Raw genomic sequence first — 144,179 nt, 5'->3', positions numbered from 1 at the left:
TCTCAGTTACATAACGCTTTACACTTTCCATGGCAGCTTCCTGATAGAAATGCCATGTTTCTGGTGCATTGTCACCGTTATCTCTTGCACCCCAATCAAATTATGTGTTTGCTGTTTGAGTAGAAAGTAAAATAGGATGTCAGACATCGTTTGGAAATTAGTAACATGCAGACAGAATGGGGTAGGGAGGAAACAACATTGGGCTCCCAGTGCTGAATTATGTTTGGAAATTCAGTCTATCATATTAAATATTCAAGAGTTACTTTGAGGAAGATGAAAGAACACTCATTCATTTAAGGGTTGATATCAATATTGCAATATTATTCCTTTTAAAGCACTTCACTGCATGAAATATGTTTTGTTTAATGTTACCTCAAACATGTGGCAGGAAAAATCTGGATGATCCTACTTCAAAACTTCTTTTAAAAAAACATCATACATAGAACTTCTTTTAAGGCCCATCTATCATCCCAATCCTGTAATACCAGACTAATTTGAACACTCTTATATCTATTCACATCTTAAATTTTAATGTTTAAAGGATTCCTGGCCTGCTGTCTTGTTTTCAGCAGTTATGGGATTATTTCTGTCATTCTTTGTATGCCATCAAAACATCAAAGTTGTATGTGTAGCATTTTTGCATGATACCGATATATGGACAAGTTCTGGTGTGTGACTGCATGGGCAAGATCCAGATTTGGTCTAGATATACTGTGTGTTCCATGATGGAGGGAGAGAGAAACATAGGGCCTTTTTATGCATCACCACTATAGTACTGTGATTCCATTTCAACTATCAGGAGAACAAAAGTTATCTCCCCACTTCCTTCAGTAGGAGAATTCTACCCCAGACTATCTGGATCCAAATCCAAAACAATATAAGGGCTAAGAAACTTTTGAAGATGACACCAACCCAATGGAATGCTTGCATGAAAAAAATGTATAACATATTGCATTTATCAGTGCAAGTAAAGTAGAGCCATTCCAGTGAATCCGCTAGAAAAGTGCTTGTTGACAGCAGTTGAGAGTCTGATCTGTAACAGCCCGGAAGTATTACGTGTCTACTATCAACAACTATGGACAAGAGGAATTCAGTCTCTGAGAACAAAAATAAGTCCCCAGGCTAATATTCTCTATGTTTACCAAAAGGAACTCTTGTCAGATTCAGTGATACTTTTTCTGGATTATATGCACAGGGGGGCTGTATAAGTACACACAAACACACACACACATGTATGACAAGAGGTGGTTTCTGTGTCAACGAGGTAGGGAATTTATTCTGAGTTTTATTCTGAACTTTAGTGGAGCTATTCATGGTATTGAGAAGGACTTCCAAACCAAGTTTATCACTTTTGATGTTTGGACGAAAACTCTGACTCCACTGGTATAGGAGACACTGGTTGCCAATGTTCCCGCATATACAGTACCTCAAGATGTTTTCATTTTGAATAATCTCAGGATTTAATATGTTGAAATGCTTTCATGTCCACTGATGGAGTCATACATTCTCCAGCTGAGTCTAAGGCCTCCACTGCCAAAAGGTGAAGTGTAGGAAACACATTAGCCTAGGACATCCAACCAATGCACCCAGGCTAATGCATTTTAACCCAGGGTAAGCCTTTTACTCTGGCTTGACCCCAGGTTGAAAAAACACCAGCAAAAATCTGGATCTTCCAGGAAGATCCAAATTTTTGTAGGTGCCATGGCAGTAGATTTTCTGCACAGAAAATGCTGTTTAGGTACATTAAAAGAATTGAATTTTGTGTATACAGAAGTTCCAAACTGCATATAATAATAATAATAATAATAATAATAATAATAATAATAATCTTTATTTATACCCTGCTAGCATCTCCTGAAGGACTCGATGCGACTTACAAAAGCCAAAGCCTCAATAAAACAACAATACAACAATACACATACACCATAAAGCAAATCAAAACATTAAGCGATAACAGTAAACAGTAAAAACAATACACCGTAGCACAATAAAACTAAGGCCGGGCCAAGTGTAGATGGGGGTACAGATTAAAAAGTGCTGAGTATGACAGTTGAAGTAATGATTTTTGGGTAAATGCAATGTGCGAACAATCTTAAGTCTCTAGTAAAGTGCTTTTGGGACATGTTGCTGGGGTTTCCTATTCTGGAAAGGCACACCGGAATAGCCAAGTCTTCAAGCTCTTCCTAAAGACTGAATTGTAATATTCGTTATGAGGAAGAAAATGTTAAAATTAATAGTTGCTTTCTTCTAGAATAAAATTAACAAGAATTGCATCCTCACTATTTTGATAAATAGTGAGGATGCAATTCTTGTTAATTTTATTCTAGAATGCCCTATGCTGCAGAAATCCTCATAGGGCAGTGAAGATGATGAGATTGAAATAAAACTCTCTCCTGATGACCTTAAGATTCAGGTCAATTTCTACAGGGACAGACAGTATTTCAAATATGAAAACTTGTTGATTCAGCCCCTGAGAGTTATGAAATAAAATTATGAGTTTTCACCAGAGCTAAGTGTAATTTCAGAATCCCTTTACAGCATCACAATTCAGCTATAGAGCATATGGGTAGTAAAAAAAGAGAATGGTTCTGAGTGTATGTACAGCATTTTTCTTCTCACTGTATAACCTTTATATATGAGTTCAGAAGCCTGAGCATCTAAATTAAAAAATTCAATTTGAACTTGACCCTGCTGCTTGACATCTTTCTTGTTTTGTTTTGTTTCTTGCTGTCTCCCTCTCGCTTTTGGAAAAAATTAAGCTCTGACCTTGCTTACATTGAAGTTGTATATGGATAAATATTTTAGATTACATGCAAGGTCATAAGGTATTTGTAAACCAATCAAGGCAAGTGTGTGCCACTCTCTGCCCACTCTCTGCATTATGAATGTGCTCCAAATCCTATTTCAGCTTCTAATTTTAGTAACAATCGGATATTACTCAACCTAAATTCACTTTTGTTTTTTAAACTAAGAAATATGAGGTCTTATTTTAAGTCTCATGCCCTGCTTTGTTGGCCACCAATAATAAATCAATTAATTCACTCCTTAATGCTCAAATTTCTGCTCATAATATGTGGTTGTTCTCTCCTTCCTCCAAATTTAAGATAGGTCACCCATTTGAACTGACCATCTGCTCATCCCACAACTACTCCATTACTTGCCATCATAATTTATAACCATTAAAATTCAACACAGTAGCTCATCCAATGAGCATGCATGTGCATGTAGGTAACCCGCAGGTGTCTGTAGCTGGGTCAAAAGGTGAAAGGGGTAGCATTGAACAGGGTCACCTACAGATAGGAAGAATCTTATAAAAAGCCAGGAAGATCTTGCTTTAAAACCAAACACCATCACCTATGTCTCTGATAATGATACTAAGCAAAGAAATAAGACAGCCTAAGCAAATTGAGGATGTCATAAAATGGCAAAAAATTGTTGGGTGTTTACTTTGTTATTATTTCACTATCTGTTATGATGCAGATTCACAAGATAGCTTACCAAAAGAACCTACTAAAAGAAAAGCATTCAAACAAGACCATGTAGGAGTAGAATAGCAGCAGGTGGCAGAATAAAAGCAAACACAAAAAAGCAGCAAAAATTGCAAAGAAGTTTAAATAAATTAAGAGCCAGTCCAGTTAGTGAAGTGCGTGCATAATCCATTACAACAGCCAACCACGGTTAAGAGAAGGCCTCTATCCAGATATTTTGAGCTGATGTTTCTTTGTAGAGTTCTCAGATCTCTAGGGCTGGTCATGAGACTCCAGATAGCTCTTCTCCAGGCAGGAGACAAGGGTTCAAATTTTCCAATCTGGCAGCTATCCAAGAGGAAAAGCCTATGTGCAGATCCCCAAGCCAGTTAGTAGAACAGGAAATTTTGCAACTTGCAAAAACTGTGCTTTCTTCATTAGCATCCCTCTTCCCCTTGGATCCTCTGCTTAACTCTACTTGCACATTTTGGCTCAAAGCAGGTTGTTGTTGTTGTTTATTCGTTCAGTCACTTCTGACTGACCTCATGGACCAGCCACGCCAGAGCTCCCTGTCGGCCGTCACCACCCCCAACTCCTTCAGAGTCAAGCCAGTCACTTCAAGTATACCATCCCTCCAGCCCTTGGTCAGCCCCTCTTCCTTTTTCCTTCCATTTTCCCCAGCACAATTGCCTTCTCTAAGCTTTCCTGTCTTCTCATTATGTGGTCAAAGCAGTAGGTTAAATTAAATGTTCCTTGTTGCATCTTTTCAAGTAAGTAAGGGCAGTTCCAGACAGGCCTTTATCCCAGAACCATCCATGTTTTAAAAGCATGGATGTTCCTGGGGGCCTGTCTACACACATCCCAGAAAGCACGTGCTTTCTGGGGTGGGTGTCCAGATGCTCTCATGGGACTGGCCCACAAGAACATCTGGAGGACATAACACCCTTCCCCAAAGCCTCCAAACCCCTTTGAAAAGTAAGGAAAACTTTCCCGGCTTCCAGTAGCCGGAGCTCTCCCAGTGCATAGAAATGACACACCAGGAGAGTGTGGGGGGGAGCAACCCCCCCCCCCCCCCCCCACTGTCCTGGCACATTATTTTTATGTACAGGGAGAGCTCCGATTACAGTCTACTAGAGGCTGGGTAATTTTCCTTACTTTTTGAAGGGGGTTGGGGGCTGTGGGGGAGGGGCTGGGTATTCCCACAGTTTAGTCCAGAAAACTGTGAGAATGGTGTCTGGACTACAGTCCACACACCGGAAGTAGTGGGTTTAACCCGTGCCTTCCAAGAAGGTGCGAAATGAATCTACTATCCAATTAATTAACCGCAAACCAGGGTTTTCCTGGTTTGTGGGGAATTAATTTGGGATTGTCCAGGACATCATGTGGACAGCCCCTTCTTTATTGTGAGAGTTACTGCAATAAAGGGGCTGTCTGGATGCACCCTTAGGAGGAACATTCTTGTTGCACCTTGCTCTAGGAACAGCCCCTTTAGCTAAGATTTCTATCTTCATTTCCAAACCAAAAATATGTTATGTGTGTATGCTTGAATGACACATTGGGAACAACTGTGATTGGTAGGTACTCAATGCAGAATGCTTAATGTTATTGCAGATGCTGTCCTTAGGTCTTTGACCTGGAGACCTCTGGGCCTGGGACTATTCTGAACTGGCAACCTTACACCTGAATATATTGATGGTGACCAGCCAAGAAGGCAATCTAACAATGGAACATGTGGATTGGTTCAACCTCTATGGCCCCTTTCCAAGCTTCAAGCCTGGTTAGTGAGTCTAGAACTATATTTTCTATTCATTGCCACTCTAACCCATATTCCTTAAGGACTATATATTTCCATAGTCTATGCTAAGGATTACCAGAGTATAGTGAACTGAAACAAGGGTAATTCATCCGCATAGCACAGCATTGTAGTGACAAATCAACATTTCATAGTGAAGCTCACAGGCTAACCTTGGTCCAACGTACTTCACAGTGTTATTATGAAGATAAAATGAAAAGAGGACTATGTACATCACTCAAGGCTCACTGGATGTGGGGTGAAATGCCAATGTAATAAACAGAGACATTTTGAAAACCAGGCTCAATTAGACTTAGGGCCCTTCCACACTGTCCTTTATTCCAGGGTCTGATCCCAGATTATCTGCTTTAAACTGGAATATATGAGTCCCCATTGCCAGATAAGCTGGGATAAACAGATAATCTGGGATCAGATCCTGGGATAAAAGGGCAGTGTAGAAGGGCCCATAGAGGAGAGCGTAACATGGAATAATCCCTCTCTCCATTTATCTCTCCACTAACTCCAAGATATACAAATAAATGTTCCCCACAGTTTAGAGGACAAGTGGTTTTATAAGATGCACACTGAAATGTAGTTGTGGTCTGTCTTCATGGCTTTCAATGCCATGCACATATCCTTATCTACTGCTTGGCCTTTTCACTTTTCCTACTATTTTCCCTCCACTGATAAAAGATTACAAAGTTAAGTTGATTGAGGATGAAAGCAAGGATAACATTGCATTTATCTGATCTCTGAACATGCTGTCTTGTTATGGGTTTTTATCTTATAACATTGCCATTGAATAAAGAAGGGTGGAAAGACCTTTAAAGCCTGGAAGTCTTGAGTCATCTTTCCTGGGATAACTGTCAAGCAACAGACAATTCAAAGATGACAGATGAGTAATAATTAGGAGGATGGGAAAGAGTAGCAGGTGGCAGTGCTAATTTGACAATTATTATTTTTAAGCCCGGAGAATTGTGTGATCTAATCAGTAACACATCCGTGACGTGCTGTATTTTTTAGAAAATAAAATAAATGAACTTATTTGGAAATATTAAAATCATTAACTATCCAGCAGCCTCTGCAAACACAGTCAGGAGTATTCTAACATTCATGTTTCTTTTACACAGGCAGAAAGACAGAGAGGAAAAAGAGAGAGGAAAAGGGAAGGAGGACATCTATAACACTGGGATATGAAATGTAATGTGTTGTGGCCCTCAAATCATAAGGAGATGTCTCTTGCTGACTCTTACCGTTTTAATAGAAATTATAGAAACACAGTTGGAAGGGCCATTTAGTTGCAACCTCTGCCATGCAAGAACGCACAATAAAAGTACTCCCAATAGATAGATAGGCATCCAACCTCTTTATTAAAAAAGCCATAAAAGGAAACTTCAGCATACTCTGAGGCCGCATAACAGCTTTTGCCATCTGGAAGTTCTTCTTAAATGTTTAGGTGGAATCTTTTTTCCTATAGTTTAAAATCCATTTCTCCATGCCCTAATCCAGTGGTTCTCAACCTGTGGGTCCCCAGATATTTTGGCCTTCAACTCCCAGAAATCACAACAGCTAGTAAACTAACTGGGATTTCTGGGAGTTGTAGGCCAAAACACCTGGGGACCCACAGTTTGATAACCACTGCTCTAGTCTCTGGAGCAACAGAAAACAAGCTTGCGCCATGTTCAATATGGCATTCTTTCTAATTTTAAAACATAGCTATCATGTTGACTGCTAATTCTCCAGGCTAAACATACCCACTTCCCTAAGATGTATCTCATAAGGAACTATTTCCAACCCCTTTACCATTTTGATCACCCTTCTCTGGTTATTCCAGGTTGTCAAAGTCCTTCTTGAATTGTGATGCCCAGAGCTTGACACAGTATTCCAAGTGAGGCCTGATCAAAGCAGGATAGAGTGGCACTATGACTTCCCTTGATCTAGAGCCCATGTTCCTATTGATGCAGTCTAGAATGTCATTGACATTTTTAGCTGTGATATTACGCTGTGGACTCAGGTTCAGCTTGTAGTCTACTAAACCTTCTAGTACAGTGCTTCTCAACCTTGGGTCCCAGATGTTTTTGGCCTACAACTCCCAGAAATCCCTGCCAGTTTACCAGCTGTTAGGATTTCTGGGAATTGTAGACCAAAAACATCTGGGGACCCCAGTTTGAGAACCACTGTTCTAGAATCACATGTATTGATCTTATCCTGTTCCAGCCTACTGAGTTGATGTGAAGTGAAGAATGCATTTTGAAGTTAAAAATGGATTTGAGGAGCTGTGGATGAATCCAAATGCCAAAGAGCTTCACTTTTTAGGCCTGAGTCTTCCGTGTATATGTGTACCTTAAAAGCACCCAATGACTTATAGTGATCTCAAGAATTTCAAAGAATTTTCTTAGACAAGGAATTGGTGTTTTGCCAATTCCTTCTTTTGAAAAATAGCCTGGTATTTGTTGGCAGGCTCACATCTAAGTACTAACTAAGGCTTATCCTGCTTTGCTTCCAAGACCAAATGAAATGGCTATAATTGGAAGTAGAATGTAGGAAAGCTACTTTTTGGGAATTTGCAAAAATTTCACTACAGAATTTTGCTGCCAACATGGCCAATACAATTCAACTTTGGCCCTCTCTTCGGCTTCCAGAAGTCTCAGGCAACATGACCAAGGCTACTAGACTTTTTGAAATATAGACTATAACATCTGCAGGGCCAAATTTTCTATAGCTCACTAAGCTGTTTCCACTAGTCAGTTTTAGAATCAACATGGGTTAAAGCTTGGAGATTTCCCCTATATGAGACAGCAGAGTTTTCACTGTCTTGAATTCATTCCAACTTTTTTATTATTGCCTCCCCCACACCCATACGCCATGTAGTGAATAAATTTCAATCTGTTCTGCATAGCCACAAGGGGAAAAAGTTGAATGAAAGAACCATGTGGGGGAGATAAACTATAAGAGTTTTAGCTTTATCTCCCACTGTTTCCAAATTAAGATTTTATCCTACAAATGCCTTGATCCATTCACAGAAGTGAACAAGAAATCCAAACATCACTTTCTTCCATTTGTAGTGCTCCTGTGTTTCCCCATTGTTTTTCTGTCTCTTTTTATATTGTAATAAATCCACGAAGGAAATACAGAATATCTGAACGTTAGGAAGAACTTCCTGACTGTGAGAGCCGTTCAGCAGTGGAACCCCAGAGTGTGGTGGAGACTCCTTCTTTGGAGGCTTTTAAACAGAGGCTGGATGGCCATCTGTCAAGGCTGCTTTGAATGCAATATACAGAATGGGGGACGCCTAGCTCAAGAGCAGTACATGTGAAAAAGATCTTGGAGTCCTCGTGGACAGCAAGTTAAACATGAGCCAACAAAGTCATGTGGCGGCAAAAAATGTCAATGGGATTTTGGCCTGCATCAATAGGAGAATAGTGTCTAGATCTAGGGAAGTAATGCTACCTCTCTATTTTGCCTTGGTTAGACCACACCTGGAATATTGTGTTCAATTCTCGGCACCACAATTCAAGAGAGATATTGACAAGCTGGAATGTGTCCAGAGGAGGGCAACTAAAATGATAAAGGGTCCGGAGAACAAGCCCTATGAAGAGTGGCTTAAAGAGCTGGGCAAGTTTAGCCTGAAGAAGAGAAGGCTGAGAGGAGATATGATAGCTATGTATGAATATGTGAGAGGAAGTCACAGGAAGGAGGGAGAAAGCTTGTTTTATGCTGCCCTGGAGACTAGGACATGGTACAATGGCTTCAAACTACAAGAAAGGAGATTCAATCTGAACATTAGGAAGAACTTCCTGACTGTGAGAGCCATTCAGCAGTGGAACTCTCTGCCCCAGAGTGTGGTGGAGACTCCTTCTTTGGAGGCTTTTAAACAGAGGCTGGATGGCCATCTGTCAGGGCTGCTTTGAATGCAATATTCCTGCTTCTTGGCAGGGGGTTGGACTGGATGGCCCATGAGGTCTCTTCCAACTCTATGATTCGATGATTTACCTACAATATCTTTAGAAGGCCAATACTGTGAATCGTCTGTCTGAAACAGGAATGAATAAATCTGTCACTTTCGCTTCTGCCCACATCTGAACTTTGCAAATGTTAGTAAATTCTTTTTTTTCCTCCGCTTATCTTTCAGTCAAACATACATTTAATTAGCTCCATATCCTGTATCACTCAACATACTCTCCTTGGTTATAGCGGTTTCTGTAGACCATAACAGCAGATGTTTCAGTTGGTTTAATATTATGATCAATAAAGCAAAATTAGAATCAATTATGTTTCCATTGCACCATTTTAAAATGTATAAATACAACACAAAGCATTAGGGTGAAATGATGGAGGCCTCCAGATTTCCTTCTCTACAAATATTAATCCAGATTCAAAAGTTCCCACTTATTTATCCCTGGTATTAAGCAGGCAGTACGAACCAATCAAGAGCCTGTTTGGTATATTTAGTTAATAAGTTATTGTGCCCCTTTTCTCTCAAAGTAGAACCCAAAATGACTCAAAGATAAAATATAGTGTAGCAGTTTAAGCTTTGGACAATGACCCCGGAAACCACAGATAGATTTCCCACTGAGCCATTGAAATGCACTGGGTGACTTGACGGCACACAACAACATCAAGCAGTGCCTATATGTTTGAGTTCTGTCAAGTTGTTTAGCTTGTTTTTCTGAAAGTCATAAGGAATACTATTTGTTTTAAGCAAAATCTGTCTCACGAGATAACTATGTGAGTGGTACTAATGGCTCATTTCAAATTAAATTATATTTACGCACAACCCTTTTCAACAAGAATAACTTGCTTCAGTTGTTTGGCAGCCAAAGGCCAGGATTCCAGTCTTTGAGGCATCCAGCCTTTGAGGCATAGAATTCAGTTCTAGATTAAAGGCAATTGATGTGCAAACTCTGTCTTGCTTTAAATTATGTTGCTATTAACACACAAGATGCATTGTAATATTGCAGCAAGTGCTATGGCATTGGAGCTTGAGTTCTGCAACAGGTGAGGAAGTGCAAACAGAGCTGTTTTAACCACTAATGGGATTTTTGAAAGGCTGTGATAGCATTCGCTGAAGCAGCGCACAGGTTGTTTTTGTATCAGATGTAGCTCTTAATGAGACATGCTGCATTATCACAGTATGTCTACACCCTACATGACTGGAGAAATTATACTGTTTAGCTGGTATTACACCACCTGACATCCACCGGGAAGTAGCAGCCTGTAATGAAAGGACCTTGACATTGATATCTCCGGCCCATCCTCTGTTCAGCTATCAGCCAGAAAACCAACACCTTAAATCAAGAAATAGCTTTCTAAGGTCTACATAGATACTTGCAGGAACACCTTAGTAAGCAAGAGTCCAAAAGTGGCAGGCTAAAACTCTGAACCTCAATCAACGGCTGAGACCGGATGAGAAACTCCCCCCTGGGCACACAGAAGATGGGTAACTTGGAAGGCACTGAAAAGACTGTACTATGGTACCACAAGGTGCAGAACTAACCTTTAGAAATGGGGCTACAAAGTGGAGTCCATGACATGCAAGTGTGGAAAAGAGCAAATCATAGACCACTTACTACAATACATCCTGAGCCGTGCCACATGTACAGTGGATGACCTTTTTGCAGCCACACCAGAGGCACTCCAAGTGGCCAGTTTCTGGTAAAGGAAATTTAGTACAATGCCAAGCTTTTAACTTTGTGGTTTTTGTATGCATTATAACTGTATTCTCAATTTGCTTCTGATATGATAAATAAAGAGGGAGGCATATAAACCACCCAGTTGAGATTTCTCTCAGCTCCGCTCCACTTAACAGTAAAAATATTTCATTCTTTAATTGCCCAGTTTGATGATCAGAAGAAGAATCTTAGTGTCCTTCTGAGCTTTTTCCTGCATTATAAATCCAAAGCTATGCTGCAGTCTGGTGCGCAGATCTTTTAAATAATGTATATACAAAGCACCCTTAACTACAAGGTGACTGGAGATTAAACTACATTCAGGTTGAAAAAAACGATCAGGTTGCCTCTTTTGAATGTAAAGAAAATGATCTTCCTGGCAATAGGACAGCTTGCAGTTCAGTAAGTTTCTTTTAACTCTTGTCTCCAAATGAAGCAAACTGTACTTTCAAAATGGCTTCCTCTATGGGCTGTGCCAGACTTCAGAGAATAATTTACCAGCCACATCCCTATGTCACATATGCCTACATGTATACATGAATATTAGGCATGGTTAGGTTCAGTCGGAATCTTCGTAATTCAGAATAAATTCGGAAAGATTTGCTTTTTGAAGTGTTTTCGAAGTTTTTAAGGAAACCGGAAGTCCTTTTGCCCTTCTGAAGCTTTTTCCGCCATTTTTGTTACAAAGCAGTAAGAGAGTCGGAAACGATTCAGCTTTTCCCCGCTTCTGGTCTCAAGCCTGGGAAGCATTTTAAACCAGATTGGATGGATTCCCTGGCCTTTCCTCTCCCCTTACTTCTGATCTCAAGCTTGGGAAGTGGTTTAAACCAGACTGGATGAATTCCCTGCCTTTCTTCTCCCCTCGCTTCTGGTCTGGAGCCTGGGAAGCGTTATAAACCACACTGGATGAATTTCTTTCCTTTGCTCCTCCCCCCCTTCTGGAGTAAAACAACTACTTTCAAAGTAAAGACCACCCAATGAAACAGGAAATAACACTCTCAAACCATTAATGAAGGATTCAGAAGTCTCAGAAGTTTCAAAAAGTTTTGAATTTTTTTTCTGTGAAAATCGGAATTGACTTCCAAATCGAACCACCCTACATCTGAAACAAGTTTTGAACCTTTTTTTAATCAAACAAGCCAAATGAATATATGATGCTCCATATATGATGCTCCTAACCCTAACCCTAAAACCGCTTTGAGTTGCCGATAGGCTGAGAAAGGTGGTATACAAGTATAGTAAATAAAATAAATAAATAAATATTATTGATTTTCCATTTCTTCCTCCATTCCTCCATGTGAGCAAACAAGCACACATCTAATTCATTGACCATCCCTTCTCTTCCCCACCCCCTCCCCAAATTGTTTCTCTTCCCCTTTCACTCACCTCACATATCTCCTCCTTAGTGTCTGTTTGTATTCATGAAAATTCCCAGTGATCTCTATGGGAACAATCCCGCCTCAAGTCAAATTGCCAGATACATGTGTAATGTTTAGTGATTGCAGCGTGACAGGATGGGTAAGCCCTTACTTTCCTAGTTGTGAAAAACCCAATCCCAATGCTCTCTGCCGTTGTAAGTATAATTGCTGGATATGGGGAGATTATGAGAGAAAGCAGTTGTCCAGATCCAAAGATATTGTGAACTATTTCTGGCTCATGGTATGCAAGCTCTTGATCCCTGGTAGATAGATAGATATAGGGTCCATATGTTTGCCTCTAGTAAATTTACCTGAGCTTATAATATACTAAAGAACATTACTCTGTTTTGATTCATTGATTATACATTTTCCTGCTGACAACATGGAGTTTGGGAGTTGTGAAACATCTAGGGTGCAATACACAAAAGCAGGAAATCATTCCATACTCTTGTCTGTTTGAGGCAAGTGTGAATGTTGCAATTCACTAGCTTGCTAAGCACTGAATAGCCTTGCAGCTTCAAAGCCTCCCTACTTCCTGTCTGGGGGAATCTTTTCTTGGGAGGTGTTAGCGCCCTGATTGTTTCCTGTTTGGAATTCCCCTGTTTTCTGAGTATTGTTCTTTATTTACTGTCCTGATTTTGGAATTTTTGAATACTGGTAGCCAGATTTTGTTCATTTTCATGGTTTCCCACTTTCTGTTTAAATCGTCCACATGGTTGTGGATTTCAATGGCTTCTCTATGACATGGTGGTTGTTAGAGTGGTCCAGCATTTCTGTGTTCTTAAATACATTTAGTCTGCTACATAGCCAGATTTCTTATAAAACTGCCCACCTGAGAGATCTCTTTCTACCTCATCACATGGGTTGATTTGCCCGCCGTACGTTGCTTCCCTTACATTTTCAGCATGAGGGCCATCACATGATGCACAGGGACTTCTGGTTGGGCTCAATGCCCAAAATGGAGAGGTAAGCAGAATACACTCTCACTGTGGCAACACAGGAACCTTCCCATGTTGCCTTGCCAGCAATGGGGGGAAGCTAGGTGGCGATGCTTCCCCCATGGGATGAGGGGCAAGGTAATGCAGGAATGGAGCTGCGGCTTCTCTGCGCCCCCTGCCAAGAGCCCATGGATTTGCCTCGATGTGGGGAGAATCCATGGGCCTTTTTGGTGATATTCTTTATCTCACAAAATGGGGTCCTTTGTCATGGCAATGAACTTATCTAAATTCTTTTACACTCAACACTCTACTCCCCGTGCTTTCATCTTGTAATTTAATCTCATTTTACTAAACTTATTGGGGGCCCTGGTGACGCAGTAGGTTAAATCACTGAGCTGCTAGACTTGCTGACCAAAAGGTTGGCGGTTCAAATCTGGGGAGTGGGGTGAGCTCCCACTGTTAGCCCAGCTCCTGCCAACCTAGCAGTTCAACAATGGAGTAGATCAATAGGTCCCGCTTCAGCCATATGACCTTGGAGGTGTCTACAGACAATGCCAGCTCTTTGGTTTAGACATAGAGATAAGCACCACTCCCCAGAGTCAGACATGACTAGACTTGATGTCAGGGGAAAATCTTTATGTTTACTTATTGTTTAATCAAGTTTTATTGTGCTTTAATTTATTTTTATTAGCTATTACATTAGCTATGAGGTTTTAGGATAGTGCTTAGTGTCTATTTGTCTGTGTATTTTGGTTTTTTATTGTTGATATGGTCAGTGGACTAATCAATAAACAGATCAATTGATCTATTTATAGAGGCTCCTTTCAATGGAAGATTTTTGTATAGCTGGGACTTCGTACAATCCTCTCCTCTAGCAGGATTGAATATCATTCCTTCTTTACCACCCTCACATAAACAATCTTTCTGCAAACAGATAGTTTAAACTCTGTGTTACTACATAGGTACACATGCATCCATCAATTTATATCCTGGGACTCAGGGCAATTTATGAAATTGGGAGTATTAACATAAAGATACATATGGGTAAAAAAATAACCATAAGAGGAGATTGCAATAGTATTAGACTAAGAACAATATTAAATTATTTATTTATTTATTTAAAATATTTGTACCCCATCCTTCTCAATTCCCGAGGGGAGACTCAGGACAGCTTACATCCGGCACAATTGCTATTACATATAAATAACACATACCGTAATACATATAAAAACACAGTAAATTGATTTCAAAATTGGTTTTAAAATAAAAAGTACAGTAATGAAAAGTGCAATAATACTGGCTGTCTAGCCTTATGTAGAAACAAATTCAGTGAGCACAACACAATCGAAAGCCTGTCCATAGTCCATTTTCCATAACATTATCATTATTACCATTGTCAATTTTCTGCCAGCTACCTAAAGGCCTGGTCCCATAACCACGTTTTCCATTTCCTCCTGAAGGCGAGGAGGGATGTTGCTGACCTAATTTTGCTGGGGAGTGAGTTCCACAGGTGGGGGGCCACCACCAAGAAGGCCCTTGAAATATTTTCAAACAAAGAATAAAAGCAATATGTGTGCGTATTATGTGAGTTTATATAATTTCTGAGTGATGGCAACCCTAAGGATAACCTATCACAGGAATTTTAGGGCTGAAAGTGTGTGTCTTGCCCAGGGTCACCCATTTTCCAAGCTGAGCAGAGATTTGAACTCTGGTCTTTAGAGTCCCAGTCCAACACTCAAACCATATGCCACTTCTTAAAACACCAATCAATTTTGGAAAGATTTCTGGAATAAAAAGTCAGAAAAAAGGATGCAGACCAACCTTTCTTATAAGGAAGTTCCACTGGGAGCAGCTATCAAAAGCACTCTCTCCCACATTCTTACCAAACATGACTGTGAAGATACTGGGATCCCACCTTATCACACTGAGAAATTTCCCAGTTGTAGGACACTTCAGCCTCTTTTCAAGCATGGAGAGGCACTGAGCTCATCACATGAGTTAAACTACTTCTGGCTGTCATGCATATCCCTCTGTGGTTGAAAAGAGGCAGAAGTGTCCTGAAAGGGAACTCTGAACACAGGCTAGCTCCAATCTCTTACCGCACTTTACTCCTATGTTTACAACTGAAAAGCAGGTAGGATGGGAACCATCAAAAGTTTCCCATCCTGTTTCATTGCCCAACCATCAACAGTCTCTTGTATCCTATAGAGTTTGGGGCAGAAGAATAGGATCTCATGGAAATAAGTGGTTTTAAACTGTGTCCATCTCTTTTAATGTAAGGGACTTTTGGCAGGGCAAGAGATCTCTTGGTTTTTTTATATTATGCTTCTCCTGATTTAAAAAAAAAGGAATGTTGACCTTATTTATTTATTTATTTCAAATATGTATACCCGGCCCTTCTCAACCCCTAGAGGGGGACTCAGAGCGGCTTACAGCCGGCAATGATTTGATGCCCCCACATACAACAAAATAAAATATAATAATTATAACAGTGAAATAACAAACACATGGCAACTCCAGAGAGGAAACAATCAGGGACAGCTAATCACCTCTCAACAAAAGATTCCCCCAGACACTAACAAGCCACACCAAAAAACTGCCAGGCCATCAAATGCTAATCAAGGTGGCCAACTGAAACATTCACACCTAGCTCCAACAGACAAGAGCTCTTTCTCCCACCCTGGACATTCCACAGATATATAAACCCAAATTTCCTAGTTTCCAACATACCTCACAACCTCTGAGGATGCCTGCAAAATGTCAGGAGAGAATGCTTCTAGAATCTGGCCATACAGCCCAAAAAACCTACAAACTTGATTCTGCATTGTTTGTTTGTTTGTTTACCATATTTATATAGGTAGATCCAGAGGGGACTCAAGGCAGCCTTCCAACAGGCAGGAATATACACTGTTCAGTATAAGAAGAAAAATCTGTCCTGGCTGCCTCTGTCATTAATCAGACTGGGAAACTACCTTGGAAATCCACAAGGAGAGGACAGCTGTGTGCCTTGGAGTCTTCCCTGCCACTCCTAGCTATCCAGCTTCTTTCAGTCTGGCTGGATCTGCACTACCTTATATCCCAGAATCTGATCCCAGATTGCGTGCTTTGACTGGATTATATGAGTCTACACTGCCAGATAGTCTACACTTTCAGATAATCTAGGAAAAACAGAGCCCCCGGTGGCGTAGTGGGTTAAACCCTTGTGCCGGCAGGACTGAAGACCGACAGGTCGCAGGTTCGAATCCGGGGAGAGGCGAATGAGCTCCCTCTATCGGCTCCAGCTCTTCATGCGGGGATATAATAGAAGCCTCCCACAAGGATGGTAAAACATCAAATCATCCGGGCGTCCCCTGGGCAATGTCCTTGCAGGCGGCCAATTCTCTCACACCAGAAGCAACTTGCAGTTTCTCAGGTCGCTCCTGACACGACAAAAAAAAACAGATAATCTGTGATCAGATCCTGGGATATAGGGCAGTGTAGATTGAGCCTAAGATTGGTTTCTCTAGGTGGAATGTATGGGGATAACACTTTTTTGTTCTTCACTTCATACAGGAAAATGTCTTGACTCCAAACTGCCTCCTTTTTCTCCTTATTCCCTGCTGGCATTGCTATGTGAAAATTAGAAAGAAATAGTGCACTATTAAAACAAAGAGAGAAGGAGATAATATTACAACACTTGGGACTGTGATCTCCTTCCTTCATCTAGTGGAGGCTCCTGAGTCTGATTCTTATGAACTTTATTATTAATGACCATCTTCTCCTGATCTTCTGCCATGTTTCTGCGCTAGAGCTATAAATACAACCTAATCAATCATACACATATCAATGAACAGTCCACCATCACTGCAGGAAGGAAACTGTTTTCCAAATGATGAAAAACCTGGCAGGATGAAAAGGATAGGCAGGTGATGTCTTGACAGAAATTGAACCTTACATATAAATTTAATTGGCATGGTGGTAAGGGACAGCCTGAAGCACTCTGTTGCTGATATAGATGGTGTCTCCCTTGGCTGATTCCATTTATAAATGTGACTGCGGAGGCTGAATTTTGTTTCAAAACTGGGGACAAGTTAATGCCCTCCACTGCACCAAAGAGAAGGGGGTAAAGAGGTTCCAAGCAGATAATGTAGAATTTTCAACTTCCATTCTTCATTTCCTTTGTATATGGGACCTAAGGCAGCAGCTTAAATGTGCCCTGCAATAGGGTCAGTCCTGATTGAAGAGAGCACTAAGGATAAAAGAAGAACAAGTACAATATGCTGGAAGACCAGTTTAAACCTGATATCATTTAGCTGATCAGTTCAGCTACTTCGCTCAGTCAATTCACATAAATGAGAAAGAACTTAGTCAATTTTTCATATTGGATATAACACAATATGCAGTGGTTGAGCCCTAGTGAAAGAAGGCTTCATCGTGTTTGCTTATGTTAGAACATATCTACGGTTTTCATTTGGAATCACATTTAATGGAACTGTGAGTCATAGTGGACTTTGGTTTATGCATATGTTCATAAGTAGTAGGTTTCAACTAATGGAATAACAACAACAACATTAACAGCAACAACATATTCTTCGTTTATTATTTATGTATCATATCAGGAGCGAACCAAACAGTTGTATTGTATTTTTAAAAACACACAAAGTTTGAAAACTTGGCATTCTATGTCCTTTGACCAGTAACTGGCTACTTGGAGTGCCTCTGGTGTTGCTATAAGAAGGTCGAGTATTGTGCATGTGGCGGGGCTCAGGTTGCATTGTAATAGGTAGTCTGTGGTTTGCTCTTCTCCACACTCGCATGTCGTGGACTTTCTAGACCCATTTCTTAAGGGTGGCTCTGCATCTCGTGGTGTTCAGCTCTTTCCAAGTCACCCAGTTTTCTGTGTGCCCAGGAGAGAGTCTCTCGTTTGGTATCAGCCATTGATTGAGGTTCTGGGTTTTAGCCTGCCACTTTTGGACTCTCGCTTGCTGAGGTGTTCCAGCGAGTGTCTCTCTAGATCTTAGAAAACTATTTCTTGATTTAAGTCATTGGCATGCTGGCTGACATCCGCACAGGGTATGGGCTGAAGATGTCATTGCCTTGGTCCTTTCACTATTGGTTGCTACTTCCCGGTGGATATCAGGTGGTGCAATACCTGCTAAACAGTGTAATTTCTCCAATGGTGTAGGGCACATACACCCCGTGATAATGCAGCATGTCTCATTAAGAGCCACATCCACTGTTTTAGCGTGGTGAGATGTGTTACACACCTGGCATGCATATTCAGCAGCAGAGTGGCAAAGCGCATGAGAGGTAGGTGTTCTGTTTTAATGCCTGATCACCAAGAGAAAAATAATGCAATTGGGTTATGATTAATTCACCAACAACATGGTGAAGGTGAAAGGCACCCAACACTGCTTCTCCACATGCATACCCATACTTGTCTTGTAATTTTTCATTTAGATTTTGGTACAGATATAGGTCCAAGTGTGGTCGAGGCTGCTTCTTTGGAAGCTTTTAAACAGAGGCTAGATGGCCATCTGTCAGGGGTGATTTAAATGCAATATTCCTGCTTCTTGGCAGGGGGTTGGACTGGATGGCCCATGAGGTCTCTTCCAACTCTTTGATTCTATGATTCTATGATCTGTGTTTAAATCTCTGTACTATCAAGACATGTATGATATAGATAAAATGAGACCGTGTGATATGGTAGTAATTTACATGCTGCACTAGGACTAGGAGAGACCAGGATTCAGTTCCCAAGTCAACTGTGGAAACCCACTGGGTAAATCTTAGAAAGGTCAGACTGCTTCAGCCTTCAGGTCACCTTAAGGTCAACATTAGACCATGAGTCAAAATTGATTTGAAGGAACAAAGCCACAATAATGGGCAATCAAGCCATCAATAATGTTATGGATCAGAAAGCATGTAATGCACATTAGGACCTTGGAAATGCACATTCAGCAACACAAAACTCATTGGTTGATCTCTTTCAAATTTTCCATTTTATGTAGTTGTTAAGGGTATAAACAGAAGCCAAGCATGTGCACTACTTTGACTGAAGAAAATGTAACTAGTAAATGAATTAATTATTTTGGGTGCTGGGCATAAAGGTAGGAATTTTTCAAATGAATTAATGTATATATGTGGAACATATACAGATGGACCCTTTTCACTGTGTTACCATGTCCAATGTATGTTTGCTCAAAGCAAATCTGGTGACTTAGTTGGGATGTGTCAAGAGAAGAGTTACCAAAATTGTAAAAGGTCTGGATGAAATTCCTATGAGAAGCTGCTTAGGAGGCTGGCATGTTCAGCCTGAAATAAAGAAAGTTAACAGGTGACAAGTAGCCATGTTAAAATATTTGAAAAGATACAATGTTGGCGACGTATCAGGTCTGTTTTCTGCTGCTCCAGATAATAGGGTATGGATTCAAACGATGCGAAGAGAGATTCCACCTACACTTTAGGAAAAACATCCTGGCCATAAGTGCTGTTTGGCAGTGAAATATGCTGCCTCAGAGTGTGATGGAGTTTTAAACAGGGGGTCATTGGTCATTTGTCTGGAGCCATTGTGCATTCCCTGAAATGGCAGGGGGATGGATTGGATGGCCCTTGTGATATCTTCCAACTCTATTATTCTACTATTCTATGTAATACTGAAGTATAAGTATTTGGGGTTTTTTTGTTTCGATATTTAAAATAATTACAACATTTTCCTTTTAAAAAGTTCGATATTTACGAAATTTCGTAAATGGTAAAAAATTAACGAATCGATTTCCGAAACAATAACGAATCGATTCGTTAATGGCGGACGCGACCGCGAAATACGCTAAAAAACCTCCAAAACCTTCTGAAGCTTCCCTCTCCCTCTGTTGTTGACTGTTGGTGTGATATTATAATTTTTTTTCACTAATTAAACCATAAAACTGGCCCAGACATGCGGAAATAATAACGAAACGACCTCAAAACAATAACGAAAGAATACAATAACGAAATACGAAGCATTTACAAAACGTTTTTGAAAATTCGTTTTTTTTAATAATCGCTCCAGAATGGTTCGTTATCGTTTTGTAATTGAAAAAATTAACAAATTATTAACGAATTACGAATTAACGAAACGAAACCGCCCAGCCCTAATATAAATATATGGGAACACATTATTATGTTTTCCATAGACCAGAGGTTTCCAAACATTTCCAAACATGGGGAAGCGTGGGACAGCAGAGGGATCAGTTAGGCTCTGTTCCTTCTCATTGGGGTCCATATTCTGTCTTCCCACATTGTTTCCCCCCTCAGATCCGTATTTTCCTGCTACCTCTTCAGTTTTTTCAATAAAGAGTCAGGTATTTCTCTGGACCCCATTTCCTCTCCACTGCCAAAATGGAACCCCACATAATTCCCCTGGAAATCGCCCTGGGTCGTGTGATGGGTTCCGTGGCACTCCATTCTGGCAGCAGAGAGAAGACGCTCCTCTCTCTGCATCTGATGAGGTCCTTAGATATGCATCATTTCATGACTAGCAAATTGGAGGTTAAATTAACCCCTTATAAGAGATATGTACATATACATAGATCGCAATTACACAATATATGGGGACTCAACATAATTCAAGAAAACTTTTTGATTATATTTTTAAAAATATATGATTTGTTGTTTATTTCATACAGACTCAGAAATTTCTTGTTATGTTAGTGCAATATGCCTATGCACTAATATGTTGCAACACAGTTTGGAAAGCTCTGCCATAAACTCTGGGCTAAATCCAAAACACTTTGCCCATACTCCTTAAAGGAGACCCATGGAAATTAAAGGAACTTTGTGGTAACATCTCACTAATTTTGGAATTATTCCGAAGAAGAAAGGGGTGCTTCAGAAAGTCAGAAACGTGGATTGCTGGGATTATTATTATTATTATTATTATTATTATTATTATCAACACAAGTAGAATGATACAAATCTCAATAACAATCCCTCAAGGTTGCACCGGGATTGTGGCGCAGCTGGCTGAGTGTCAGCTGCATTAAGATCATTCTGACCAAAAGGTCATGAGTTCGAAGCCAGCCCGGGTTGGAGTGGGTTTCCAACCAATTGTGTAGCCTGTTGTCGACCTTTGCAACCCGAAAGACAGTTGCATCTGTCAAGTAGGAAAATAAGATACCACCTTAAAGTGTGGGGAGGCTAAAATTAACTAATTTATGAGGTCATAAAGAAGCACTCCAGCGGGGAAGCATGCGAGGAATGCGGAGGTACTTCATCAGCGTCGCAAATGAACGATGAAAGCGACAGCTCCCCTGGTGGCCAGAAAAAGTTAAATAGCCTCTGTGTATGTCTGTATATGTTTGTATGTCAAAAATTGGCATTGAATGTTTGCCATATATGTGTACACTGTAATCCGCCCTGAGTCCCCTGCGGGGTGAGAAGGGAGGAATAGAAAAGTTGCAAATAAATAAATAAATAAATAGAACAAACAGATTATGATATTCCACTTACATTTTCTCTCAATGTGATATGTTCTACATATTTTCTTAACCTTTGCAATTCCATGCTTATCTCCTACTTGTGTCCAACAGTTTTTCTCCCCTCCCTCTCCCTCTCACCTCCACCCTCCAGGAACAGTTGTCGATTCAAGTGTTATCTTAATTGATCAATCGTGAAGAGAGCTTGATTCAATTCTTTACATTTTCTTTTTTCTATTACTCCAGCTAGCAAAATTCCCCATTTCAAATTCCAATTCTTCTTGAAATAGCCTGCTGTGTATTTAATTCTTATTCTTATTCTTCTTTGTAAGCTATTTTCCCAATGGAGGCATTAGCATTGTGACTGCCATATCCACAGGGCTTTGTTTTGGGCATCCTCAGGTCTCAGGTTGGCAGTACTTTATGTCTTTGTTGATGATGTCCATCCATCTTTTCTTTGACCATCCTTGTGGTCAGTATTTATCACTGTATTTTGCAATGTTTATTGTATTCTTATGTTTTATTAATTTTATTATGATGTTTTTTCTGTGTTTTTGTTTTATTCTGTTGTAATACACTATTGGGCTAGGCCTCATGTAAGCCGCCCCGAGTCCCCTTTGAGGAGATGGTGGCGGAGTATAAATAAAGATTATTGTTATTATTGTTGTTGTTGTTGTTGTTGGTATCCGTAGGGATACCAAGGTGCTTGTTTATAAAGCTATTGTCCTCCCAACCCTGCTATATGCCTGTGAGACGTGGACTGTCTACAGACGTCACATGCAGCTCCTGGAACGTTTCCATCAGCGCTGCCTCCGGAAAATCCTGCAAATCTCCTGGGAAGACAAGCGGACAAACGTCAGTGTGCTGGAAGAAGCAAAGACCACCAGCATTGAAGCGATGGTCCTCCAACATCAACTCCGCTGGGCCGGCCACATTGTCCGGATGCCTGACCACCGTCTCCCAAAGCAGTTGCTCTACTCCGAACTTAAGAACGGAAAACAGAACGTTGGTGGACAGGAAAAGAGATTTAAAGATGCGCTCAAAGCCAACCTTAAAAACTCTAGCATAGACACTGAGAACTGGGAAGCCCTGGCCCTTGAGCGCTCCAGCTGGAGGTCAGCTGTGACCAGCAGTGCTGCAGAATTCGAGGAGGCACGAGTGGAGGGTGAAAGAGAGAAACGTGCCAGGAGGAAGGCGCGTCAAGCCAACCCCGACCGGGACCACCTTCCACCTGGAAACCAATGCCCCCACTGCGGAAGAAGATGCAGAGCAAGAATAGGGCTCCACAGCCACATACGGACCCACAAGGAAATCCATAATGGAAGACCATCTTACTCGTCCAACGAGGGATCGCCTAAGTAAGTAAGTAAGTGTTGTTGTTGTCCTGCAATCTGCAAATTAATCACCTTCTTGCTAATTCACAGTGGGAAAAGTGTTGATGTTAACCTTGTCATCATGATAAAGGAAATAAGAAGAAAGCAGAAGAAAACATAAAGAAATAGTGGAAACTATTGTCCACTGTAGCTGACAAGAACTGACATAAAAAGGGAGCAATGATTCAGGACCTGTTACCTGTAAAGAACCCTTCCACAATTATAGTAGTTTCAGGGTCTTGTTGAGATCTTGTGCCAGACCTGTAAAATCACCTGGGGGGAAGACTGAAAGGTCAGTGGTTCAAATCCGTGGAGCGGGCTGTGCTCCCACTGTTACCCCCAGCTTCTGCCAACCTAGCAGTTCAACAACATGCAAATGTGAGTAGATCAATAGGTACCGCTCCGGCGGGAAGGTAACAGTGCTCCATGCAGTCATGCCAGCCACATGACCTTGGAGGTGTCTATAGAGGTGTCTATGGACAATGCTGGTTCTTCGACTTAGAAATGGAGATGAGCATCACCCCCCAGAGTTGGACAGGACTAGACTTAATGTCAGGAGAAAAACTTTACCTATGTGTGTGTGTGTGTAAAGGTAAAGTTTTAGGGTAATGTGAGCACCTGCTGTTAGTCCCAGCTTCTGCCAACCTAGCAGTTCGAAAAAATACAAATGTGAGTAGATCAATAGGTACCACTCCGGCGGGAAGCTAGCGGCGCTCCTTGCAGTCATGTTGGCCACATGACCTTGGAGGTGTCTACGGACAACAGCGGCTCTTTGGCTTAGAAATGATATATATAAATGTAATGTTCGTTTGTGGGATTAACATAACTCAAATTTGGTGGCAATTCATCTAGTGGTTTTTGAGTTTGAGTTATGTTAATCCCACAAACGAACATTACATTTTTATGTATATAGATATAGATATATAGATATATATCTTTGTGGTATGTCAGTTTTCTTGTTGTATGCTCATAAAGACTGTGTGTGTGTGTGTGTGCCACTCTGAACCCAGCACTGGTTGGGAAAGAGGGAGAGTTGGATTGGGAAAAACTGGGGATTTGTGGATAGAGGGCTATGGGTCCTTTGCTAGGAGTCTGGGGACAAGTCCTGCTGATGCTGGAGCCTGATGCACGTTGGGGGGGGGGGGGGGGTTGTGCAGGGCTTTCCTTCCTCCCCTCCGAGGGCAGCCCTTGCTCCTCCCCTTCGCCTCCATGTGTTCCTCCCAGGTTTTCTACTTGGGCACATTCCCCATTCCCAGCCCCAAGGCAGCCAGGAAGCCAAGGACGCCCCCGAAGCAGCAGCAGCAGCAACAGCAACAGCAACAGCAGCATCCCCCTCCCTGCGCCTCCACTATCCTCATTCATTTTCGCGTACAGGCAAAAGCATCATCAATTCAACAGCCTTTGGAGGAGGAGGAGGAGGAGGAGGAGGGAGGCAGGGAGGCGGTCGCTTTTTTAAAAAGGAAACCCCAAGGAAGAAGTCCAAGCTGAGTTGCTCGGCTCCTTCGGAATGGAGGCTGCCCAACACGTGAAATCCTAAGCCGGGTGAGCTCTCCCTCGCCCCTCCACCATGATTCCTCCCAGCAACGCCAGTGAAGACAGCCTGGACGGGGGGGAGAAGGACAACGACGCCGAGAGCCCCGACCAGCCCCCTTCTCCTGCCTCCACCACCAGCCAGGAATCCAAGGTACCTTTGCTCCCTCCCATCTGTTGCATGGAGATGGAGAGGACCCTTCTCCTGATCCTTCTCCTCTCCATCTCCACCCGCATCCTTTCCTTGTGCCTGGGGATGATGGTGCTTGGATCCCCCTTCGCTGGATCAGAGGTGAAACTTTGTGGGGTCCACCTCCCTCTTAAAAGAGGTCTTGAAAGGCATTCCTATATTTGGCCATTCTGGGTTTACATCTTGGTCACTCTTAAACAGAGCGTGTGGCAGATTTATGATAGGAAAGTATTTCTTTTTGTAGCCTTTCCAGGAATTTGGCCATTAAACTGATAGATAGGTCAGTAGCCGGGTAGCCGGAGCCTTGGCGGTGGGGCATGCTTGGTGGAGGAGAGCAGTCATCCTTTGACAAAACAGTATCCCTCTTCCTTTCTTGTTATTCTTGGCCTGGCATGCCTTCCCTGACTTGCCAGAATGGCTCTGTTCAACATCCCATACTCCACTATGAAGTGGTCTAACAGGTGAAAAGTTTCTCCCTGGATTATGTCTCAGGAGGAGCATGGCAGCTGTGCCACTACAAAGCAGATCCACAGAATCGTGATGCATCTCTGCATGACGTCAAGGGCAGGAGATACCCACAAGCCACAACAACTTGTTATCTGTTGACAAAGGCTTTCATGACATTACTGTGAGTTTCTCGGGCGGTATGGCCATGTTCCAGTAGCATTCATAGAATGAGGCAGATGAGCTCCCTCTGTCAGCTCCAGCTCCTCATGCGGGGACATGAGAGAAGCCTCCAACAAGGATGATAAAAACATCAAATCATCCAGGCATCCCCTGGGCAACGTCCTTGAAGACGGCCAATTCTCTCACACCAGAAGCGACTTGCAGTTTCTCAAGTCACTCCTGACACAACAAAAAAAAAATCATAGAATCATATAGTTGGAAGAGACCTCATGGGCCATCCAGTCCAACCCCCTGCCTAGAAGCAGGAATATTACATTCAAAGCACCCCTGACAGATGGCCATCCAGCCTCTGTTTAAAAGCTTCCAAAGAAGGAGTCTCCACCATACTCTGGGGCTGAGAGTTCCACTGCTGAACGGCTCTCACAGTCAGGAAGTTCTTCCTAATGTTCATATTGAATCTCCTTTCTTGTAGTTTGAAGCCATTGTTCCGTGTCCTAGTCTCCAGGGCAGCAGAAAACAAGCTTGCTCCCTCCTCCCTGTGACTTCCTCTCACATATTTATACATGGCTATCATATCTCAGCCTTCTCTTCTTCAGGCTAAAGATGCCCAGCTCTTTAAGCCGCTCTTCATAGGGCTTGTTCTCCAGACCCTTGATCATTTTAGTAGCTCTCCTCTGGACACATTCCAGTTTGTCAATATCTCTCTTCAATTGTGGTGCCCAGGATTGGACACAATATTCCTGGTGTGGTCTAACCAAAGCAGAATAGAGGGGTAGCATGAGTTCCCTGGATCTAGACACTGTGCTCCTATTGATGCAGGCCAAAATCCCATTGGCTTTTTTTGCCGCCACATGACATTGTTGTCAATATCTCTCTTCAATTGTGGTGCCCAGAATTGGACACAGTATTCCAGGTGTGGTCTAACCAAGGCGGAATAGAGGGGTAGCATGACTTTCCTAGATCTAGACACTATGCTCCTATTGATGCAGGCCAAAATCCCATTGGCTTTTTTTGCCGCCACATGACATTGTTGGCTCATGTTTAACTTGCTGTTCACAAGGACTCCAAGATCTTTTTCACACATACTGCTGCCGAGCCAGGCATCCCCCATTCTGTATCTTTGCATTTCATTTTTTTCTGCCTGAGTGGAGTATCTTGCATTTGTCACTGTTGAACTTCATTTTGTTAGTTTTGGCCCATCTCTCTAATCTGTCAAGATGGTTTTGAATCCTGCTCCTGTCCTCTGGAGTATTGGTTATCCCTCCCAATTTGGTGTCATCTGCAAACTTGATGATCATGCCTTCTAACCCTTCATCTAAGTCATTAATAAAGATGTTGAACATTCTCTCCTGATGTTCCGCCTGCGTCTATGGCAGGCATCCTCAGAGGTTGTGAAGTTTGTTGGAAACTAGGCAGTTGGGGTTTATATGTCTATGGAATGTCTAGGGTGGGAGAAAAGAATACTTGTCTCTTTGAGGCAAGTGTGAATGCTGCAATTAGCATTGAATGGCTTTGCAGTTTCAAGACTTGGCTGCTTCCTGCCTGGAGAAACTTCACAACCTCTGATGATGCCTGCCATAGATACAGGTGAAACGTCAGGAGAAAATGCTACTGCCACATAGCCATACAGCCTGAAAAACTCACAGCAACTCAACTTGTTATCTGTTAGCATAGCTGAGAATCTGGTCTCTAGTCCCTTAATCCACATGTACAAAGGCCAGCCTGTTGTAGTAGAAATCTTCACTGGTATGAGACTCTGTTCTAATTCTATGGCCCTCCTTGGGAAGAGATTACAGCAGTGGTTCTCAACCTTCCTAATGCTGTGACCCCTTAATACAGTTCCTCATATTGTGGTGACCCCCAACCATAAAATTATTTTTGTTGCTACCAGGCCCGTAGCCAGGATTTCGTTTCGGGGGGGGCTAAAAAATTTTCAGGGGGGGTTTCGGGGGGGGGGCTGAGTTTAGGGGGGGGGCTGAGTCTGAGTGAAAGAGGGTCTAGCCTAGCAAACCTTTTGTATCATTACCCCAATACCCCCATACATATGGGATATATTGAGTATGGTGATCAAATCATGATATTAATAAACATAACAGTTTAAATAATGCACCAGTAAGGTCTTTTCGCGAACCACCATGAGAATTTCGGGGGGGGCTGAAGCCCCCCGAGCCCCCCCCCCCTGGCTACATGCCTGGTTGCTACTTCACAACCGCAATTTTGCTACTGTTATGAATTGTAATGTAAATATCTGATATGCAGAATGTATTTTCATTCACTGGACCAAATTTGGCACAAATACCCGATACATCCAAATTTGAATACTGGTGGGGTTGGGGGGGGGGATTAATTTTGTCATTTGGGAGTTGTCGTTGCTGGGATTTTTAGTTAACCCACAATCAAAGGGCATTCTGAACCCCACCAATGATGGATTTAAACCAAACTTGGCACACCGAACTCCAATGACCAACAGAAAATATTGGAAGGGTTTGGTAGGCATTGATCTTGAGTTTTGGAGTTGTAGTTCACCTACATCCAGAAAGAGACGTAGACTCAAACAATGATGGATCTGGACCAAACCTGGCACGAATACTCAATATGCCCAAAGGTGAACACTGGTGGAGTTTGGGGAAAATTGACATTTGGGAGTTGTAGTTACTGGGATTTATAGTTCACCTACAATCAAAGAGCATTCTGAACCCTACCAACAATAGAATTGGGCCAAACATCCCACACAGAACCCCCATGACCAACAGAAAATACTGTGTTTTCTGGGGGTCTATTGTAATCCTTCTGACACCCCCTCATGACCCCTTCCTGACCCCCAGGTTGAGAAACACGGGATTACAGCATTTTCTGAAATGAGGGCCATTACTATATTTGTATCATTCTCCAACAAGTCATGGAAAAGATTTGGATGGTGCTTCCAGGATATAATTAGCATTACTAATATAGGAAATATCAATGCAGCCATTTAGCAAGGCCCCAGGCAGCCTCTTTCCAGTGAAACAGAGGAATCTAACAGGCACTTAGAGGGTAGACCCCAACGTAGTAAAAGATCATGCTTTGGATGCGGTTGTGCAAAAAAGAAAAATCACTTTGGCACTACGCTGTCCAAGGACAGTCTTGATTGTTGTGCAGTGAAGCACTAAAGCTACGCACTGTTACTTTCCATAAGTAAGGTCCCCTGGAGTTTAGAGGAGAATAATAGGGAATATTAGGACTCCAGACCAAACTTGTTTTGACTTGTTTTCCTTTGAATTGGTATTAATTGATTTTACTTGGTGTGAGCAAAATGTAAATTTGTGTGCCTTCAAGTCATTTCTGATTTATAGAGGACTTAAGGCCTAAGACTACCATATAGTGGGATGTTGTTGTTGTTGTTTTTTTGGCAGAATGTGTTCAGAGGGGGTTTGTCCTTGCTCACTTCTGAGGCTGAGAGAGTGTATTTTGCCCAGGATCACTGAGTGGGTTTCCATGGCTGAATGAGGATCCAAACCCTGGTCATCCTGTGCCCTTGTGCAGCAGTCTATCCACTATACCACACCGGTATATAGTAGTTACTTTGGCCTAAATCTAATTGCCAATTCCAGCTAGAGTAGAACTAATGAATCAGAGGAATTTACCTATTGCTTGCTATTTAGCAGCTGATAGAGTGGATCTCGTGTGATTGACACTAGCAATTGGGCTTAAATCTCTGTATACAGCTGCACAAGGCTCTATTTTTCTCTCTCTCAAAGGTTGACAATTTTGCTTTCAGTTTTTCTTTAAACACAAACAGCAAATGCAGTCCATGCTGTAAAACATCAATCATGCCTGCTTGCAAATTTTTCATGGTCCATTTGTTGTTTCAGCTCAGCGAAGAATGCAGGAGTGCTAATAGGTTTCTAGTGATATCCTAACTACACCAGTATTCCAACTAAGTGTTCTGATATTCTAACTATAGTTGAAAAGTTATAAGTAGTAATGAGATCTCCCTTAGTGTTTCAGTTATGTTTTTACTGAGACCAATTTTTAATTAAAACACAATAGTATTTTGGGTTCTTTCATAATTAACAGTTTGATAATTACCAATTTCATTATAGGACGAATTACCCATTTCAGACTTGCATCTGAAACAGAACAACTAAAAGCCATTACTATTTCCTTTCCTTACACAAATAAAATTGGCCTGACTTGCCATAGCTATATAAATAAAAATGTAATATTCGTTTCTGGGATTAACGGAACTCAAACACCACTGGACGTATTGACACCAAATTTGGACACAAGACACCTAACAACCCAATGTATGTCCTTCACTCAAAAAAACTGATTTTGTCATTTGGGAGTTGTAATTGCTGGGATTTATAGTTCACCTACAATCAAAGAGCATTCTGAACCCCACCAACAATGGAATTGAACCAACTTGGCACACAGTTCTCCCATGACCAACAGAAAATACTGGAAGGGTTTAGAGGGGAGTGTCCTTTGGTTTTGGAGTTGTAGCTCACCTACCTCCAGAGAGTACTGTGGACTCAAACAATAATGGATCTGGATGAAACTCTACACTAATACTCAATATGCCCAAATGTGAACACTGGTGGAGTTGGGGGAAAATAGAATCTTGACAATTGGGAGTTGTAGTTACTTGGATTTATAGTTCACCTACAATCACAGAGCATTCTGAACCCCACCAATGATAGAATTGGGCCAAACTTCCCCCATGTGGGCCACAGAACCCCCATATGGGCCATAGCAATGCATGGCAGGGGACAGCTAGTAAACCAATAAAACACCATTGTTTTGTCAAGTGGGAAACCATGACTCTGCTGAACATTGAGCAACTAAGAAAAACAAACATAGGAGTGGCATTTGGACACACCCACAATTATTGATAAAACTGTTCGCATTCCCCACGGAAGTGCCTGGCTTTGGATTTTAAGTAGGATTTAAATGAACTATCCAGTGTGCTGAACTTATTTGAAGGCTATGTTTCAGCACCTTGGATAGCTCCTTTACCTTTTAATTCAAACTCAGCCTAACTTTTCTATCCTACTGATATAGAAGGCACAATTGTATTAAAATACTAAACCATGACAGCTGGCTCCTATCCTAAATCCTTTAGTGCTATTTAAGTCGAGGTGGAAAGGTCAGGAGGAATGGAGGACAGTAGGTGTTTTTCCTCTGAAATGTGACCCTTGTTCAGAAAGCCCCAACTGTGTAACAAGACTCCTGTTCCAGGCTTGCCAGAGGCCTCAAATGGGACACTCCTCTTAACAGGTTGGAGAGGGCACAGCAATATTTTGATGCCAGCCCTACTTGTTACAGTCTCATGAGAAATTGGTATATTATCCAGTTTTGTAGATAAATAGAGGTAGGCATGGAAGATGTATGTAATCATCAGCTTCTCATCCATCTTGCTCTTACTTGCTAATGGAGCAGATAACTTTTATAAGTGAAGTGTTTTTGTGGGGGTAACGTGAATATGGCAGCTTTTGTGGGAGTTCCTTACATTTCGAAAAGGCAATGAAGGCAATCTTAATGACCCTACATCTTTTCAACGCAGCACTAAAGCAGCCGTTTTTGCAATACTCTACCTGAATTCCGGGCATTAATTTGAGTTCTGTGCTACAAACACACACTTACTTCTAAGTGTTCTGATACATGTCTCTTCTTCCTCTTCTTAAAGCAAGTGAAAAAGCCCATCGGTGTCATTACCATGGTGCTAAATTTGCTTCTTTAGAGTCCTCTAACCACCTTTTCATCTTAGATGGCAGGGAGTTGACGCTTCCCTTTTTCAGATGAGTTTCTTGAAACCAGTAATGTTCATTTACAGGCAGATGTAGACTAAGTACGGATTAAAGTGATCTGTGGCATTATTGCTTTTTTTTTAATTCCTGCACTTAATGGAATTAATTTCACATTGTTTCTTAATGGATTGTTGCAATGGGACAGTTGCAATGGGACTTCTTTCTCTCATGCCTCATTCAGCTTGTATAACTTATAGCTAAGTTTGCCAGATGAATGTCATGGATCAGTCTCGGGAAAAGTCTCTGAACTTTCATTACTATGGAGAAAGCAAAATTAGGCCAAATGTGGATTCGCCAGGTCAAGCCAGCATTACTGAGACATTTATGAAATCACTTAGACAAGTCATGACGCAACTCTTTTGACTCTGGCTGGAATCCTAAACATGGTAGTTTGGAAAGAAATTCACTGGAATTAAAGTACATACGTTCTTTTTTGTATAGAGATTAAGTTCCACAATCCACTGAAATAATAATTATACTTAAGTCTTAGTACTTTATTGAACAAAGCAAGCAATCCAGCATTCTAGCTGAACTGTCACCAAAGGTCTCTATCTATGCCAATCTGCTTTCCCCCTGTGATTCCTCTTTCAGTAAATATTAATGACAAAATCTGTCAATAGCTCCCAGTCCTACAACATCGCTGTCACCTACCTTGGTGCACTGAGTCCCTCCCATTTGTTTGCCAACATGCCTACAATAAAACAATATCGGGTTGGGGTCCTCCTACTCTGGAACGTGCAACATATAATTGACTTTCTTTAGAGGTCCCTTTCAAATCTATGATATTATATCTGTGTGCGTGTGAATCATATCTATCTATATCTATGGCTGGATGGCTCTTTGTCAGGAGAGCTTTGATTATATTTTCTTGCCCTGATGAAGGGAATTGGACTGGATGGACTTAAGGCAGCATTTCTCAACCTGGGGATTGGGACCCCTGGAGGGGGGGTTGTGAGGGGGTGTCAGAAGGGTCACCAAAGAAAAACACAGTATTTTCTGTTGGTCCCTGGGGTTCTGTGTGGGAAGTTTGCCCCAATTCCGTCATGTGTGGGGTTCAGGATGCTCTTTTATTGTAGGTGAACTGTGAATCCCAGTGACTACAACTCCCAAATGTCAAGGTCTATTTCCCCCAAACTCCATCTGTGTTCATATTTGGGCGTATTGAGTGCTTGTTCGAAGTTTGGGCCAGATCCATCATTGTTTGAGTCCACAGTGCTCTCTGGATGTAGGTGAACTACAACTCCAAAACCAAAGGACACTGCCCACCAAACCCTTCCAGTGTTTTCTGTTGGTCATGGGAGAACCGTGTGCCAAGTTTGGTTCAGAATGCTTTTTGATTGTAGGTGAACTATAAATCTTAGCAACTACAACTCCCAAGTGACAAAATCATATTTTTTGAGTGAAGGTCACTCCTTGTGTTGTGAGGCATTTTGTTGCCAAATTTGGTGTGATTTCATTCATTGGTTCTTTTGTTTTTAAGGTACTCATTATACACAGAGCATTTATATATATATATATATATATATATATATATATATATATATATGCTTTTTTGTCTTTTTTAAAAATGCTGTCATTGTGCTGAAAGTAAATTAAAAATTAAAAATAATGAATAACAATAGTGTAGGAAGGCAGAATTAAAAGGATGTGCAGAAATATGATCACATGACCACAAATAGGCAAATCAGTACAATTGTGCAGATGAAGAGAGGTTCTCAACACAGTATGTATCTGCTATGTAGCAGGTCCATGCAGTTATCCCAGAAGTATTTATTTGGCATACTAAGTTCAACAGAATATTCTTTGAAGCAGACTATGTTTATATAATTATTTCACAACAGCTCCCAAAATGTTGTTGCCAATATGGCTGAAAGGTTAAGAGAATTGTAGTGGGCATTGGCATTCTGCAATACTTGCTAAATTGAACACTATTTGTGTCTTAATATTTGCACTAAAACATGTGATGCAAGGCCAGAAAGTTATTTTCGTTCTTTGCAATATTTTCTGTCTATGTGATCTTTATGAAACAAATCGCAAGGTATCTTTTTTGCATTGTATTCCCAAGTATAGACATACCCTGAAGGTACCAGATCTCATATGATCTTATAGCACCGGATCAGACCTGATTAGTACTTGGATGAGAGACCACCAGTGAATCTCAGGTGCTATAGGTTATATTTCAGAGGAAGGAATTGTCAGAACTACCCATGAGTATTTTTTTGTCTAAGAAGACTCAACAAAATTCATGGGGTTTCCATAAATTGACAGTTGAAGAAACACAAACACACTTCTACGTATGTATTAATAAATGTACAGTATATAATACCTTGTTTTGAATATTTTTAATACATATTCCATGTTTGCTCCAAAAATTCAATACAGCATCCATATTTTCATCTTCTCCATTTGATCCACACAGTAATCCTATGAAGTATGTTAAACTGAAAGAGAAAGAGTAGTCTAATACATTAAATGGCATGATGTGAACCTTGGTCCTAATCTGTACTGGCCAGTGAAGCTAGGGACAGCCTGGAACAGAAATGCTTGGGACTGGCCCCAGAAGTAGCCTACACATCACTCTGAACCTGCAATGGCAGAGACCACATGGTCCAGCCAGATAGTCTGTGACACTGTGTCCATAGACAGATCTATAATATTCTGTGAGGCTTCTGGCCACCATGGAGAGAACAGCAGGAGGAAGAATCACCCTATTCTTTGACCTGATGATGTGGGCACTTCTGCTGATGTCAGCACCAGGCTCCATTGGTGAGGAGCTCTCATGGGTTCTGTGGCCATTTGACAGCCATGACAAATGCACAGTCCACCCCATTTCTTCTGTACTGATGAATGCAAGAAAAAGAGGGAAGTGGTGATGGCCCATGTGGACAGTGGACTGGTATGAATCTGCTTTCCACATTTTGCAGCTGCTACTAGTTTGCTCCAGAGTTTCAGGCAAACTTGAGAGTATCCCCTGGCTTGTCTTGATGAGGAGCTAAACCAAGCTAGCCCAGGTTATCCTGAGATAACTACTAGAAGAGGCAGAATTTCACGGGGCCATCCAGAATTGAATGTATACAGTAGAGATTGGACCTGAATCTCTCTGGTCCTTGTTTTGTTTTCTTGCACACCAAGGCTGGCCAATTCACATTATTCCCATAGCTGTTTGTCCCATCCTTATCCCAGTAGTTGTCAATATTTGGTTCTCTACTCCTTTTTGGAATTCATTTTCTAGACTTCCTGAGTAGTGATCCTGACAGCTGAGGGTTCTGGGAGTTAAATTTTGAAATATAGAGATGACCAAAGATTGAGAACCTCTGCTCTTCTCTTTCAGTCTACTCAGGGTCCATTTTCGTAGTCAAACAAAGGTCCCACAGTGAATTGCGTTTCCTGAAGTTTCCAGTAATTCACTTTTAAAATATGTAATACCTATATTTTTAAACGGCCTCTTTTCAAAGCCAGAAAAAGATCTCCAGGTCATTCTTGTGGGCAGAAGATTGGCTCCCAGACTTGCTATAGTTCCTGACTCTTGCAATACCCCATCAGAAAGAACTTCTCAAGAAATTCATGTAGTAAAACTTTTCATGACCAAACAACATCTGGCTACAAGCAAAAAAATACATGAGAAGTGAATAGACATTAGAGCATTCAAACTCCAATCCCACAGATATCTGGTGTATCAGGTGGAAATCTAGGTGAACATCTTTAACACTTACCTGCCAGTTTTCAGTGTGCAGGAAGTTTTTTGATGCGAACTCATTCATCAAGGCAAATCTTACCACTAGACAGCAGAATGTGGGTGTCATGAAAGGGAAGCTGCCTATGCTGTCAAGAGATTTCTGTGAACTGTGCTCCAAAAAAGTAATATTACTGAGCTCTACTGCTGCTCACCTTACTATTGCAGATATTTGTATTAATCTCAAATCAAGATCATGAAACCTAGAAACCTGTGCTGACAGTTACCTCAATCCATCAACAGGAGAACTTGTGGAGAGCTGGCCCTAGTAGCCATCTGATGTCACCTTATATACTCATATGTAAATCAACCTCATGTATAAGTTGAGGACAGGTTTTGGGACCAAAATAAAGAGTTTTGATACAACTCTTGACTACATTGAGGGGACAATTACTACCATTTCCCCAAACAGGCATTAAAAAAGCCTGGAAGTGGTACCATGGCAGCTTCTTTTAGGTTGTCCTGGGATGGACTAAGCTCTTTCCTTTTGCCGCTATATTCAGAGAAGGGGATGACTTCTTTTTTGATCAAAGACAAAATACAATGCTCACATGGACCATGGATAAATCAACCAAGTTTTTTTGGGTTAATTTTTTGACTAACATTTTAGACTTATACATGAGTATACAGGATGTAGTTACAGTTATGTGGAGAGACCCAAAAACTTGATCTTAACCTTAGATACTGGAAGGTAACTCTTTTGTTCCATAGCTAGTGCGATGCTGGATAATATTATCGGGATTATAGACCTATAGTATCAATATATTGTGTTAGCCAACCTTTTACAGCTTAGGCTTCCTTTCTCATTTTTCCTCACCATTTTCTCTACTGAAATGAAAAGATGGGATATGCAGTCTAATAATTTCTGGAGTGCTACAGAGTATGGTTGTAAATTTAATACCTGAAGTATGACACAAATTCTTAATATGTACTTGGTTAATGCTTGCTGTGTTGCCTGTAAAAATATATAATTGATCTTGGATGATATTTAATGATAATTGATCACCATACCTCTTTCTAATTTTATAGTGATTGATTATTAGTACATTTCTGGTAATATGCTTATGATGGTGGTGCTTTCCTCCCATTATTCTTTGTTTAATATGAAGTTTTAATGTTATAATGTTGTGATTCCATATTATCCTATGTGCCTGGAAAACATGAGGACAATGTATAAATTAGCCAATAAATATTTATATCATTAATGATTATGTTGGTTGCTTTTGGTAGAATTATTTTTTAATTGCGTTGCTATAGAAAGTCATACAGTGTTAACTAGACCAATGGTCCAATAAAAGGAGGGGATGATTATATATGCCTAAATTCAGTTGTTTAGAGTTGTTTCCAATGAACAACTATGTGGTTTTGTTAAAATTAATAACTTCTTACAGTAAGAAGAGACGATGACATTTCTTACATGAACTCTTAACCTTTAACCAGGATTTCTGAATCTAATGGAACATTTGTTTGTTTAATATCCATCCTTTCTCCCAGCATGGGGCCTCATACATGTTAAAGTTAAAATGAAATACACTTAAAACAATGGATAAAACAAATAAAATAAAATAAAATAAATTACATGTTCAAATGAAAAGCTAATTTCAAAACAGTTTGAAAGACATTTAAAGCAGCTTAATATTAATGAAAATACATCACACTTGTCTTAAAAGAACTTATTCAAAGGCCACTTAACAGTTAATCACTTGGTAAGCAAAAGGGAGTTTTTTTTGCCTGCCAATGTGTAGAGAAGGGAGTTTAGAGTCTTGTAAGAGTCTTGTAGGTGCAACCACCAAGAAGGTAAGGTTTTCGTGCATTACCTTCATTGTAAGTTCCTCTTTCCAATTTTTGTGCAAAGTTGTGCAAATGATAAGAGGAGCAATTTTAAATCAAGACATGTTCTGATACTAAATATTAGAAAGTCATAATTTGTATTCTTACTTAATTAGTACTTAATTCCAAATGTTTGTTTCCCTGCACTATCCATTGAAATATATTTGGCAGTTATTTCTGCTTTACCTTTTAGCATGTTTTTGCTGATAAGGAAAATACAGAAGCTGGCAGAAAGCATTGGAGGCAACAACTTTGGTTGATAGCAGTATTTGGATTCTCCGTTAAATTATGTGAATGAAGGAGGTCAACTACGTAATAAGGGCCTTGTCAGGAAATGTCCTTGGTTGTTTTGACTTGATGAACTAAGTTTAGGTGTCAAGTGCTTCTGTCTCAAATCCTAATAAGAGAAGTGTTACAAAAGCCAGAATTCAGGATGTCATTCCCTCCTGCTCCCCCATTTCTCAACTGTGAGCTCTGAGAGACCAGGAGATCAGTGAGCTATATCATTGCATCGCAGTCTATATCATTTGTATTACTTTTCCCATTTGTGAGGGAAAGCAACACCACCGCTAGGACAGAAATTTGGATTTGTGAAATTCCTGTCTTTGTGCTGGGGAGTTGTGATTGAGTACTTTAACATTATACCCTTTGCTCTATAAGGGGCATAGTTTGTTTTTGAAATGCCATCCTTTCCCACTGAAGACTGTGAGAGAAAAATGTGTTGCACCAAAGATTAGCCTGCTTTGTTCTTTCAGTCCTTCATACCCTCAGGTTCCGTATCCATGGATTCAAGTACCATGGCTTGAAAATATTTTTAAAAATTCAAAAAACAAACTTTGATATTGCCATTTTATATAAGGGATACCATTTTACTACAATATTGTATATAATGGCATTTGAGCATCCACAGAATTTGGTGTCTATGGCAGGATGGATGGGTGGGTCCTGAAACCAACCTCCAGTAGATACCATGGGCATGGCTCTGCTGACAGAAAGCTCTGCCAGTATATTTGAAGTATTCTGCCTATATTTCTCTTGGGACCTGGTTTTCACTGGAGAAAGAAAAGGAGCACAGAGTAACTCGTGGTGACCCGTGCACCCTCCCTTCTCCCCATATCATACATGGAGGGAAGGAAAAGATGTGTTGGCACCTTTTCCATCCCATCATATGGAAGAAAAGGTGGCAATGCATTTTGCCCCGCTACCCTTTCTGCCATCACAGGGGGTTTGGGGGCCAAAAGTGCAAGTAGCGCACCTGATGCTTTCCTCCCCGTAGTAGAGGGTGAAGTGCCTTTTGGCACTTCACCTCCACTTTGGGAGAAAAGTGGGTGGGGCCTGCACAGCAGACCCTATCAAAGATGTGCATGAAGGTGGCAAAATGGGGCATTTTTGCCTTGTGTGAAGAGATCCTTATATTAGAGGCAAAAGCGGTGTTCTGCCAACATAGTAGCATTTCCATCAAGCCCTATAGTTCCTCCTAGGACTTCATTACATACAATAAAATCAGCGTTTATACACATTTTGGAAAAAAAAACAACCAACTGTGCCCTTCACATCATGCAAGCTTCAACTGTGGGAGTGAGTTATTTTGCCGTTTCTATAGTGTTGGTTTTCCCAACGATTTCTAAGCTGGTTGACTATTTATTTATTTTTAAATTCCCTGCATGGAGACAGGCCAAATGGCCAATTTCCTAGTGTGATGTTAATTCCTGTTGCCCACTGTTGTTGCCCACTTTTAAATAAAATGATAACACTGTGTGTGGGATGAGCTGAAATGCCAATTTCCTCAGATTCCCAAGCAGAGTTTTGGGGAAAGGGTTAATTTAAAACCACTTCCTATGATCCAGGGTGCTTTTTTTTTAAAGATAAATAATTGAAATCCTGGAGGGACAATGGGAGGAAAGCTCAGTGCAATCGACCCCACAGAAAGTGCAGCTTTAAGAAAGGTGGTTCTGTTTCAGTGGAAGGGTCTTGAAGGCAGTGTTGTCTTGAAGAATGACTGTTTTTAAAAGTGTGCTAGTATCCTTGAAATGGGAGGGATCGTTGCCTGCCCATGTGATGAGAATTAAGTGGATGGTTGAGTTAGAAGCTGGAAGAGGTGATCTAAGTGTGATGGGAGTGAGTAAATTCTTTTTCTTCTTTAAAGACAGAACCCCATGAAACACCACCCTTTCCCCTGCTTTCCCTCATTTTCTCCAGTGCCATGTGATGAAGTCCCTAGTGAGCAGATCTTCAGTACATGAGTATGCCTTCGCACATTTTAGGATAGCTTCCTGTAAAGGTGGGGATGGGGGAGAGAGATATCCAAATTTTTGAAAATCCCAAACTCATTTCCCAAAGTTTGGAATACTAGTGCATGTTGTGATGCAGCTGAAAGATGCTTTGAGCTGCTTTAATACTCCTTGTGGAGAGACAAAGCTGGGTATAAATAAACATAATAATAATAATAATAATAATAATAATAATAGGGAAGTGTCCAACATGTGATCCAGTACAACAGCCAGCAGAGTGATCTTGTCTGCTGTGGACTCATCTTGTTGTGTTTCAAATAATAATAATAATAATAATAATAATAATAATAATAATAATAAGTGCTCTCCTTAAAAACTTCTGCTCCTTAGTTGATCAAGAACACTGAGGAAAACAGTGATGATAATAATAATAATAATAATAATAATAATAATAATAATACATTGATTTCTTGCCCACTTCTCTTCACGGCTTGAGGCAGGTTACATATAAAGCACACATTTACCTAAAAACATACTTTAAAATACACGTATTAAAACATATTTCCACATAATACATATTAAAATACACAAAATGGAAATTAAACGTAAGTTGCAAGTTTAAAATTCATCAAATAAGCAACTTTTGGAAATAAATAATGTCAGAAGACTGCTGTATGTGCTTTGATTGTTGGGTATATTAAGAACATCTTTTTATAAATGGGCAAGGAATAAATTCTAATTTCAAAACAGAGCAGGCATGTAGCCGGGGGGGGGGGGAGCTGAGGGGCTTCAGCTCCCCCCCCCCCCGAAATTCTCATGGTGGTTCACAAAAAGGCCTTACTGGTGCATTATGTAAACTGTTATGTTTATTCATATCATGATCTGATCACCATACTCAATATTTCCCATATGCATGGGGATATTGGGGCAACAATACAAAAGGTTTGCTAGGATAGACCCTCTTTCATGCAGACTCAGCCCCCCCCCCCCCCCCCCCGAAACAAACTCAGCCCCCCCCTCCCAAATCGAAATCCTGGCTATGGGCCTGGAACAGAGTATCACTGAATTTTAACAATTACTGTAATGGAGGACCTGAACATTTCTCACATAAGGTGCGTCAGTTGCAACTTTATCCATTCAGTTTTCTTAAACTTTGCTGAGCAGTTAGGTTAAAATACACCTTTCCTAGGGAATTCATTGGCTTCTAAATTGAGCTATTCCTGGGCTCAGTGACAAAGCAGACATAACTCATTGGCTCAATCAACATCTACTGAAAGTTTGAGAAGAAGCCCTTTATAGCACATTGTAAGCTTTCCCTTCAAAGATGTCCTGAAATAGCAATGCATCTTATACATGACCTACCACCCCCACCTTCTTAACAGTTAGTAAATACATCCTAATTAAATTATGTTTCTAATATAAACATCAGGACCCAGTTTTGAGCTAGATTATCCAACTTGCAATCCTATTGAAGCTAATTGGTTTCAAGTCATGCCATGTTTGGCAAGGAGTTGCAAGGAGATTTCCCCTTCATAATGGAATTAATACCGTCTGAGTCTCTATTGGTGGTGGATAGGTTACTGGCTATTGAATATTTTAAAAGGAGACGGAAATGGCATAGGGACAGCATTCACCTCTTCAGTCTGTTGAATAAACATTCAGCAGTCAAAGTGCAGTTTCAAGGAAACGTGACAAGAACTCTTTAATATCCCCCAAGAGGATTTGAAAATACTTTCCTATACTGCAGCTGTTTTCCATATTTCTGCCTAAAATGGTAAGTACACATTGTGAATAAATATGATTTTCTATACTGGGAGAAGTGGGAAGATTAGCTACATACTATGCCCATGCCATGAAATGTACAAATTTGTATCTGTTCATGGAGTGAGAAAGAGGTCCTCAGTGTTCAGGAATAGCTTGATTTTAAGTTTCAGTGTTTGTTGTTCAAATTCTTAGTGGAAAGTTATCTCATACACTTGACCTCTCCTTCTTCACTTGTACGTTTTGGTTAGAATATTGTCTTGGTAACTAATGTTATTGGAGGAGCAACTCAGTAAACTGTATCCTAGGAGCTAACTTGGTTTACTTTGATCTGTGCTGGTGACCAAAATAAAATGTAGTTAGAGCTACTTTTCAAGGAAATTGCTATGTTGACGGTTGCGATGTGCCCAGTTGGTGTAGTAGGAGAGAGTATGAGACCTGGATTTGAGAAATCCAAGTCCAAATTCCTGCTAGGCTGTGAAGTGGGTGACACTGAGATAATAACTATCTAGTGTTATTGAAATGATAATTATCATAAGTATTGCACTGGGTTACTGTAAAGAGAATTCATGCTAACCCCATGTCTTGAGCTCCTTGGAGGAAGGAATGAGATGCCTGCATAATTAAATAGAGGAAATAAAGTAATCTTGATAATCTTCCTGGATTCACTAGCAATCAAACTGCAGTAAATTCCACGTAAATAAGTACTTGTATGATTGAATGCTACAGTTGCTCCTGTAGGACATAAGAGTACACAGTTGTGTAATTGCATATTTAAAAGAACACTTGTAGAATATGGATTTCCCTATTAAAATTTAACAGGATGGTGAGTATTACCTTGAATTTCAGAGCAATTTTAATGACACCCCCCTCCCCAAGAACAGGACCCCAAAAGCTTAGGTTCAATCAAAAATCATTATCCAATGTACATCTCATTGCAAGTTCAAATTCCTGTATTGAATCAAATCTTCTTCTCATTCCAACGTCATTCTACCTGATAGGGAGTTCAGAAGGGCAGATTATAAAGTGTATTATTATTATTATTATTATTATTATTATTATTATTATTATTATTATTATACTGACACAAAATCACAGTATGTCACAGCAAACGAGATCTATATGCTGGATTTCATATCACAAAATCACAAGTCAAACACTCCCAAGCGTCGAGGACTGTGTGATGTATTATTATTATTATTATTATTATTCTGACACAAAACCACAGTATGTCACAGCAAACAAGATCTATATACTGGATTTCGTATCACAAAATCACAAGTCAAACACTTCCCAAGTGTCGAGGACTGTGTGATTTATTATTATTATTATTATTATTATTATTATTATTATTTTACAGCATTCAATGACTACAACTACAACACAGGAATATGTTGTTTAGATCAGCTGCAGAGCAATGATGGTTGCAATGAGGTGGAAATGTTTTGAGATGGGAGAAGAGGAAAACAGCTCTGCCCTTCCTCCCACCGTGCCAGCTGAAGGCTAGAAGGATTTTATGGATGCCAGACTAGACTGATTTAACCACCAACTACCCTGACTGATAAATGCACAGAGCATTGATCTGTCAATGATTCCCAGCCAGGAAGGCTAAAAAAAGTTTCTGTGTATGACTGAGAAATCCTAGTTAAAAACAAACCAAGTCTGACAGCTTCATGGACTGTTTATGAGCCTCCCAGAGCTATTCGACTAGTTGCTGTTTGAAACAAAATGAATTTAACTATATGTATTCCTGGATTAACATAGCAGACAATTTTTATGTATTTGTTTTTGGTATGTCATGCATATGTTAGAAACCCTGGTGAAAGACAGTCACCTATTTTAATACAATTTGAGAATAATAATAACAATAACAACAACAATAATAATAATAATAATAATAATATTTTTTCTTACTTGTTTCTCGTGGCTTGAGGCGGGTTACAACTTTGCTAAAAAACACAGTCATCAAATAACATTCTATAAAATCCACATATTAAAACATAGTTCCACAAAATACGTATTAAAATACACAGAACAAAGATTAAACATACGGTGCAAGTTTAAAATTCATAATTAAAACTGGCTGGGTAGGTCTGCCAAAAGAGTTAGGTGTTCAAATATGTTTCAAAATCTGACAGCTCATTTAGCTATTGGATCTCTTCCAGCAGGTTGTTTCACAGTCTTGGGGCAGCCGATGAAAAGGTCCTCTGGGTGACAGTCACCAATTGAGTTCTGGTGGGCTGGAGTGGCCTAGCCACCCCCCAGAGGACCTAAATATATGGGACTGATTGTAATGGAGAAGATGATTCTTTATGTAACATAGACCCAAAACATGTATATATTTAAAGATAAAACCAAAGCATTGTACTTTGCCTAGAAACTAATTGGCAGCTACTGGAGTGAATATATTCACTCCTGGATACCCCTGTAACCAGGGCCGTAGCCAGAAAAAAAATTCGGGGAGGGTTGACAATTTTGGGGGGGGGTGAAAATTTCAGAGAGGTTTGAAAATTTTGGGGGTGGGTGGGGTTGAAACCTGCCCCCTAGCTCACGCTGAAGCAAAGAGCACACCTGCAGGGGGCAGTGCAACCTTCAGTAGCCTGCAGCTCCACCCCTGTCAACCACCTCCACCAAGTCTGGCCCCCAACTTGGTTGCTTCACTACATCGGCTATTGCTGCAAGTCATGACAGTGTGAATAAATTGTCAATATTTGCTTGAGATAGTGCTTACAGTTCTGGAGGGACTCTTAATTTTTTGCATCTAATAGACTTAGCAGCATGGGGATTGGGTTAACCAGTTAAAATTCATGAGTAAACCAGGTTTTTTTAAAAAATCTGAAACATTTCGGGGGGGTTGAACCCCTAAAACCACCCCCTCGCTACAGGCCTGCCTGTAACCAATCTGACTGCTGTATTTTGAACCAACTGGAGTTTCCAAACTTGGTACCAATGTAAAGCACATTGCAGAAGTCCAACCTTGAGGTTACCAGTGTGTGCACTGCCATCTTAGGGTCCTCCAAATCTAGAAAGGAGCACAGCTGGTGTATCTGCCGAAACTAATCTAAGATCTGCTATGTTAGTAATTTACAATGTGTAGTACTAGTTCTCAACAGGTGCACTATTGTTATAAATTGATTGATTAATTGACTCATTGATAAGCTACCTTTCAAATGGGACTCAAAGGGACTTAACAGTATCAACTAAAAGTCACTAAAACAATATACTTATGTGGAATGGGATGGGAATGTGTCTGTTTACGAAATGGAATTGAATTTGTAGTTTCCAAGCACTCAAGAAATTTGTATGGGAAGAAAGACAGCACATTGAAAGTCCCCACAACTTTGTGGGAATTCATTTTTGCTTCTAGTATAATATAAATAGTGCATTGTTTAAATCATGTGCAAGTTTTGAAAACTCTGCAAGGGTTTGCAAAATAATGCAACTTTGCAGAAAAAAAACTATTCTGTCATTTATTTATACAACTCCTCTGTTGCGCCAGCTCCACTGGCTGCCAGTTTGCTACCGAGCACAATTCAAAGTGCTGGCTTTAGCCTATAAAGCACTAAATGGTTCTGGCCCAGCCTACCTGTCCAAACATATCTCTCCTTATGAACCAGTTCCCCCTTCTGGGGAGGCCCTGCTGTCGATCCCACCTTCATCGCAAGCTCACCTAGTGGGACAAGAGACAGGGCCTTCTCAGTGGTGGCCCCTCAGCTATGGAACTCCCTCCCTAGGGATATTAGATTGGCCCCCTCCCTCCTGACATTCCAAAAAAAAGTAAAAACCTGGCTCTTTGAATAAGCCTATGGAAACACAGCGTCATAGATAAATATGGAACTAGGAAAGAGTGGACATGGAATGGCTTAGACAATGCTTTTGGAAAATGAGCTAACAGGAAGTTATTGATGATTATATGTTTTTAATGATTTTACAAGGTTTTTATAATTTGTGTTAAATGTTTTTAATTGTGTGTTATGAAGAGTGTGGCATCAAATTGCTGCCAATTTGTGAGCCGCCTTGAGTCACCTTCAGGCTGAGAAAGGCAGCATAGAAATACCATAAATAAATAAATACAGACAGACAGTAAACTGTACAGCTTTGGGAAGGGGGAGCTCACCTGCGCATCTTCTTTTTCTCAGTGTATTTGGGGAAAGTGTGCAAAATGCAAACTAAATTTCACACAATATCCCCACACAAACAACATGGTGAAGGGTTTGACATTGTGACTGCAGTCCTTGTCTGTTTGAATGAATGCTTTGCAGCTCAAATGTTGCATGGCAAGAAAAGATGCTCAAGCTGATGAAAGTGTAGTCGTTGCCAGTTTGCACTTTCACAATTTTCTTTCTGTGCTAAAAGTTATGCAATTTTCAGAAATTTCCCAGGGGAAGCTGCGTGATTTTTGAAAAATTATGTGGTTTTGTATGCAAGCTACGCAGCTTTCATAGAAAAGCTGTGCACTTTCTCATCACTACGGTTGTGGAAAATGTTCATGTGTCCTGAAGGTATAGGAAGAAAAACTGCTTCTTTGTTCATAACGTGTCAAGATTCAGAAAAATCAAGGTTTACCATTCCCACAATATGTAGTATACGTTATTTAGTAAACACAGGATGAAAATTGGACACTGCACCATATCATTGAGTTTAACTTATATCTATTATCTATAACATTAGCCAAGAAAATTCGCCATTCTTTTATTCTTTCCTTAAAATGACAAACAGATTTATATTCATGACAAAAAATAATGAGACAAGATTTCATGATCAATACCTCTCTTCATCAGATGTATTAAATTATTGATCCAGAATTTTATATGTATTATATATATATAGTATACATGATCAGGGTGATGTTATGTAGACAGATCAGAAACAAATTGAAAAACGAAAATATAGGCCACGACAATTCTGTTATTACTAAATTCTTTGTCAAATTTGCCCAACAAACTAACACACTAACCATGTGGAAACAGATCAAGTGTCTTACTGCCATTTCTCTATTCTTTCTGGGTGTCGTGTTTATAGAGGGTATAGCAGGGCAATTGTAAGTGTTGAATTTTAGCTTAGACATTTTGCCAAATTTGAGTTAGCTAGAAAGTTTTGTTATTGCTATTGTATGCCAGAACAAAGGACAACATTCATCCTGTTCCTTCTTTTTTTTTGCAATAGATCAGTTGTTTGGAGAACCTATGATTATGAATCTATATCTTTGGGTTGTTGTAGGTTTTTTCGGGCTATATGGCCATGTTCTAGGGGCATTCTCTCCTGACGTTTCGCCTGCATCTATGGCACGCATCCTCAGAGGTTGTGAGGTCTGTTGGAACTAGGAAAAATCTATATCTTTGCTGGATGTACTGGGAGCCCTGTCCTGGCTTCCATAAGGCATGCACATAAAAGTGTCCCAGTGTTTTCTATCTCTGGAAAAAGTTTCTTTTCTTAATGGCCACATTCCAATACAGTGTTTCAAAACCATTGGTTACATGTATTGTTGCATTAGATCAGGGGTACTCAAACTTTTTAAACAGAGGGCCAGGTCACAGTCCCTCAAACTGTTGGAGGGCCGGATTATAATTTGAAAAAAACATGAATGAATTCCTATGCACACTGCACATGTCTTATTTGTAGTGCAAAAAACAATTAAAAACAATACAATAATTCAGTTCTTGTGGGTTTTTTCGGGCTATATGGCCATGTTCTAGAGGCATTTCTCCTGACGTTTCGCCTGCATCTATGGCAAGCATCCTCAGAGGTGAAGTCTGCTGGAAACTGGGGAAAGGGGGGTTTATATATCTGTGGAATGACCAGGGTGAGACAAAGGGCTTTTGCATTCCACAGATATATAAACCCCTTTTTTCCCCCAGTTTCCAGCAGACCTCACAGTCAGGAGAAATGCCTCTAGAACATGACCATATAGCCCGAAAAAACCCACAAGAACTGAGTGATTCCAGCCATGAAAGCCTTCGACAATACATTAATACAATAATTAAAATGAAGAACAATTTTAACAAATATAAATTTATTAGTATTTCAATGGGAAATGTGGACCTGCTTTTGGCTGATGAGATAGGATTGTTGTTGTGTGCTTTTGAGTCGCTACAGACTTAGGTTGACGCTGAGCGTCGGCCGGGTAAATGATCTTGGAGGGCCGCATCTGGCCCCCGGGCCATAGTTTGAGGACCCCTGCATTAGATGGTAGCCAATAATTTTGGGAGGAAACTTTTAAGATCAGTTAAATCGTAAATAATGGCACTGGAATGAAATAGATGTAACTTCTGGAATCACATGAATTGACCATGGGGTCAGTTTGGGGGCTTATGGGCATTAATACCCAAAAAGGCAACATTTCCCAACCCTAATTTTTTTTTGTCTCAGGAAAGCTTAATGTAATAACAACACTTTGCATATGTTCAGATCATCCAGTAGGTGGTGCTGGATGGAACCAATAGCAAATGCATGATAATTTGAATATGATTTGATGTATTTGGGGCACTTTCTTTCCCTGTAGTCTGGATTTCCCTAGGCATCTAAATATACCCATGACAGGGTTGTTTGATTCCAGATAATGACTTCAAATTAGCAATCTTTCAAGCAACCTTGTTATTCCCAGTCATGTAAACAAGCTCCGAGTCGCTATTTTATTAACTATAGCATCAGGTTGTTCTACCACCCTCAGGAGCTTTTAAGACACAGTTTGAATCCCTGGGTTGATCTTTAAAAAAAAAGTATCAGTGACAACTCTAGAGACATCTTCCGCTGGATGCAGATAAGTGTTAAATGGCATTGGGAAATGGAGCATTATTCAATCCCAGCACGCACGCTGCTTTATTAATGAGCCCCATTTCGGTAAAGTCAACTGTTCTGAATGGGAAGCAAAATACTGCTGACCTAGTGTACATGCCAATTAGGCACAGACTTCACAGCAATAAAATGCTCAACACTGGCTGATGCTGACGTATTGCTTTGGCTAATTAAGAAAATCAAATAAAAACAATCCTTCTGTTTTCCTGTCACGTTCAGACATGACCTAGAGTCATGACGAAAAAGGACAGGTACGCTGCTGAGAATGGTTACTCATCCCAAATCTAGAATTCGTTTAAATGCATATGTATGCATAACCCTTGTGCCCTCATTATATCACAAGGCCAGGCAGTGTCACAGTGGTGTTTCCACACTAGACATAGACCTGTGGAAGAATTTCCTTGTTATAAATATCTATGTGTACATGGGTTTTTTAACTAGTAATAAAGCAAGGGCTGGAGCATGGAACTGAGTTCTTGAATCTACAATTTTCTTAATATCATCCCCCCCCCCCCCCCACACACACACACACACACACACACACCTTCCCAATCCACTGGAACAAATAGATGGTTTTGGGGAAGATTTATTTCCTGGGCAGTCTTTCTTGTCCTTTTGTCATGCGAAGAACGTTGGCACTATATATTGTTTTCACTTAATATGCTCAAACGGTGAGCTGTATTACAATATAATTCATTTCTACTGAGACACATTTTCTTTTATTTATCATGTTGGCAACATCACAGTCCTGTCACAGATACAACATGCAACCATAAACAATCGTAACTTTGAATGCAAATTTCCTGTGTCTTGGCAGGGAGTTGGACTGGATGGCCCACAAGGTCTCTTCCAACTCTATGATTCTATGATAAGGGGCTTTGAGCCACTTAGCTTGGCTTGCATTTCAAGATTATTGTATTTTTATATTGCTTATTGTATTCATAAGTTCTACGTATTTCACTGTGTTGTCGTTTGTGTCTTTGGTTTTTATTTTATTGTAATTGGTTGTTTGGGCTTGACCTCATGTAAGCTGCCCGGAGTCCCTGTTGGGGGAGACGGTGGCAGCATATAAATAAAGATTATTATTATTATTATTATTATTAATTATTATTGTCAGGAGCCCCCGGTGGCGCAGTGGGTTAAAGCCCTGTGCTGGCAGGACTGAAGGTCACAGGTTCGAATCCTGGGAGAGGTGGATGAGCTCCCTCTATCAGCTCCAGCTCCTCATGCGGGGACAAGAGAGAAGCCTCCCACAAGGATGACAAAACATCAGAAATCATCCGGGCGTCCCCTGGGCAATGTCCTTGCAGACACCCAGTTCTCTCACAACAGGAGCGGTTGCTCCTGACACGACAAAAAAAAAATTATTAATTTGGTACACAGCCATACCTCTATGTGACTGTTGGGTTCCCAGATTAGTTTAGTGTTTGCACCTTATTTTATTTTTTTGGTTATTTAATATTTAATGTTTTTTTAAGTGATATTTGTCTTTACTGTTCTAATGTAGCATAAATCCTATGTAAAATCATACTACGTATTTTTGACATTAATATGGTAATCGGAAATACAGTATATACAGAAAGTCTTTACCCTGCTTTGTTCCAAATTAATTTGGTTTCTGTTTTAAGGGTGAGCCCTATGTCTGGATCCTGACCACAGGTCAAAACCCTTTTGACATAATGAGTGAGGAGCTAATCAGTATATTTGCAATGGCTGAACTCAGGGCCATGGCACCCACTGTATCATTGGTTGTACAGCTGTGATACTCAGCAGAATTATGCTATGCTAATAGAATATAGGAATTTGACCTAAGACACTTGTCACCAAAACTAATTACAAGCATTCAGGCTTCATCTCTCTTTTGGCTTTCTTTTTTTCCACGTTCCATTCAGCAGCTTGGATACAAGGGGTAAATTCTTTGCAGAGGCAAAAAAGAAATCCATGTTTGCGTGTAGTCAAGTGTCAATGCCTATAAAGAAGATGGATGGGCATTTTGAAAGTAGAGAGATGTTTCATAAATGCTCCTAGGACCGTAGAAAGCTGTTGGACACAGCCAGCTCCCACGGCTTGGCATTTCTAAATGAGTCTCATATCTGAGAAAAATGGGCCGATGCTCCCATCTTGCTATAGGCAAGGAAAAGTCAAGCTCGAATACAGGGTTGTATTTCAGCTGTCCAATACATTGTAAAACTAGAGGAGGTTTTTTTCCTTTCAACTGTTCCTTGCATTCATAACAACAAAGCATATTCCAAAGCAAGCATTGTTGAAGTTTCAAAAGGTCATTAATAATGACTGAGGGTGGATCTATACTGTAGAGTTAATGCAATTTGACACCACTTTAACTTGCATGGCTCTTTTTTTTTCCGTGTCAGGAGTGATTTGAGAAACTGCAAGTCACTTCTGGTGTGAGAGATTTGGCCATCTGTAAGGATGTTGCCCAGGGGGTGCCAAGATGTTTTAACATCCAGTGGGAGGCTTCTCTCATGTCTCCACATGAGAAACTGGAGCTGAAAATGGAATTACAACTCCCATGTCAGTTAAAATACATTGATTCTACAATGTAGATGCACCCTAGGTCTCTTCAGCCAGAATTCTCTATCATGTACTTAGTTTAATATATTTAACAAAGTCAAGTTGGGTATACGTAACTAAACCCAATGACCACATCCCTAAACGTGACCAGTAGTCAACAGAATCAGCTTCCTTATCCCTATGAAGCCAACACACAGTAAAGTAAAAGTTGTGTCAATAGTGTCACAGTTGTAGAAATTGAGAATATGATACCATTTACCCAGCCGTAACTGTTCTATATTCATAATTGGTGCTTATTTACAATTGTGACAATATTGTCTCAATCACTCCTCCTCCCCTACCTATTTTACAGGACACAGGGAGACAAAAGAGTCCTTCTTGACAATGACCAAATCATGGATTGATGGCATTTCCATCACATTTTTTGGAGTGAAGGGGTCAGGCAAGGGTAGGTTCCATAGTTAAGTATACTGTAAAGTAACTGATAGAGAATTCTTGCTACAGATTTCAGATTTCTTGCTAAATTTGGACTGACACTAAAACTTGGAGTGATAAGTTTTGAATACACAAAATCCAATATTTTTTCCGATCTGTATGACCAAAGGGACAGAGGAATAAAGCCCCAAAGAAGTCTGTACAGGCATATCTTTAGGATGACAGCAAATATTTATTTATTTATTTAGAACTTTTATATACCTCCGCAGAGGGACTCAGGCTGGTTCACAACAACAGTATCACAGACAATCGTTTAAAACAGCATGTCCCAAAATACACTAAAACATTAAAATACTAAAATACAATCATATAATTACATAGGCCAAGTCATCAAAATGAAATCGTCCGTGTAGTCACGAGTTATTAACTCACTCGTCAAATGCCAGTTTCCAGAGCCAGGTTTTTACCTGTTTTCTAAAAGTCAGGAGAGAAGGGGCAGTTCTAATCTCCAGTGGGAGAGAGTTCCAGAACCGAGGGGCCACCACCGAGAAGGCCCTGTCCCTCGTCCCCACCAGGCGCGATTGCGAGGCTGGTGGGACCAAGAGCAGGGCCCCTCCAGAAGATCTTAACAATCTTGATGGTTCATAGGGGAGAATCCGTTCAGACAGGTAAACTGTGCCGGAGTCGTTTAGGGATTTATAGGTTAACACCAGCACTTTGAATTGTGCTCGGAATCTAATTGGCAGCCAGTGGAGCTGGCGCAACAGAGGAGTAGTATGCTTCCTGTACCCCACTCCTGTTAGTAATCTGGCTGCCGCTCGTTGGACTAATTGGAGCTTCCAGGCAGTCTTCAGAGGCAACCACATGTAGAGAGCGTTGCAGTAGTCTAAACGGGATGTAACCAGAGCGTACTGATGGTACTGATAAAGGCTATTCTGGAACCCACCTGTAAAATCCATTACTAAAAATTTTCCAGACTGGTTCAGATAACAGAATAAAATAGCTAAAACAATTCTTCTGTCTCTTAGCAGTTATTTTGAATTTCTGAAAACATTTTGTATAAATAAACCAACATGCATACAGTGAGATGATGAATTTGCTCAGTTTGAATCCGAACATTAAAGGAACTAATCAGATTACTGAATTATATCTCCATGTTGAATTTCTTTAACATTCCCTTTAGGAAACATATTGATATCATTCCCATTGTAATGTAGGAAATATTGAAGAAATTGTTCCGCTTCTTAAATATTTCCTTTAAGTTTGGATGTCATTAACATTATGACAATGTTTCAAAAGCTGAAGATTAAAGTAGCTAAACCCATGTTCAGCACCTTGGATAACTCCTTTAATATTTAGATTAAAATTCAACATCTCACAAACAACTTCATTTTCAGAAACTCAAACTAAACTGCAAAGAGATCTAAGTTAGCTCTTTAATCCTGTTTCCAAAGCCTGTTTGGATTTTTTTTTCAGAAATGCAATTCAAATCAAGTTTATTGTATATGTAAATAAAATAAATACAAATAAGATTTTGAAATTCTGGAAGCAAAAAAAAGTGATGTAAATGCTTTGGAAAGATGATGGAAACATTAAACAGAAGAACAATATAAAAAGCTGAAAAGGTGACAGATCCATTTAAGGAAGAATGATTTGAGGATGAATATATAATTTGAAAAAGTGGAAGAAAAGCTGCATTTAGAGCCCTTGAGAGACATCAATCACCAGGAACAGGTGGCATATTAATAGGGCTGTTTCAATCTACAGAGACAAAATCTAATGTTGTAATAACTAAAATTTCAACAAACCTGGAAAACAAGGCATTGCACTTCCAAGATCCTGTAAGCTTAGGTTCTGTTCTCAGATTTAAACCATGGCTGAGAATTTTAGCCACTGAACAGTTGTCCCTCCACATTTGTTATTTTTACTTTTGCGGATTTGATTATTCACAGATTTGATTTATAAAATCTCTCTAGGAATATCTAGTTTCTCCATTGTGACTCTATAGTTCTCCAGTCATGCTTCTCCAAAGTGATTCTATGAAAGTATGATAGGCATTGACAATACAATCATGCTGGAAAACCTAGAAATTCCTAGAGACGACCTCTCAGATAAAAAATATTAACAATTTCTTTATTCACATTCCCAGTGGTTCTGTGACCCTAACTTCAGTGAATGTGGAAGGCTGGCTATACTATACACCAGCTCTTTAATGTTTTAGATATGAATTGTAAGAAAAGTTAATGGGAACAGAAACGTCTAAGATTAGCAAACAACGAAGATAAACACAAAAATAATGTGTGAACGTCAGATCTAACGTTAGCATTCAGATTAATGACATTAAACTTTAGGAGTGATTTTATGTTTGTGTGTTTTACAATGCCATAAACATTAAAAATAGACAACGCATAGGCCATCTCAGTTTGTTTTCATGAGTTTATTGTGGTGAATCTCTCTAGCGTTATACATAGATTAGATTGTGCATGCAATATTAATGGCAGCATAACAGCCTGATTCATTGCAATTTGATTGTTTCTGTGCTTTCCATCTAAATGTCTGAGTTTCTTTATGCTCATCTTGGAAAGCTGAGAAAAAAGATTTTAAAATGGCAAGCCTTCCTCTTACATCAATCAGCAAGCTCTCATTGGGCAGATGCTATCAATAGTTAAAGAAACATGACCAAAAGGAGGTCATTGTACTGGATCAGGACCAAACTAGATGATGATGATGATGATGATGACCTCACAACCTCTGAGGATGCTTGCCATAGATGCAGGCGAAACGTCAGGAGAAATGCCTCTAGAACATGGCTCTATAGCCCGAAAAAACCCACAAGAACCTAGTGATTCCAGCCATGAAAGCCTTCGACAATACGATGATGATATACTTTATTTATATTCTGTCTTTCTTCCCTAAGGGATTCAGAGCATATTACAGCATTTATATACATAGGCAAACTTTTAATACCTTTACAATAATATACAATGAGACGTATAAACACAAACAAAGGCAGTGGCTTCTCCTCTCATTTCTAGCTTCTGGAGGTAGTGCTCATCAATGGCTCTGAGGAGATGCTTTCTCCATTTTCAAGCCGAAGAGCCTGTGTTGTCACCTCCTGGTTATGTGGCCGGCAAGATTGCTTGGAGCATCTCTTTGCCTTTTCCTTCTGAAGCAGTACCTATTTATCTACTCACATTTGCATGTTTTTGAACTGCTATGTTGACAGGAATTAGGGCTGACAGACACAAGTTCACCCCTTTTTGTGGAGTCGAACTGCCAACCTTCAGGTCAGCAGTTCACCAACACAAGGGTTTAACCCAGGGGTCCTCAAACAGAGGGCCAGGTCACCGTCCCTCAAACTGTTGGAGGGCCGGATTATAATTTGAAAAAGATGAATGAATTCCTATGCACACTGCACATATCTTACTTATAGTGCAAAAACACTTAAAACAATACAATAATTAAAATGAAGAACAATTTTAACAAATATAAACTTATTAGTATTTCAATGGGAAGTGTGGGCCTGCTTTTGGCTGATGAGATAGGATTATTGTTGTTGCTGTTGTTGTGTGCTTTCAAATAATTTCAGACTTAGGTAGACCCTGAGCAAAGGCCGGGTAAATGACCTTGGAGGGCCATATCCGGCCCCCGGGCCTTAATTTGAGGACTCCTGGTTTAACCCATTGTGCCACCCCACACCACACACATTTGAACCAAAAAGGCTGTCTCACAAAACAGATTTTGACAAAGCAATTGCCTACACATTTATTCAATACTAGCCATCCCCTACCACACGTTGCTGTGGCCCAGTCTGTGTATATATATTTTGTGTGTGTTTGCATTTATATATGTGGTTTTGCCCATATGTTGCAATGTAATTTTGTGGGGTTTTTTGGCTTTTTAAGTCTCTTCTGTTGTGTTTTTCAGTGTTTTCATGAGTAATGGTCACTTGTTAGCCTGAGAGGTGCATTGTGTCCAAATTTGGTGTCAATTCGTCCAGTGGTTTTTGAGTTATGTTAATCCCACAAACGAACATTACATTTTTACTTATATAGATATTGCACTGAATTCAAAAGGACACAATCCTAAATTGGTGTTATAGGCTACAGTCCTATGGCCACATATTTGGTAATAAGCCTTTAAAATTAGCTAGTCCCATTTTTAATTGAATATGCTATCACATTGGCTATGTTTGTAATAACCGAAATGCAGTATTATATTTAAAAATAACATTGCATTTTACTGAGTCTAGTATTGTAAGTGATTAGTTATTAGCTACTTTAGGGGTACAAAGTTCATAGAAATTCTCTTGGTTTTTGGCAAATGAGATAAAACACATGCCTTTTTCTCTGCTATGTACATCGATAAAACTTAAAAGTTTGTCAGTTCACGTGCATCATGTTTCAAATGATAAATAAGTATACATTTTAGGAAAGAACAAAGGATTTCCTAATAGGAACAACAACAAACCACAAGACTTATTATTCTCTCTTCCCTAATGCATCTGGTTCATTTTCTCTCTGTGAAAAAAATACAAGAGAGTGCAATCTGACCCAGAACAACAATAAACCTGACTCGTAAAGAGGTTTTAGTAGTAAGCATCTTTTAGGCAAGCAACAATAAAGGAAATGCTGCAAGTATCATCTTCTTCATTAAAGCAGACATTCGGCATCTTTAATACTCTGCCTGCCTAATCTCAAAGTAGCAGCTCTCATCTTTTGTATTGCATAAAACAGGAAAAATAGATGAAGCACTCATGAGGCCTGTAGTAAATAAGTCTTTCAGCTTCTGTTCTATCTTGGTTCGATTTCACGTGCTCTGTAAAATGCTCTAACTTTTGGAGGAAGTCGCAAAGGATGACAGACTGACTGTCACCAAGTAGGAATGCTATTTACTCTGAAATTTGAAATCTAGATTTCAGAATTTGAACTGCATGTCAGAGATTTTTTAAAAATCAAGGAGATCCCAAAGTCTTTCAAGAAGATGTTTTGAAATATACTAAGTGACAACAGCATGAATCTCACAAGAGTAGTCTTTCTTTTCCACACATACACACACATTACACAAGACTGGATATTTTAGGTCTGGTATATTTTATATTTTAGGACTTTATCACATGACGCCACTATGCTGTGTCATTTGTTCCATCAGGAATAGCGGTAATTTACCAGGATGGCAATTTACCATGCTATCACAATGTTTAGCCTGAAGAAGAGAAGGCTGAGAGGAGATATGATAGCCATGTATAAATATGTGAGAGGAAGCCACAGGGAGGAGGGAGCAAGCTTGTTTTCTGCTTCCTGGAGACTAGGACACGAAACAATGGCTTCAAACTACAAGAAAGGAGATTCCATCTGAACATGACGAAGAACTTCCTGACTGTGAGAGCTGTTCAGCAGTGGAACTCTCTGCCCCGAAGTGTGGTGGAGGCTCCTTCTTTGGAAGCTTTTAGACAGAGGTTGGATGGCCATCAGTCAGGGGTGATTTGAATGCAATATTCCTGCTTCTTGGCATGGGGTTGGACTCGATGGCCCATGAGGTCTCTTCCAACTCTTTAATTCTATGATTCCATTAATTGCGTGATTGCAACACTTTGCTAAACCATGATCCTATGGCCATATTTCAAGTTAGTAGTGTAACTCCACTCTTCTGCATTTCTGCTGCTCTGGATTTCTTGAAATAGATTTGTAAAAGCCACTCTGCAATTTCAGTGAAGTTTGGGTTATTGTTTTTGACTTTAAGTGATGAATTAATATACGTAATACTATTCCCTGACATCACACAAAACTGGGAGTGGGATCATCACATGAAGTAAATGACTGGTCCATGGTGTTATCAGAAGACAAGGGGAGGTAATGACCAGCAATGAATTGCACATGGTGTCGTGTGATAAGAACCATCACTGAATGTCATGGTCCTGCTTCAGGGTTGTTTGTCATCTTTGTGTGATAAAATCCTTAGTGAGATATGAAAACTTTTATACATAGTTATGTGAGGGTGTCTCATTTACAACATACATCTACAACGAACATCCCAAAAATGGAATGAAGCCAAGAAGAAGTGGAAGAATCTTCACTTCACTTCACTTCACTTCACTTCACTTCACTTTATTTCTTAATTAGTCGCTCTCCACCAAGGTGCTCCGAGCGACTTACAGTCTAAAATAGCATTTACACAATATAAAAACATTCTACAGTGACTATTTGGCAAATTAGATCTGATTACTTAAATGCACAACCAAACAGCCAAGTCTTGAGTGCCTTTACAAAGGGTCGCAACTCCGATATTGCTCTAATGTATGGAGGCAAAGAGTTCCACAGAATTGGAGCATAGGTCGAAAAAGCTCTACGCCTTGTAGCTTCCAGGTGTACCTCCCTTGAGATTTTCCTGGGTGGATCGAGGTGACCACTGATGGAGAAAAGGAATGAGGCGGTCCCTAAGATATAAAGATCCTTGGCCATTTTGAGCTCTAAATGTCAGGATCAGATCTTGGATGTGAGACCAGTAACTTTTCTGCACACTAGATGTTCATATTTCACTTTTGTTTGAATTTTTGTTGTTTCTTATAGTGCTGTCTCCAGTCACTAAATTTAGTAAGTAAAATTTTCACTTTCCTATAATGCTCCCAATATAGCATTGTGCCAAGTCATTTTTGGAGATTTAAATAGAATCTCCTGAACCCAGCCACCTAATAGTCCATTTGAGAGTACTTTGCTGCTCCTTCCTTCAGCATTACTCAACAATAAGCTGAAAGTAATCTTCAAGATTTCTGCAATGGAAACAAAAGTCAGTCCCAGAAGGTAGCAATAAAAGAAAAAGGAGCAGAAGAGAAAGGGGTCAAAGGAGATGGTGTATTATTGTATGCTGCCAGGAGTATATTTCTGAATCCATCTGATTTTCCAGTCTATAAATCACAAAGAGCCACCAGACCAGCCATTGTCACTACAATTGCTGTGTGCTGTCTTACCCCATTGAGTCAGTGTATATACTGTGTCATCAAAGTAAACACTTTTGTTGATTGTGTGTTTCAACAATGAAAAATGTTCCAATGCAGGTAAGCAGCTGCTGCATTGTAACATGGATGGGTATCACAATCCATGATGTAGCTTGAGTAAGAAGAAAGGGAAGTTGGAGGTTCAGGACTAAGAGTGACCTAAATCCAACTGTTAGTTCCAACTATAAGTAGACCCATTGAATTAATGGACTACAGTAAATGTGAATTAAGTAACCCTTTGATTCAGGAGGATTGAGAGAATACAAAGACGAATTTTATCCAGAGAGGAGATAGGAATGGGCCACTTTGGCATGCTGGGAACAGGGAACTCCACTTTTTCTTGATATTTCCATATTTTGTAAACAAAAAATATCTTTGGATAGCTCTTCCTCCGTCCACAATGGAAGCTGGATACGTCTAAGAGTATCATAAATCTCCCTTCTGTCTTGAATACTCCTACCCCTAATACTACCTTGCAGATTTTGGAAGCTCCCAAAAACAGTAAAACAAATCAAGCAAATAAAAATATTTCATGCTCTAGGTTTTCCTTCTTTCTTATGGTTTTATTTTCTTTTTGACACTTCTTAAACACAACCCCCCCATTGCATATATTAGCTGATTGGTTGCAGAAGATAGCAGCACACTGGTCCGATTGCTCTCATTGGGGATGGGGGTGACATTTTTATTATAAGTTACCTATCTTGAGTTTACCACATCTGGAAGCCACTCATATAAACAGGGGTAAAATAGATGTAAACACTAGTACCCTCGTTTAGTGATTTGGTGCCCTACCACTTTTCCAATGGACCTATCATTCCTTTGTATTTGTAAGAAATGGTTTGCTCGTGAGCTTAATTCACATTAATATACATTTACCTTGTAACACAACAGGTGAGTGTTACCTCCTTCTATCATACATTCAGTTTGTACTGTATTCCATACTTCCACCTTTTGTCCCCATAAAAAAAACTCTCCTGTACACATGTTAAACACCACTTGGATCGGAATGTCTTCCTTATTGTGCTCAAAGCAGCTCCGAGGAAACAAAAATAAGATTGCTATTTGTGTTTTTAAAAATCTGATTGCTAGAGAGAAAAGTCCCAGCAGAGTTTCCTCCTGAGAGGTTTTTAAATATCTGTCTATCACTATCATCTGTCTGTCTTTTTGTTTGTCTCTTCCTCAATTGTTTTGGAAACTCTGGATGGTACATTGAATCCTGTGAATGTCTGCCTCATGCTGAAGGGTCTTGACACAGAGTTTTATCACTTCAGAGAAAGGCAACATAGTTGTTGGGTTGTTGTAGGTTTTTTCAGGCTGTTTGGCCATGGTCTAGAGGCAGTCTCTCCTGACGTTTCGCCTGCATCTATGGCAAGCATCCTCAGATGTATTGAGGACCTCACTACCTCTGAGGATGCTTGCCGTAGATGCAGGCGAAACGTCAGGAGAGAATGCCTCTAGACCATGGCCATACAGCCCAAAAAAACCTACAACAACCCAGTGATTCCAGCCATGAAAGCCTTCGACAATACATTGAACATAGTTGTTGTTTTTGTGTGCCTTCAAGTAATTCCAGGTTATGGCGACCACTCAAAGAGTTTTCTATGAAAGATTTCTTCAGAAGGAGTATACCTCTGAGTAGCCTTCCTCTGAGGTTAAGAGGGTTTCCTTGCCCAAAGTCATCCAGTGGGTTTCTATGGCTGAGTGGGGATTCAAACCCTGGTCTCTAGAGTTGTAGTCTAATTGTAGTCCAATACTCAAACTACTACACCATGCTGAATTTCTCATTAGAGAAATGTAAGACTACAGTAACTCTAAAATAAAATGCTTTCAGACTGTGGGGAATCCTTTGGATGTGCACTAAGTGAGTTTTGGTTGACCCAGTTTGAGAACTTTGCTTGTTCTTTTGTATCTCTGAATGGTACAAAACTAAAATATTTCATGTTAGCATAATACAGATCTTTTCAGTAGATTAAATCTGTTTCACTAGATCTTGATTGATGCATGCTGGGAATTGATTGCAACTTGCAACCACCTTGATTCATCTAAAGTCAGGGGTGCTTAAGTCCCATTGAAATCAGCGAACCAATTTAGTCATAACTAATTGAAGTCCCCCTGAATTAAATCAAACAATGCAATCCTAGGCATGCCTCATCATAAGTAAGCCCCACTTGTTAAGATTAATCTACACTTAGATGAATATGTGTATGATTACAGCTTTAAGCACAGCTTGATTTAATCAAACAATTATATATATTATTTTTAAAATCTTGATCAGTCATTGTTTTTATTAATATTTGGAGAGGTATTTTGTGAGTAGCTGGCTATAATGGAGTAGGAATGGGGACTAATCCTACTTTTCTGTGTTCTTGTGTCTCACTTTGCAGAGGACATTCCTGTATTTCATAATGTCCTCTTTTTGGAAAGAGTACAGGGAAATCCAGTTTAAAGATAAAGATAGGTGAAAGAAGGTCTTTAAAAATATATATTCAGGGGTACCTGGACAGTCAATAAAATACAACACAATCCACAAGGAGGGATGTTTTATTGTGCCATCTCCAAAACATTAAATGCAACATGCGAGCTCTTAAAACTTGCTTCTTCACCATCAGGGAAAGATGATAAAAATCATAGAAAAGAAAAATAGTGATATTGTTGCATTATCAGCCTACATTCTATCTGAGATATTAGGTGGATCTATATTATAGAATTAATGCAGTTTGACACCATTTTAACTAGCATGGCTAAATGCTAAAGGATCCTGGGATGTTTGGTTTGATGAGGCATTAGAACTCTTTGGCAGAGAAGACTAAAGATCTAGTAAAATAACAGTTCTCATGATTTCATAGCATTGAGCCATGTCAGTTAAAAGAAGTCAAACTGCATCAATTCTACAATGTACATGCACCCAGAATTAGTTAGGGTAGTATTGAACCCATGTTTCCACCAGCATACCTGTGAGGGTGGTGGAACAGTGTATAATATGGGAATTATTTTGAGATTTTAAAATGCCTGTGTGGGTTTTTGTTTTGCAGAAATCTCCCCATTTTCTTCACAGCCTGTTTCTTCAATGCATTAATACTTCATGGCCACTGTGCTGATACTCTTCAGTGTGATGCCATCACTGACGATGTCCCTGTAGTTATGTCAGCAGTTGCAGCCATTGAGTGCAATTAGACAGTGGTAAATTATCTGTTGGTTTTATTCCAGACTTTAAAGTTGCCATCCAAGGTTCCCAGCCTATTTTGGGAAGTTTCAGTACCTTGAATAGCTTCTTTAAAATCTCGGGGGAAACAGAGAAGGTTCCCTGTATCCTTGACATGAAACATAATTATTATTACTGTATATAGTGGTGCAATAAATCAAAAGGATTCCAACTAGAATATGGAACCTCCATACCTTTGGAATGTGTACTTTGACATAGGTGTGCATCAAAGTCAGATAAAACATATAGTACACTTGGAGTGGCACTTGGAGTGCGTCTGTGAGCCGCCCCGCTTCCCTTTGGAGAGATGGTGGTGAAATACAAATAAAGATTATTATTATTATTATTATTATTATTATTATTATTTTACTGACACAAAAGCACAATATGTCACAGCAAATGAGATCTATATGCTGGATTTAATAATTATTTTAAAATAAGGATTTAAAATTATTATTATTGTAGATTGGTGTAATGACTGGTATAATTATGTTAACTCTACATCATATTGGAAATAGAGCCTTTCCCATTCATGTTTTCATAGAAGGCAGTTTGCTTCCTGAGATATTGCTGAAGCAGCAGTAGGAAGAGCTTCAGCCATATTGTTATAAATTTGTTTCCAATAATTCTGCTTCATCATGACACATGCTGATGCGTTCTTAGGGCTGACATTCCAGGGTTTGTGAATGAGTCATTATAGTCCCATCATTTCTTTCAATAATAGTAAAAAAAAGAAACATCCTCTGCCCTGAAAACAGAACATCAAAGTATGTCTAATGTGTGCTAGGGAGAAAATAAGCAAGAAGGAAAAAACAATATGGAAATATTCTGATCTTCTGAACATCATAGCTTTCTAAGATCAAAATTCAGTTTTTAAAAGCAACTTCTGTAGCCCAAGATGTATTCATTTTAGTATATTATTCAAATACTTATATTCAATCATCATCTTTATTTTTACCCACCCTTTTCCCGAAACCAGGTAGCTTACAAATAAAATGAGTATGCTATAGTTAAGAAATGCAATCAACATTAAAATAGAAACCAAACTTTTCATCTATTAAAAGCAATTTAAAACATACTGGGACGGCTTTTCACTACTTCAGTCCTTTTACATGTGTCTTTTTATGTGTGACGATGTGAGGGAAAAATATTTTCTTTTAAATCTTTTTACTGCCTTGTATTGATGTATTTCCCCTTTTTTAAATTGGCTGGGGCTGTCTTGTGAGCTTTTACGTTGAGGCTTTTATGTTGAGGCTTTTATATTACAGGCTTGAGACACTCTTGTAGTAAACAAAGGAACAAAGTTTATTTATAGCTTCTGGTTTCAACGCTTATGGTTACATTTGTTTGTTCTGTTACAGTCTTGAGTCTTACATTCAATATCATTCACTTAGTTAACTTTCCTATCAAACGTCAACTGTTACTTTTTCATACACTCTTGGCAGAACTATATTCTGCCTTAAACCACACTGGCACTTCTTTATTTTCCTTAAAACTTAAGCTCCATTTTCCTAACTGCTTTTCTCTCACAGAAGTTCCTAACTGTCCTTCACAAACAGGAATCCCTAACTGACTTCTTCTGACTCTCTAACTGCCTATTTTTAAACAACTCCACCCCTTTGGAATGTTCAGCTCTCTTCCCCCCAACTGCCATTCTGGCTCAGTGGCCCTTTCAAATCCTGGCCTTCATTCATCTGCATACAACCAATCGGCTGCACGTATGCAAATTTATCTTGCCTCTACTGTTGCTACCCTATTTCTGCCAATTCTGCCACATTGCAACATAGAGCTATACAACAAAAATTTAACATAAATCAACACATTCGCTACACATAACATTAAAAATCTTAGAAGTCCCATTTCAGAAACAAAGTAAAACATGGTGCACTAGTTGCTTCCTCTCAGCTTCAGTGGAAGTCAACTCATTTGTACAAGTCTTTCCAAGAAAATCCTGTGATAGGTTTGACTTGAGATTAGAAACAATTTGGAGGCACAACAATAACAACAACAACAACAACCTCACCTATCTCAACTGACGGTTCCCAAATTTCCAGAGATCATGCAGCCAAAGCCCTAAGAGAAATTGATGGCTTTCCATAGCAAAATATATATATAATAGAATGCTGAACTGGATGACCACAAACAGTGGTGGGATATAAAGCAAACACATCAAATGTAAATTTATAATTGGTCAAGGAAGGTATTTGAGAAGAAGCAACTTGAAGGCTTGCAGATCCCAGGCTGGAAAGGACATTAAAATTAGAACCGGTATCTTGAGTATAAGCCAACAACTTGCTAACACTGCAATTGCAGAATGGACTGCTTCTCATTCTATCTGCAGGAGGTGGACAGCAGTATTTTGCACCAGATGAAACTTCCTAGATAACCTCAAAAGTATTTATTTATTTCACGCACTTCTACTCCGCCCTTCTCAACCCCCGAGGGGGGACTCAGTGTGGCTTACAAAAGGCACAATTCAATGCCAAGAAACAGTAGTAGGAAGCCATACACCAAACTGCAACTATTGGTCCAAAAGACATCATAGACACAGATGTGAGCAGCAAGAGCCTTTTGCCTCATGATGGCTCATAACAGAGCTGAGTGACAGAATACGTCCCTGGCCACAGCTAGAATTATTTTGTCATCATGGCCTTTTGAACACTAGCAGGATGACAAAGAAGAAAATTGCTGTGTGTAAGCTATGGAGGATGGGTTTAACCAGGTCTCCCTACAGGATAGGTTTGTGAAATCAACAATAGTTTCCCTGGAATGACAGAATGTTTTTCACTACGATATTGTGTGTGTGTGTGTGTGTGTGTGTGTGTCCAACTGCATTTTCCCTCTTACATGTTTCAAATCCTATCATAAACCCGAATGCTTTAAATTTTCATGCTGTGCCTGGCTGTAGTTGCTGCCATTGGCAACAGCCAAGCACCACCAAGAGAATCATTTCTTGTACCTAATCCCCAAGAACATTCCCTATCGGAAATTGGGTTAAGGCTGGCTTGAAAAAAATGACATTTCATCGAAGCGTGCCTTGTGGGAAGGATTTTAAAATCAGATAAAAGCCTCCTGTATTCCAGTAAACTAATATAGCCGATCTGATTTGGATTCCCTTGGCATCATTTTAAAAAGCACGCTAACTAAACTGCCAGGAAAGCAAGTTTCAGCTGGTGTAATGCAATTCTGGGAAGTCTTCAGCATGCAAGGAAAGAACCAGTTCCATGACATCATTGCATGCACTTTCTGAATTTGTACTTGAGTATTATTTCCTTAATATAGCATAAGACAAAGCTTAGGCTCCAGAAAGGTGACTGGCAAGAGCCTGGGAGAAAGGAGAACAACATTGCTTTAATAATAATAATAATAATAATAATAATAATAATAATAATATTTATTATACTCACATGAACTATATTAGGAAAGCACAATAGTTATGTTAACACTATTTGTTTAATATTATCTACATAATAACTGGCCACAGCTCTCAAAATAGAGAACGCTCTGTGACAGAACACACAAAAAGACCCAAGTTCAATCCCTGGCATTTCCAATTGATACAAGCTTCTTCTATACAGTAATGTGTTTGACAATGACAGTTTTCCGGCTGCCGGAGAACTAGAAAAACTTATATTAATGCTGGGATCAATATACCAGTAGTATGCGTGTCCTCAAACTTGGGAGACATGAGACTCAATTGTCTCTGCACAATAGGCATTCTTCAATATTTCCCCTCTTACATTTGAATATGAAAATGCAAAAACTAATATTTTCTGATTCTATGGCTTGGCATCATGGGTTAATTAAAGCTTGAAAATAATGTATAAAATGGCCAGTAAATGGCAAAAAGGAGTCTATTGGCCATGGGGTGCTTTTCCAGAAGCTGTTTGTGAAATTTCAGCTAAAAGAGTAAAACAATTTTGGACCTACAAAAATAAAATTAATTATAATTAGATTTTTGGAAAATTTTCTGGTGTATTCTACAAGCATAATTAAATGTTTACTTTTGGATAGATCGGAAATTGGTAACATGTGCACAATTGTTATTGAACTGCAGGTCCCGTCATTCTTCACCGCTGAGTTACAATCCCAAAACATTCATCTATGGGGAATTTGTAGTAATAATGTGCTATACATAAACATATATTCCACCTATGGGGAATATGTGCTAAGTAAGGTCTATTTAAAATTTGGAGTCTAATTCTCAGGAATAGCTTTCTCATAGAAAATCTGAGAAACTGTCCAAAAACATGCTTGAAGAATGGTTCTCTTCACACCAAACAGTTCACTCAGCAATATTGTAGACTGGAGAAGCAAGTTATGTCTTGACCTGTTTGTTCACCCATCTTCCCTGAAACAGAGCTTTCATATTAACCCACCAAGGTAAAGTGGCCATTTATATGTCACCAAAAGTGTATCACCAAAAAAATGACTAACATAGATTTAATTTAAAAGTATGTACTGCTAATGTACTGTATTCCTATAGTTGCACGCATTGCAATCAGCAGTGCAATTTGTACAGGGATATAATACATATCACTCTAGCAGGGAACACTTTTAGCAGGTGACATGCATACCTAACCATTATGTTGTCTAAGTGCAAACTGTTGATGGTCTGCTGTATGCCTCCTTTCCCCAGATTCCTTCTTAGTTTTAAACCAGACTTTGGAACTATTCTGTGATTACTATTCTATTTCATTTAGAAATGAGGAAATCAGGCTACCTACTAGGCCTGTGCGATCAATGAAAAAATGTTTCAATACTCATTATTAAATTAGGGGTGACGGCGGATTGTTTCTAAAGTGTTTCTAAAATATCGTACGGGGGTCTGTATTGTAACTATAACACAGTAACAAATTTTGGTTATTTTTTAGTTGAGTAATTGTGCCAATGGGGAAACTTTATGCAACTTTCTGATGCAAGCAGAATTCTGGGAAATGTAGTTCAGGGCAGGACCTTTTGAATTCTCTGCCACAGGGGTCATCACCTTCCCAAACTTCATTTCCCCAAATTATGTTCACATCAAATGAAAGGGGCTGGAGTCTCTCAGGTTCCCTCCCAGCTTGCTTGCCCTCTTACAATGGCAACAGGCAACCTGGCTCTCCTTAATTTAAGGAGGAATGGCTTCTTTGACTTCAGTCCACTGGTACAGTTTGCTTGTGCTGAAAATGAAACTGACTTTGGGAGATGTACTAGGCTTACTGAACTTTAACAAGGAGTCATAGGTGAGTGTTTCGATTGTTTTTTGCGTGTGTGCCCCTTGTGTTTTTTAATATTACCTCGTATGTACAGATCTTCTGAAATAGATCCAACATATGAGGCACAAACAACTTTTTGCACACCCCTACTACCTACACACAAAAAATAAAGCAATTACCCCTATCCTGGCAACCTTTGGAACTCTAGGATGAAGAAGATGCCTAACTTTGATTTCAGAGAAGATGGAAATGGAGCAACAGGAAGCATATAGCATTTGTGCTTCTGATTCTGTCTAAAATATCACTAGATCTGAATCTATGACTCACGTAACTGCTTGTAATGGGAAGGGCCTCTATTCCCCCAGTGAAAGTTAGTGTCCATTTTAATGTATATTGAGTTTGTCCTGGGCTTACTTTCATGCCCAGACACAGCCTATTCCTTCTATATAATTGGGCAAATTACTCCTCTGAAAGTCATTAACAAACCATGTTATGTCTAAAACTGAATTTCTAATATTAAATTAGCTTCCTGGGGCCTATTGCTGAGCCAGCAAGAGGGCTGTTATTTAGAGAAACACAAAACTTAGTTGTATTTCTTGGTCTCATTCCAAAGACTAAGAAGAATAATGTTTACCATTTAATTAACCTCATGTGGCATGGCAAGAATGGATGGCAAATCAATAGCAAATGTCATTACAGTCACCTTGTGCAACTGTGGTTCTGTTTTTTGTGCAGAAGAGAAGAGATAATGAGTCTTGATTTCTACAAGAACCATTTCAGTGGTAGGCAGGTGATTAGTTACCGAGCTCAGAGCTTCCACTGGGGGTATATAAAGGGACCAGGCTACAAATCTCTTTGAGCAAGAAAGTCAGGGACTGGAAGCACACAGGATGAAGGCCTATAGTTATTGCCTCCTTGAGCATTTATCTTCAGCTAAAAATCCCAAAATTAAATTTCATCAGTAATCAAACAGGAAATCATCAGTTATTCCTTGCTTGTTATTTTAAACAGATGACATTAGGAATGTTTTTGGGTTGATGAAAAAGGGGGCTAATGTGCTGAGGAGCATATCTCTGGTTACTCCCCTGTTGAAACACCTTCACTGGGTGGTAGTCCATTTCTTGGCAGAATTCAAACTACCCTTGAGTGCCCTACATGACCTAGGTCCAGATTATCTAAAATTATCTCCCTATATAAGCCAACCTGAGTTCTAAGAGCATTGTGAGAGAGCTTTTTCTTCGTCCAGCCACCATCACAGATATGTATGATGAGGACATGGAAGAGAAGCTTCTCAATGGCTGCTACCAGCCTATATTACTATTTTCCATGGACATCCAGTTAACCTCCTCCTTGCTTTCTTTCCAGTAACAGGTTAAGACCTTCCTATTTAGGCAAGTCTTTCATTGATGTTTTAAAATCATTTTGTAGAGTAACCCAAAGTCCTTCATATCAGTAGGGTTCATTATCAACGATGGTTTCATGTACTCACATGAAGTCTGGAAACATATCCCCCACAAGAAGGGTGGTTTGGTGAGTGGGGCACACTGTCTTGCTGTTTTAATTTTTTTTGCATTTAACATTTTAGTCAACTGCCTTTTCAGTTGTGCAGGGGCGCCTCAACCCATTACGCAAAGTAAGCATTCGCAGTATAGTTTATTTTGCCCAGGGGCGCTCTTGAGGCGCTCTTGGGGGAAAATAGACCTTGACATATGTGAGTTGTAGTTACTGGGGTGTATAGTTCACCTACAATCAAAGAGCATTCTGAACTCCACCAATGATGGAATTGAACCAAATATGGCACACAGAACTCCCACGACGAACAGAAAATATATATCAGTGATTGGTTGGGGGGGGGGGGGGCAAATACTGTTTGTTTACCATTGAAAATTACCTAGGGCCGCCTCTGTACTTGTGTATGCTGTCTGGGATTCCTTGGTGAGAGAAAGTTGGGGTATCAATAGATGCAGTGAAAATGTTTGTTTTTTTTTTTTTGCTTGTGGAAAAAGTTCATAAAAATGTACTTGTAGAAATATGGTTTCAAAGCGGTCTATTCTTTTTAATACCAATTTGCTATACAGAATCATAGATGCAGCTACTATTTCTCACTTTATATGGGCTCTCCTTCACTAGAAGTTGCTCAATTATGTGTTACAGGGAATTTGAAGGACTTGTAAAGAATTCCACTGAAATGAGTGGGAACTACATGAGATCATAAGACCCTACCCCTTTAATTGGGTTTGGCACAGAGCTTGCCCCATTAGTTTATGCCCTTTGGGTCCTCAGATACATACCAGATACTATGAGAAAGGCTGGTTCTCATATACTGTGTTTGCTGCTCCAGTACAACCATTCCCTTCATACAAGAGCAGTATTTGCAAAGTCCAAATAGGTTGAGCTCTCAAACATTTAAGTAAATACATGGGATATATGCAGTGACGTGGAAATGTAAATGTCATGCTGACGATTGCAAAAATAACTTGGGCATAAAGGAAAATATTTAAGATCTCATGGAAGGATTTCTAGTCATTGTTTGTGGAGTTGTGTCAGTTGTGACTTGAAGCCTATGAAAAGCCTCAGACACTTTTATTAAACTCAAAGTGTGTGACTGTTCTTGCTGTTGTAATCAACAAGTCAAGGAAGGACTGAAAAAGCTCAACTATTATGAATTCTTTGAAATGTTTTTGAAAAGAAAGATTAGCATTCCTTCAAGGATTGCTAGAGATAACCCATTTTATATCCTTTCACTACGGCCCATCTACGCAGGAAATAAAATATTGTCGATTGCAAAGGTTTCTCTCATCTCTGAAAATATTCTTATGCTGGCTGGGCAATGCTGGAGGCTGCAGTGTAAAAATAACCTTTCCAAGGACTTTTCGAACAAAGACAAAACCATTTAAAAGGCAAAATGATGTAAAAGGTATGATTGATTAAAACAATCCAAGAAGAAAGCATAATGCTAGTTTGCTGGTTGTGGTTTGTTTCAGTAAACTTATATTATTTATTTCATATCAAAAAGCACTGCATACATTAGTATAAACTGATAAAAATAGAAGGATCACAAGCATCTAAATATCTTTTGACCAAAAATGGGCAACAGCATTGTCTGTAGCCTCCAACAATTATTCCTCTGTACTTGAGACAGGGCATAGTGGACAAGCGTACAGATGCAGAGTTGTCTGTTCTGCTCCACACTCACATAAGGTGGGGGATTATTTTAGGTAGTGCCATTTTGCCAGGTTGTCTTTTGATCTGCCTACTCCACTTTTGAGTCTGTTCAGGGACTTCCAAGTTGCCCATTCTTGCTTTGCCCCTGGAGGAAGACCCTCGTGGGGAGCCACCCAACTGAGATTTCCTGGGTTGCTGCCCAGAGGAATACTCTAGCTGTTGCTGGGGGGACATTAAGAAGAATGGTGGTTCTTATGAAGCTTTCCTTTGATTTGAGTCTACTGGGAAGAGGCTGATAGCCATCCAGTGGATGGCTTTCACAGTACTCAATCTTATTTCTCTCACAGTTAGCAGCAACTTCCTGTCGTACATTAGAGTCATATACCAGCTAGCTTATAGAGTTTATCAACAGGTGTAGGTTTAAGACATCCTGTGATTATTCTGCATGTTTCGTTCAATGATATGTTCACCTACTTCACGTGGGAAGACTTGTGCCAAACAGGGCAGGCATACTCAGCGGTTCAATAAGACAAGGCTAGGGCTGATGTTCTTATTAATTTTGGTCTGCACTCCATGTACTGCCAGTAAGTTTCCGCAGGATGTTATTGCATGCAGCTACTTTGTGCTTGGTGTTCATGCAGTGGTTCCTATATGTTAGTGTTCGATCTAAGGTGACATTGAGATATTAAGGATAGAAACAATGTAAACTGAATAAACACCAATTTGCAACAACACCACTCAATATAGATTGAAAAGGAGCCCCAGGTAGTGTCACTGATCTGTCATTCCAGGATTTACAGTGTGGCATGATCTGAGCCTCCTTGTGGCCTCCAGATATCTGTTCTTACATTGATGCAGAACACAAATACAACATTCTTCTGTTCATGACCCCAGACACACAATTCCAGGCTCATTTGGCCACAGAGGCTGAATGAGGAAGAATACTCTATGCATGTGCTCTCTCCTGAGTCCTGAACCCTGTCTTTGTCTCCACTGATAGATTCTGGATCTGTTGTCTATTTGGCAAGCTGCTCCACATACCTCTAAAGCAACACATTCCTGCTGTAGAAATTGGGAAATTGTATCAGTAATGGTCCCAGACAACAGAAACCCTGGAGGGAACAGAGAAATAAAGGAGAGGGCTGCAACTGATGGTTTCATGCTATTCTCAGCCCTTATACTGCCATTTCTATTATTGTGAGCATGCAGGCAACCTCTCCATCCACAAAGCGAGTCAGGACTGCCACCGAAAGCACCATCCATGATGCTGAGTGGCTCCCACATAAGTGTAGCTATACTGACTTGAGAACTTTAAAGAAGTTATCCAAAAGTCTGAATTTATGGGGGCAGATTCAGGTCACCAATGGACTACAGTCTGGAGCAGATTTACTAGCTCTGTGATGTAGAAGCCACCAGTGACTACTGCCCCAAATCATGGAGCTTGACTTGCCTACACAAATGTTTTACTCCGAATATTGAACAGACCATTAGGGTTTCCTGTACGGTAGCCACTGTGCCCGCTATAATAATATAAGCAGTCTGTGAGCCTAGATCATAAGCAGAAATGGAAGTCTAAAAGAAAAAAAATCTTAAACTTCTCCATTAAGCTCTAGTGAAAGTCTCTAGCAAGCTAGAAAAAGCCTGTTGGCTATGTAGGGAATGTACTAAGAGTCCAATGAGCTGAAATAAACCCCAGCATTTTGAATTATATTCATTGTCTGCATTTAATGTTTGCAAGAATTATATTATGCTAAACATATGATCCTTCACACAGTCAACATTTCCAGCAATGTTTTGTTGTGTTGCAGCTCCAGAAACTGAAGCGATCACTTTCTTTCAAGACCAAAAGTTTGCGGAGTAAAAGTGCAGACAACTTTTTCCAACGGACAAACAGTGATGTGAAGTTGCAAGTAGATTTGCTATCAGAAATCAGCTGCAAAACAGGCCAGCCCCCCGATTCTGAAAGCCAGTCCTCCACTCCAACCAAAGTCCAACCCCAACAGGAAAACAACAAAACTCACATTTTCCAGGAACACATCTTCAAGAAACCCACCTTCTGTGACATCTGCAACCACATGATTGTTGGTAAGAGTGCTTTTTGTTTCATTATGAGCAAACTGTTCTGATGATGTGATAAAGTTGTAGCCCAAAGTAAAAACATTGGTATCTTTTGGAATATGCACATAAAACCTGTAGATAAAAATTTTGTCTAAGCAATCAGTGTCTTTAAATATATTCAATACATATTCAAAATAAATTGATGGCAGGAGTTTTGATGTTTGCTTTATAGTGTTAGGTCCAACTAAGAGAAAATATTTATGGAACAAATTCCCAAAGTCCTGGCTTCTGTAACTGAGTCTATCTAACTCAGTGGTTCCCAACCTGTGGTCTGTGGACCACCAGTGGTCCACAAAAACTAAACTATGGTCTGCAGCTTTACCTTTACTATGTTGCAACAAGAGCAACTGGTCTTGTGAAACCCTCTCATAGTGCCAAGGCTTATTAAATATGGTTTTCAGTGGGTGAGCAGATGATGACCACTGGATGGCATATTTTTGTATCAGAAACTAGAGCTGATGTGGTCTATCCAATGCAATTTTCTGAATCAGCCCCCCCCCCCCCCCCAAATAACCAAACTGAATCTAAAGTTGACCAAAAACGGATTCATAACCCTTTTGGTTCTAATGTTGGAGTGGCCCCTGATCAAAGTCAAAAAAAGTTTGGAAACCACTGATCTAGCTGGAATGCAATCTTCCCTTCTCCCTATTGCCTTCCATTTTGCTGAGCATTATCATCTTTTTCTAATAAAAATGTACAGCTTTATCCTCAAAGCCCATAAGCATATTCATATTATCCTTCTTTATAAAAGTTAAAAAATGGTTCCTTATACTTACATAATTCCTGTTAGAAAAACAAAAAACTATTAGCTTCAGTTGGACCCCCAGTGACACAGTGGGTTAAACTGCTGAGCTGCTGAGCTTGTTGACCGAAAGGTCAAAGGTTCGAATCCAGGGAGCTGTGTGAGTTTCCGCTGTCAGCCCCAGCTCCTGCCAACCTAGCAGTTCGAAAACATGCAAATGTAATTAGATCAATAGGCACTGCTCTGGTGGGAAGGTAACGGTGCTCCATTCAGTCATGCCGGCTACATGACCTTGGAGGTGTCTATGGACAACGTCGGCTCTTAGGCTTAGAAATGGAGATGAGCACCGTACCCCATAGTCAGACATGACTGGACTTAATGTCAGGGGAAAACCTTTACCTTTACCTATTAGCTTCAGTAGTAAAAGTAGAAGAAGAAGAAGATAAGGCTAGATCTAGACATTCAACTACATAGATGCATTGCTCAGCTCAACAGCATTGTCTGTAACTTCCAAGCAGAGTGAATAACAATTCCCAAACTTGAAGAACAAGGATTGGAAGAACCACAAGGATTTGTTTTTTTAAGGGGGAGCTTAAGCTATGATGCACATGTTATTTGCTGTTATGTGCCAATAATAATTTATAAACAAAAATCTAGCCCAGACATGCTTGCCATTCATAATACACAAGAGTTTCAACTTTTTTGCTCTGCACAGCCATGTGTTTGTTTGGAAGGAGAACTTCCAGAGCTTGGCATTGCTAAATTATCTTTCCAAAGTGGCTTCTTATAACACTATGTAACACTGTTCCTGGGTAATAAATGTAATTTCCTGCATGGTTATATCATAAAAATGTATTAAACTGCAATAACGTTGTTTTTGCGGGATATCCTGCAGCACATTTTGCTATAGTTTTTCAATGAATATCTCAGAGTGTCAATCAATTCAACATAGTTTGTGGCAGCCACATGTTTTCCCTCTACAGTAGACTTTCAGATTATCGTTGTGATCATTTGAACAGATTTGGGACATCCACAAGTTTTACGAATTATATCAACATAAAATAGTTCCCAAAACAGAGAAACACCCCAATTTTACTGCTTCATGGATTGGAATCTCATAATTCAGGCTATTCCCAGAGACAGTTCCTCAGTTTCTGAAACAGCTGAGCTAAAAATAAGCAAGTGGAAGCTGCCCCTTCCCCCCATCATGATACAGTATTTGAAATGCAAGATAGGTTGCAAAGTCCTAAATCTGAGGACTACTGGAGTCTTCTTTTTTTAAAAAAAAAGTTAATTCTCTTGTGATTTATTTATAGCATGGAAAATATGCAAAAGAGGGAAAAAATTAAGACTGGTCTCATTTACCCATACAGAGCCTGCATGCCCTATCGATTATGCCTTTAGTCATATTTACTAGGCTTGGGCGGTTTCATTCGTTAATTTCGTAATTCGTTATTAATTCGTATTTAAATTAGCTTACGATCCAATATTGAGCCATGCAGGACCACTGTGAGGAGTAATTAAAAATCGAAACAATTTTTCCAATTTATTTCGTATTGTTTTGTAATTGTTTCGTAATTGGTTCAAAATTGTTTCGAAATTGTTTCGTAATTGTTTCGTAATTATTTCCGTATGTCTGGTGCAAGTTTTATAGTTGTTGTTTGTTTTATCAGTGATAAAAAATAAATTATCACACCAACAGTCAACAACAGGGAGAGGGAAGCTTCAGAAGTTCCCCCTGTCCCATTTGGAGGGTTTTTTAGCATATTGCGCAATCGCGTCCGCCATTAACGAATCGATTCGTAATTTTACGAAATTTCGTATATTTCGAACTTTTTCAAAGGAAAATTTCGGAATTCTTTAAAAAAACGAAATGCAAGGGCCCCCCTAAAAATGAAACGAGTTTAGAACCAAATTTTTCCGTGGTTACCCAAGCCTAATATTTACCCCCATTCTTCTCTAGTCCGAAATACCTTTGCTCTTATGTTACTGCAGAAAATAACATGCCAGTGTGTTTTTTTTTAAAAAAAAATGTATTTCCTGTTGTGAGTCAACTGGGGGGAAACATCTTTGTTTTCCACATGCTCTTTCCATGCTCTATTGCTTTGTCTGGATCAAATGTAAGAATCCCTAAAAATATTAAAACATCATCATTTTTCAGTTAAGCATAAATGCAAATCTTTCACAAATTGATAAGAGAATGTGGTGAGTTGGGAATTAAAAGACATATATTCCTCTTAATAGTGATGTCCATTCCTGGGTGGGTGCTGTAGGTGCCATGAGATATATTTGACTTTCCTCTGAGAAGGCAGAGAGAGATGTGCACACTTAAAGGAGACAGCCAATGTCCCTTTAATATTTGCACCTAGGAAATATCATTGTTAATATTTATTACTAGCTTGGGGTACCCAGCATTGAAAAAGTTGGGGGTTTTTTTAATTGTACAAAATGCATAAGGTTGTGGATTAAGTACAACTGACATCATGCCAGATTAACCCTGAGAAACTCCATCAGTACTTAAAGTTTGCTATGTTGGGCAAGTGTGCTCTAGATGCATCATTGGTGGGGTTCAGTGTGCTCTCAAGCTGTAGAGATAGGGTAAAGTAAAACTCCCACTATGGTGAGTCAGTCTCCTTAACCCACCCCCCCCCAAAGGTTACAATTTTTCTGGTTGTGGGTGAACTATAACTCCCAGAAAGAAAAGTCAGCCCCCCCCCTACAAAAAAAACCTCCCCAGTAATCAAATTTTGACATATCCAGTATGTGTGCCAAGTGTGGCCCAGATCCATCGGTGTTTGGTTTCACAGTGCTCTCTGGATGTAGCTGAAGTACAACTCCCCCAAATCAAGATGAATTTCTCCCAAAGACCTCCAGTATTTTTTTCTGGTCATGCCAAGTTTGGTCCAATTCCATATTTGGTGGAATTCAGAGTGCTCATTGATTTTTGTCATATCAGGAGCAACTTGAGAAACTGCAAGTCGCTTCTGGTCTGAGAGAATTAGCCGTCTGCAAGGACGTTGCCCAGGGGACGCCTGGATGATTTGATGTTTTAGCATCCTTGTGGGAGGCTTCTCTCATGTCCCTGCATGAAGAGCTGGAGCTGATAGAGGGAGCTCATCCACCTCTCCGCGGATTCGAACCTGTGACCGGTCAGTCTTCAGTCCTGCCAGCACAGGGGTTTAACCCACTGCACCACCGGGGGCTCCTTGATTGCTCATTGATTGCAGGTGAACTATCAATCCCAGTATCTACATCTCCTGTAAATCATGGTGTATTCTTCTGAAACCTCTGTAGTATGTTCAGTTGCTGATCAATTATTATGTTTGCTGTGTGCCATAGAAAAGAATAGGAAAGAGTTATGGGAGAGGCAGTGGGTAGGGTCATGCAAATTCCATACCAATGGAGAGAATCAGACACACTGGAATGTCTGTGATAAAGGAAACACATAAAATCTAGGATGAAATTGTTCCCGTATGAAAGCCTTCACTTGGATGGTGTGCAGTATAGTGTTTCTATACTGCATGTATTTATGGCATTCATTATAACCTGCAATGTCAATGGAGGGAGGGCCATTGGTGTCCCCTGAGTAGTGGGAGCTATAGCTGTTTGTGGAGGCAGGAGCTTGTTTGTGTAATTGGCACCCCAGTCACACACGCATACATATTTTCATTTTTATTATGTATATAGATTATTATCGTTTTTGTTCTTGTTGTTTCATACTGGCAAAGGAAATGTACCCAAACCTTCAGATATCTCAGGGCAGGGGACATGCAGAAATTGGCTAAGGAGTCATAGGCTTTCCCCTCAAAAGGATCCTGGTCTGTGCCATTCTGAGCCTGACTTATTGATTTGTTGGATTTGTATCCTGCCTTTGTCCCAAAATGAGATTCAAATCAGTTTTCAATAATGTAAAAAGATGCAGCTAAACGTTATTATAGAAGATAAACAAAATTAAACATCACAGTTTTTAAAACATTTATTTATTTTATTTATTTAAAACTTTTATATCCTGATCTTCTCACCTCTGTAGAGGGACTCAGACCAGCTTACAGCAAGGATTCAATGCTACTAATACAAGTTAAAACACCATACAACAATACAAGAATAAAATACATATAGATAAAACACATATATACCAAATCGCCAAGGTAAAATCATGTTCAACTCAGTCCGCATATGTGGTCACTCACTTTGGTCTGTAACCAGTCTCAGCCATTATTCTGGGAATGCTTTGTTCCATAACCAGGATTTCACTAGCCTCCTGAAGGACAAGAGGGAGGGGACAGATCTAATCTCGCTCAGGAGAGAGTTCCATAGCCAAGGGACCACCACAGAGAAGGCCCTGTCTCTCGTTCCCAACAAACATGCTTGCAAAGGTGGTGGGACTGAGAGCAGGGCCTCTCTGGAAGATCTTAAAGTCCTTGATGGTTCATAGAACATGCTTTAGAACTATTAAAATCACTAAATATGATTACAACATAATTTCAAACAGCAAACCACTTACACACACATACACAATGCAATATCATAAATAAAATTCACACTTCAAAAACCTACCTAAATAAGAGAGAGCCAATTGGGATTCTACAGTATGGGAGCCCCTATCAGCTTCTCCCGAGTCCTCATCAACTTGTGATTTCCAATTCATTTCAATCGGAAAATTACTGTTTCTTTGTCACTTCTCCTTCCAGAAGGACACTGAGATAAACTTAAGTCTCCAAAATCAGGATACACTGAAGTCTCAAAAATCTCAAAGATTAGGTGTTGGATTGGCTTGCCTATGGATGTTCCTTTGATACCACAGGAAAAGGGTTCATTTGTTTAATGCTTTGCAGTGTGTTCAATAAAGGAAAATTGTCATGAGAGCGAAAAGACATGCACATTCTTTCATCCTTAGCTGTAACAATCACCAAAATATGTAACTTTTTTTATATAAAACATTTTCTAGTGGGAGAAAATTGGTGAAATTTTCACAAAGTCCGGAAATGGTTTTTAAAAAACTCTGAAAAATGTTCTAAAATTTTTGCAACTACACCCAGTGTGGAGAAAACTTTTTTTAAGAATCAGTCTTGCGTGACATATTAAAATAAAGGGAGGATTCTACATTCTGCTTAGAATCATAGAATTGGAAGAGACCTTGTGGGTCTTCCAGTCCAGCCCCCTGCCAAGAAGCAAGAAAATCACATTCAAATCACCCCCAACAGATGGCCATCCAGCCTCTGTTTAAAAGCCTCCAAAGAAGGAGCCTCCATCACACTCCAGGGAAGAGAGTTCCACTGTTGAACAGCTCTCATAGTTAGGAAGTTCTTCCTAATGTTCAGGTGGAATCGCCTTTCCTTTAATTTGAAGCCATTGTTCCGCATCCAATCTCCAAGGCAGCAGAAAACAAACTTGTTCCCTCCTCCCTATGACTTTTCCTCACATATTTATACATGGCCATTATATCTCCTCTCAGTCTTCTCTTCTACAGGCTAAACATGTCCAGCTTTTTAAGCCACTCCTCATAGGGCTTATTCTTCAGAGCCTTGATCATTTTAGTCGCCCTCCTCTGGAGACATTCTAGATAAGCTATAAGAAGTTATTCATCATACGCACACACACATCTCACTATCAATTGATCTGCATCCTTGAAGGAGGAACTACAACACAATTTGTTTAGTTACGAATTGCAAGGAAACCTCTGTTGTTATTCATAATACTCTCCTTGGAGCAGAGAGTGTTGGACCTTGCTGCTGGATAGCAAAATGCCCAGGTGCTGTCAACTGCTGTCATCTTTTCGCAGGGGAAAAATTGCACTTTTGAGCCCAACATTAATGGAGTTTGTTGTAGCCTTGCTGCCAAATCATCACTTTTTTCAGGACACACCTGTGACTCCAGTTGGCATATGGTAGTGCCAACAACTCCCTCAATGACAACATTTGGCTTTCTCTGAGAAATACAGATTATGCCGTGCTGTATTGAACATTAAGTATGCACAGCTAGTAAGCAAGGAAGAGGCAAGTTTTATCTCAGGACTGACTCCCTAATATGATTTCCTTTTAAAAAAACATAGGGTGGAATTGTATGTATTAAATGTTTGCATGATTAGGACTCCTGATGGATATGGCATTATTTATTTATTTATTCATTTATTTATTTACAACATTTATATGCCACCCTTCTCACCCCGAAGTGGTCTCAGAGCGGCTTACAAGTAAAATGTAAATACAATACATTATATTATTACCATAGCACAATATCAGTATATTGTACTATAACATTATACTGTAATATTATTAGTAATATTACATTTAATATAAAAATATTATCATATTATTATTATATTGTATTACATTATAATATTATCAATATTATATGTATATACAATATATTATATATATATTATATTATGTGGTGAAGAGAAGGGAATGGACCCAGCCCCAGTCTCCTAGCATGCAAAGGTGAGGTATAGCTGAAGGATTATAAGACATGCTATTTTTTTCAAACATATTGTTTGAATTTTAAAATTTTGAAAAACATTGTTTGGCATTCCAGAGTGAAATTAGTAGTCATTAAGCTCAGGTATAGGCAAAGTTCAGCCCATGGGCCACAAGGTTTTTCCCAAATACATTCATTTTTTTTTTCATTTACCAGCCTCCCTATTTCTTGTGATTTCCATTTTGGTGATCAAAAGTATAAATCTATGCATTTTAACACATTGAGTGTAGTTTGTGAAACAGGTTAATCTGTTTTCTCTTTTTCTTCTGTTTCCTGTTCACTTTTTTGTTCATTCGTTCAGTCATCTCCGACTCCTCGTGACCTCATGGACCAGCCCACGGCAGAGCTTCCTGTCGGCCGTCACCACCCCCAGCTCCTCCAAGGTCAGTCCAGTCACTTCAAGGATGCCATCCATCCATCTTGCCTTTGGTTGGCCCCTCTTCCTTTTGCCTTCCACTTTCCCCAGCATAATTGTCTTCTCTAGGCTTTGCTGTCTCCTCATGATGTGGCCAAAGTACTTCAACTTTGTCTCTAGTATCCTTCCCTCCAATGAGCAGTCGGGCTTTATTTCCTGGAGGATGGACTGGTTGGATCTTCTCGCAGTCCAAGGCACTCTCAGAACTTTCCTCCAGCACCACAGCTCAAAAGCATCGATCTTTCTTCGCTCAGCCTTCCCTAAGGTCCAGCTCTCACATCCGTAGGTGACTACAGGGAATACCATGGCTTTGACTAGGCGGATCTTTGTTGCCAGTGTGATGTCTCTACTCTTTACTATTTTATCGAGACTGGACATTGCTCTCCTCCCAAGAAGTAAGCGTCTTCTGATTTCCTGGCCACAGTCTGCATCTGCAGTAATCTTTGCACCTAGAAATACAAAGTCTGTCACGGCCTCCACATTTTCTCCCTCTATTTTCCAGTTGTCAATCATTCTTGTTGCCATAATCTTGGTTTTTTTTTATGTTTAGCTGCAACCCGGCTTTTGCGCTTTCTTCTTTCACCTTGATTAGAAGGCTCCTCAGCTCCTCCTCGCTTTCAGCCATCAGAGTGGTGTCATCTGCATATCTGAGGTTGTTAATGTTTCTTCCAGCAATTTGGGATTCTGGAGAAAGCTTTGTTTTAACTTCCCTATTGAACATTAAATATATAAATGGCTCCACTGCTTGCACAAGTGTTTGCAAATAGTTGTACTTTTCCTCATTGTGCAAATACCCCTGAGAAGTATTGTTAACTATTGTAAGCAGGCACACAATAGGATATTGTAAGCAGGCACACAAACAGTAGAATCCCATTCCTTTCTAGCTCAAGCTCATGTCTGTTTGATGAAGATGTGCTCCTGCAACCCAAATCAAAAAGTCTGTGTTTCCAGCTCTCTTATGACATCCTCCATTCCAGTTAGATATAAGACAAGGATAAAAGGTAAAGGTTTTCCCCTGACATTAAGTCCAGTCATGTCTGACTCTGGGGGGTGGTGCTCATCTCCATTTCTAAACTGAAGAGCCGGCGTTGTCCATAAACACTTCCAAGGTCATGTGACTGGCATGACTGCATGGCACACCGTTACCATTCCACCAGAGCAGTACCTGTTGATCTACTCACATTTGTATGTTTTCGAACTGCTAGGTTGGCAGAAGCTGGGGATAACGGCGGGAGCTCACCCTGCTCCCCGGATTTGAACCAGTGACCTTTCAGTCAGCAAGATCAGCAGCTCAGCAGTTTAACCCTCTGCACCACTGGGGACTCCCAAGGAGGAGCATCAAAATACTTTGTAAAAAGGGGCTTTTCTATCAGATACTTTGTTAACAGTGTTTTATCATAATTCTGCCTAAGTAAAGTATGAGTCAACAATCTGAGAATTATCCAACTGAATAATTCATCTTACTTGGCGTATTTTCTTCTGTAATGGTACTCACTTATGTTTTGTTATTCATGGATGAGACCCATGAGCTAAAATAGCAACTGAAGTTCTAGATAAATTGTCAGGTTCTAAGAATGTATCCAGCAATGGCCACACATGTTTTTGGGTACATATTCTTGGGTGGAAGGAGTAAATACTTGGTTTTGAAAAAAGGATTAGAAAATTTAGATTCTCAGGGAGCTAAAATCTGCAATCATTGTCCTTTTCTCAGCGCATGGCATGCTCGCATGTACACACATAGAGCACCTGCCTTCAACAGCATATAAAGAGAATAAATTGTGCACATGCAATTCATAAGCATAAGTGAAAAGGATGCCTCTGTATATTCTCAGCTTTCTTGAAAATAGATTAATTGTGATAAATTGTTTTTATAGTCGTTTTTAAAGAAACTGTCCTTAGAGAAAAATACTCACTACTAATGTTTCATTTGTTACTTCATTAGCAAAGAATGCTATATCCCCGGGAAATAAATTCTAATTTTAACCTTGTTTCTAACATGCCTACAAATAAGAATATATATTCAGCTGTTTCCACTGGGAAGTTCTTTTTTAATCCCACCAGGACCTAGAAGAAACATACTGGATGGCAATTAAGGATAATGGAATAAGGGGGAAAGGTCTTGCTCAAAAATGTTGCAGCATTTCTTCCTGCTAGTGTCCCACTAAATATGGTTTTTATACTGGTATCTGATGCTCTGATGTGCTGAAAGTTTTTGGAGAGGTTCAGTGCCTTGGATGGCTGTTCAAAGTTAAGACTAAGGACTTGTCTACACTGGCCCTATATCACAGTGTCAACAAAAAGTTATTCTAGACTTCAGGTACAAAACACCATGTAAAACTGGGTTTACCCCACATTATGAGAAGTCAGGGAACACTCCAAGATTTTAGCGAAACTCCAGAGCAGCCTTGCTGTCAGGTTAGTATGGACAACTGGATGGGCTCTAATTCGACCTGGTACACTGTCCGCATGGCCCAGTGTAATAATCCTTTTTTCTCTGTGATCCGCCCTTCTCCTTCTTCATCAACAAAAACAAGTGTTGTCCCCAGGCATAAAGTGTCCATGGAATCTGTCTTTTCCAGAGCAGAAATGTTCTATATAGGCCAGATCTGATGAGCCCTAAAACCCAAAGTGGAAGCCCCACCATCCTGAAATTGAAGCTAGAAAGGAGGTATACCATTGATCTTTTTGGCACGCGACATCCTAATTTGAGAAAAATGCAATGATCTAAATATTTAAAAATGACAGTGTTAAACTGTATGGCCCATGGTAGATATCACTATCCCCAGTGGGTCTCAACAAACCACATCATTGGCAGTGGGGCCCAGCTGCTCCTTGAGAATGATAGGCATTGATGCTGGATGTGTTATTCCACTTTATGTCTTACGGCCTCATCATATGGGTCGTCAGAAACACAAATTCATTGGTTCCCGGCAGGGGGTAGGGAGAACCTGTCGCCCCACACCTGCACCAGCCAGCTTCCCCCCACCTCATCCCACGGAGAGAAGCATCCACTACCTGGCTTCCCACCGTTGATTCCAATTAAACATGGGAGACCTCCCGTGTTTCCACCATGGTGGCATATGCTGGTTCCTCTATAGTTTTGTGATGAAGCCTATGTCATGGGATGGGAGCAAGTGGGCTCCATCGCAAAACTATAGAGGAGCTAGTGTATGCCGCTGAAAGTTACCCAGTCTGATGAGGTCAACAGCTCTTTCCACTTACAAACTTAGGATATCTTTAATGGTTACAATTATTTTGATTCTTGTTGTGTGCCCTCAACCATTTCTGACTTATGATGACTCTTTCACAGGTTTTCCTTTGCAGAAATTGTTCCAGTTGGGTTTGCCTTGCCTTACTCAGAGTGCAGCAGTGTTTTTTCATGCCAAATGGTCTTCTAATGTCCTTGTCCAACACTGAAACCACTACAATGTCTCTCTAATTCTTGAGGGAACCTCAGTGTGAACATCACTCTGAAACTCCACCAACATCCTTACCTACCCTTCCCCTTGCTCTCTCCCTTGATGCACTTTTTTTACATGTGCCATAGTAAAGTTTTTCTTAAATTTGTTAGGCAAATACTTCCCTTCTTTATATAGCTTAAGTATCTGTTTATGTGGTGCACAAGTAATGGGTCGGCCTGATAAAATATCTTGAGACATCTTATCACCGTTGCTTAAAGTTAACAATACTTCTCAGGGGTATTTGCACAATGAGGAAAAGTACAACTATTTGCAAACATTTGTGCAAGCAGTGGAGCCATTTATACAAGCACATTCATTTTATGACTTATGCACTATGACTAAGAACGTCAACTGCTAATTCAATCGGATGCTAATCATAAGCATGATTATAGCCTTACCTTTTTACTGTGCCCATTACATCTTTGCTACCATGGTCTAATATTCATTTTTATCCCTTGTCTAAACTTCCTCTTACTTCTAGCAGCCTTACAAACTTTCTTACTATCAATGTATGGCTAACACCTCATCAAAAAAGCACTGTTGCGCTTTTTAAAAAACTCATATTTTTTGTGGAAAGAGCATTTACTTCATTGATTTCTGCCACACCACTTGCTTGGGCTTTTGCTCTTGAAAACTCCTTGCAAAGCACAATAGACATCCCATCCTTTGTGTGTGTTTTTTCAGTTTGCTTGAAAATCTCTGCTAACAGCTACATTGATGCTTCAGAATGCTATCTTTCTTCCACACTTGATTAACTAAAGCACAGAACTTGTGCTTTGTGCTGCACCACAGGCTTAGAGTAACTTATCTAAAATCCATTACCTGATTTCTTTTATTCTTCTCTGTTCTCTCAGAACTAAAAAAAAGTTCACTCTCAACTTTTTCCATGGAGTTCTACTTGGATTTTTGAAAGTTTAGCTTCAAGTAGTACCTATGCTGCTTCCCTGCCCTCAACTGAAGTTGACATTACCAGATGCAGTTGAAGGACAATAGGTGGTTGAAATATCCCATATGGAGAATCATAAAGGCTTTTTAAAAAAGCAACAGTCATAATTTGACCTCAAGAAACCTGAACAAAAAGAAAATTGCTACATTTTCAGTGCGTACCAGATAGTTAATTTACTGAATATACTCTCAAAAGATGAATCAATGCCTACAAAACGAGATTAGATAAAATAATGGTACATTTGTACCGAGTTGAGTCGCCGATGGGCTGAGAAAGACGGTATACAAATACAGCAAATAAATAAATAAATAAACAATTTGTGGGTCCTGCTCATAGGCTTTCCAGACACATCTGGGGCCCTTTCACATTATTCACTTATAGCATTATGATTGTAGTTTAACTAACAAAGAAGCTTTCTTTGAGTCCTAATGTTTATAGTTTCAGAGGCATTAGAGAGCTCTACTAGAAAATTTGAAATACATCTCTTTAGGCCTCAACATTACCCGGAAGAAAGCTAGGGTCACCCAAGCTTTATCAGAAGGTGATCAACAGGGGATAGCCAGGCAACAAGAAGACAAAGATTATTAATGAGGAAGATAATACAATACTGGAAAAAGTAGAGAAGCCCTGAAATTTATATACTGAGTAAGTACTTGATTTTGAAGAGTAAGTCTTGCCCCTTCTTTTCCTCCTGTTGACTTAGAAGAGTGCAAACTAAATCTGCACTTTGAACTCAGTTTGCAATAATGGAAGTATGCCCAAAAAAGGAGGTGATAGAAATGGGGACTCTATAAAAGCAGTAGAGAGTGATGGACAAGAAGACATTTGGGTGGGTATGCTCCTCAGCCAACTGCAAATTAGTGCAATACAGCTGAACCCTGTGCCATTTTCAGTGACCAGATTTTGGTGCCCCCCCAATCCATTTTTTCTTTAGCCTCATGGGTTTTTTTGAATTCCATTTTTTGATCTGACAGCCAAAATATCTGTTTTTGCTCCGGGAAGAACCCCTCCCATTGGCAGCAATGGGAGAACTTCCCAGGCTCCCCTTCCCATCATTTTTGGGCATCTGACTTAAGAAATCACCCTTTCTGAGATCCTTTCTCCTTATATCCTTCAGTAACACCTGGGTTTAAGCCATCAGACATAAGAAACCACCTTTTCTGACATTGTTTCTCCTCAACATCCTTTCAATGAAGCTGAGTTAAGGCACCCGTTTAAAACACTTATTTCAGTGGGAGCCACATTGCCTGAAGGAGCATTACCCATTCTTTTAAAAAGATATAAATTAACTTCTCATTTATGGCAGCTTTAGAAATGACAAGGTACCAATAATAATAATAATAATAATAATAATAATAATAATAATAATCTTTATTTATACCCCGCCACCATCTCCCCAATGGGGACTCGGAGCGGCTTACATGAGGTCAGGCCCTCTACCCCACATCTGAAGCTTGCATCGCATGAAGGGCACCATCGGTAGCAGTTTCTTAAATATATAGAAATCAAATATTTATTGCTATTTGAGTAAAAAAAAAACAAGGCAAGCAATGCAGAGCTGTGATCAGCACTGAAAATTTATATCACCAGCAGACAACAAGAAGTGAGAGGAAATCTACTCCTAGGAAAGGAAATTCACTCCTGTAGGAATTATCATGGGGAAAAGGTGTCTCCGCTGAAGCTTTATCGTCACTCCTTGTTTCCAGGACAAACCAAAATTATCAAAATATCAACTGTCACAAGGACAAAAAGTGAGGTGAAATCATCTGAACAGGGGCACAGACCGCAAAATAAACATTACAGAGGTGTTAACCTTTCCCTATGTGTGGTGAATCTAACCTTTTGCCAGGAAGGCCGAAGCCTGGAAAGTCAGTGGCTGACATGTTCAGAGATAGGCAGGAGAGCCAAGAGGCAGGAGGGAGGAGTCAGCTGACTCCTGATTGGCTAGAGCAGTCAGGGGTGGAGCTAGCTTTTAGAGAGAAAAAGGCTGTGTCTTTTGACAAGCTGGGGAGAAGAGCTTTAAACATCGAAGAGTGAAGAAGTATATTTAGGAAGAGGGAGCTGAGAGGAATTTAGACAGGGAGGGAAAACCTTTGAAGTGAGCCTTGTAGTTAGAGCATAGGAAAGACAAAGGTTCCTGGTTCACTGTACAGAGTAGGGTCAGTGAAGGACAGCCTGTTTTGCTCTGTGAGGCAGTCAGTGGGCTGTTCTCAGGGACACACTGTGTCAGTGTAGTGAACAGTGTGAAGCAAGGAACTCACAGGGAACAAGAGTTAAAGTCTTGAGAGAAGACTGCCTGTCTAATCAGCTAAGCCTCATGTAACCACATTACGCTTTTGTACCACTCTTATTAAGAGTTGATTTGTTCACCAAGTTTTAAATAAACCTGTTTCTAATTTTCATCTTTAAACTGGTGTCTGCCTCGGTCTATCACACTCCTTAGATCTCAGCAAGCCTGAAAACAACTTAATTTCAGTCCAGTCAGCGAGAGAAGCAGTCGTTATAGAAGAATCAAAGGCTTGAACTCACTTTGCCTATTTCACATTCACACTTATGTTTTCCTCAGACACATTTTGAGACACACATTTCCCCCTTTGTCAAAGTCATTTATTGTTGTTAAAGTGGTGTCCAGCTGAACGTTAACCTTCACACTGGTGGGCAGTGGCTGGGATTGCTTTCCCCTCTGCCTAGGTGAACGTTGATCTTCTTTAAACTGGTGGGCAGTGGATGGATTAGTTGTCTCCCTGCCCAGTGTGTCGTTGATCTTATTACACTATGCTATTCAAAACTTTAAAAAAAATGGCTGGAGTTACACTTTAAAAATGTACCTGTTCCAACTTACATACAAAGCCACTTTGAGTTCTCACTTTGGGAGCTCTCACTTTGGGAGCTCTCACTTTGGGAGAGATATAGTGGGGTATTAATAATAGTTAGTAGTAGTAGTAGTAGTAGTAGTAGTAGTAGTAGTAGTATTCAACTTAAGAACAAACCTGTATTGTAATTTCCTTGCAATTGTGCAAGGAAGCAACTGCTTTTTATTTACTTGACTGTATTTTAGCATGAGATGTCAAAACAGACTTTCTATGAGCACACAGTGCCATTTTGTTAAGCCTACATAAGAAATAGCTGCTTCATTTGGGGAATTTGAATCAGTCCAAATATCTCTTTCGAACCAGACAGCTTACAGCATAGCATTAATGGTATTTTATTGTGTATTATACTGTTGTTTGTTATCAGATTAAATGCTCATTGTGAAAACTGGAAGCAACACCAAAGGCAACAGCAGAAAACTAAAGAATCCCAAAATTCAAAGCTGCCAAATTTGAAGTGTTAAATGTACATATGTTTCAAGGATATTATATCAGTACTCTTTAAAACAGTGTTTTAAGAGAGTACAGTTTTAATCTCAGTCTCATATTACAGATGAGTTGCTTATGGCCTCATGTAAGCCTCTCCGAGTCCCCATCGGGGAGATGGTGGTGGGGTATAAATAATAATAATAATAATAATTATTATTATTATTATTATTATTATTATTATTATTGCTGACTGCATAGAGACTTGCTTTAGATTACTTCCTGCAGGACTGAAAACAACTCAAACTCCTAAGTTCTGGGGCATTGGGTACAACTTCAGCAACTCTATATTTCTGCTTGAATTTATTTATTTACTTACTTCACTTGTATACTGCTTTTCTCACCCGGGGGGGGGGGGGGATCAAAGCAGTTTATGGCAAAATTTAATGCCTTAGATACATATGAAACCGAACATAAAACAACAACATATTACTATCAATTAGAGCATAAAATGTAATAATATTTGGATATTAAGACATGGAGCAAAAACATATTAATATAAACATTAAAATCACACAATCCATAAACCTTATTGAAGGTAGCAATAAGTAACTTCAGCAGTTTTTTTCCCCCATGCAAGTCTTCAAAAATCAGTTTTTAAATGTCATTCACAGTTTGGGAGTTATTCGGCAGAAAATTCATATGTAGTTGTTGTGCACAGAAAATGTTCTCTGCGCAGAATGCATCATTTTCTGCATAGAAAAAACATTTCAATAGGAATTGAATATTAATACAGCATTAATGCCTGTAGAGAGAGTTTTGTTTTCTATACAGGTCAGTGATGTATAAATTTTATACAGAACAAATCCCCAATTATTGCTTTTTTTTCTGTGCATGATTACTTCTGCATTGAAATATTATTTTTTACACAGAAGATGCTGTTTCCTGTGCATAAAATGCTGTTTACTGTGTAAACCAACCACATGCAAATTTTGCACAGAGTTAGTCCTGAGGTGTGGAAATTCTCATCCATCCAGGATTCTGCTTATCAGGGCTTCCCAACATTCAAAAACATGTTTTTCCAACAATTTTCCAAATATTTTTTATATATCCTTTCTATTCATAGCTCAGAATTGCCGTGAAACACCTGGAAAACTGTTCTACATTACACCATACCAGCACATTCAGGCCTACTCAGAGGCACTTAGGAAATGACATATTTGACTTTAATCAGAACACTGGTGTGGAATGAAACTATATATAGTAGTTTTCTCCAGTGCTCTGCTTTCTCTCAGTGAAACTACACTAAAAGGTGGCAGTCTTTTGAACACAGTCAGTGTGAACCTATTATTAATAGGGATAAAATGACAATTCCCTTTTTATATGTCTGCATTAATATATCATTAAAATCAATACCAAATTATTATGATTGCCCTATAATAAAGCAGATAAAATTTTCCCTTGACATTAAGTCTAGGTGTGTCCGACTCTGTGGGATGGTGCTCATCTCCATTTCTAAGCCAAAGAGCCGGCATTATACATAGATACCTCAAAGGTCAAATGGTCAGCATGACTGCATAGAGCGCCATTACCTTCCTGCAGAGGCGATACCTATTGATCTACTCACATTTGCCTATTTTTGAACTGCTAGGTTGGCAGAAACAGGGCCTAACAACGAGAGCTCACTCCTACTCCCCAGATTTGAACTGAGTCCCTAAGTCCCTTTGATCTTCCATCCTGAGTCCCTCTGTGGTGGTTGAGTTAGGACGGGATATAAAAGCCCTAAATCAGTGGTTCTCAACCTGGGGTCCCCAGATGTTTTTGGCCTACAATTCCCAGAAATCCCAGCCAGTTTACCAGCTGTTAGGACAGTGGTTCTCAACCAGGGTCCCCAGATGTTTTTGGCCTACAACTCCCAGAAATCCCAGCCAGTTTACCAGCTGTTAGGATTTCTGGGAGTTGAAGGCCAAAAACATCTGGGGACCCCAGGTTGAGAACCACTGTGTTAGGATATCTTGGAGTTGAAGGCCAAAAACATCTGGGGACCCCAGGTTGAGAACTACTGCCCTAAATAAATAATAATAAATAAACTGCCTTTCGGTCAGCAAGTTCAGCAGCTCAGCAGTTTAACCCACTGCACCACCAAGGGGCCTCGATTGTCGTATATCATACCTAAAATGCACTTTTTTCCACTACCTCTCCAGGGGAAGCAACCAAGCCATCCGAGGATCCCTCCATACTGGATCATAAAACTAGGGCTGAAAGCTCCAGTTCTTGCAGAGTGTTGAATTCATATAATTTTTGGTCTTGTCTGGTAGTGACTTTCTTCGAATGATTGCACTGGCCTTTTCAGTTTCACTTAGGCTCTAAATTTTAGAAAGACACCTGCTGAAAGACTCAGCAGGCTACAAACTGCCTTTCCGTTCATTGTGAATTGAGAGCTGAAGTCAGCTGAAAGCAGCCAAATTTCATGTCTTCTTGTTAAACACTATACAGTATGACCCCCATACCTGTAGGTCCAGTACCTGTAATTTTCTGGGTCCAGAAAAATATATTCTGCTTAAACGCTTTCTAGGTTCTGCAATGTTCTTTTGTAGTCTTCCATCAGAAGTTGGCCACAGAGTCACACTGGATAACCTAGAAATACTAGAGAGGTGTTCACGCTAGGCTTTTCAGCATGCTTCTACCAGAAGTTGTCAATATCCACCCTGAGTTGTCCCCCCAGGGAGATAGGGAATAAAAATAAATTATTATTATTATTATTATTATTATTATTATTTCAATAAGTTCACTGTAATCTGACATTTCACATTTACATATTAAGTCCAAGAACATATCCCCCATGGATATGGGGGTCATGCTGCAATACATGCTACTTGGGAAGACACTAGTGTGCTGCTGCTGTTTCTTCCTCTCTTTCTCGAAGCAAAAAAATCTCTTTTCAAAAGAGTTTTAGGATATTTTACAGGGTTCAAAGAGCACTGCATTACTTCGATCAAGTTTGAGTGATACTACCTATACTTTACCTTAGCATTTCTTGGATGAAAACAAGGACACCTGTGGTCAATCAACATCAGATCTGAGCTAAGTGTCATTTTCATACTTAGGGTATCCCTCACCAAAACACCTAACAACTTCCCTCAGCAGTTTCATGTAAACATTGTATGAGCTATCCAAACCCCATACCATCAAAACCACAACTGATCAAAACTCAAGATGAGAATTGTCCAGCTTCCATTGTCATTGAATAACAACTCTCATGACATTTCAACATTGTCTGTAGCCTTGGGGAATATACGTATTCAAGTGTATCCAGAGGACCACATAATTGCTACTTAGATCTAAATGCTGTGCCTAGGATGTAGTACTTACTTTCCTCAAACTGTGCCATCCAGATTTGTAATTACAATTCCATTTGACCCCAGATAGCACAAGTCGTCTCAGGACCCAGGCAAATGGATGCTCTGAGTAAAGGCTTTAAGGCACACTAAAAGTGCCTGGCCTGCTTTCTTCTGACATCAGACACAAAATACTCTTGCCAAGAGCAGAACATCAGCATAAAGAAAATGATCTCTAAGAACAAACAAGTTGTCATGCTTATTAATGAGTCACTGATTTGCTATGGCTTTTCAAACAAGGTTAGAAACATCTCCAAAATATCCAGCCTCCAGATGGATTTTACAACCTTCTGTAGATAGTTGATAGTTCAAATTTCCAACTCATGATGACCCTATGCCAAATATACCATTGTGTTTTCTGGGTAAGAATGTGTGTGTGTGACTTGGTCAAGATCAGCCAATGAATTTCCATAGCTGAGCATGTATTTGATCCATGGTCTTCCAAATTGTATTCCCACACTCAAACTGCTACACCATACCAGCCTTTCCCTTTCACTTTACATTAAAAGTATTCAAAATATTCTAAAAATCCTTACAGTTTAAATTAAGATTTTTAGAATATTTGTACTTAAAATGTGCATTTATTGAGGGTCAATACAAAGTAAGGTATCCCACTTTGGCCATGAATTTAGGAAAGATTTAATTGTAACAAATTTTGTACCTCTTTAATGGTACGACATCACTCCAGCAAATATTCATGGAATGGATAATATTAAACAAAACAACTGAGGGAGTGAACTCATGCCTGTATTCCATTTCCATTACCTGGTGGCTTCTCTGTGTGTGTTCCTCTGTCTCTCCCCACGAACTCCATCACCTCTCCATACCTCTTCACCAGAACCTCCACAGCCCTTCCCCCATAACACATATGAGTCCGTGTGTCTGAGTATAAGGCAGAAGTGCAAGAACAATATGGAAGCTGAGAGGATCCCAAGATATCAGCTGAAATGTGGGAATTCCTGAAAAATACGAGAGAGTTGGTCACTATACTATGTTGTTGTTGTTCATTTGTTCAGTTGTCTCCGACTCTTCGTGACCTCATGGACCAGCCCGTGCCAGAGCTCCCTGTCGGCCGTCACCACCCCCAGCTCCTTCAAGCTCAGTCTAGTCACTTCAAGGATGCCATCCATCCATCTTGCCCTTGGTCGGCCCCTCTTCCTTTTGCCTTCCACTTTCCCCAGCATAATTGTCTTCTCTAGGCTTTGCTGTCTCCTCATGATATGTCCAAAGTACTTCAACTTTGTCTCTAGTATCCTTCCCTCCAATGAGCAGTCAGGATTTATTTCCTGGAGGATGGACTGGTTGGATCTTCTCACAGTCCAAGGCACTCTCAGAACTTTCCTCCAACATCACAGTTCAAAAGCATCTATCTTCCTTCGCTCAGCCTTCCCTAAGGTCCAGCTCTCACATCCGTAGGTTACTACAGGGAATACCATGGCTTTGACTAGGCGGATCTTTGTTGCCAGTGTGATGTCTCTACTCTTTACTATTTTATTGAGACTGGACATTGCTCTCCTCCCAAGAAGTAAGCATCTTCTGATTTCCTGGCCACAGTCTGCATCTGCCGTAATCTTTGCACAGTCTGTCATGGCCTCCACATTTTCTCCCTCTATTTTCCAGTTGTCAATCATTCTTGTTGCCATAATCTTGGTTTTTTTTTTATGTTTAGCTGCAACCCAGCTTTTGCGCTATACTATAGAGAGTCAATAATGTGGAAAGGTAGTAAATATTTGTGCATGATTATAGGGCAAATTCCCTATGGTTTCATGAGAGCTGGGCAAGTGGCCTATGATATCACACCGCTTCCTTCATTCTTCCCCAATCCCAAGAACTATTTTAAAAAGCTGGAGAGACTATGAGTGGAGGCCCCAATTCACAATTAACAAAGAGCTTTATTGAGAGAACTCCCATCTCTGGGCAGAGGTCTGGAAGAATCCAATATCTTCTAAAATATAACTTCCAAAATTAACTTCAACTTCTTGTTCATTACGCCAATAAGTTTCCACTGACTACATTATCTCAGAAATATGACTTTGCTGTGCCTCATTACCTTACCTCAAAAGGTAACTCACGGATCATTATATTACTTCAGGTCATAGAAATATATTTCTTCAAGTCACTTTAGAAACTCTAGAGTATAAAGTCTTGCACACTTTTCCCTCCCTGCCCACTAAGATTTACATATTGCTATAAGAAAGGAAGAAAAACCATTCCACCTTCTGGTTGTTTCTGAGATTGCTAGATGTGGGAGAAGCTTTTTCAGAAATCTGGGCCAAAAAGGAGGAAGATGCATTAGCAGATAAAACAGCAAACCTGTCTCAGTGTGATATAACGGCAGATTACAAGTTAGGAGATTAGTGGTTGAATCCTTCCACATTAAGAAAAAAAAGCAACAAATACATGAGTGGGTGAGACTAAAGAGTAGGTTTTCTTCTTTCACTGTAGAATACTACCTTTTTTAATTCAGGGATTTTTTTTTTCTGTCTGCATTCAATGGCCGGTTTTTCCCACCGACAACTGAGATTTCTGAGTACTAGGCTTTGCACTATAGACAGGGGTGTAGTTATGGGAGGAAGGGTCAAAATGAGGGTGTTGCCACCAGTAAGAATTCTATCCCACCCCATTAATTTTTTCACCAGTGGCCAAATTTCTACCATTACAGTAACTTCAGGTTTTGGTGGAGCATTTTAAGAATATAGGCTCTATCCTGCATTATCATGGATAGCTATGACAACAAAGCTATGCTCTAAAAGCCATACATCTTAAGCCATACTCCAACCAAAGGGTTTCCAAAGTGCAGCAGGTCAAGCCACCAAGCACTGGGCAATTAATGACAGCAAATGTGTCTTCCGGGATTTTCCAGATTGTAAATGTGGTTTAACAGCTGGGCGTATTTAGCCTGCAGAAAAGAATGCTGAGAGAAGACATGATCTCCATGTTTAAATATTTGAAAGAATGTCATCAGAAAGGGGGAGCAAGCTTGTATCCTTGGAGACTAGGAATTGAAGTGATGTATTCAAATTATAGGAAAGGAGATTCTACCTGAACATTAGGAAGAACTTCCTGACCATAAGAACTTTCAACAGTGGAATTCTCTGCCTTGGAATGTGGTGGAGGCTCCTTCTTTGGAGGCTTTTAAACAGAGATTGGATGGCCATCTGTTGAGGCTGCTTTGATTGTGCTTTACCTGCATGGCAGGGGGTTGGACTGGATGGCCTGTGTGGTCTCTTCCAGCTAATATTAATAATAATAATAATAATAATAATAATAATAATAATCTTTATTTATATTCTGCTTTATCTCCCCGAAGGGACTCAGAGTGGATTATAGTTTGATATAGATATTTATAAGGCAAACATTCAATTCCTTTTTACACAGTAAACAATGACATACAATACACAGACAGAGGTAAAGGTCTTCCCCTTCCATTTCCAGCATCTGGAGGTGATACTCAACTCCGACCATGGGGAGGTGCTCTTGTTCCATTTTTCCATGCCGAGGAGCCTGTTGTCCATAGGCTTCTCAGATCGCGTTGCTGGCTTGTCTGGATGGGGTGCCCCTTTCCCTCCCCATATATTGATCTACTCGTATGACATGCTTTCAAACTGCTAGGTAGACAGGAGCAAGGGCTGACAGTTGGGAGTTCACCCCAACTCATGGCTTCAAATTGCTAATCCAGTCAGCAGATTTCCTGCAGCTAGCAATTTAACCTGCTGCACTACCGCAGCCTAAAGGTTTACTGTTGGGTGGATTCTTATTTGGGAGCATCCTATTTTTCCCACCCATGACTTCATCACTGAATACAGGTGTCAAAGTTCAAACATCACAGAAATTTTAAGAGTCTACTTACATAGATTTGGTAAAGTGGTGGAAATAGTTTTGAAGAGTACACTATGTGTAGAAGGGGACGTATAAATTCCTGCTCCAGATGGAATTGGGGTAAAATCCACCCAGTTCTAGTGGTGCATCTAGGAGCTTTGGGGTAAGTTTCCACTGGTGCCCGTGGAAATTCCTTTGTTAAGTCTCCTAGTGTGAAGATAACAGGATGAACAGGCATTTGGATTCTCATCTCATCTAAAACGGAACTTCTTAAACGTGACTCCTGACCCCAAATGTGGCCTATAAAGGCACGTGTATGGCAAACAACAGCTCTGGCCAGGGGTAAAGCAGATCCCCACCAACTGTCCCTCCAATATAAAGAATTCACACCACTCTGGCACCAATATAACGTTTGAGAAGATGTCTCTCTCTAATTAACTCTCGCTGCCACCAAGCACTGTGTTTTCCTATTTGCTTCTTTAAAGGAAATCTAGTTGAGGTTGCAAAGGAAAAGGGACTATAGCCACAAAGGCACACTTGACTCAGGCTTTTTGAGTTTAAAATAAACAAGGAAAGTTTATTGATATAAATACAGAAGAAAGTAGATGCTGGTTAAAAGCTTGGCTGTTACAGAGGAAAATTCTGGTTTGTCTTACAAGCGTAACGGTTACATGTGAATGGTTCTGTCTTTGTTACAAATATAGAGATTCTCTTCTCCCTAAAAAAACAAGTACACTTGACAGGATCTGAATCTCTGCCAAGATACAACTGTAGCTTAGCTACCCTCAACTGTGGCCTAGCTAACTACAAATCCAGCTATTTCTCCCTAAATAGCTGTACCAGTTTGCTACAGCTTCTTTTGCTGGCAAACCTAAGGCAAACTGCCTTCTCTTAACTGATCTTAAAACACGAACTCCTAAACTGCCTTCCTACTCTAATCTCTAACAACAACAGAATGACTGAAAAAGCCCTCTTCTTTCCCTCCAAACAGTCTAAACTCCGCCCCCTTTTTTAAACCAATCCTGGCTGTTCTAATGTTAACTCAGGCCCAGGACACTCCCCCTCTCTAAAATGGTGTTTTCCCTAAACTGAAATGGCTCCTGCTGCCCTCTGCCAGGCCCACTAAAGCTGCAACTAACTGGCCTGCCCTCTCCTAGGCCCTGCCACCCAGGCTGGAAAGGTAAGGGATCTTTACATGGCCTTCTTAGCTCAATGTTGGTATCATAAAATATTGGCAGTGGTAAAAGGTTTCTATGGGCCACCCAATTATCAATATCAACATGCAATGTTTAAAGTGAATCTGCAAATAATGCTTCAGCTGTACTCTACAAAAAGAAAGATCAACCTGTTTAGCAAGCCTTTCAAATACTGATTTATATTCAGTAAACATTTGATTTCATATCTTTTTTAATATACCTGGGGTTATGTAAAACATTCTCGAGCAGAAAGGTGAAAAAGGTTTAAGAAGCCCTGATCTAGAAAACAGGAAAAGAAGCCTTCCTTCCACGTCTGGGACACTTCCACCACCACCACCTCCCCCTTCCCCATGGTAATTGAGAACAAAATAGGGATAAAGCTGGATGCTATGCATTAAGCATAATAGATTGGCCCTAAACCACCTAACAATTACGGATCTCTTTTTTTAGTAATTAATCTCCCATTCTCCCTTAAGTAATCTCTCCTTGTGTTGTATAACACTACTCCGTCACATGATGAAATCAACAGCTGGCTGCTCTGAGCTATCATGAACGCATTGAATGCCTGGACATTTGGAATGTGGGTGGAAGGAGGGTGTTTTAAAAGGTCGATTTGCATGCTGTTAAAAGCTCTCCATCGGCTCGGAAGCAGATGCCGGAAGAGTCCAAATTGTGTTTGCTTCTTTGTAGGAAAAGGGATTGTATTTACACCGATGCAATAGAATAGTGTCTTGTTAATAATTGCTAAGGGTGACACGCTACAAGGATGAATGTACTTGAGAGTCACAACAGGAAAAGCTTTTCTAAATATAATCATGAAGTTGGTTGACATCACCTAATAATAAGGGACTAAATCAAATTATTATGCCAACCAGAGTAGACTTATTGAACGTATGAATCCTTCATAGGTTTTGACTTATCAATTCAGATTAATTTGACAGGTCTGCTCTAGCTGGCAGTAACAATTGGATTTAGGCTAGAATACACCTCTGCATATTTCAATACATAAAAAGAAGTCCGCTGGATTAGACCATCTGTGTTCTGCAAATGTAATTTCACACTCTTGCCCATTAAATGCATGTTGACATACAGTATCCAAGGGATTGGTACAGGACTGTTTGCTGCTCATTCAAGCAAAAATGCATCAATCTACAGGAGAGGCTTTAATTCTGGACTCAAAATCTGTATGAAGATATTTTTAGTTACATAATGTATGATACCCCGTTAAAGTTGCTTTAAACATTATTGATTGCCATTTATGTCAAGATGTTCCAAGACTAAAGAATGGGGAAATCCTTTTTTAAATGTCTGTTTGGAATGCAGACATTTGAAGAAAATTTGAAGAAAATGGCACTCTTGACGCCTTCCAAAGTTCTTGGGAAAATCCTAAACTTGAGGTTTAGGATCCCAAGTTCAGTTATTTGTTTTGCTGTTCATTTGCTTATATGTTTGTACTGAGGAAATGTAGTGCCATTAGGAAACCGTGGTGGCACAATGGGTTAAACCCTTGTGCTGACTGAACTGCTGACCTGAAGGTTGGCAATTCAAATCTGCAAGATGAGGTAAGCTCTCACCTGTCAGCTCCAGCTTCCCATGCAGTGGCATGAGAGAAGTCTCCCACAGGATTGTAAAACATTCGGGCATCCCCTGGACAACATCCTGCAGACAGCCAATTATCTCATACCAGAAGCAATTTGCAGTTTCTCACGATTAGAGAGATGGGCCAAAACCAACAAAATGAAGTTCAACAGTGACAAATGCAAGATACTCCACTTAGGCAGAAAAATGAAATGCAAAGATACAGAATGGGGGATGCCTGGCTCAAGAGCAGTACGTATGAAAAAGATCTTGGAGTCCTCGTGGACAACAAGTTAAACATGAGCCAACAATGTCATGTGGCAGGGGGAAAAGCCAATGGGATTTTGGCTTGCATCAATAGGAGCATAGTGTCTAGATCTAGGGAAGTCATGCTACCCCTCTATTCTGCTTTGGTTAGACCACACCTGGAATATTCTGGGCACCACGATTGAAGAGAGATATTGACAAGCTGGAATGTGTCCAGAGGAGGGCAACTAAAACGATCAAGGGTCTGGAGAACAAGCCCTGTGAGGAGCAGCTTAAGGAGCTGGGCATGTTTAGCTTGAAGAAGAGAAGGCTGAGAGGAGATATGATAGCCATTAGGCCTGGGTAACAACGGAAAAATTTGTTTCTAAAATCGATTTGTATTTGGGTTTTTTTTTTGTTTCGATATTTAAAATAATTACAAAATTTTCCTTTTAAAAAGTTCGATATTTACGAAATTTCGTAAATGGTAAAAAATTAACGAATCGATTTCCGAAACAATAACGAATCGATTCGTTAATGGCGGACGCGACCGCGAAATACGCTAAAAAACCTCCAAAACCTTCTGAAGCTTCCCTCTCCCTCTGTTGTTGACTGTTGGTGTGATATTATAATTTTTTTTCACTAATTAAACCATAAAACTAGCCCAGACATGCGGAAATAATAATGAAACGACCTCAAAACAATAACGAAACGAATACAATATCGAAATACGAAGCATTTACAAAACGTTTTTGAAAATTCATTTTTTTTAATAATTGCTCCAGAATGGTTTGTTATTGTTTTGTAATTGAAAAAATTAACGAATTATTAACGAATTACGAATTAACGAAACGAAACCTCCCAGCCCTAATAGCCATGTATAAATATGTGAGTGGAAGCCACAGGGAGGAGGGAGCAAGCTTGTTTTCTGCTTCCTTGGAGACTAGGACGCGGAACAATGGTTTCAAACTACAAGACAGGAGATTCCATCTGAACATGAGGAAGAACTTCCTGACTGTGAGAGCCGTTCAGCAGTGGAACTCTCTGCCCCAGAGTGTGGTGGAGGCTCCTTCTTTGGAAGCTTTTAAACAGAGGCTGGATGGCCATCTGTCAGGGGTGATTTGAATGCAATATTCCTGCATCTTCGCAGGGGGTTGGACTGGATGGCCCATGAGGTCTCTTCCAAGTCTTTGATTCTATGATTCTATGATTAAAATAAAGGCAACCTATTACAAAGTGATTCGTAGATACAATATTTCAGAACTGTTTCAGTAATGCATAAGAGGCTGTACTTTGAAATACAATTATTATTTGCAAATAGACAGATCCTCCCCCCCACATGCAACAAAGCCATAATGTATTTTTTTGAGGTCTGGGGAAAAAAAACACCCAATTGTTACAAAAAAAAAAATCCTGAAAAGGTTAAATGGCTCTTCCTCTTTTGCAGTAAGACTGGAACTTTTTTGCCATGTTATAAAGTTGAAGCCTGTTTGAGTCTGTAGACTGGGTCGCTTGGTAAGTGAATGGAAACTATTGATGCTGTCTAATTAAATTCTCCCTGCACTCCCAACAGGAACAAACGCTAAACATGGATTACGCTGCAAGGCGTGTAAGCTGAGCATTCACCACAGATGTGCAGAAAGCATTGGGCAACAACGCTGCATGGGAAAACTGGTAAGCCTGGGGAGTAGGATCTGATTATAACTGCAAACCAGGTATGAGCAAATGGTGTGACCCACCAGGTCCCTCCAGTCCGAGCTGAAGAAGTAGACTTACAATGTTAAGAAACTTTGATAAATTAGAAATGACTTGATTTTAGGTAAAACAAATTACATGTATCATACCCAAACCGGTTCTTACAGGTACAGTAAAAGAATAGTGATCACACCGTTCTAAAACATATCCTCCAATATTTCATAAATGGAAACTAGGACCAACCAGTATCAGAGAGTGGTCAAGATGTCAAACATTATTAATGATGCAGGACCCACAGTACAGAAACAGCAGTTTGTTTTGGCCTGATTCTACTGAGAGTACAGGATTCTGTCCCTGCTGTGTTAACTGACTACAAATTACTTTTGCACTTTGAACTCAGTTTGAAGCCATTGAAGGAAGCTGAAGATGAATGGGGAAAGTGAGAAGGACATGGGGACCTTTTTCAAAAAGCTGAAAAAGTGGGAAGACGATGGATTAATTAGAATTATCCCTGCCAAATCAGAACAGTTGAAGAATATGCCAGAGCAGACATGGCACCAAGAAGTTAACTTTGTTGGGCACTTGCCAGAGTGGATACCTGCTGATTACCCCACAAGTCTTTTGATCTTCTGCCTTTCTGTTCTTGAAATATTACTACCTTCACATCATTGTGCTTTCTGCATTGGCATCCTCCATTTGCTTTTCCCTTTGTGCAATGGTGTACTATTGTATAACCACATCCGCATCAACCAACCAATTCACTCATCTACATTAGGAGCCACTCTTTTGCAGACCAAATGAGACTTTAATGCAAATTCGGGGTCAAGCTGGCCAAAAATACTCTGCCTTCAAGATAGCAAGGCAATACATTGTTTCTGGAAAAATCTGTTTTCCACTCCCCTTCCTCTTATTTAGTTATTATTTATTTATTTATTTATTTATTTATTTATTTGTATACCACCCTTCTCAGTCCACAGGCAACTCAAGGCGGTTTACAGAGGCAACAATTCAATGCCGAACAACACCATAAAAACATTTAAAAACATTGACATATATAAGACCATAACAAAATCAATAAAACATAAATCATTTGTGTCTCCTAGTTAAAAAGTTGTCCAATCTCCTCATCCAGTTGTTCCATATTCCAATAATAATAATAATAATCTTTATTTAATACCCCGCCACCATCTCCTCAATGGGGACTCGGGGCGGCTTACATGAAGCCAAGCTCAACAGCATATTACAATAAAATAAAACCAAAACACAATAACAACACAGTAAAATACATACAACATATGAATACAAAAGAACACGATAAAGCAAAATCATACACAATAAAATAACAATGAGCGGGCCGCATGTGCAAGATAAATATCTAAAATACTAAAAATACTAAAATCAGGATGAGACAGGGATGGAGCAGATTGTTTATGAGGGAGAAACTCATAAAGGAACAGGGTCATAAAAATAGTCTGTTACATTGCATTTTCAAATGCTTGCTCAAACAGCCAAGTCTTGACTTTTTTCTGAAATGTTAAAAGGGAGGGGGCCCATCTAATGTCCCTAGAAAGGGCAGTCCATAGCTGAGGGGCCACCATTGAGAAGGTCCTGTCTCTCGTCCCCGACAAACGTATTTGTTACGCAAGCGAGATAGAGAGAGGAGCCTCCCCAGACAATCTTAACATCCTAGAGGGTTCATAAGGGGAGATGCATTTGGACAGGTAAGTTAGGCCAGAATAGTTTAGGGCTTTATAGGTTTCACAAGTGCATTTCCTCCAATGGCTAGGAGCTCTCCAACCAGCTCTGTGGTGATGGGGATAACTGGACAGATAAAGGTGCCAATTAATCCAGGGCAAATCAGTTTTGACTTGATAGGTCCCTCTGGACTCCACCAGTACCAATGCTGCAGGGCAGGAGTGGAGCATCTGAAGAGCTCTGCAGCATCCGAGATCATTTTTCTGTAGCCACAGGCTATGACACAGAACAATGAATTCAAACTGCAAGGAAAGAGTTTTCTCCTAAAAGTTAGGAAGAACATCCTGATGATAAGAGCTGCTTAACAGTAAAATACATTGTCTCAGAATGTGGCAGAGTCTCTTTTTTCAACAGAGGCTGGAAGGCAATTGTATATTCCTGTATGGCAAGGTTGGTCTGTATGGTCCTTATGGTCTCTAGCAATTATATGATATAAGGGCACGTTTTTACTGACATTATAATGAAGCTTGGAACCAGTTTGGAAAAAACTGGTTTCTCTGTGTGAGTGATTAGATTGGCAGGTCTTGAACTGGTTTTAGGTCAAGTGGGTACCAACACTCATCACAGAAGATGGCAGCAAGCAGCTCTATTAATCTTTCTTCCCATTTCAGGGAGAGCTCCACACCAGATCTCAAAATGCATAGGAAGTGTGTGTGTGGGGTGGAGGAGTGACAGATAGGAGTAGAGATGATCAATTTCTACCTCTCAGTGGGTCAATTAGCCCTGGGGCATTTTTGGCAGCCTCCATTCTGGATCTATAATGTAATTCAGAAGGGGTGAATGTCTACAATGTATTCTGCATTTTGTAGAGCCAGTTTCACTCTGGATCTGGGATACATTGGGATCTGCTACATCACATCATAGGGCTTGTTTTGTACTTTTCTGCAATTTTTAATGCACACTGCAACATGCTTTGTTGGCATGTGTTTTGCGGCCACCGCAGTTTCAATTCATCTTGAAGTTGCATAAAAGGATTGGTGTAGATGGGCTCTAAGTCTCTCTGACCAAATGCTGCTGGAAAACTAGAACTAGTACCTTATGGGTATCTCCTCATGTATGTTACATCAAAAGAATGCTGGATTGCGGGTATTATGTGTATCTGTGTTTTCAAGCACACACTTGTATAATAAAAGGATAATTCATAACAGTATACAAGCAGTCCCCAAGCCACAAACATCTGACTGACAAATGACTTATAGCTAAGAACAGAGATGAGACAACAGAAAGTGAAAGAACTCTACCTCTTGGAAGGGAAAGTGGGATCAAGAGCTGGGCACCCCCAGACGATCTTAAAGTCCTAGATGGTTCATAAGGAGAGATACATTTGGATAGTTAAGCTGTACCGGAACCGTTTAGGGCTTTATAGGCTAAAGCCAGCACTTTGAATTGTGCCCAGTAGCAGACTGGCAGCCAGTGGAGCTGACGCAACAGAGGAGTTGTGTGTTCCCTGAGCGCTGCTCTCGTTAGCAACCTGGCTGCCACTCGTTAGATCATTTGGAGCTTCCAGACAGTTTTCGAAGGCAACCCCACATAGAGAATGTTGCAGTAGTCTATACGGGATGTTACCAGAGCGTGGACTACCGTGGCCAAGTCAGACTTCCCAAGGTACGGGCGCAGCTGGTGCAAAAGATGTCTCCACTGAGTCTTTATAACTAATACTATCTTGTTCGTAACTTGAGGACTGCCTGTATTGTTGTTGGGAAAACATAGCTCTGCTAATAAAATTTCTAGTAATAAAAAATCCCCATATTTCAAACTTGCAAACCCTGATTGTCATATTGAACTGACCACTTGTTCATACTCTTCCTCCCCCCCCCCCCTCTCTCTCTCTCCAGCCCAAAGGTTTTCGCCGTTACTACAGCTCTCCATTACTCATTCATGAGCAGTTTGGCTGCATCAAAGAAGTTATGCCTATTGGTAAGTTCAAGTGGGAGTTTCTCTGTTTTGTTTTGTTTTTCCATTCTGCAAACTGTACCCTTCACCAGTACCCCACAGGTAGTTGTTTGCTTTTCTCATTAATGCTGGCATACATCAAGCTTGTGATTTCTCTCCTTCTAAGACAAGTATCCCAATGTTATTAAACTGGACGTTATTGCATCAGGATGATCTGCCCCACTAGCGCACTTCTCCATAGTTGTGTCAATGCAACAGTTTGCCATATCAGAGCCCTGTTGTAGTATTTCTAGTTAGGATCATAACTGTGTTCCCACCGTTCCACTATTCTGTTAAGACTTTTTTAAAAAAGTTTACAAGCAACTTCACAATGAAAGTGAAAGTTATTAACAAAATAAATTCATTAATCAGTTTGAGATAGTGGGGGAGAGTTAAAAATTAGAACAGTTCCTCCATCTAATGTCACTTCTGTGCCACTATGCACAGAAGCAGATCAGACTCCTTGCACAAGATAAATGATTATATTATAGTGTGATCAGTGCCTATTGATTGGCTTTCCCATCAATAGCAAGGGACAAACTTATCGTGGGGGAGGGCAGAGTGGTAAACCAGCAATAGGTTGCTCATGGCCTTGTGTGAAAGGTGATGGTCCTGCTTCAAGGCAGGTTTGCTACGTTTGTGCATTAAAGTCCCTTGTCTTCCATCAGTCCCAACTGAGAAGTAACTAGTGATGATGCGAGTATAACAACATATACCTTGAAATAAATTATGTTTTTCAGTAAGTAAACATGATACATTTTTCCTGCTTAACTATGTTTCATTTCTTTTGTAGCATGTGGCAATAAGGTTGACCCTGTCTATGAAGCACTTCGCTTTGGAACTTCCTTGGCCCAGAAAACCAAGAAAGGCAGCACAGGGAGTTGCTCGGATTCACCAAAGAGGAATTCTGTAATTATGCTGTTTTTGTTTTATTTTCAATATTCATGAAGCTTTCTTTCATCTTTTTGGATCCTATTACATTCCACCTCATGCCTACAATAATGTGAGGCCTTGAACTCACTCTTTATTGCATCTGAAGAAATGAATTTATATCTACCAAAGCTCATGAAAAATAAAAACTAGTTAGTCCTAAAGCTGCTGTTGCATTCTCTCCCCCACCTCCCCACCTCACCTTTGCTCCTGCCTTTCTCCTTTCCATACTGCAAGAGATGAATAAATATGACTACATCTCTAAAATCCCCATTCACAGTCATCCTAGTTGATTTGATTGTGGAGTGATCTTTTTTTCTCTACAGCTGCATTTACATAGCCTATGCTTACAAAAATAAATATTTTAAAATTAATGTTGCTTTAATGTGATAGCTTGAAATAGTTTTAACTTTTTAAATCAAGTTTATCCGGTTCAACTTTCCCTTGTTTCAGCGTTGTAAGCTGCTTTGAGTTCCATGTCAGGAGAGAGGCAGGAGAGGCCACCTCGCAATTTAAGATCTACTGGGGAGGCCCTGCTCTCGGTCCCACCGGCTTTGCAAATGCGTCTGGTAGGGACGAGGGACAGGGCCTTCTCAGTGGTGGCCCCCCACTTGTGGAATTCACTCCCCAGTGAGATCAGATTGGCACCCTCCCTCCTTTCTTTTAGGAAAAAACTAAAATTGTGGTTTTGGAGCCAGGCCTTTGGCTAGTAGGCACAGCAGCATTTTAGACACTGAACCTGGACCATGGGACTTTACGACAATTAGAAGCGGCTATGTGATTATGTAATTATAATTAATGTTGCTGTTTTTAATCTGCTATGTATTATGACTTTACATTGTTATTATTGATATTGTGGCATCAAATTGCTGCCTGTGTTAGCCGCTGTGAGTCCCCCCTCGGGGGTGAAAAGGGCGAGGTAGAAATTGTGTAAATAAATAAATAGATACATAAATAAGCAGGTACAGAGAGAAAGAGAGCTCAGGTCCATGCTGCAAGGTTTAATAATATTGGGAAAGACAGAGGGAGAGGAAGGGAGAATCAAAGATAATACATAACACAGAAGAGTGTGGGATGGCAGTAATAAGAGAAACAAGTATATGCAAGGTTTTAAAATCTATATAAATAAAAATATAATGTTCATTTGGGGGATTAACATAACTCAAAAACCACTGGATGAATTGACACCAAATTTGGATACACCTATCAGACCAACAAATGACCATCACTCATAAAAACACTGAAAAACACAGTGGAAGAGACTTAAAAAGCCAAGATATTAAAAATACATTAAAATGCATGCACAAAACCACATATATATATACACATTTATACATACATACATACACACACACAACACATATACACAGACTGGGGCACAGCAACGCATGGCAGGGGATGGCTAGTGAACAATAAAATTAATGGAATAACAGAAACTCTATATTCTCAATAAACTGTCTGAAGAAGAAAAGAAGAACTGTTGAGAAGTAGTTGCCCAGTTTAAAGAGAAGGGGCAAAACAATTTAAAATAGCATGAATCTCTTGGCTGTTGAAGAAGGGCAGAGAGGTCGATCAGTGCTTATCATCAGAAAGCTTTGAAATAAATTCTATTCCATGCACAGTCAAGTCTGGTTGGCATAACAAGCAAAACAAAAAGGCAGTCTTTTCAATAGCTGTTAGGGAGAGAAACAGAACAGATGGGGAATCCTGTTTGATTTTAGAATTCTGATATTCTACTAGAAAAACCAGGCCAGGACTATTTTTGAAAATAATGAGGAAATGAACAGCTTCAAAACATTTGAAACACATGCTTCTATGAAACTGATTCACTATATGCTCTGCAGCTAAGACTGGGAGAGATCATCAACGTTTCCTTAAAAAAATAACTGGGGGCACTATAACATCATACTCATTGCCAGAAGGACTGCAAGATCTCTGAAATATAATCACCATAACTTCCCAATCAATCAGTTTTGAATTTGTTGTTGTCTTCCTCCTCCTCCTCCTCCTCCTCCACCACCACCACCACCTCCACCTCCTCCTACCTCCTCCACCACCACCACCACCACCACCACCACCTCCACCTCCACCTCCACCTCCACCTCCACCTCCACCTCCACCTCCACCTCCACCTCCACCTCCACCTCCACCTCCACCTCCTCCTCCTCCTCCTCCTCCTCCTCCTCCTCCTCCTCCTCTTCTTCTTCTTTGTAGTTTGGTTATATATATATATATATATATATATATATAGGGAAACACTTTAACCCCCTGGTGGAGACATAAACTGGATCTACACTGCCATATAATCCAGTTTCAGAATGCAGATTAACTACATTGAACTGGATTATATGGCAGTGTAGATGCATACAATCCAACACAGTTCATCTGCATTCTGAAACTGGTTTATATGGTAGTGTAGATCCAGCCATAAATGATGTGAGATGATCTCTCATTAGAGCTTTGGCATAATAGAAGTAGCAAACATTTATTAGAGTCAGTATGGTCCAGTGGATAGAGCATTGAATTACAACTCTAAAAACCTGGTTTTGAATCCTCTCTTGGACATGGAAATTCAGGGAAGAAGCAATCACATTCACTAAGTCTCAGATGAAGAATAAACCCTATGTGAACAAATCTTGCCAAGAAACCCCAATGGTAGATTTGCCTTGGGACTCCATTAATTGGAAACAATATGAAGGAAAACCATAACAAATGAAATAACCAATGTATTGTCGAAGGCTTTCATGGCTGGAATCACTGGGTTGTTGTAGGTTTTTTCGGGCTATATGGCCATGTTCTAGAGGCATTTCTCCTGACGTTTCGCCTGCATCTATGGCAAGCATCCTCAGAAGTAGTGAGCACTACCTCTGAGGATGCTTGTCATAGATGCAGGCGAAACGTCAGGAGAAATGCCTCTTGAACATGGCCATATAGCCTGAAAAAACCTACAACAACCCAATGAAATAACCCTCAAATGAAATGTGTTATAGTTGTCCAGTTCTTCTACAGGGCTGCTTTAAAATCTCTCCATATGAGGACTACCTGCAGATACAGGTTGTGTACAACTAAGGCAGGTTTTTGGCTCTATAGTTCAAAGAATATAGAACCAAAGAGTGCTATGACAGAAAAGCAGGAGATAAGCAACAGGACATCACAGCATTCCCCTGGCTATTGGTATGGTTACTAGAATTGACCCATTGAATCAACTGAATTTTACAAAGAGATGACTTAGCTTTTATTTAATGAGCCTACTCTGAGGAGACTAAATAAAAAGATAGTATATAGCTAACATATGGCAGCATATATCACTGACTCCCAGGAAATTCCAAGTTTACTTCTAGCATAGCCTCTGGTTGTTGCCACTTTTGGCAAGAGTATGAATTGTGAACAAAATTCAACACAGCACTGTAACCTAATCCAATCCATTCTGGCCTGGTCTGGATTCAGATTTCAGTGCTACTCTAACTGGTTGATATCACTAAACAACTAAAGATTCTTGTAACAACTAAAGATTCTTATGCCTTCAATAATGGTCCATTTTAATTGATTTGTAATTTTTTTTCAACACACAGGTAGTTTTAGCTATTGCAATATTCCCTTTTGGTTTCTTTGCTTCCTCCACAGATTGGAACTTTCACAAATGTATTTTTTTCTCTCTCTCAGATGATCTAAGTATTTTGTTAAACAAAAATGATTACTCAACCATACAAAACATGAACATATTGTCAGCTTGCCTTGAATTTTTCATCAGATGGAGAGTAGGAGTAAGTGCTAGGTGCCAGTTCGTCATAGGATTTACTCCTTGGCGAGTCAGGCTGTCAAGTAGCAGATTATGCGTAAGTGTGTTCTTAAAACCACAGTCATTTAGGAAGGATTCAATAAAACATCAGTTGATTATTCTGGAAAGTGTCGGTATTCATGAGAGTTTGGAAGTACATGTTTGCTTGTTACATTTATGCTCCACTGTTACTCCAAGTAGCTCAAGGAAGCATATATGACATTTCCTTTTGTCCAGTTCATTCTGATAGCAACCATGTAGGGTAGGCTTGACTAAAGGAGAAAGACTGATTCAAAGTCCCTCCTTCCCACTCCCAGCTCCTGACATGTCATTTTTGCATGTCAGGAGTACTCTGCAGAGGGATCTGTGCTGCCAGCAGTCCCCTCTGGTAAGTTTTTTTGAGGGGAAATGGGGGGCTGTGGGAGGCTGGATGCCATCAATGGAAAGCCTGGGGTTTGGGTTGAGGTGGGGACAGAAACTTGGGAGAAAGTGGGTTAAAATAGCCCACTTCCTCCTGGGTTTCTGCCCTGTCTGGAAGGGCCCTCAGTGAGGTTCTAAATAACCTAAATACACCAGATCCTCTCTCATATTGGAAGCTAAGCAATACCAGCTCTGATTGGTGCTTGGATGGAAGACTGCCAATAAAAATCATTGGCGGCTAGGGGCTTTGGGAGAGTAGTGTGGGCTAGCAAGTAGTTGCTGAAATTCTATATTACAACCTAATCTATTTCATATATGTGTACATTTTTGGACTGTTTAAAATTCTTGTTTTAAACATGTTTGTTGTTCTTGTGTGCCTTCCGGTTGTTTACAACCTATTGCGATCCTAAGGCAACCCTATCGCAGGGGTTGGGGGGGGGGGAGGCTGAAAAAGTGTAACTTGGCCAGGATCACCCAATGGGTTTTCATAGTTCAATGGGGAGTTAAACCCTGGTCTTCAGAGTCATAATCCAGCACTCAAACCAGTATGTCTTTCTAGTTTTAATTGTATGCCACCCTGAGATATGGTGCTACAATAGATAAATATACTCCAAAATTCATTTTCCCCATTTTCTTCATATTCCTCCCCTGTGCAGAGCTTGAAAAGTTACTTTATAAGTAAGTAATGGTTGGATTGTAGCTCTGGGACTCAGATCTTAGAAGTAACCTTCCAATCTGCGCTGTCATGTAAATAAGCCTTTCTGCATTTGAGTAACCATCTCAGTGTACAGCTCATTTGAAATGTTCTGCCATTTTTCCATCAAGTATTTGAACTCTACCTCTGGATTGCATGCAATCTCTGCAATTGTACTCACCCTGCTTTCCTCTCAGCCCACTATCACTGCCAAACCATTGCCATGTGCTCAATTTTCTGATGTGTTTCTTTCACCCTTCTGCTCACTTTTCCTCTCTTCTGTCTTTTTTTCCTTCCTTACAGACGTCAGATTTGGCAGAAGTTCCTGAAGAAGGTGACAGCCCAGGAGGTTTACTTGACATAAACAGGAAACGCAGCAATAGCGGTGAGAATGAAGCTGAGATTTTCAGTGGCACCCCCCACTTCATGCCAAAGTGCTTAATTTTACATGTTTTTCAGATCTAGTATGTTTTGAAGTATGTGTGTGTTTGTGTGTGTATGTCCCATTCTTGTGTGTACATTAAACGCCAATGCATGTCGCAGGAGTGAGCTGGGAAGAGGGGCAAAATAAAAATGTTGATGTCACCCCTCCCACCCCTCAAAAAGGTTTGCACCTCCCAATGAAATTTCTCTTCAGTCCCAAAAATCCTAGCATTGTCATTTCCTCTACTGAGCATTTTTAAATATACTGTATTTCACTGAATCAAAGGCACCATTCAATGTAAGGAAAACCCCATTTTTTGAAGCTTCATTTTTTCAAAAGAATTTTTGAATGTATTGTCGAAGGCTTTCATGGCCGGAATCACTGGGTTGTTGTAGGTTTTTTTGGGCTATATGGCCATGGTCTAGAGGCATTCTCTCCTGACGTTTCACTTGCATCTATGGCAAGCATCCTCAGAGGTAGTGAGGACTGTTGGAACTAGGAAAAAGGGTTTATATATCTGTGGAATGAACAGGGTGGGACAAAGGACTCTGACCACCTTGATTAGTATACAATGGCCTGACTGTGCCTGGAGCAAACTTTTGTTGAGAGGTGATTAGATGTCCTTGTTTGTTTCCTCTCTGTTGTTGTGCTGTTTTAATTTTAGAGTTTTTTTAATACTGGTAGGCAGATTTTGTTCGTTTTCATGGTTTCCTCCTTTCTGTTGAAATATTCCACATGCTTGTGTATTTCAATGGCTTCTCTGTGTAGTCTGACATGATGGTTGTGAGAGTGGTCCAGCATTTCTGTGTTCTCGAATAATATGCTGTGTCCAGGTTGGTTCATCAGGTGCTCTGCTATGGCTGATTTCTCTGGTTGAAGTAGTCTGCAGTGCCTTTCATGTTCCTTGATTCGTGTTTGGGCAATGCTGCATTTGGTGGTCCCTATGTAGACTTGTCCACAGCTGCATGGTAAACAGTAGACTCCAGCAGAGGTGAGAGGAACCCTCTTATCCTTTGCTGAACGTAGCATTTGTTGGATTTTCTTGGTGGATCTGTAGATAGTTTCATGTTGTGTTTCCTCATCAGCTTCCCGATGCGGTCAGTGGTTCCCTTGATGTATGGCAAGAACACTTTTTTCTCTGGGTGGATCTTTGTCTTGACTCTCGTGGCTTGTTCTCGGTCTTGCAGCTCTTCTGATGTCTGAGGTGGAATATCCATTGGCCTGTAGAGCCCAGTTGAGGTGGTTGAGAACCACTGACAGAGCTGTTGAGGACAGGACTCTTCCTTTTACTCACCCTCCTCCTCCTCTCTTAGAGGTAGACCTGTTTTAAAAATCCAAAGCTCATGGATCAAAAGCACTATTGATTGTAAGCCACACACCCCTTTTTAGAGTGCCCAAAATGAGGAAAATGAGCACCTTAGAATCTGTGAAATATCCCAAGTGACAGACAAAGTTCCCAAGGGAATGTGAATGCAGGCAAACTTCAGTTTAAAATCTTCTAATAATAAGGCTCCTTTTTTTACAAGGTCTTTTACAGCCTTCCTTCCTTCTTTGTCATCTGTCTAACTTGAAGTTTTTTAGCAGCCTCATTAGAAAGCTGGTGAAGGAAGGCTAGCGAAACAGATTTTTGGAGTCGGGTTGCAGCTGTGTGCCTGTCTATGTTAAGAAACACAATAAATCTTAAACTGAAAAAGAATAGTATAGGTTTCATACACCCTATCGGAGATGTTATTTCCAGATTTTGGAATACTTGTATTTTGACATATATGCATAATGAGATATCTTGGAGATGGGATTAAAGTCTAAATGTGTAATTCATTTATGTTTCTGTATACACATAGCCTAAAGGTAATTTTATACATTTCAAATAAATAAATAAATTAATGTTTTGGATAATTTATGTTTCTATATACACATAGCCTAAAGGTATATAATTATTTGCATGAAACAAAGTTTGTGTACAGTGAACCATCAAAAAGCAAAGGCTACCCATCTGGGTAATTTCATATTTTGGAGTATTTTGGATTACAGAACTCTGGATAAAGGATGCTCAACCTGTATTTCTGCTGTAGCCAATTTTACTATTGCTGTGTGCCTGTCTGCAACAGGCAAGGTAACAAACACCTAACCCCAAATTCCCTATAATAAGAAACAGTAAAAAGAGTAGACAAGGGCAGATAAATTTGCCTTATCAACAAGCACTTATATATTTAAAAGAAATAGTCAAATCATAAGAAGAGTGGAGCTGGTGAAAGAAAGGGTCATCCCTGCATGCATTTAAAAAGAAACTTTCAAGTGATCTTTAGCAGTTTCAAACTGTTTTGTTCACATAAGTAAGACTTACCTGACCTGCTAGTTTTATTTTGTATGCACATATGGCTACAATTTGAGTAAAACATTTGCCCATGTTCTGATGTTGAACTAATGTTGGAACCTCTCTATTTTCCTTCTGTTGTTTCTGCCTGGCACTAAATTTCCTGTTAAATACATAATGCTCAGGGACACATCTACTTCGATACTTGAGGACCCATCTGTAATCGGCCAAATACAGTGATGCTGATCCAGAATGGGGCACTTTGAATCAACATTGTTGAAAGCCTCATAGCCAGCTGTCAAGATGCTCAGTGCTGGCGGGTGTCTACACTTCATGCACCAAGTGACTGGATGGAGTCCATACAATCCAGTGGTATTCAGCCAAATTCAATGCCAATGAATTACTGCCCTTATTTTCTACCTGTCATTCTGAGCCAAGTGTTGATCCCCGAACACAAAACTAGTGGTGGTCATCACTTGTCTCATCCACTTTCACATTGTGATGAAGCGATGCAATAGAAGCAAAGTGGGAAAGGAGGAATTGCTCCCTCCTTTTCCCCACTCCCTCCTTCTATGACTTAGTCATTCTGCTAGTGTCAGTGGATGAAATGAGCAATGACCACCACCAGTTACTGCTAAACTGACAATGAGATGGGGAAGGTAATTGCCATCTCTGTCCTCAGGCTCCCTGACCCCGGGGAAAGCAGAATGGTTGGGAGCCCTTCTAGTGAGGCCTTTGAGACCTGTACTGCATTTACTGGAAACACCCAAACAACACTTCTGGTAAAAGCAAATTAATGCTGAGTAAACCGGGTTTCCTTGGTTTACTCTGAATTAATTAAATACCTCATTAGATCCAGATCTTAATGAAATATCCAGGTCTAATGAGGTATTGGGCCTGTGTAGATGGACTCTTGGGATGTATCACACCTTTTCAAGGGGGCAGTCCATCTCGCGCTTTTGGGCTCTTGAAGCCAAAAAGTGTGAGAGGTCACCCACCCCCTCCTCCCAACCCTAAAACTTACTGAAAGCCATCCCTGGCAGCCATAGAGCCTCTACTTGCATCCTCCTGTTGGAGGGGAATTTTTTGGGCTTCGAGATGGCTTCATGCTATCCCGGTTTCAATCGGGATAGCATGTAGTCACCCCTGCAGAGAAAGCCTGAGTTTTGGGTTGGGGATGGATAATAGGACATGAACAGAAGTGGGTAATTTTAACCCATTTCCACTTACATTTTAGTACAGTGTAGAAGGGCCCTGGGTGAACAGTTGCAACTACATCTTCATGTGAAGCAGCCAAACTCTTCATACCACCACAAAGTGCAGGGAAGTTCCAGGGCATCCTGAAACTTTTTTTAACATGGGCCAAGACTGTGTGAAGTGTCTTTTTCCATGCATCATGTGAGTCAATTCATCCTTGTGTGGACTTATTTTGCTCATGTATACCAAAACAGGAAATATAAAAGTGGAAAGTATGAACAATTTTCAATGCCTCACTTTCTGCAATGCTAGGCTTTTGGGGACTGAGGACCATTTTTTTGAGGGGACAGAATTATTACTTGGATGAGCAAAGCCTTTATTCCCCACCCTAGTTACCCTCCTATTGAAGGAAAAGTTGTTCTTACAAATAAACATGCCGTTAATATGCACAGTCTCTTCCCTTGATTTTTTTTCTCACTACTGTTTTGTTTTACTCATTTAACCTATTTCATGAACCTAACCTTTCATCCGCAAAGTGATTCTTCCTCAAGGAAGTAGATTTTTAGATTTCTGTGTATCTTCCACCGGTTCTGTGTTTTAGAAGTTTTCTTTGTGAGATGTGCATGTCATTATATTCCATAAGAAAACTGTTCATGATGTCCCAGCAAACGTCAGCAGAACATTAAGAATTCTATTGAATGGCATTGGATTTCTTTACTCTTGTTCAGTCAGCACATAAATTATACAGGAACTATTTCAGCATTGTTCCCTTTGTTGTTGTTGTTTTTTAAGCCCATGCTATCTGTACAAACCATGGTAAAAGCAAAGCTTCTAGTTCCTGATCTTTACCTCAAGGATTCTGACATGTAGATAAACAAAAATAAATGCACTTTGTGAACCATGGTTTGATTCAATGCTCTGTTTGTTAGAGCTTTAAATGAGTCTCAGACTTTCCATGTGAAATAAGGGACAGGACTCCTGTACCCTTAATGGTTATAAAGAAGGGAGAATTTTACATGGCATGCAAAAATGGCTGAAAATTCCTTATATACAACTGCTAGAGGTATGTGGATTCTGTCCCTTATTTCACCTGCCAACCTTGTTGTTGTTCATTCGTTCAGTCATCTCCGACTCTTTGTGACCTCATGGACCAGCCCACGCCAGAGCTCCCTGTCAGCCGTCACCATCCCCAGCTCCTTCAAGGTCAGTCCAACCTTAGCAGGTGCTTTTTTTCCCTTTGACCAGTCACACCCACCCTGTTGTCAGGCCATTTGGATTTCTCCTCTTCATAGAAGGCACAGATCTAGCATATGGATTTTGCAAAATCGGTTGCACATATGATAGGGAGGCAGAATGGGTGGACTCTGGCTGGTAGGATGAAACAGCATCATGTACATTTCTAATACATGTGCATTTCAAACATGAAAATAGTAGACTAATAATCTAATAGGAAAAAAGGCAAGAAACAATTGAAAGTTGATTTCTTATGTTTTCATCTTATTGGAGCAGTGTTTTAGTAAATTTATATTGTTTATTTATTTCAGACATTTATATCCTGCCCGTCTCACCCCTCCGAAAGTGGGCTGAGTGCATTAAAATTATTTGTTGCGTAGTTTTTCAGAAAGAAAATTCAGAAAGCTGGGCCAATGAGAAACTTTCCAGTTTGACTCTTATTCTGTACAAAAAAAAATACCCCCTTTTTGCACGGAAAACAGTATTTTCAGTACATAAATTATTTCTGTGTTTAAAATGCTATTTTCTAATTAAATCACACAACAAATTATGTGCCGACTAAGTTCCCAACTGAAGCATTTTTATATTGGAAATTTTCTGTACAGAGATTTCTATGTAGAAAAGCTCTTTCCTTTTGCAGAAAAAGGCCTTGTTTTTCACAGGAGATGTACTGAAGTGCGTGGTCTTCAAAAACAGTGACATTTTTAATGTCTTCTTGCAGAAGTGAGAAAATGGATAGAATTATTATCAAATTTGTATTTTAGAAAGATCTTTTCCATAACATTGTTATCATCCATCCTCATAGTCCTCAAATTATTCAAGTCTTACATTGACGAAAAGTGGTTTGTATCACATAAGATAATTAGGCACAGAAAGTCATTGCCAGATATAAATGAAAGTTAGATGACAGAAATAATGACAAAAAGATAAAGAAATGCATCTGAAATGACTCACTTTTTTCAACAGTTCACTGGTCATAAGATGTCTTATCTCTTTGATTACAGTGTTTACCTACTCAGTAAATGGTACAGCGGACTTCAGAGATGAACCGAAGAAAATAAATTCTATATTACAGGTGACCTTTTACTGTGATATTTTATTGCAAATTAAAACTAACTGACATTTGGATTTTATATTTTCCCAAGTGGACTAATTTTATACAATACTATATGCATAGAGATATGAAGGATTAGTTTTTTTCCTACATCGCCTACTTAGTTATATATTTGTATCTAAGTAATATCTCCTTGGTCAATACCTCAAAGCTACCTTAAGAACAGACAGCTACACTGAGTACTCTTCAGCTGAAAATTGAGGCATAGAGCATGTAATTCCAGCCCACTCCCACTACAGGCAGGGCTGTGTTGAAGAATTGCACTGGGATACTGCTTCTGATTCTCATAGCCTCACTTGCTGGTGTGAAGTAAGATAAAATGAAGTCCAAAAATTGGTGTACTGAGAGCCACTCATAGGCTGGTATTTTGACTTAGCAATAAAACAGCCAACTTTATCTCATGCTCCCAGTCCCATATCTGAAGGAAACATATCCTTTCCCAAGAAATTCCAGTCTGTCTTCATTCTCTCTTCTCCCTTTCCCTTAAAAAGATATTCTGTACACTTTGAGGTTCTCCTAACTTGCTGATAAAACCACATCTCTTTTGCATGCTGGTGCCATGTTAGCTATACACTGATCCCACGGAGAATAAATATTGTATTCTATAGCTGTGACTGAAGTAAATGGAGAAGCACTAGGGAAGTATCATATAAAATCAGTTATCATTATTGACCTTATTATTATTATTATTATTTGCATTATATTAATTTATATCCTGCCCTTTATTTGAAGAATGAAACACATGGAAGCAATAATGTTGAAGTAACAAATTAAAACTGTACAAAAGCTATGTTAAAATATAATATAAAATTATTTGAAAAACAAACCATTGATAAAAATGTTATACATTAAAATACATTTTTAAATACATAGTTATCTTAAGGAGAGCATGCAAAGCATTAAAAACCTACTTTGGACAGTTTCTAAAAACCTAGCTGTCTAAAAATTAGTTTAAAAGACCATTTTAAGTGTACTCATTGTAGTTTAATTCTGTTTTTACCACACTGTTATTATTTAATTGTGTTTTAACTTTTGTATTGTACTTTTCAAGCTTGTCTAGTGGGAGGCCCCGGTGGCGCAGTGGGTTAAACCCCTGTGCCGGCAAAACTCAAGACCGACAGGTCGCAGGTTCGAATCTGGGGAGAGGTGGATGAGCTCCCTCTATCAGCTCCAGCTTCTCATGCGGGGACATGAGAGAAGCCTCCCACAAGGATGATCAAAACATCTGGGCGTCCCCTGGGCAACGTCCTTGCAGACAGCCAATTCTCTCACACCAGAAACGACTTGCAGTTTCTCAAGTCGCTCTTGACACGATAAAAAAAACTTGTCTAGTGTGGGATTCTTAGCTGCCTTGAGTCCCCACGGGGAGAAAGATGGGATATACATAAAGATAATAATAATAATAATAATAATAATAATAATAATAATAATAATTGTTTAAATGAGAAAAATGTCAAAAAGAGAACAAGAACAGGGCCATAAGAATGGCATTCCGAAGTCTAGGAGAAGTTACCAAGAAGTCCCTTTTCCTTATTCGTATCAAACAAATCTGAGAAAATGGTGGAAGAAAGATATGAGCCTCTAAATATTTTCTTAGAACTTAATATAGGGAGACATAGTCCTTTGAATAACCAGGATCAAGGCCATACAGTCCACATGGCTCTATGAATAGAACAGCTTACTTCGGAAGAGCACCTTATCTTCAGAGTGCCCATGTTTAGAGTCATCAACAACTCTGCTTTTGCTCAAGACCTTTCTTTACAAAATAGACATAACATCTCCTCTTTTCCTCTCTCCTATGTTGAAGGGATCTCTTCATAAAGACACAGTGCAGATGAATACCTATGTTGCCTTGTACAAATTTGTACCACAAGAGAATGAAGACTTGGAAATGAGGTAATGTTACTATATTATTTGGAGATATTCTTTTGAATTGTAGAAATGGCAGCTAAGTTAAAACAATTAAAGCTGGACAGCATCTGTTCACCTCTCTGTAAAGTTCCAATGCTTCAAAGCATGTCAATTCTTAGGATATAAAAATAGAGGACTGGATCCACTAAGTCTACCTATTGAAATTCAAGAGATGTTCTTTGTTACTACAAAGGTTTAGGGAGGCAGGACCAATGTTGAATTCATCCCAGAGTCTATGGGAACCATTACTATGAGCAAAGTATAAATATGATACAGATTAAGCACCCCTCATCTAATAATCCTCCAAAATCTTACTTTCACCTTATGGGTATAAGATGTATATGAAACGTCAGTGAATGTTCATGTTTAGACTTGCAAATACAGATATTACAATATCTATAAAGATCAAAAACACTTCTCATCCAAAAAAATGGATAAGGGATACTCAACTTGTATTTATTTATTTTTAAGATTATTCTGTGAATTCTCAGAAACAACTCAACCTCCATCATCATTCAGCTCCCACTTGCTTCTTCCAAATGGAATCTAAGCAGCATAATTGTGTCTAGGACAGTCACATTTTATGATATGGCTGCATATTAGAGGTGTGCATAACTTTACAAAATTGCTTCGTTTGTCTTAATGAAATTCACGTGACCCCTGTTTTGATTCTAAAGTGTTTCAAAAAAAGTCATAGGAGGTGCATGTCATATCTATAACACAATTCAAAAACAGTCATTAGTTTTTCATTACGCCATTCGTGCCAATAGGAACACTAATGGGGCTCCTCCCTCCCTCAGTTTTAGGGCTATTGTGATTAAATTTGCTGCAATTGTTTTGCTCCCCATTAGTGTTCATTACACCATTCGTGCCAATAGGAACACTAAATAAACTTGCTACAATTGTTTTGCTCATCCACTGATTTTTAGGATATTTTTGAAGTTTTTGCAAACAACATTTAAATAAAAATACACGAGCTATCCCCTCAAATTTCCCCTCAAAGCTCCCCAAAGTTCAGAATGTTTTGCTCATCCACTGATTTTTAGCATATTTTTGAAGTTTTTGCAAACAACATTTAAATAAAAATACACGAGCTATCCCCTCAAATTTCTCTACAATGACACACCATAACCAGGGCATTCTTTCCCCCAAGTTTCAGGAAGATGCACACACCCACTGATTTTTAGGAATTTTTTAAAATGTTGCCCAACATTTTTTAAAAAAATCAAAGAAGATACCCACTGGAATTTCTCCACATAGAGAGAAGAGGAGCAGGGCATAATTCCTGCCATCTTTCAGAAAGATCCACTCACCCACCGATTTTTAGAAATTTTCAAAGTTTTACCAATAAGAAAAAGAAGAAGGAGAAGAAGAATCCCAAACCTGGCTGTAGGAATCTCTTGTAATAAAAGCCTTCCTGAACAGAAAAATCCAGCTGCTAGTCGCGTGCTACACTCGCTTTCACTAAGCTTAAAATTTAAGCTATTTGTTTGCTGCTTTGCTTCCTGCCTGCCTGCATGCATGCCTGCCTAGTGCATGCTAGCTCCTTTCTCCCACCATGCTCACCTCACAATGGCGAGCAAGTCCTTGTGGCCACTGTTTTTATTGGAAATGCCAGGAGCAATTACTCCTTTGTTCCTCAGCCCTAATAGGTTGATGATTGTGGCCTATCAACTTTGCTTACGCTACCCGGTAAAGTTTACATGTGCTGAAAAAGAAAGCTGACTCTCTTATGACAGTTATGGAGTTCCTTCAAAAATTCTGTAACTAAATGTTTTCATTTGTTTGTATGGGGTGCGGCGCTGCATGATCTTTGTAAATCCAGTCATAAGTACAGATTTAATGAAACTCTTATGATTTACAATCCTCTTATGATTTTTGCACAGTTCTACTGCATACACAAAAATCCAAACAGTTGCCCTGCAGCCCCCTTTTAAAACAGGACAGGCCTTTTTAAGAGATGATAACAAGGAACAGAAAAACAGTATAAACCAAGGATGTTTAACATCTTCACCACTCCAGATGTCCTCCCACTAGTTTTGAGTTCAGCATACATATTTACCAATCACCATTCCATTTCCCACCACTTCTGAATTTGCCTACTCCCAAAGAGCCATCTGGTTGCCATTGTATGCTTGACTGTAGTGTGTACTTTGGGCCACATCTTGAGCCAGTCGATGAATCAACATGGCAACTATTCCATTTCATAACTCTGAGCCACATTTGCCACCTCCCACCTTGTCTTGCCACTTCCCTACCATTACAGCTGCCACCTCCTGACCAGCTGGCAAAGGAAAACGGGGATTGAAAAATAAGATTTCCAAGTAACCCTGTACATCTCTTTCCTAAGTGTTTCCCCACAACCGGCCCCCATGACAGGAAGAGCCAGGAAACAATAAAAAACAATGACCTGGGTGAGAAAGGATAACACTTAAGTTCCTGCACTTAAAAAATGAGATCCCTAATAGCTTGTTAAAGAGAACTTCATGTTCCAACATCCATATTAAGAATGCCCAGTGGTTGGGGATTATGGGAATTGTAGTACACCATTTTCTGTTGCTGAAAGTGTCCCTCCACTAGCAGAGTATATCATAGCAACAAGAACTGGGGAAAGAATTTGCCTTTCTTTCTTCAGTCAGGGTAGAACTGTTATATATAAGTATAGCTAGGTATCATTATCACTATCCAGTAAATAGCGTGTATATGTGAAACTGACTTGAACTGATTTTCAGGTCATCAGTTTTCAACATCATTCTTCGGTTTTGTTTTAACTATCCAAGTTTCCAGCTGTTTTAGCCTATGGCTATTTGAATCCAATTTCGCTAAAGCCATGACCTCAAAAAATAGATGTGAGAATTTCCCACTGCACATTGACAAGCCGATCTAAACTCAACCTTCTTGGTGTTTTTGTTTTGAAATTATAGGCCAGGAGACAGGATCACACTTCTGGAAGACTCAAACGAAGACTGGTGGAAGGTACTATCAAAATAGTCAAAATTCATGCTAAATAAGATGAATAAGCAATGTTAAAAGAACACAAACCTAGGCATTATAATACTCAAGTGAATGTGGATTCATTTGCATGAATTCACATGCAACGACATCCTATGCTACATTGTATTAGAACAAACAATTTAAACTCGAGAACTCTGCTCTCCGCTCTCACTTGAAGAGGTGGGCAGCTGCTTTTTAGTGATACTGCACTGTTTTGACAGAAAGGGGAACAGGTTGTGGAGCATCGCAGGATTGTCAGCAACAGAGCCCTAAAAACAGTTGAAAAGGCCCTGTCCAACTAGTATCACAGCAATCCTGCCAGAAAAAGTATCACTGATCCTTAAACCTTCCTATTTTTCTCGGTATATAAGGTGACACCAAAGTACAGCAATAGAACATGAGGTTTACGAGGAGACCATTAAATGTCAACGGACCTATCCAAGGTGCTGAACTCTAGCACCATTAACATTCAGATTTAAGCCAGAAGCAGATTCACTGACATGGAAGACACCACAGATATATTTTAAATATAGTAATGTGAGAATGATTGTGTTCTTCCCATTCTGCTCTTCCACAAAACTCACTCTGTGGATTTATACTAGTCATTACCTTTATGCCATAGGTGCTTCCCAGGGTTTTTGTGAGAATGCAAATATGGGGAGAACCTCCAAAAATATAATATGTTGAAAATAGAATAAATTGCTGTGTAACTAATGGTAAGTTCACTCTTCCCTTTTCTCTATCTCATATTTGCAGGGGAAAATAGAAGATCGTGTTGGCTATTTTCCGGCTAATTTTGTTCAAAGAGTACAAGACGAAAAAATTTTCAGGTGTATAAGAACATTTATTGGGTGCAAGGAGCAGGGACAGATAACCTTGAAAGAGAACCAAGTGAGTACAGTGGATACTATTTCTTATGCATTAGCATTTCAATTGCATCCTTCCTTTTTTATTATGCAGTTACATCCATTGTAACCCATGATACATATTTTCAGAATGTGTATGAAGCACATATTTTGAGATTCAAGATAGTGCTTTTAGGAATATAATCTGAAGCATGCAATAAATATATTGCCCTCGTCACATAAGCTGGTGCCCAATAAAGTAGGTCTGGGGAGGAACTGTGATTGTGGTAATAGTGTTAAAATAAGATCTAACAGATGAGTAAATGTAGGTAACTGTTTGGTGTTCATAATAGTTACTTAGTCAATGGGGATACTACTGCCACAACTATCATTCACACACACAGCTACTGTACCTGGCATCAGGTGTTTGGCAAAACAGAGATTCATTCTTCTGGCAATTGGAGCATGAGTGAATGATGTTTCTATCTGAAGGAGGGGTGAATCTGATCAGGAGAAGTTAAACAGTTAAGTATATTTAACTGAGTAGCAAATACAGGATACCAGTCATTGTAGTTTTTTAAACAAAAACTACATTTTGCACAGAATTCATCAATTGCTCAAGAGTATCTGGGTGGGATGGAACATCCTGAAAGCCATTTCAAATCTAAGACAACAAGCTCTTTGTAAAAATCACCTAGATGCTCCCTTTAACAATGCCTTTCCCAAAACACATAATCTGGTTTTACTGGGGACTTACCAGTGTAGGTTACATAAGAAAGAAATATAGAAAAAGCAACAGTTTTGCACACAATAATAGACACGTAGTTTTATTGTGTAAAATTGCTGTTTGCCATGCAAGATTTTTGTCGTGCAACATTTATGGGTGTAGAAAACAGCAGCCTCACGGAGAGAAATGCCTCATTGCACAAAACCCTTCAATTGCCACACAAAATTCACATGTGTTTTCTATGCAGAATCATGTTTTCAAAACTTTGAGGAATGTGACTGGCAGATAAGAAATATGTATTTTTTTATCCACAGTAGGGAGTACACTGTGGTAATTGTTTACGCTTCCAAAAATGAAGTAATCAAAGATTATCATCCCTACTTGGATTTAGCCATAACTAACATTGAAATATTTTCTGTTACAAATTATGTGACCCAATGTCTTCTTGTTCATTTGCTTCCTCCCCATTAGTTTATAGCAATTGAAATAAAGCTGGGCAGTTAACCAAATTCACATAAAATTAAACCATAGTATGGCAGGAATTGCTTGTCATATCTGCTAATTCAAAAAGAAAGAATCCATTCCAGATAGGTAGATCGATAGATAGATAGATAGATAGAATGCACATACATTAATAACATACAGTGTAAACAGAATACAAAATAATGAACATTTTACAAATACTTCACCCCACCACCTACACCTAAACAAGTATCCTTTCCTCAGCCATAAACTGAGGGTAGCTGGCACAGGGGGCATAGGGGTGGTTGTCATGGTGGTGTTTGGCACCTGGAGGGAGGGTCTTCTTCTCATCATGGGGATGTGGTGGGCTGCTGCATTCTCAGGCTGAGAGGAGGAGGAGACAGGCCCCTGCTGAGAGTTCTCGGCTCCCCCCTCCTTCATTGGCACAGCACATGCTTTGCATGCAAAAGATCTCAGGGTCAACCCTCAACATCTCCAGTATGCTGAAAGGAGGGCAAGGCCAAGAACAGCTGAGAATGCTCTGGAGCACTCTCAGCTACCACCTGCCTTCTAGAGGTCGTCATTCCAGTATAAGGACAGGGCTGCTCATCCCATCCTAATGTTGGGAGGAGGGGCTGAGGAAAGTACGTGGCAACTCAGAGGGTCCCCAGCCACTGCATGCCTTCCTCCCCATCCTTTTGGCATAAGGATGCTAGTGGCCCACCACATTCTTATGCCTAGAGGACAGGGAAAATGAGAAGGGGCTGGACATAAGTGCCCAGAGGGCTGCTTCTGTCCCGCAGGCCTTAGTTTGCCCATGCTTGGTCTATGATGATTAGAAAGAACTTGACAAATTTTTGACCACAGATTTTGCCAGACCTAAGTGCGGAATTCCCAAACTCCACCAAACGACATGGTCACCAGCCAATATGGACACTAGTTGGGAGATTCTAACAATTTTCACCAAAAAAAAAGGAAATTTTCCAAGCAGTACTGGAGATGTTGAGGATTGACTCTGAGACCTTTTACAAACCAAGAATGTGCTGTGCCACTAAAACCAGCAATATCAAGAATGCAGATTTGGACCCACCATGTTTCATAGCAGGATCTTAACAAGTGGCATAGCAATAGCAAATCTATATGGTGTAATGTCGCATAAGTACAAGTCATGGACTGTGTCAGCTGCAACATAAATTTAGTTTTGATGAGCTTCCACACAGTAGATTTTAGCTAAACTGAAATGGCCATTTTGTGTCTATTTAAATTCACAACATGAAGCTGTGTTCTATTTCTCTGATATAGTTTTTTTAAAAAAAAAAATCATTTGCTGCATGGAAACATCCACATAAAGGTTTGAATGGAAAGCATGAGCTGCTTTCTTCCTGCATGTAGTAAAATGTGCTAGGTAATGCAAAGTAGCTTATGTCCTGCTAATACTTACACATTCTGTTAGGCACATTAATAGAAGTTACATATGTATTGTACGGCAAGATGTGAATATATAAACTGTCAGGTGATCATTGCAGGAAATGTGGAAGTTTTTATGCACAGTGTTATATCAACAGCAGCAACACATAACATTATTCAGACAGACAATGATATTTTTAGTAGCCTTACGCATGCTGCGTTACTTTGCCCAGACAGGGAGACAATTTTGTGTTTATATGGCTTTGTACCCTTCCACTTTCATGTTGCTGTAAACCTTTGTAGCAAAGCTTAGGCCTGAGAGATGGGAAAACAGCATATTAAGCATGTCGGCTTCAAGAAAGGGCATAGGAGCAAGTGTACAAATGGCGGCTGGAAAATGTTATTAGAAATAACATGATTATTTGACCTACATAAACAGTGCAGCTACAAATAGGGTCTGATTCAGAATAATATTTTTGTAGTGTACAACTGAACATATAATGCAGGACTATATGGAAAGAGACGGAATCAGGCCAAGAAATAAGATTAGATACAGAAAGTACTGAAAAGGAAATCTGTTTGGCTTAGGAGAAGTCTACTCGAATTTGTTTGTTTGTTTGTTTGATAGTATTTCTCCCACTATAGGATCCAAGGCAGGTCATACAAAAATCTGAAATAAATAAATGAGTAATATAAAACATTAAATAAATATAATCACTGAAACATTATGCCGTCCTACATGGGAGATGTACCTCTGAGGATGTCCCTCTGACACAACTTCCAAAATCCATCAAAAGCCACGCAGCCGCAATAACCAATAACCTTCTATTTATTTATTTGTGTCAGTGTTTTTTTATTAAGAGACGCAAATGATTTATGTTTTAATATTCTTGTTATGGTTTTATATTATGTGTTGATGCTTTTTAAAATGTTTTATGGTGTTTTTGGGCATCGAATCATTGCAATTGTAAACTGCCCTAAGTCGCCTGAGGGCTGAGAAGGGTGGTATACAAATACAGTAAATAAATAAATAAATAAATACTATATTTCTATCCTGCTCTATCACACCCTAAGGGTGACTCAGAGCGCCTTATAGTTTGGCAAAATTCAACGCCAGATTATACATAAGAAAAAAGCAATACATGACATAGTTAACTGAAATCAATAAACATATAAACACAAATAAAAACCATTTAAACACATTCAGCATGTTAAAATCTCATAAAACATATTGAACACTCTGGAAAGTCACATTGAAATGAGCAGAAGGGATCCTACTGTATCTCTTCCATGCATTGAAGCATGCTGGATGGAGAAGGCTGGGTGCATCATCCTTTGGCATCCTCGTCACCAGTGCCACATAATCTCCATTTCTAAGCCAAAGAGCCAGCATTATCCATAGACACCTTCAAGGTCATGTGGCTGGCATGACTGCATGGAGTGCCGTTTCCTTCCCACCAGAGTGGTACCTATTGATCTACTTACATTTACATATTTTTGAACTGCTAGGCTGGCAGAAGCTGGGGCTAACAGCGGGAGCTCACACCACTTCCCGGATACGAACCTGTGACCTTTCAGTAAGCAAGTTCAGCAGCTCAGCGGTTTCACCCACTGTGCCACTGGGGACTCCAAATTGAATAAATAAATACATAATGAATATGATTTCTAGTTGAGCTCCCAGAGGCACAATGAGTTAAACCCTTGTGCTGGCAGGACTGCTGAGCAACAGGTCAACGATTTGAATCTGGGAAGAGTGGGTTGAGTTCCCTCTGTTGGTTCCTGCTTCCCATGCAGGGACAGGAGAGAAGCCTCCCACAAGGATGGTAAAACATCAAACATCTGGGCATCCCCTGAGCAACGTCCTTCAGAAAGCCAACTCTCTCACACCAGAAGCAACTTGCAGTTTCTCAAGTAGCTCCCAACCAAAAAAAAAAAAAAGGATTTCAAGTGGGATTGTTCCAGCATAGATGGTTTAAAGGTTTAGAGCTAACCATTTATGATAACTCATTATCATCATTGGTGATCACTCGTGTACAAGTATGATTGCCTTCCAAGTGTAGGGTCTTGGCAGTGAATCCATAGGTGACTATAGAGACCTATTCTTTACCTGCATGTTCTTTCTCAATGATGATATCAGTTTCCAGGTAGAAGGCAGTCCCAGTCAGGGTTGGCTTGATGGGCCTTCCTCTTGATACATTTCTCTCTTTCGTCCTCTATTCGTGCCTCTTCCACAGCATTGTTGGTAACAGCTGACCTTCAGTTAGAAAGCTTGAGAAGCAGGGCTTCCCGATTTTCAGCATCTATTCCACAGTTTTTAAGCCCATCCTTAAATCTCTTTTCCTGTCAATCAACATTCTGTTTGCCATTCTTGCTTTGGGAGATGATGATCAGACATTCAGACAACGTGGCCAGTTCAGTGAAGTTGATGGCAAGAGATCATCACTTGAATGCTGGTGGTTTTTCCTTCTGCCCACCTGTCTTCCCAAGAGATATGTAGGATTTTTCAGAGGCAATGCTGAGGGTATCATTCCAGAAGTTGAATGTGATGTCTGTAGACATTTCGCAGACATCTAACTGGGTTGGGAGGACAGTAGCTTTATAAACAAGCATCTTGGTATCCCTATGATTGTCCCAATCCTCAAACTCTGCTTCATTCGAGAAAAAAACCTACACTTGCAGAGCTCAGACTGTGTTGTATATCTGTGTCAGTGTTGACTTTTGTGGAGAGGTGGCTGCCAAGGTAGCAGAAATGAACAACATTTTCTAATGCTCCATCATTAAGCTGTATTTCTGACATTGCAAAGGGATTGGCTGGTGCCTGGTGAAATAACACTATGGTTTTCTTGATGTTCAGTGAGAAGCCAAACTTTTCATATGCTTCTGCAAATGTCTTTAGAGTGGCTTGTAGATCTTCTTCTGAATGAGCACAGAATACATTATAATTCCAAAATGATAAGCAATCCTCCTATAGATGTAAAAAAAATGGTTTGAGGATTTTGAAAGCATTTCTTTATATTGAAATCATAACCCCCTATTGTTTGTATTTATCGAGTAGATATATGATATACAATCTTAAAGTCTGTGTCTATATTTGTTGATACTGAAAAAACAATAAACATGTACTGGTTTTTATATTAACATAAATATTATATTATTAACATAACACCAGTTATATTAACATAACACCAGTGAAAACTAGCAAATAATTTTGATTTACATCCAGCAATGATCTTCTACTATAATCATAAAAAGATGATTATAATGAGGAAAACGAAGAAAATAGACACATTCACACAAATTGAAGGTATGATGGAGACATAAAATAGTTTCTTTGCCCTTATATGTGACAAACATTTTTCATACAGACAAGGGCTAGTGTTACAATGCAGCAGGTCAGCTGATAATACTTATCTGGCTCTGTTTTATGGCACTTCTGTACAAAGCATGCTCCACCTTTGATGACCCACCAGTCATGTAGTACTTTATCACATCCTTGTTTTTTGCAATCCCAAGCAGGCAGAAATAAAAAAGAGGTTTTGTTTCTGTTTCTACTGCTTGGAATTGGTTTTATTGTTTACCTTACAGTATAATATAGATACAAAAACATATGTGTGTGTGTGTGTGTGTGTGTGTGTGCATTTGCCGTATTCTTTCCTCCATACAGTTATCTCTCCATATTTGTGATGTTTTCTGTGGATTTAATTATTCACAAAAAATCTCTCTAGGGATCTCTTGGTCCTTTAGCATGAATTGATGGTCAATTTTCTCTGGCTATGCTAGAAACTTCTAGAGTCAGCTTCTAGTAGACGTTGATCAGAAAGTCATGGGGTATTCTTTCAAGTTAAAAAATAGCATTTTCTTTATTCACGCTTTTCACTTTCATGGCAGTTTTGTGCCCCTAACTCCAGTGAATGTGGAGGACTGACTTTTTACTTTAGTTGGGATTTTACTTTAGATGGACTTTTTCAGGTTGTCTAGTTCTTTAGGTTTTTGGAGTACTCGGTAGGAACTGTTCATAACATAATGTATCCTTCTTGTCATGCTGAAACCTGAAATTCTCTTTTTCTGCAAAAACTTGGAATGTTATTATAAATAATATGGGTTGGCACACACTTTATGTCTGTTAAAATGGCCATACTTGGTTGCAAAATTACATTGGGTAGTTTCACAATGATCAAATTCACCTAGGGACTGCCATGACAGAGTGACAAATAGCAGGCAGAGTCACAGATACAGCATGGTGAATAATGGACACCAGTGCACCATCTCGGAAGTGCCAGTGTACAACAGAAATACCCTATTGTGCAAGAAGTGCCCAGTACACTTCTTACAAAGTGTCCAATTGACATCAGAAGTGTCACACCATTCTTGCCACTACTCAGATGCTCAATGTCATAATTCACTTTCAGGATTCCATAGCACTTCTACACAATAGTGGTTGTATCTTCAAGTCATTTTCAATTTATGGCAGTGGTTCCCAACCTGTGGTCAGTGGACCACCAGTGTTTTGCAAGAATGAAGATATGGTCCATAGCCTTCCCATTACTACACTATTGCCTTGAAACCACACAGCAACAAGAGTGATTGGTCTCACAAAACCCTCTTATAGTGTTGATGCAAAGGGGATATCGGGAGGGGAGAGGCTGACTACACACGAAAATTACTACTACCACATAAGCTCTAGATTATTAAATATGATTTTCTGTGGGCGAGCAGATGGCGACTACTGGATGGTATGTGTTCTGTATCAGAAACTAGAGCTGATGTGGTGTATCCAATGCAGTTTTCTGAATCAGCACCCAAAATAACCAAACCAAATCTAAAGTTGACCAAAAACTGATTTATAACCCTTTTGATACTAATGTTGGAGAGTGGTCCCTGGTCAAAGTGGTCCCTCTTCAAGAGGACCCAGGTCAAGTGGTCCCTGGCCAAAAAATGGTTGGGAACCATTGATTTATGGTGAACCTAAGAGACAACTATCATAGGGTTTTCTTGGCAAATTTGAACAAATTGTCTCCCTCTGAGGACAAAAAAGTGTCATTTGCCTAAGGTCACCCAGTGGATTTTCAAAGCTGAGTGAGAATTCAAACCCTTTTCTCTTGGAATCCTAGACCAACATTCAAACCGCTACTCTCCCAGATTTGTAAAATGTAACATAACCTGTGATGATGGATCTCAGTCAAGATCTTTTGTCAGATTTTATGCTGTGGTATTATTATAATTAATTGCTAGTTATCAGTGTCCTCTTACAACTTTTCATAACCCTTTCTCCTTACAGTGTTCTCAACAAATGATAGGGTTTCACCTTCTCCTACAATTTATAATTACAAAGCATAATCTAAAAAGGTCATATTCCATTAAAATGATTGTTTCCATATGTACTCTCTGTAAGCTAATGACATTAGTGCAATTCAGCATGAATATCACTCCCCAGACCTTCCTCAGACCTTCTTTAACTGATGGGATGTCTCTTTGCTTCCATTTTAACTGATTGCAGTCTAGCAACCATGTCTTCTGCCTGACAAGTGCTTAATTCTGGCCTGCTGTACTTTTGCAACCCCAAGCTGGGCTACAATTATGCATGGTTGATGGATGGCATTTGACTTGGCGGATCACAAAATGTACAGACATACTGTGCAATTTTCTGACGTTCTGGGAAAAGGACAGTAAGTCTGAAGACATTCAAGAAACATGTAGGACCAAAACAGTTTATTTTTAGGCAAAAAGGGGAGCGAGGACAGAAAAGGAATGCCTAATATTAGATCACGTTTCCTGTCTGTCAGGATCAACAGGCCAGTTTGGAAATAGTATGGTCCCACAGAGAATTTCTGGATTTTTGAGCTATAGTTAGTGTTTGTTGTGAATATTTATGCTGCCGAGCCATTCAGAAGGGTGGGTTTGCTCACTGCTTTTTCACCTTCAGGAAATTTGATTGACTTTTTGCATAAATCTATCACCCTGAGTGTTGGCTATTATTTTTCAGTGGATTGGACTTCCAGATAACAGCCTGCAAACAGTAGATAACAGGTTTTTCCCAATTCTCTGTCCTTCCTGCACAAGGCATTTTCATCAACAAAGTTAATAGTGCAAGACTGAACCCCAAAAGCATAGGCCTGAATATCATTTTCCCACACTCAAAAAGTGTTACATTAGAAACATTCTGAAAGAACAGAGCTTAATTCTTACCACACTTATGTAATCCTTACATTAAGGAAAGTATATTTTGCACAGTTAGCCATATTTATAGTGGTGAAATACAGGGTGAGGCAGCATAACTTCCTTTTTTAAAATGCGCACCATTCAGTCGGTTGAAGACGTAGCGGAGTGCTAGTGGTCTCGTTCGAGAGGCGGGAGTATAAAGTTTTGTTCTGACACAGTTGTCACCATCATGCATTGGAACAGTAATGCTTTTGCCATTGAGGCCTACTTTTCGAGAGGATTTGGAGTGGCCAGTCCGCTCTCCAAATTTGGCCCCTTGTGATTTTTTTCTATGGGGTTTTTTAATATTTGGTGTTTATGTGAACCATCCGAAGACCCTACAAGATTTGAAGACCAACATCCAGGAAGAAATTGCCAACATAATGCCTGCTATGCGGGCAAGAGTCATGACAAACGCGAGAACCCATTGTATGAATCAGAATTTTTTTAAAAAAATTATAATGTAGGCGCATACCTAAAGTTTTGTTTTATGTAGTTTTGAAGATCAAATTAGATAGGTGACATCCCCCATTCTCCATACACTGAGTAAACCGATTTTTATTAAGTTTTGAAAAAAGGAAGTTATGCTGCCTCACCCTGTTTAACTTCTTAGATACATGTTTCTGAGCCAGAGCTGGATATACCATTGGTGGGACATAGTGTCACCAGATGAATTGCCAAGAATTCCCCAAATGGATGTTCTCCAGCAAATATGGCATATTATTTTCTACCAAAACCACTTGATATGCAGGCTGGATTATCAATGGATTACCAACTCCCAACTATTATCTCAGCCCTGAACAAAACAGTTTAGCTTCTTTACCAACTACTTTCTGAATCTCAGAAGTTTTCTGCAGTGTTTTCTGCATTACTTGAATAATGGGTTAAAATGAATGGGATTGCTCAGCTGATCTCGGCTGCAAAACTGAGAATAGGTTCCTTCTTATGTTATGCTGTTTTTTATTTTATTTTTTTATTTTATTTTCTGTGGCACTTAGAATAGGCCATTCAGATGCACCAAAGCAACTCTACACTCTTAGAATAGGCCATTCAGATGCACCGAGCAACTCTACACTTCAGAGTAATATATGAGTTTTAGTAACTTATTTTAATTCCCCTCCCCTTTTCCCTTCGCCAACACTTTGCCATTGAGAATCAATCACAGTGGAATGTTGTTATTGTGATGCAAGTACTCCAAAGCTGCAAAAAGAGATAAAGCGTTGAGTAGAAAACTAGCCAAACTTTTATAGGAAGCTAATCTATGGCTAGCATCCATAGTTGATGGACTACAATGGTCATAGTCTGTCTCCCTATGAGTCATTACAGAGGCTGGAATTCTGCACTAACCATGCAATGATCACCACCACATCCCCACTTTTTCTTAGCCACATCATTCCAAAGCTGGCCATTTCCTAATTAATTGAGAGTAAAGGGAGCATTCTCCTAATGGCTGTATCCAGAGTAGTGGCATCATCCACATGGACCTTCAGAAATCCTTCCATGTGTCTGGTGCTGTGTAGCTATAGGAAAATAGTTGAGCACTTGTCTTTTGCTCTACCTACTGTTCACATAATAGGAAATTGCCAAAGTTGAGGTGATGAGAGTTAAGAAAAGTGAATGTGGATTGGATTGAAGGTTATCATAGTTACATTTTGTAGCAATGTCTCTGAATGCAAGACTGCAGACCACTGACACCCTGGGATTATAGAAACAACGGCTAGGAGACCGAGTGGTCTATTACAGTTCTGCCTATTTCCAACCAAGAGACCGTAGTAAAGATTTAAGTAAACATATATCTGCAGAAATGCTTTCTTAAAGTTTTTGTTTGTAACTATTTGATAATGTCTTTTACCATCTATAATAAAACAGCTAGAACCAAGTCTTTATAAGAGTAGATAATGATCTAATTAAACCGATATATTCATTCAAAATGAATAATCATATTCCAATAGCCACCTAAACATAATCGCAGCATGAGGTATAGTTTCCTCTCAATTTGAAATATACAGTTATAACAATATTTAAACAAAAAGAGCCATCAAATAGTAGTATCAGTTGGAATACAAATCCATCAGAATATCAGGCATAAAGTCTATCTATTTTAAATATGAGATAAAAGAGCCATTAGGCTTAGAATAATGCATAAAGTCCTTGAATCTTTAAAGCAATGAAACAAGCATCCTTGAACTTAGAAGAGACTATTATTCTGAGGATTTTTAGAACCTGTTTCATGAAATCTTTATTAGTCTGCAGCTCTTTCTTTTTAAATTGCTGTAAACTCAATCTATAAAACAAATCATACATTACATAAAGGTTTTACGCTATGGGTAACCTATTATGAATATCATGCTAAGAATGGGGCATTAATATTCTCACCATCCGTTTATTCAGAAAGAATTCAAGTGAATAGTACAGGAAGACTCATTTCTTAATGAATGTGAACTGCTGATTTACCTCAACTGATTAAAGATAGACCTAATTACTATAGTTTAGAGACTTACTTTGTTAGAACTTTGATCTGAAGAGCACACAGCCATGGGTGCTATGGATAAAGGGATGGTTTTGATAGCCTCTCTGAATAGAGGCCTGTTAATATTGTCTCAATTCATGCGCTGAGGCTAGCCACATGTGGAGGGTGGGGCCAGAGGCTATTTAAGATCTGGTAGTCCTCACATGGACCTTCTTTGAATTCACATGACCCAACTTCCTGTCTTCGGTGCAATATGAGTCTATCAAGTTGCCTTTTGGAGCCAGTAGGTGTTTTTCCCTTCTTGGGTACTGGAGAATTGGCTTCAGGATGGTGTCCTTAATTATACTATACTAGCAGGTTTGGAGGGAGAATACCTTGGCAACACTTGAGTGAAGGGTTGGGTTCTGAAATGGTTTCCTTGAGTTCTGGATCCTGGGAGAAGGGTAGAAGCTTCCCTTTGTGTCTGACATGGGGGTTTGATCAGCCTTTTTTTTGTTCTGGGGTTTGCGGTAGGGAGTTTCTTACATCCACCTTCCAAAATATGTTTTGATATGGCCAATGGGCTAATGGATAAAACGTACTGCAATACCTTCCAAGATATGACCATCTAAGCTGAGTAACCCATAGAAGTGGATTACCCTTGAGATCCAGTTGTTTTCAAGAAGAGACTGGAGAGGTTTGTCACAGGTAAACAGGTTTGTCACCTTCTAAAGATTTTGTAATCCATATTGCATAGTGTAATTGGGCTGTATGAGCTGGGTTAGGTTTCCTCTTTATTAGGTTTTAAAATTGTAATTATTTCTGATCTTTTCCGTGTCTCCGGGATAATGTTATTTGTCAGCTGGCCTTAGTAGTTATTAAAGTCCCATAATGAACATTTTCCCTTCTCTATTCTTTTGTTTAGATCTGTATGGCTTCAGAAGAGGAACGTGATGGCTTTATCAAAGTAAGCTGCGGGAAGAAAAAGGGATTTGTCCCCATCGATGTCTTGGAAAACATCTGATTTTTTTGCCCCTGTAACTACTGCAGTAGTGACGCTTTGGTGAAACAAGGCCTGTCTGCCTCCTTTTGCACTGTGTCAGCCCAAACAAGCTGTCTTGCCAGTGACCAGGGAAATTACGAGACAACTCAAAGGATCTGTTGATATCAGACATTTAGTCTTATCTTGGGCAACAGGAGATGGGTGAACTACAACACCTTGCACTTGCTGGAAAAGAGCCAAGCAAGGGTGGTATGAGTCTTAGGGGGGAGGCTTTGGTTGTTTTGTTTTAACAAGGCAGGAGAAACACTAAACTGGATGATTTTTCTGAACAAGATTTCTAACTATTACCATGACAAAAATAAACAACCCATCTGGAAATTTGCACCCTTTTCACGTGTCTTAAGAAAACTGGGACTTTTTTCTGATTTGAAGTGTTATTGAAAAGGCAAGGATTTGGACTTTTTCCTTGTATTCCTACCGCTTGATGCTTGAAAAATATATAATGTGAGTCTGGTCTTTCAAATGTTGTCAATGGTATTAGCGACAGTGTAATGTTTGGTTCTGGTTTTTAAAGTTTTGTGTCAAAGCAGTTTGGGTGAACTGTTTTGAGATCTGTTTGGGAAAAGATACTACAGCCCCTGGACTAATTTCTCCGTGATGTATAATATATGTTACTATGGCGAGCTTGTACGTTCTTTGGATTCCTTGTACACGAGCAAAGATTTTAGCACATATTGGATGTAAATGCTGTGAAAACAGCTCAAGAACAAGCACTGTTTCTCTAGGACAGGTGGAAGTTGCTGCCTAATCCCTACCAAAAGAAGAAAATTACCAGAAGCAAGGACCCGGATTGTAGACATACTAAAGAAATTTTCTATTTTCTGATATTGTTTGAGCATATTTTATGTATGTGTGTATCTGTAGCATGGTCCTGTTTATATGGTAAACCAGTCACGTTTCACAATATGGGATAGCGGCGCATCCTGCTGATGAAAAGAATTTGAGCTTGCATGCTTGTGAATGAATGCAACAAAGTTCAAAAGGCTGACAGGTTTGGTTATTGCCAGGGAAACAAACACATTCCAGCCACAGAATTAAAGCACCCTAAATCCTATTCAGTGGTCAGAAGCTTGCCTAGGCTATATTAACTGCCACTTGTAGAAACTGCAGCTTTAAAGCCAGAATGTCAGCCCAAGTTTGATATTATATTTGAAACCCAAAACAAGTTGCACATCAAGATCCAGATAAGAGTAAGCAGCAATTCTTGTTTCTTTTGTCTCCATCAAGAGGACAGTAAAGCAATTCTGGTTTTACTGGCCTGAAACAAAGGTTTTGAATGTGAGGCTCTCCAAATGTAGAACTGCATCTCCCACCTGTCGTACCCCCTCTAGCGGCAAAGAGAAGTGACGAGTAATACAATTATTTATTATTATTATTATTATTATTATTATTATTATTATTATTAGTTTTTACAGGCTGGTGTAACTTGCAGTCCAACAACAGCTGGAGGCCCACATTTTTTCCTATCGTGCTATAAATGCTTATTAGAAATGTTCCAATTTAGGGACATAAATAGAAACAAGCAATTTACTGATTGCCAGATGTGCTTCATTTTAAGAAGGCTTAAGCCTATCTCTTTCTTTAATTGTCCAACATTTTTTTAATGTAATGGAAGAACAAGGTTGGACTCAAAGTTATATTTGTTAGGCAGGGGGTGGGTGAGGAGAACTACAGGAAACAGAACAGGAAGTAAACAACTATTGCTTCCAAGTTTTAAGTCTCATCTCCAGAGGAAAGCAGGATATAAAGTAAAAAAACCAAACAACAATGTCCCCAATTTATTAACAGATTAACGGAATCTATTTCTTATATGTAACAGCTCAGGAGAACAATACGTGGGACCCTTAGCACACTACAACTCTTTGGCATGCCAGCAAGCCAAAAGTTGGCTTTATTGCATGAAGTAGTAATAATAATGAAGCTTTATTTATATCCCACCCCCTCTCCCCAAGGGGACTCAGGGCGGCATTCAATAATTGTAGTTCAATAATTGGCAGTGCGAAGATAGCACATGACTATACCCTAGTCCTTGAAGTAAAGCTCTTTAGTCTTCACCTCTTGCCTTGCATTCCAGTCTGTGGCTGAATCCCAGTGCTCTTTTGGTACCAGAAATGGTGCAACTGGGAAGTTTAGCCCCATAATTTCTATTAGCAAAGGGCTGCTCTGTCTATTATATTCCATTCTTTTACACTGCAGATACATTTGCCTACATGGAAATGCTGGATGTCTGCCTGGTCTACCAAAGACAACAGGGAACTATAAGGTGATAGGTCCATAGGTTTGATTCACCTGAAGAACGTTTAGTTACGATATGAGGGGCATCAGATAAAGCAAACAACATTCCATCCTTTTACAAGCTTTTGGACAGAAAGAAGAAAGATACACCTGCAGAGAGAGAGAAAACAACTTTCATATCTTAGTCGGAATGCAGAAATCTTTATTGTATGGCTTTTTTAGTAGAAAACAGGATTTAGAAATATTTTTGCAATTCATTTCATTTTGCAAGGGATAGCCAGATGATATAGCATTAGAAAATATTCTTTGTGACAAAGAGAAAGAACAGCAACAGCATTGTCTACCCAGTCTGCGTTATGTCATTGCTTTATTGGAAATTCAGTGATCTAAGATGAAGGATCCTGAAATGTCAGTTGGAAAATGAAAGCAGTGTTATGGTTAGCGTTTTCTTGTTGTTGTTCTGCGAAGACTAGCAAAAAGCATCTATCCATCCATACGTGCTACTGTTTACTTGAATGCAACATACTGTGATTCTGTCCTACTTCAACTGCTTACTTCAGTTTATCCTTCAGTCCTGCCTCTTAGAAACGGGATGGATATTAATTTCAATTCACGATGGCCTTTAATCAATGTCTCATTTCTTTTGATACTAAGCAATAAAACAATAAAGTGATTTTTAAAAGACTTCCTCTTAGGATCAATCATGTGGTACTCTTCTAAAGCAATTCATGTCTCTGTTATAAACTAAACTTTGATCTTGGCTGCTGCCACCTTTTGATATTGAAAAGAAGGCGCACACACTTCACTGTTACTTATCAAAGGGTTTATATTGATGTTTGCCTTTAATGTTAGGCCCTATCTTAAGCAATTCCCTAAAATGACAGCTCCATTTCTCCTCTTAAATTCTTTTTGTCTAGAGTCAAACCACACACATCATAGCAGCCCCCATTCAGTCATCTAGATGTGCTTCTCTGCTTATCCTCAGACAGGAAAGCTGAGACGAAATTCTACTAAGGTCTATGGGGCCACCAGCAGGCTTGCAGCAGACATCTGTGGAGGTGCATTGATCTGACATCTGTACAATAGTCCTCCACAAAAACCCAGTAAGAACGTTATCCCACCAGCCTGTTGTCTTGTCACCACTACATTATTTAAACAAATGGAAACATTGCATTACTAGAAAACGTATCTCACATTGTGTTGCGATTGAATGATGCTGGCATTTTGTTGATGCAACCAGTATTCTAACCAGCCTTGCTTTCTACTATTTATTATTTATTTAGATGACTCAAGGTGGTTTACAGGCAGCAATTCAATGCACACAATATCATAAATACAATTAAGAAGATTAATATATAATATAATTTATTTATTTATTTATTTATTTATTTATTTATTTAGCTTATATACCACAGTTCTCAGCCCAGGGGCAACTCACTGCAGTGTACAACATAGAAAAACAAGGTTCAAAATACAAGACTCAGTATAAAATAATCCACAATTCATCATTATCAAAAAACATCTTCATCAAAAACATCATTACTATAAAACCATAACAAATGAATAAAACAAAAATAATTAGTGTCTCCTTGTTAAAAAACATTGACCAGTCCCATCGCCTAGTCCAGGGGTCCTCAAACTATGGCTCGAGGGCCAGATACGGCCCTCCAATGTCATTTACCCGGCCCTCACTAAGGGTCAACCTAAATCTGAAACAACTTGAAAGCACACAACAACAATCCTATCTCGTCTGTCAAAAGTAGGCCCACACTTCCAATTGAAATACTAATAAGTTTATATTTGTTAAAATTATTCTTTGTTTTAATTATTGTATTGTTTTAAAGTGTTTTTTGCACTACAAATAAGATATATGCAGTGTGCATAGGAATTCATTCATGTTTTTAATCATAATCCGGCCCTCCAACAGTTTGAGGGACTGTGACCTGGCCCTCTGTTTAAAGAGTCTGGTCATTCCATTTTCCTATGTCAGTTATTCTTTCTACTCATTCTTGCCCTATCCAGCACAAAAGTTTTTCCTATTTTTTCTTTCTTTTCCTATTTTATTCTAACTATGGACAGTTTCAGCAAACCTTCCCCTGCTTCATAATACTGGGATAGCAGCAGAAGGAAATTTATCACACAAGGAAGAGTGGCAGAGCAACTGTGATATTAGATATAATGATGGGTTTTTCTTGGCAATGAAAAGAGATTAAATCATGACCCAAACACAATGTGGCTTATTGCACAGCCACAACACTGTTCAGCGAGCCCTATCAACAGATGGTTTTATCTTGCCATAATTGCATTTATTTGCCTCGTATAATAATTTCCTAAGGAATTGGTGTGTTGGGTTGCATTGCAAACATTGGACACGTATGGGTAAACAAGACCCAGTGTTTGCTTACTCAGAAGTAAATCTCATTGATGTCAGTGAAACCTTTTCTAGTTTTTATGGATAAGGCCTAGACTGGCTTTGCCATTAATGCAGTCAGAACTGTTGTATAAGTGGAGATATTTGATTCTGTCTCTATTTCACTTTGCAGATTTTTTTCTGAATATTGCCAACATTTCCCGTTTTTATATTTTTCCCTTCTTTCTTTTTTCATTCCTTCCCTCTCTCTCTTTCACACACACTCTTCTCTGTGATGGCAGTCACTGATTTCCCAAACAATACCTGAGAACAATATTAGAACTAAGACATGGAGGGAACAAATTTTATTTAGTTATTTGCAAAAATTTCTGAATGGAATCTTTATGGAAAAACAAATTCCAGGGAAAAATACATCTGAAAGCAAGTGAGACACAGAAGAATTTGGAAAAATATCCTAATATCAATAAAGTGATAGACAATTGGCTAATAGACAATTGGCAGTTATCAACAATAGAAGAGATGAGGTAGGGAGAAGACAATAGTCTTGGGCAAATCACACTCTCTCAATCTTAAAGGAAGGCAATGGCAAATAGTCTCTGACTAAATCTTGCCAAGAAAACCCTATGAGAGATTTAGCATAAGTCCAAATTAGCCTTTGCATGATTTCTTTCTGGATACCAGTAATTTCTTGAGAAACCAATCAAAATGATTCCCTGAATTTCCTTGCTCAAATAGTAGGGAACTGGGAGCGGCCTTTCCACTATAACAAAATCCGTAGTCTCCTGCACCCCAAAGCAATAATACAGCAATCCTAGAGCAGCCACCATGAACAGTAAATAAGTCCGTAATTGCATTCTAAAATCTAAATCAGTGTTCCTTCGGTAGCTTTTTTTTTTTTCTTTTTTTTTTTTTGTTTAGTTAGGCCATGTGCCCCTTCAAACAAATGCAGCACAAACAAACTGATTAACTTTGGGTGGATAAACTGATTAACTTTAGATAGACTGGCTTTTATCTGACACAAGCTCTTGGGCCAATTTAATTTTAGGAGCTAGATGTTCACTTCTAATTTAATACTCTCTTTAATAAAGAGCACACAATCATTAAAACGAGAGCTGAAGAACAGGCATCTTGCCCTTTTTATTAGACGTCTTTTTGACAGCAAAATTGTATTTTGTGGAGCACAATATGGTGAAATTACTGAGAAAAGAATGTCCGTTTTACTTTCTGTGCTCCTGAATCCATTTATATTCCCATTGGGTTTTTCTCACTGAAACCTATGTAAATTTTCAGATTTTCAACATTCGGCTAACAATAAGAACCAGGCCTTAAGATCCACATAATGAAGGCAAAGTGCAAATTGCATTTGTGCAATTTTTTAAAAAAACCTTGCACACTAAATAAACACACCCTGTGTGTCCAACTGAACAGTACACTGTATGTTTAGCAGCCAACCCTTTGTTGCACTTACTCTAGCATAATTATTTAAATAAAAGTTCACTTTCCTGCTACTCCTGTACACAAATTAGTTAGTACATTTAACTCCTATTATATTTACAGTTATAATTAGTTGAAAGAGGGCAAAATATGAGACATCAGGCAAATAATCAGTTTTCTCCATGGAATGCACTGTCAGCAAATCTTTCCTGCTTAAATGCAAAATCAACAACAACAACAATAATGCAGACAGACTACAAGCAGAGGCATAACACCATTGCTCAGATGATTCATTGGAACTTGTGCCACAAATACCATCTGCCTGCAACAAAGAATTGGTGGGATCACACGCCAGAAAAAGTTACAGAGAATGAATACGTCAAGCTACTCTGGGACTTCCAGATTCAGACAGACAGAGTTTTGGAGTACAATACTCCTGACCTCATGATCATGTTAAAAAACAAAGTATGGATTGTCAATGTTGCAATCCCAGGTGACAGCAGGATTAACAAGAAACAACTGGAAAAGCTGACATGATTTGAGGATTTAAAGATCGAACTGCAAAGACTCTGGCATAAACCAGTAAAAGTGGTCCCAGTGGTGACCAACACACTGGGTGCAGTGCCTAAAGACCGTGGCCTGCACTTAAACACAATTGGCGCTGACAAGATTACCATCTGCCAGCTGCAAAAGGCCACCTTACTGCGATCTGCATGCATTATTCGCCAATACATCACACAGTCCTAGACACTTAGGAAGTGTTCGACGTGTGATCCAATACAACCGCCAGCAGAGTATCTGCTGTGGACTCATCTTGTTGTGTTTCTAATAATAATAATAATCATCATCATCATCATCATCTTAATTTATATTCCACTCTATCTCCCCAAGGGGACTCAGGGCAGATTCCAACATACAATGACAAGCATTCAATACCTACATAAAACAAACAAGCACTGACATAACATCCCAGAAATGTAGGTATTTACAAATATTGATAAGCAGTAGGGACTGAAATCATCCTCATTTGAACAATGTTTGCTCCAGAGTGTTCTAGAAATGAGAGAAAACTGTTAGAAGTATTCATATCTAAGATTTTCAAGTAGAATGGTTAAAGTGCAACCCTGAGCCACATGTGTCCAGCAAGGTTCTTTCCATGATACTTAGCTCCTCAGGGTCTTCTTCTGGTGAAAAAGTGTACAAATTGCCCTCTTCTGGAAGCCTTCATTTTAAATTAGTTACTTCTAACATGCACAGTTTAGCATTTTTAAAAATCTGGCTGAAATCCTATATCAACCATGCCTTCTCTGAGCGTGTAGCCTGAAAGTGCAACAGCCAAGTTGTTTCCAAGGTTCTGGAGATCATAGCACTGGGAAATGACATCTGAAGTACTCTCCTACTCATGAGATGCATTGAGAACAGGCAGCTGGACTATGTCCCATGGGGTCATAGTGCTAAGAGTGGTTGGAATTTATAATCATTAATAAGTCCCATTGAACCCTTTATCCACTTTGCTGGGAGTAGCCTCTATTGCATTTTCTAAAACCTACTTCTGAACAGATATACTTTTAAGAGTCCTGTCACTCCTATCCACTGGGAGGAGTCAGACAAATTTAAAAGGACATAAAGGACATAAATTCTCTATCAATGCTTCAAAACAATGAATAGAGCCATCTCTATTGTGCCTGTCAGGGAGTTCTGTGCTGATGGCCATTCCAATCACTATCTATTTCAACAGAACTGTAAATAAGTTACAGTTTGTTTGCTGACAAATTTTACAGAATAAGACATTCTCATATACACTGTATTTACTAAGTGCACAGCTATTGTTATTAATAGTAGAATGCAGAGCCTGAGGCAGAAGTACTGGTAAAGTAAGGTTCAATTGGCCCACATGGAATAGGCCATCTTGCTTTTTGCATCAGTTGGCAAATGTCTTAGATATTGCAGGATGACTGATTCTCAGGAAAACATTTAGTGACCATCCTGATGTTACTGAGCTGTTATCAAAACCCTAAAGAGGACCCCCAAACCTGTGGCCATGAAAAATCTAAATAACTAAGTCCTAGTTAAGCTTTTGCCCAGAAACCTAATTTGAGCTAACCTCCACAGATGACATTTAGCCTGGACATACAAGTTTCACAAGCACTCGCACACAAGGGGTTGATAGGAAACTCCCATTCCCTCTTCAGGCAGTAGTCATCATCCCCTAACAATACCTCAGCACACCAAATAATGGAGCCAAACAAAAGTAACGGAAGTTGCCCAAAATCCTGCCTCTATCCTTCTCTTGGGAACCCATTCAGGCTGGCTAACCCCCATTGTCACTCATTGTTTCACCAACACAGACCATTTTCCCCATCTAGGCTCGGAAAACTGCCGTTATTAATACCCAAATTCCTTCATCCCCATGTACATTTGAGAGATGGACCAAGAAACTGCCACAAACTCTACTGATCGCAAATCTTCTATTCCTCATAGTACATTGATAGGTGCAGTGGCATCACTAAGGCATGTTGCAATCTCAGGATGCAGGAGGGCTACACTATTTTTATATGGTACATGCAGGAATACATAAATACACACAGTGCCTGGTTCTTTGCTCCTGATGATAAAGTAGAAAAGAGAGCAGGAAAAAATCCAGAAAGTGAAAATGTATGGTTAACCATTTCAGCAGCAGGAAATGTGTCTCTCAACAACCAGAACTGCAAATTAAGCACATATTTACATTCACAATTCACAGCACACCACACAAAGATATGTGTTTTGGACACAGTGGGAGAAATACAAGAGACAGTTGCTGGAATCAAGTTATTTCAGCTACTGAGGGAAGGGGGAAATTGACTAGAAAGTGAAACTGAGAAGGGTTTTTCTGTATCTCTTGTTTCAAGAAAAAATGGTTTTTGTTTTGTTTGTTTTTTTGTCGTGTCAGGAGCAACTTGAGAAACTGCAAGTTGCTTCTGGTGTGAGAGAATTGGCCATCTGCAAGGACGTTGCCCAGGGGACACCCAGATGATTTGATGTGTTTTTTTTTTTATCATCCTTGTGGGAGGCTTCTCTCATGTCCCCACATGAGGAGCTGGAGCTGATAGAGGGAGTTCATCCGCCTCTTCCAGGACTTGAACCTGCGACATGTTGGTTTTCAGTCCTGCCGGCACAGGGGTTTAACCCACTGCGCCACTGGGGGCTCGAAGATGGGGGTATCAATGCAGAGATCAGGTAGAGAAACATTCTGTGTAAATGTCTAGGGTAGGGGTCCTCAAACTAAGGCCCGAGAGCTAGATACAGCCCTCCAAGTTCATTTACCCGGCCCTCACTCAGGGTCAACCTAAGTCTGAAACGACTTGAAAACACACACAACAACAACTGTATCTCATCAGCCAAAAGCAGTCCCACACTTCCCATTGAAATACTAATAAGTTTATCTTTGTTAAAATTGTTCTTCATTGTAATTATTGTATTGTTTTAACTGGTTTTTGCACTACAAATAAGATATGTGCAGTGTGCATAGGGATTCTTTTTTTTTCCAAATTATATTCTGGCCTTCCAATAGTTTGAGGGACTGTGACCTAACTCTCTTTTTAAAAAGTTTGAGGACCCCTGGTCTAGGGGAAGGGTGGAAGGACTGAGTGGAGAAGGGGGTGGTCAAAGCAAGTTGAATTGCTGAAAATAAATCAAGCCAAGAGGGGAAGGACACAGCTCTCCCTGCCAGCCTTCAATGAGGGAGCAAAGATGGCCATTTAACATCACTGGACTGCTTTCCTCCATGCATACCTCCCTCACACTCTTAAAAATTGGTGCCACTTGCTCTGGTATGGCCTGTGCCCTCTGCACTCCTCTAGTAACACCACTACCTAGGTATTTTACATTTTAGGGTCAAATGAAAGAGAGTGAACAAGCAGAAAAGAGACGACCCCAGGGCCCTTCTGCAAACTGGGCAGAGCAAACAAAAGAAGAGATGAAAAGGAGTCACTGAATGAAAGTGCATTATGCTATTTGTTTCTACAACGTTGGTCAATGAACCAAAATGGAAAGCAAAATCTAAAGCTTTTAATGGTACAGTGCTGTATGATTAAAAGGCACACCACGGTAAGAAAATACCCTTTAGTAGATCAGTAAAAAAAAAAAGAGAAAGAATTTAAAATTATATGTTTGATTGCACTGAGCCTGAATACATGATACACTGCATGACTTGTGTGCCTTTCTGTTAACCGCCCTGAATGAACCACCCTGAGTCCCCCTCAGGGTTGAGAAGGGCAGTATACAAATACAGAAAATAATAATAATAATAATAATAATAGTAATAATAATAATAATAATAATAATAGTAATAATAATAGTAATAATAATAGTAATAATAATAAATGAACTTTATTTATACCTCACCTCCATCTCCCCAAAGGGGACTCAGGGCTGCTAACATAACTATAATTCTGGCCAAGTCCAGAATTATAGTACAACAAAATAAAATAAACTACAAACAGCAAATAATATTAAAATAAAATACATAAAATAACAGAAAATGAAATAAACAGATGCAAAATAATGTGATGAAGAAATAAAATAAAAGCACAGTGGGCGGGCCAAATACCCAGAATAAGATTGATAAAACCCTGAGTAAGATAAGTAAGTGGAGAAATATGTGTCTGTGGGGGAGCTCAGAAGGGGCGAACAATGGGATTGAGCCTTCATTAAAGACAAGGAAAAGTGTGTCATGAGGACAGAACTATAGTTGGGACAGACATGATATGGGGTTATGTGTTTACTCATCAAAAGCATGCCGGAAGAGCCAGGTTTTTAGGTCTTTCTTATATAAATAAATAAATAAATAATCATGTCAAGAGTAGAAGATAAAAAATAAGTATGCTGATGTGGATTCCTTGAACAGAAGGCTTAGTTAAAAGCAAGCTGGAGAGACAGATGAACCCAGCTTGGCTTCACAAGCAAACTGAGCCCATGTCCAATATCCATTCATTTGACCCCCCGCCCCAATGCCAAAAAAAAAAAAAACCACTGCAAGCAGCTTAACAGGCAAAGTCTCAACCAACACAAGCTTTTCCTGCTGTACTGACTATAGGTTTAATCTGCTACCAAGAGAAGGTGGATCTACAGCAGTGTTTCTCAACCTGGGGGTCGGGACCCCCATGGGGGTCACGAGGGGGTGTCAGAGGGGTCACCAAAGACCATCAGAAAACATAGTATTTTCTGTTGGTCATGGGGGTTCTGTGTGGAAAGTTTGGTCCAATTCTATCAGTGGGGTTCAGAATGCTATTTCATTGTGGGCGAACTTATGAATCCCAACAATTACAACTCCCAAATGGCAAGGTCTATTTTCTTCAAACTCTACCAGTGTTCACATTTGGGCATATTGAGTATTTGTGCCAAGTTTGATCCAGATCCATCATTGCTTGAGTCCACAGTGTTCTCTGGAAGTAGGTGAACTACAACTCCAAAAAACTCAAGGTCAATGTCCACCAGAGCTTCCCAGTATTTTCTCTTGGTCATGGGAATTCCGTGTGCCAAGTTTGATTCAATTCCATCATTGGTGGAGTTCAGAAGGCTCTTTGATTTTAGTTGAACTATAAATCCCAGCAACTCCAGCATTACCAAATGACGAAAGCAATCACCCCCAACCTCACCAGTATTCAAATTTGGGCGTATTGGGTATCTGTGTCAAATTTGTTCCAGTGACTGAAAATACATCCTGCATATAAGATTACAAATCATAACAGTAGCAAAATTACAGTTGTGAAGTAGCAACGAAAATAAAATTATGGTTGGGGGTCACCACAACATGAGGA

General features: G+C 39.7%; 1 protein-coding gene across 2 annotated transcripts; it reads left to right on the top strand.

Annotated features, from left to right (window-relative positions):
• Positions 1-24,305: 24,305 nt before the first annotated feature.
• On the top strand, positions 24,306-135,257 carry STAC (SH3 and cysteine rich domain). Of its 2 annotated transcripts, none has more exons than XM_060781675.2 (11): positions 24,306-24,776; positions 70,913-71,189; positions 98,370-98,470; positions 102,082-102,163; positions 102,972-103,087; positions 108,304-108,385; positions 114,173-114,243; positions 116,090-116,178; positions 119,118-119,169; positions 119,944-120,078; positions 132,201-135,257. In XM_060781675.2, the coding sequence occupies exons 1-11, from the start codon at positions 24,660-24,662 to the stop codon at positions 132,297-132,299; spliced, it is 1,221 nt and encodes a 406-aa protein (XP_060637658.2). In that variant the 5' UTR covers positions 24,306-24,659; the 3' UTR covers positions 132,300-135,257. The 2 variants fall into 2 exon arrangements, with proteins under 2 accessions (XP_060637658.2, XP_060637659.2); XM_060781676.2 differs by lacking the exon at positions 24,306-24,776 and adding an exon at positions 40,646-40,796.
• Positions 135,258-144,179: the final 8,922 nt, after the last annotated feature.

This window comes from Anolis sagrei, chromosome 6 (assembly GCF_037176765.1).
Source record: "Anolis sagrei isolate rAnoSag1 chromosome 6, rAnoSag1.mat, whole genome shotgun sequence".
Lineage (NCBI taxonomy): Eukaryota > Metazoa > Chordata > Lepidosauria > Squamata > Dactyloidae > Anolis > Anolis sagrei.
This window is presented reverse-complemented; position numbering and strand designations above follow the sequence as displayed.

Coding starts and splice junctions, on each gene's coding strand:
- STAC (XM_060781675.2), top strand. CDS start 24,660: ATGATTCCTCCCAGCAACGCCAGTGAAGACAGCCTGGACGGGGGGGAG. Junction 98,471..102,081: donor AACGCTGCATGGGAAAACTG/GTAAGCCTGGGG, acceptor CTCTCTCTCCAG/CCCAAAGGTTTTCGCCGTTA. Junction 120,079..132,200: donor TAACCTTGAAAGAGAACCAA/GTGAGTACAGTG, acceptor TCTTTTGTTTAG/ATCTGTATGGCTTCAGAAGA.